Genomic DNA, 119114 nt, shown 5'->3' on the forward strand with positions numbered 1-119114 from the left:
TGAAAAGAACTTAAATAACACTATAGCCCACTAAATATAAAGTATTATCTTTGTAACATGTAATCAATATAAAAACTTATTTTTTTTTGTTCTAAGTTTTACAAATCCAGTGTGTATTTTACACTCACAATGTGTCTCCGTTTGGGGCCAGTCACATGTCGAGTGCTTTGTGGCCGCACGTGACTAGGGGCTGCCATACCGGACAGCAGTTCCGGGCCCTGTGTCTGAGGCTGATTTCCCTTGGCCGACTCACGTGTACACCTCCGGCTTTGAGTTCTCACTGCTGCTGGCACTTGGGGTTTTAACTGTCTCTTGACCTTGACTGTGTATTTTGTTTGTTTGTTTTGTTTTTGGTAGTATGTGCCCCTAGCGAGAACCGAACCCGGGAGTCTCTGGTCCGCAGGCCGATGCTCAACCGCTGAGCCAAACCGGCCAGGGCTTGACTGTGTATTAAAAATGATCTTTTCTCATACTTCTGTGTGTTCATCGCTGGAAAAGAGGTCAGTTCAGCCTACCGTGCTGCTGGAAATCCTTCCATTTATTCCTTACAACCACTTCATGATGGAAGTACTCTCATGCTCAGTTTACAGATGAGGAAACTGGGTCTCGTGGAGCTTAAGTGACTTTCCCAGGGTCACATGGCTATTAAGTGTCAGAAAACAGACCCAAATACAGGTCTGTTTGAATTCCAAGTCCGTGTTCTATCCACCACACTGTGTTGCCATCTTACCTTTTGATTCCTCCTCGTTCATTTCCAGGAATTAGAGACCACCAAGAGCGTTCCTCCCTGAATCCTTACAGGGCTTTGCTCGTCTGGAGAGTAGCTCTTGGCCAAAACCTGGCAGCAGATAACCATGGACCAGTACAGCCTTGGGGATGAGGGGGCCCTTCCATCAAAGATGCACCTCCCTTCATTTTCTGAGAGCCAGGGACTCAACTGCAGTGACACCCTCAATCAAGATCTGGATCCCAGCACACGAGACCTGCTCTATGCCGGCCTGAGTGGTTTGGACCTGAACCCCAGCCTCCCGAAGCCCGACATGCCCAGCGAGGCCCTGGAGGACAACTTAGATGCAGTGTCCCTGTACTCAGGGAAGGACGGTGACTCTGTGAAGCTGCTGGAGGAGTATGCAGACCCGGAATCTCAGACTTCCTTACAAGGTAAAGGTGTCCACCTGGGTCCCAAGGCCTGGCGGACCGTTGGAAAGTTCCTGTGGCAGCCAGTGGTTGGTTCTGCACCAATTGGCTGGGACCATGTCTCTCTTCCACAGGTGAATAGGGAGCAGTCACTGTTTATCAGCTTGGGAATTGTTCTCAATGTACTAGTCAAAAAAAAAACCCAAAAAAACAGAACACCGACATCAGGAGCCGATATTGAGAAATGCGGATGTGTGGGGACATCCTAATCTCGTGTGTGGTGTGGGCAGACCTTTAGTTTACGGGAGACTTTCTTATTCATTGCCACTTCTCAGAGGCTCTTTGTACACTTCCAGAATGAGCTAGGATCCTGTCCATCTGCTGCTTCTAAACTTCCCAAGCCTCAGTGTCTTCATTCATAAAGTGGGGGGACAGTAATACCTAGCACCCACTGTTCTTCCCCCCAGAGTAACAGTGGGAAGAAGCAAAAGAAGAAATGAATGTAAAAGCACTTGGTAGACTGTAAACCTCTGGACAGATCTTAGTTATTTTTACCCATATTGTTAAAATTCATTTCAGACAGTCCATTGATGCCTTTCTAAATATTTCTCTTCAGCAGTGGAGGAACAAAGGGAGAACTAAGGGAATTGTTAAATCTCCTTTTGGTTTGCCTTCAGGCTTCCCCCACAAGATAAATTCAGTTTCTGTTTTCAGTGCTCTTTGTGGGTCCTTGGGTCAGTCGCTTAGATGGGTTGACGGAGTCAGAGCTCTTTGATCTTCAGTAGCCACACTGTGCGCATGGAAGGCCATGTCTGAAACAGCAGCCCTGCAGACAGGTATTAACGTTAATTGGCCCGGCCAGTGTGGCTCAGTGGTTGAGCATGGACCAAGAGGTCGCCAGTTTGATTCCCAGTCAGGGCACATGCCCAGGTTGTGGGCCCGATCCCCAGTGGGGGGCATGCAGGAGGCGGACAGTTGATGTTCTCTCTCATTAATGTTTCTATCTCTCTCCCTCTCCCTTCCTCTCTCTCTAATACCAAGAAAGAAAAAAATAATAATGTTAATTGGAATAAGCAGCTCAAAAAGTGTCCTGAAGACTTGCTAACATGAAGACCTTCTGAGGCCCCCACTTCCCACAAGATGTAGTAGACAGGGCGTGAGTCTTGTGACCACGTGGAACAGTGGCTAAACGTGAAATCCTAGATTCCTGAGACATCTGAGTGTTGTAGGCAGCAGGCCAGGCCTGGGGATACAGTAACTAGGGTTTTCAGCCCAGGCCACAGAAATTACCTGAAAAATGCTGGTAAGTGCAAATAAACTTGAATTTTTTTGTTTGTTAATCCTCACCCAAGGTTATTTTTTCCATTGATTTTTAGAGAGAGTGGGAGGAAGGGAGGGAAAGAGAGAGAAATACCAATGAAAGAGACACATTGATTGGTCGCCTCCCATATGTGCCTGGACTAGGGCTGGGGATCAAACCTGCAACCCAGGTACGTGCCCTTGACAAGAATCAAACCCACAACCCTTTAGTGTGAGGGCTGACGCTCTAACCACTGAGAACACCAGCCAGGGCTATAATTCTCTTTTTAAAACTTAGTGTGTTTGCTTTCTTACATGAAGGTCAACCATTCTGTGGTGGTTGTAGCCATTATTTCATTGTCTGGTTTGCCCATATTCTTGCTCGTTAGAACCAGCAAGACTGCTGTAGTGTTTCTGTAAACAGCTCTTTGCATATCAAGTTTTCTTTTTGGTTCTATGAAAATCTTCTTTTAAACTTTTTTAAAAAATGTATTTATTGATTTTAGAGGAAGGGGGAGAAAGAGAGAAACAGCAATCTGCTGTTCCACTTATTCATGCATTCATGGATTGATTCTTGTATGTGCCTCGACCAGAGGTTGAACCCACAACCTTGCTGTGTCGGGATGATACTTTAACCAACTGAACTACCTGGCCAGGACCTGATCATATTCTTCGAAGTCGGTTTGCCCGTCAGAGAACATAGTTTTAGAGCTCTTTATGACACTGCTCTCCGGGGGGATCAAGTGCCTTCCCAGGCCAGTGACTCTGTTTGCCTGTTTTTCAATGTCTTTGCTAATTTTTCAAAACAACATTTTGTTTTCTAGTTTAGTAGTTGCTTTAATGCACATTTAAAAAGTAACTTAACAAGGCCAGGACTTTCCCCTGAGGGAGGCCTGTTTTTTCTCATTTAAACTGTTGGAATCATTTGACCACTCATCACAGTAATTTTCATATGAAGATGTAGACCAGGCAATCTAAGTGACAGATGGCCCATGACCAGAGGCAGAGTTGGGACAGAAGTCTGGCTCCTTTCTGCTGTGTCTCTCACGCTGCATCTCAGCCACAGAGACTTGGCATTCGGGTCCTTTGAGGCCATCCTCCTCCCCTCCCCATTCCCTGGCCTCTGTAGCATCCTAGCTAAATGGTGATTTCTCAGCTTGCCATCTCTTGAGGCAGGCTAATCCATCCTGAAGACCAATCCAAGGGGCAGAAAAAAATCTTCCTGACTCATCCATCCAGCAGAGAGCTACTGAGAGCCCGGACGGGAAGCCCAGGAGCTGGAACAGCAGCAAGCCTGCAGAGTCCCTGAGTCCATGGCCCTTACCGTTCTAGTGTTTGAAATTAGCTTCCTTTTACTCTTTAGTCGCCAAACTCAGCGCTGTCCCTTGGAGCAAGACAGAAGTAATCCACTCCCTTCTCCACATGCTGGCCCTTCAGATGTTTGAAGACATCTCCCCTCTCCCACCGGAACATTCCCAGCCCCTCCACCAGTTCCTCCAATGACATAATTCATTAAAATACATCTTATCATTTTACCCAAGGAATGTGGGAAACATGGCAAATTCAGATACACAAGACAAGGAAAATAGAAATGACCCATAATCCTACCAGCCAATCCATTCTCTCAGTTTGTTTTCTGAATGTATTTCTTCTTCTAAGACCAGGACAGTTCTGTTTTGCAACAGGCTGCTTTTTTCTTGCTTAGTGCGGTATGAACATCCTTTCAGGTCAGGTATTTTTCTACGGTTTTATCTTGGGTGCATATGTCATACATACAGCATTTAAACCACAATACAGTGACCTGCATGCCCGCCTGTCAGGTTGTTTTTAGCATTTCACCAGGAAAAACAATGCTGCCTTTAACTCCCATGCAGCAAATTGTGCAAATCTACATTTATTACCTTAATTAAAAACCCAAAAGTAGCCCTGGCCAGTTTGGCTTAGCAGTTAGAGCGTCAGCCCTCAGACCAGAGTCGTAGGTTCGATTCCGGTCAAGGGCATGCACATGGGTTGTGGTTTGGTTCCCAGCCCTGGTCAGGGTCATGCGAGAGGCAGCCAATCGATGTGTCTCTCTCACGTTGGATGTTTCTCTCTGTCTCTCTCTCTCTCCCCCCTCACACTCCATCTGAAGATTGGAAAAATATCCTCAGGTGAGGATTAAAAAAAAACAAAACAAAAACAGAAGTAATCCTGGCTGGTGTGGCACAGTTGGTTGGAGTATCTTACTGTGCACCAGAAGGTCACGGGTTAAATTCCTGGTTGGGGCACATACCTGGGTGGGGGGGTTTGATCCCTGGTTGGGCGAATATGGGTGGCAACCAGTCGATGTGTCTCTCATATTCATGTTTCTCTCTTTCTTCTTCCCTCTCTAAAAATAAACAAAAAAGAAAAAAAATTTGAAAAAAAACCCCAAAAGTAGAACTGGCTGGGAGAAAAGATGTAGGCTTTTCTAAGGGTCTGGAATATGTTTCCGGATTGCCTTGCTGAGAGTGCCATGGATGCTATGGTCGTGAAGCCCCGCCCATCTTGGCCCCCCGCGTCCTAGGAGAGCCTCATCTGCTGCTGCCCCTCCCAGTGTGGTGCGGGGCTGGGTGCCATCCTGCAGGAGCAGCCTGACCAGGGTGCCTTCTCTCCCTCACCTGGCCCTACACCCTGTTTCTCTGAAGTAAAGCGGCTGAAGTGGGAGGGTTCTCGGCCCACTCTTCCCAAGGCTGTGCTCCTGCGTTGTAGAGAGCTTCAGCCACACTCCTTGAGTTCCCCCATGTCTAACCTGTGTTTTCTCCTCTGTTTAGACCTGGGACTAGGCCCGCTGAAGGCACCTAAAGACGCTGATGAAGGGGGCAGGGCCACCTCGGGGAGTGCAAGGAAAGGAAAGCGGCAGCACAGCTCCCCGCAGAACCCGCTTCTGGACTGCAGCCTCTGCGGGAAGGTGTTCAGCAGCGCCAGCTCTCTCAGCAAGCACTACCTGACGCACAGCCAGGAGCGGAAACACGTGTGCAAAGTCTGCAGCAAGGCCTTTAAGCGGCAGGACCACCTGTATGTAGGAGTCCGGTCCCCAGACGGCTCTTCAGGGGGCTGGGGGGAGTGGGGCGTTCCTGGGTCTCTTCCATGCCCTCCCAGATCAACTTGTCCCACCACCTCCCTGCTCCCTAGGTGGATGTCACCTGTGCTTCGCCACAGACTGCCTCCTCACCCTGCCAGTGCTCTGGGACAGGCCTGGCACCCTCCTGGACGGGTCACTCTTCCGAGCCCCCAAATTCACATCAGTGAGGAAATCAAATCGCTGCTGTGATTTGTAACCGGGACCCTTGTGGTTTAAAGGCTCTTAATGGCTCATTCCTGAGGCAGGTGTGACAGGGAGGGACCGGGCTAACTGGAGAAACATTCGGAGTCCCTGGTGGGTGTCTGGGGAGAATGGAAATGTGTTCCGTGAGGAATATGTGTTGGGATAACACAGGGCATGAGAGTTTCTGAAATGCTGGTTTCTAGAACATGGCAATGGAGCATTAACTCTTGTTTTTCTTTCTTTTTTTTGGTCAATCTTCACCTGAGGATATTTTTCCATTGATTTTTTTTTTTTTAAGAGAAAATGGAAGGTAGGGATGGGGAGGAAGAGAGAGAAACATCAATGTGAGAGAGACACATCAATTGGTTGCCTCCCACACAACCCCAACCAGGGCAGGGATCGAACCTGCAACCCAGGTACATGCCCTTGGCTGGTAATCAAACCCAAGACTCTTTGGTCCACAGGCCAACACGCCAACTGATGAGCCACATTGGCTAGGGCTTGTTTTTCTTTATTAACTCCTTTTTTAAAACTCTTGATTTAAAAAAAAAGAAACCACACACACACACAACAACTCTTGATTTTAAAAAGAAAGCCCATTATAAGAGTTGGGAGCAGAATTCCCTTTATTCTTGATGTCATAGAAATAAGATTTTCTTGCTAGTGAGGAAGGAATGGGACTTAAACCCAGAGACTTGCACGTGGGAGGTACGGCCCCTTGGATTGTCATAGTGCTCTCAGCCTTCACGGGCTTAGATTATTTATCTTCTACTTTATCCACTGGCATACCCAGATCCGAAGGAAAGGAAGTAATTCACTCATGTCACAAGTCGGTAACAATGGGGCTAGAAGTTGGGTCTCCTGATTCCTCTGCTGCTTCTCTCAGATGGAAGCCGCGGGTCGAGCTTAGAGGACTGGCTTTCGTGTTTATTAGACGGAACCCACGTGCCATGTTTATAACTGTCCAGAGTAGGACTGTCGGAAACCCAGAGGGTGACTTACACGCTTGTTTATGTTTATATTAACGTAGGTCTAAGTATGATACAAACAATACACACTTGCATTCATTCATATTTGCAGAAATTATGGGCACATTTGGCTGTTTTCTAGAAAGTTTTCTGATTGGGCATCTGAAAATCTTTTCTTTTTGCTGTGGGGATCCCAGGGGGCTGTCTCCTTCCAGAAACCCAAGGAGAAGGCAAACGTGCCTTTGTTAAAGGAAGGGTCATCCGAGGCTAGCCTCTGCTGAGTGCATTCTGTAAAACTCTGGTTCTCAGGGAAAGAGGCTACTTGAAAATACGGTTCTGCAGGCAAATAAGTTTGAGAGACATCGAAAGTTAAACAGATGCCTCTCTCTATGTCTATCTACTCTGTGGCTTTTAAAATGTGCTCCTGCCCTGGCCGGTTTGGCTCAGCGGTTGGAGCGTCAGCCTGCGGACCAGAGTCCCGGGTTCAGTTGCTGCTAGGGGCATGACCAAAATAAAATGTGCTCCTATGCGCTGTGAACCTCCCAGGAGCACATCATGTCTCTTCAAAACTTATTTGCCAGCCTAGCCCAAGTCCCTGGGGAGCAGCTGTGGAGGACTGGTGTTCCTTGGGAACCCACTTTGGGGAACTCTGGACTGGCTGCCACTGATTTTTTTTCTCAGATAAGGGGTTTACTTAAAGGTGAGGGAGAAGACTACCCCTTCCAGGTTGCTTCGACGGTAGCAGGGGCTGAGTGCAGCTCCTGAGTTGTGGGGCATCCTGGGGTCCTTGCAGTGGAAGGCCCGGGTAGAGCCCTGCTGACGTCCTTCTCGTGTGTGCCTCCAGGACTGGGCACATGCTCACCCACCAGAAGACCAAGCCCTTTGTGTGCATCGAGCAGGGCTGCAGCAAGAGCTACTGCGACTACCGCTCCCTGCGCCGGCACTACGAGGTCCAGCACGGCCTGTGCATCCTGAAGGAAGTCCCTGCGGAAGAGGAAGCCTGTGGGGACTCCCCCCACGCCCATGAGGGGGCCGGCCCACCGGCACCCAGTGGCCTGCGGCCCCTGATGCCCCCAGAAGCCAGGTCCCCTGGCTCCCTCTTGCCCAACCGAGACCTCCTGCGTTGTATCGTGAGCAGCATTGTGCACCAGAAGATCCCTTCTCCCTGCCCGGCCTCAGCAGGGCCTGCAGACAGCAGCGAAGGGAGGAACACGGCCTGTCCCTGCCCGCCCTCATCAGGGTCCTCCTGCACCCCAGCAGCCCCGGGAACCCTGGGCACTGAGATTCCCGAGGAGCCTCGTGCCCCACAGGAGCCAGTTACTGACACGCTCCCAGCCAGCCACTCAAGGGCAGCAGAGAATGGTGGCCCTGCCCCATCGGAGTCAGAGCCATGGCTGTTCCAGCTGCCATCCACCCTGGAGGGCTGGCCTGAGGGCAGCCCCCTGCCGGCCTGTCTGCCTCTGTTCCGAGGCCAGGCCGGCCCCTCCGGTTCCCAGCCATCCAGTCACAACTTCCAGTGGCTCCGCAACTGGAACCTGCCAGTCTGTCCCAAGAGCAAAGGGAACAGTGTGTTTGTGGTCCACAAGGCCCCTGCGGTGCAGTCCCCGGAGGGCCCTGAGTCTGGCCCTGGGCCCAGCAGCACCTCCCCCACCAGGGAACCCTCGCCCAGCTCAGGCCTGAGTCTGGAGGACATGCTCCCCTTTCCTCCCTCACTCCTTAAGGAGCCTGAGGAGGCCTCCGGTGACCCCAGACATGCCAGTGGGGAAAACGACTCTTGGGCTTCCAAAAAGAGCCAGCTTGACTGCGACACTTTCCCATGGAAGAACCCCGGGGAGCCCGGCCTGCAGGATGTCCAGAAGCCGGGAGGGCTCCCATCAGACGCCACCCCACTCTTCCGGCAGCTGTTCCTGAAGTCGCAGGAGTCTCTGGTGAGCCACGAGCAGATGCAGGTGTTCCAGATGATCACCAAGTCCCAGAGGATCTTCTCCCACACCCAGGTGGCAAGCGCATCCTCCCAGCTCCCTGCACCTGAAGGCAAGCAGGCCACCTTGAAGTCGGGTCCGTGGTCACAGCAGCCCCTGCCGCTGACATCCAGTGTTGACTCTCTGCATACGGGCCCCGGAAACCCGGAGCCTGAGGAATCCCCAGCCCAAAGGAGAAAAACCACACCCGTGTTCCCCAGAGGGGCCTCTCCTGGCAGTGAGAAGCAGGACTCGAAGGGAGGACCAAAGGTGGCCACCGCCTCGTCTCTGGACCCACCGGAGAATCCAGACATCTCCTCTCTGGCCAAGCAGTTGAGATCTGCAAAAGGGACTTTGAACCTGGGGGACATCTTCTCCCCCGGAGGCACACAGCAGACCCAGTCAGGTGAGGACGAGCCACCTGGAGCCCAGGGCCCCGGGAAGCCGGCCCAGGCTGAGAGTGTCGCGGCATCTGGAGCCACGAAAGGTGAAAAGGGCTCGGCCTGCTCCCGGGGCGGAGGGTACAGGCTCTTCGCCGGCAACCCCAGGGCCCAGCGCTTCTCAGGCTTCCGGAAGGAGAAGGTGAAAATGGACATGTGCTGTGCTGCTTCTCCCAGCCAGGTAGCCATGGCCTCCTTCTCATCGGCCCCACCTCCAGCCGACCCGCCCCGGGACTCGAAGTCCAAGCTGACGATATACAACAGAATCCAGGTATCAGTGGTTTTTAGTATAATCACGGGGTTTATCGTCCATCACCACTCTTTGCCAGAACATTTTCAACCCCCCCAAAGAAACCCCACACTGTTAGTTGTCACCCCCAATCTCTCCATCCCTCCCAGTCCCTGGCAACCATAAATCTACCTTCTATCTCTATGGATTTACCTGTTCTGGACATTTCATGTCATTAGAATCATACAATACATGGTCTTTGTTTTTAAAAATATGTTTTCATTGATTTTAGAGAGAGGAAGGGAGGAGAGAGAAAGAAAGAGAAACATCTGAGAGAGACATTGATGGCTGCCTCCCGTATGCCCCCTACTGGAGATCACACCTGCAAACCGGGCATGTGCCCTGACCAGGAGTCGAACCAGGACCTCTCAGTCCATGGGATGGTGCTCAACTCACTGAGCCATGGGCTCTATGCTTCATTTTTATGGCTGAATAAGATTCCTTAGTATGGATACCTCACATTTTGTTCATCCATTCATTTGTTGACATTTAGGTTGTTTCCATTTCTTGGCCATTGTGAATAGTGCTACAATGAACATTTTTTACAAGTTTTTGTGTGGGCATATGTTTTTATTTCTCTTGGGAAATACCAAGAGGTGAAATTGCTGGGTCATATAGTAACTCTATGTTTAACCCTTTGAGGAACTGCCGACTGTATCTGCATCCACAGCAGCGGCATCATTTTACATTCCCATCCACAGCGAATGAGGACTCCCATTTTGCCACATCCTCTCCAACACTTGTCCAGGTTTTATTGTAGCCATCCTAGTGGGTGTGCAGTGGTCCCTCCTTATGGTGCGATTTGCATTGCTCTGATGGCTAGCGATGTTGAGCATCTTCATGTGTGGATTGGCCATGTGCAGATCCCTGTGGTTCAGTGTTTATTCAGATTCTTTGCCTGTTTTTATTTTTATTTTTCATTGCTTTTTAGAGAGGAAAGGAGAGAAAGGGAGAAACATCAGTGTGAGTGAGAAACATCTATCGGTTGCCTCCCCCATACATGTCCTAACCAGGAATTGAACTCGCAACCTAGATTTGTGCCTGAGCAGAAATAGAACCTGCAACCTTTTGGTGTATGGGATGGTGCTCCAATCAACTGAGCCACCTGGCAAGGTCTTTGCCCATTTTTAAATTGGGTCATTTGACTTTTTTTTTTAATCCTCACCCGAGGACATTTTTCCATATTTTATTCAGATAGAGTAGGAGGGAGAGAGAGAGAAGCATCAACGTGAAAGAGACACATCGAGTGGTTGCCATCCACACAACCCAACCAGGGCCGGGAACAAACTGCAACCGAGGTACGTGCCCTTAGCGGGAACCGAACCCGGATCTCTCTGGACCACAGACCAACGCTCTTACCGCTGAGCCAAACCAGCCAGGGCCATTTGACTTTTTATTATTGAGCTATAAGAGTTCTTTATGTATTATGAGTCCAAGTCCTTATCATATGACTTGCAACAATTTTCTCCCATTCTGTGGGTTGTCTTTTCACTTTCTTTTTTTCTACACTTTTTAAAAATATATCTTTAATGATTTTTTTAAAGAGAGGAAGGGAGTGGGAGAGTGAGACACACACACCCAGATTTGAGAGAGAAATATCAATAGGCTGCCTCCCATACGCGCCCCGACCAGGGATCAAACCCCCAACATTGGCATATTGGGACGATGCTCTAACCAACTGAGCTAGCTCACAGGGCTGGCTGTCCTGTCTTTTGTTTTGGTGTCACCCAAGAAACCATTGTCTAATCCAAGGTCACAAAGAATTGCATGTTTTTTCTTCTAAAAGTCAGAGTTTTAGCTCTTGCAGACCTTATTTCTGATATGTTGGCTCAGGTGTATTTTTATCTTCAGGGTGGAAATATCTACCGGCTCCCCCATCTGATGAAGGAGGAGAACATGGCAGGTGGATGGTAAGTTCAGAAGCCCTCACCCCCCACCCCGCCCCCTGGGGACTGTAACCCCTCAGGAGGCCTCTGGTGGCTTCTGTGTGCTGGCCCTTGGTGAGTGAGCTCTGGATGAGTCAGTCCTGAAGAGCTATTCACCAGGCCCTGAAGAATTGGGGTGTTGTCTTCATTTCTTAGGGTTCATCTAGAGTTGTCAGTGGATCAGACTTAAAAAAGAAAAAAAAAAAAACCCAGGAGTCAGTGATCAGGGACAGAGACCCATTCTCACATCCTTTCCTCCTGCCATGTCTCCCCGCAGTAACCAGCAGAACGGGGGCCCTGCAGACTGGGCAGAGCCAAGGAGCACTTTTGTCTGCAAGAACTGCAGCCAGATGTTTTACACCGAGAAAGGGCTGAGCAGCCACATGTGTTTTCACAGTGACCAGTGGCCGTCACCTCGAGGGAAGCAGGAGCAACAGGTGAAGGGCACACACAGTAGGTTCTGGAAGGCTTTGGGAAGTAAATGCCTGGGTGTCATTTATCTCAGGATGGAGATGTCCTCCATCCGTTTGGGGAAGCCAGGGGCGGGGCCAGGAGTCAGAACCTCAGGCTAGCGCAGCTCTTCTGCTCCCTGCCTCCTGCTTTTCCTAAGGAGCCATCTCTTCTGTACGTTTAGGTGTTTGGCACAGAGTTTTGCAAGCCAACAAGACAGGTACTGAGGCCAGAGGGGGATGGGCAGAGTCCCCCAGGAGCCAAGAAGTCCTTGGATAACATGGCCCCTTTGGAGATCCCCATGTCGGTGCCTGTGGCTCCAGCACACCGAGCTCTGGGGAGCACGGCCAAGGTGGGTGCTGGTCAGTCTGCTGCTTTCCCTACCTTCTGGTGGAAGCTGTGGGGAAAGCCCACAGAATATCCTGACTCCTGAAGAGCTTGGTTTGCATGTTCCTTCCTTCATTCATTCAGCACCCTCTGAGCTTCTGTTCCCGGCCCTGTGCTGGCAACACAGGGGCCACCGTGGTGACCACGACAGCCTCTGGTGCTCCCAGTCCAGCGGAGCAGATAGACCCATCCCACTCAGTGATGACCCAGAATGGTCAGGGTTGGGAGGGGAGGGAGCTGTGGGAGCCCCGAGGGGGCACCAGAGACCCAGCCTGAAGAGGTCAGGGAGGAATTCCTGGAGGGGGTAGCGCTGGACCTGAGACTTGGAGATGAGAAGGAGTAAGACTGGCAGAGAGGGGGGAGATTGTGTGGAGGTGAGAGAGCGTGGTAAGGTTAGGCAGTCAGTCTTTTCAGCCTGCACTAGAGAATCCTGCTTGGGACAGTGCAAGCTGGACTTGGGGACAAGGAGCATGGATCCTGTTGTTCCTCTCACAGGAGCGGTGGTCATTTGGAGGGGGACAAGTTTTCATTTTGTTGCACTGTTGCTCTGTGTCTCTGGCCCCTGCTATTTAAGTTCCAATCATATTAACAACTGAAACTGGCCTCACACGTTTCCCAAATCCTGAGTCAGGGCTTCCCCTTGGAGTGTGGGTTCATGAGAAGGCTCCAGCCTTGGACGTCACAGGCATAGGATCCGGGGTCCAGCTCAGGAGGGGTGGCCCTGCTCAGCCTCCTTTGCTGAGGGCTCTGGGCATGGACCCAGATGTGTGCACAGCATACTTCCCTCTGCCTCCATGGTCAGTTCCCTTTTCCCGCTCGCATGCCATCTTGAGGACTGAGTTGTGTGGCAAGTGGCCTCAAGTGACCCTTTGTCGTTCCGAACTTTCTTCTTTTCTAGGGACAAGAGAAAGACATGGAAGAGAGAGACAGCAAGGAGAGCATCCAGCATAGAAAGCGGAAGAAGCACCCCCAGCCCAAGGCACTGTTCATCCCTCCTCCTCGCTCCACATTCAGGGAGCCAGGCCCAGGAAGATGCCACCAGAGCTGCCTGCGGTCTCCGGTGTTCCTGGTGGACCGCCTCCTGAAGGGATTATTCCAGTGCCCTCCCTACACGCCGCCCCCAATGCTCAGCCACATCCGGGAGGGGTCTGGGCTCTATTTCAACACTCTCTGTTCCACCTCAGCTCAGGCCGGTCCGGACAGGCTTATCAGCACCATGCTGGGTGAGTTAGGCTGGGCTGGAGATCCCTGGTCATGTGGCAGACCTCCTGGGACCAGACCCACTCTCCCTTGTAGTGTTTGGTCAGGAGATTCTCTCCCGCCCACGGCACTGGGTCCCATCTCTGCTTATAAGTATCCAGGACCATCTGTGATCAGCAACCTTCTAGGTGCTCAGAGTTTTACAACCGGAAAGAAAACATAGAGGCCATTTAGCCGGTCCCTTCCATGTAACTTTTAAAATAACTTTGATTTACATACCATATGAATCACCATTTAAAATGTACAGTGTTTTTTAGTATATTTACAGGGTTGTGCATTTATCACACAGTCTATTTTAGAGCATTTTCATCACCCCCAGAAGTAACACTGTCACACCCTCATAGCCCCATCGCTCCGTCACCCCATTGCCATCTCCCCAACCCTGGGAAACTACTGATCTACTTCCTCTGTGGATTTGCCTATTCTAAACATTTTGTATATGTGGGTTCGTATGTGACATTTTGTGTCTAGTTTATTCACTTAGCATGTGTTCAAGGTCCATCCATTTGTAGTGTGAATCAGTGCTTCATTCTTCTATATGGCTGAAAGGACCACATTTTATTTATCTGTTCATCAGTTGATGAGCATTTAGGTTGTTCCCAGGTTTGGGCTATTATAAGTAATGCTCTTATGAACATTCATGTACAGGTTTTTGTGTGCATGTATGTCTTCATGTCTCTTGGGTAGGTACTTAGGAGTGAAATTGCTGGGTCATATGGTAACTCTATGTTTAATCATTCACGAAACTGCCAGACAGCTTTCCAAAATGACTAGACCATTTTAAATTCCCACCAGCATCATATGAAAGTTCCAGTTTCTCCACAACCTTGCCAGGACTATTGTCTATCTTTTTTATTGTAACCACACTAGTAGGTGTAAAGTGGTATCGCTTTATGGTATTGATTCTCATTTCCCTGCTGGCTAATAATGTTGAGCATCTTTCCATGTACTTATTGTCCATATGTATATCTCCTTAAGAGAAATGTCTATTCTTCCTTTACCCATTTAAAATATTGAGTTATTAACTTGTAATTATTAATTGTTCCTTATATATTCTGGATGCAAGCCCTTTATGAGATATATGATTTTTCAACCAACATCCTATCCCATTTTATGGGTTGTCTTTTCATTCTATTTCTGGTAATGTTTGCAGTGTAAAAGTCTTTAATTTTAGTGAAATCCAATTTATTCTTTCTTTCATCATCTGTACTTTTGGTGTTGTAGCTAAGGTTTTGCCTGACCAAAGATCACAAAGGTTTACTCCCATGTTTTCTTCTAAGAATGTTCTAATTTTAACTCTTACATTTAAGTCTTTGATCCATTTAAGTTAACTTTTATATTCTATGTGAGGTAGGGGTCCAAATTCATTCTTTTGCATGTGGGTTTAAATTGTTTCAGCACCACTAGCTGAAAAGACCTCTCTTTTCCCCTTGAATTATGCTATACCCTTATTGAATATCAATGAACCATAAATGGTTTGAGATTTCTCTTTCTTTTAAATACATTTACATCTACCGATTTCTTTCTAAGCATTGCTTTAGCTACATTTTGTAAGTTTTAGTATGTTATGTTCTTAGTTTCATTCATCTCAAAGTATTTTCTAATTTCTTTTCTGATTTCTTCTTGGTTATTATTGAATGTTGTTTATTTAATTCCTACAAATTTTACAAATTGCCTTCTTTAATTTCTAATTTAATTCTATCGTGGTCAGAGGACATACTGTATGAATTGATTAAGGCTAGTTTTATGGGCTAGAATATATTCTGTGTGCACTTGAGAAGAATGTGTATTCTACTGATGTTGGGTGGAATGCCCCGTAAATATCTATTATGTGTAGTTAATTTATAGTGTTGTTCCTTGTTGATCTTCTATCTAGTTGTTCCATTCATTATTGAAAGTACTGAAATCTTTAGCCATTATTTTTAAATTATATATTTCATCCTTCAATTCTGTCAAATTTTGCTTTCTGTATTTTTAGACTCTTTTTTTTGGGTGCATACATGTTTATAATTGTTATATCTTCCTGATGGCTTGACCTTTTATCATTATGATATCAAATGATTCTGATATCATTTATCATTATTACAATAATTTTATTATCTCTAGTAATATTTGACTGACATTAGTATAGCCATTCCACCTCTTTTATGGTTGTTATTTGCTTGGTATATATTATTCTGTTCTTTTATTTATAACCTATTTGTGTCTTTGCAAATAAAGCACGTCTTCTGTAGACGGCATTAGTTGGAGCATATAGTTTTCTAATTCAGTCTGACAAACTCTGCCTTATGATTGGTTTGTTTAATCCATTCTCAATGTTATATTGATGTAGTTGGATTTATACCTGCCATTTTGCTTTTTATTTTCTATATGTCTCATGTCTTCTTCTCCTTCTGTTTCTCCTTTCCAGATTTCTTTTGTATTAAGTAAATGTTTTCTAGTGTTATATTTTAATCCATTTAATTATTTTTTCACTTTTCTTAGTCATTTCTTAGTGGTTGCTTTAGGACCTATAATATACATACTAAATATCAGAACCTTTCCAGATGTGCCATAACTTTTTAACAGTGAGACATAGAAATGTTGCGTCTTTTATCTCTGTCTTCTGTAGAACATTTTTGCTCTTATTGTTATATTACATTTCTAAATATTAGAAACCCAAGAAGACATTGTCATAATTATTACTTTATGTAATTTTATATCACTTTAAAAACAGAGAGAGCCCTGGCCGGTTTGGCTCAGCGGTTGGAGCTTCAGCCTGTGGTACAGAGAGACCCGGGTTCGGTTCCTGCTAAGGGCATGTACCTCGGTTGCAGTTTGTCCCTGGCCCTGGTTGGTTGTGCAGGTGGCAGCCTCTTAATGTGTCCCTTTCACATCGATGTTTCTCTCTCTTCCTCTCTCTCCATCCCGTTCTATCTGAACAAAAAATGGAAAAATGTCCTTGGGTGAGGATAAAAACAAACAAAACAAAACAAAACAAAACAAAAAAACAGAGAGAGTAAAGGAAAGAAAGCAAATGTCCTTTATAGAGTTTGTTGTATTAACCTTATTTACCACTTCTGATCTTTTTATTTATTCCTGTGGATTCATGGTTACTATCTGGGTGTTACTTCTTTACTGTAGCACAGCTCCACTCCTTGGTGCTGTTACTGTCACATTTCCAAATGTAATGTATTACATTTCCATATGCTACAGGTTTACACTACATATTGTTTTATGCAATTGCTCAAGTTAAGTAAGAAAGGGAAAAAATATGCAATTATACTGGTTTTTATAATTTCCTGTATAATTCACTTTACCACCACTCTTTTTTGTTTGTTTGGACTCAAATTACTATCTGATACCATTTTCTTTAGGTCTGAAGAACCTTCTTTAGTGTTTATTTTCACTATGGAAATATAATTCACATACCATGTAGTTAATCTCTTTACATTATATAGAATGCAATGGTTTTAGTGTATTCATAGAGTAGTGCAACCATTACTGCTCAATTTTCAGGCATCTTCATCATCCCCCGAAGAAGTCCTTCACTCATTAGCAGTCACTCCTTTCTCTGCCTTCCACCCCCAGTCCTAGGTGAACACTAATCTACTTTTTTTGCCTCTACGGACTTGGTTATTCTGAATATTTCATGTAAGTGGAATCATACAATATGTGGTCTTTTGTGACTACCTTCTTTCACTTTGTATAATGTTTTCAGATTTTATCCATGTTGCAATATGTATCAGTGCTTCATTCCTTTTTATGGCTAAATAATATTCCACCTTTAATATTTCTTGTAATAGAGGACTGGTACCAACAGATGTTCTCAATTTTTATTTCACATTCATTTTGAAGCTAATTTGCTGAATATGAGATTCTTGGTTTACAGTTTTTTACTTTCAGCAGTTTGAATATGTTATCCCACTGCCTTCTGACCACTGTAATTTCTGATAAGTCAGCTGTTAATCTTACTAGGTGCCCTTGTATGTAACAAGTTGTTTTTCTCTTTTGGCTTTGAAGATCTTTGTCTTTAGCTTTCAACATTTGCCCATGATGTATGTGGATGTAGAGCTCTTTGTATTTATCCTACTTGGAGTGTGTAGAGTTTCTTAGATGTATATCTTATTTTTCATCAAATTTGGGAAGTTTTCAGCCACTAATATTTTAAATATTTTTCTGCCCCTTTCTCCTCTTCTTCTGGTACTCCCATTACACATGTCGTTGTGCTTAACGATGTTTCACATTTCTGTGAGGCATTCTTCATCTTTCTTAATTTATTTTTATTTTTTTCTGTTTTTTAGATTCCATAATCTCCATTGATCTACTGGCAAACATGTTTGTTGATCATTTCTTCTGTTAGCTCAAATCTGTTAAGCCTCATTTTGATTATTTTACTTTTTTAATCCCAGAATGTCCATTTGGTTCTTTTGAAAAAGAATCTGCCCCTTAATGGTATTCTTTCTTTGATGATAAATTATTATTATACCTCCCTTTAATTCATTAAGCATGGGAGCTAGGGGGAGAGCGAGCCCCCATCTCCTTGGCTGCACCTACCTGGAGTAGGGCACTCTGGGTAGAGTATGTTACAGAGCTGGAGGCCAGTTGGGTAAGGGAATGAATGGGTCATGGCTCAGATGTCACAGACTCTCACTGTTCTTACTAAGATTTGATCAATTTTCTTCAGTGTGTGTTTTTCTTAAAATCCTCTATATGCCTTTAGGACAACTTCCAGAGACTTTACCTTACTGTTTTGTTCTTGTTTTTGTTTTTTAATCCTCACCCGAGGATGTTTTTCCATTTATCTTCAGACAGAGTGGGAGGGAGAGAGAGAGAAACATCGATGTGAGAGAGACACATTGACTGGTTGCCTCCTGCATGACCCCTGTATGACCCCAGGGCTGGGGACAAACCACAACCGAGGTACATGCCCTTGGCCAGAATTGAACCCACGACTCACTGGTCAGTGGGCTGATGCTCTACTGCTGAGCCAAACCAGGCAGGGCTAACTTACTGTTTTTTAATATAATTTTTATCAATTAATTTGTTGTGCTGAATTTCTTACTGCACCTTTTCTGAAGTCCTATCCATATTTCATGCAATCTTTTTTAAATTAATTTTATTGTGATAACAATTAGCATGAGATCTCTTTTTTAAACAATTTAAGTGTGCAATACAATATTGTGACTATAGGTACAATGTTGTACAGCAGGTCTCTATAGAGCTATTCATCTTGCTTACTTGAAACTTTTATGCCCATTGATTAGTAACTACCCATTTCCCACTCCCTCAGCCCTTAGAAACCATCATTCCACTCTTTGATTACATGCATTTGACTCTTTTAGATACTTCATACAAGTGGAATCATACAGTATTCTCTTCCTGTGACTAGCCTAGTCATTTAGCATAATGTCCTAGAGGTTCATCTATGTGTTGCATATTGCAGAATTTCCTCTTTAAAGGCTACATAGTATTCCATAGTATTCCATTGTACATATAAACCACACTTTTTAAAAAAATATGTTTTTATTGATTTTTAAGAGGAGGAGGAAGAGTGAGAGAGAGAAACATTAATGTGAGAGAGATACATCAATCAGCTGCCTCCTGCATGCCCCGCACTGGGGATTGGCCCCCCACAACCCAGGCATGTGCCCTGACTGGGAATTGAACTGGGACCTCTCAGTCCATGGGACAACACTCAATCCACTGAGGCACACCGGCCGGGCTATACCATATTTTCTTTGTCCAGTCACCCAGTAATGGTCATTTAGATTGTTTTCACACCTTGGCTATTATGGATAGTGTTGCAGTGAACATGGGAGTGCAGGTATCTCTTAAGATTCTGATTTCAATTCTCTTGGGTTAATAAGAAGTGAGGTTGCTAGACTACATGGTAGCTCTACCTTTGACTTTGTTAGGAACCTTCATACCATGCAGGCTTCAAGGGCTTGCTTTCAGCTGCTCTGGGAAGGCAGACAGAAGGGGCCCCGTGGATCACCCTAGCCATTCTTCTTGAGGCTTTTTGTTGTGTTTTCTAGATCCAGTGGATGGTTCTTTTGGCATCTGTGTGGTGAAGGATGACACCAAGATCAGCATTGAACCGTGAGTTGGGGCAGACTCAGAACCTGAGGGTCCTTCCAAAGCGGGGCTGCTTTTACCCTCCTTGCATTCCAGTGTCAATTTTTCCCAAGGGCTCCTGCATCACAGGGGGATGAGGTATAGATAACTACAGAGCCTCCCCAGGGGAGAAGTAGTAGATTTCTCCAGGAACATGTGGGAAGTTCCCCCAATATTTATTTATTTATTTTTATTTTTATTGTTGAATGTATTACAGATGTTCCTCATTTTCCCCCCATTGACCCCTTTCTCCCCACTCCCACCCCCCTCCTGCCTTTTCCCACACTGTTGTCTGTATCCATTGGTTATGCATATAAGTTCTTTGGTTTATTTCTTCCCACCCCTCAACCCCTTCTCTTTGAGGTTTGTCAGTCTAGCAACAAATTTGTTGTTCTTAATCCCTTCACCTTTTTACCCATTCCCCCAAACCCCCTCCCATCTGGCAACCAACAAAATGTTCTCTTTATCTATGAGAATGTTTCTGTTCTGCCTGTTCATTTTGTTTGTAGATTCCATTGTCGATAGCTATGTATTCATTGCCATTTTGTTTGTTCATATATTTTATCTTTTTTTTTTTCTTCTTCAGAAAAGACCCTTCAACATTTCATATAATAATGGTTTGGTGGTGATGAACTCCTTTAACTTTTTCTTGTCTGGGAAAGTCTTTATATGGCCATCGATTCTAAATGACAGCTTTGCAGGATAGACTAATCTTGGTCGTAGGTTCTTGCTTTTCATCACTCTGAATATTTCTTGCCACTCCCTTCTGGCCTGCAAAGTTTCTTTTGAGAAATCAGCTGACAGTCTTATGGGAACTCCCTTGTAGGTAACTAACTGCTTTTCTCTTGCTGCTTTTAAGATTCTCTCTTTGTCTTGAACCTTTTGCATTTTGATGATGATGTGTCTTAGTGTGGGCCTCTTGAGGTTCATCTTGTTTGGGATTTTCTGTGCTTCCTGGACTTGTATGTCTGTTTCCTTCACCAAGTTAGGGAAGTTTTCTGCCATTATCGTTTCAAATAGGTTTTCAATTTTTAGTTCTCTCTCTCCTCCTTCTGGCACCCCCAAAATGCGAGTGTTGGCACGCTTGAAGTTGTCCCAGAGGCTCCTTACACTATCCTCATTTTTTTGGATTCTTTTCTCTCTTTGCTGTTCTGATTGGGTGTTTTTTGCTTCCTTATATTCCAAATCGATGGTTTGCTTCTTGGCTTTACCTACTCTACTATTGAATCTGTGTATATTATTCTTTATTTCAGTTAATGCCTCCTTCATTTCTGACTGGTCCTTTTTTATGCTCTTGAGGCCCTCACTAAGTTCGCTGAGGTTCTCACTAAGTTCATTGAGCATCCTTATAAGCAGTATTTTGAACTCAGCATCTGTTAGGTTACTTATCTCCATTTCGCTTAGTTCTTTTCCTGGAGTTTTGTTCTGTTCTTTCATTTGGGACCTGTTTATTTGTCTCCTCATTTTGGCTGCCTCCCTGTGTTTGTTTCTATGTATTACTTAATGAGAGGTATGGGGCTAGCTGAGACCAGATGCTGCTTGTTTGAAAGAATTTAGGAACACCTGAAGCAGGATCCAAGACAGGCCAATCCTATGGTTAAGCAAGTGGCAACAGCTTGGGTGGGCCTGAAAGTTGGGTGGGGCGGGGCCTCAGGGAATCACCAGGGCGGGGCTACCAGTGTGAGCCAGGTTGCTGGAGTCCCAGATATGGCGGCTGTCTGTGCCCCAGGGAAGGGCTCGCCAAAGGAACAAAGGACTCTGACTGCACGTTTGTCCCGGAGAAAGCCCCCTCTCCAGCCCTCGTTCCAGTGCCAAACAGCTCAGTTCTTCCCTGTATGTCTCTGGCGCCCCTAGAGCTGCCTCCCCTCCAAGCTTAGAGGGAATGAGTCCTGTAAGTGCGTGTGCAGGCCCTTTAAGAGGAGCTGCCTGGGGCTCCAGCCGCCTCAGCCTCCCTGAGCCTCAGTTCCCGCTGGTTTTTCCAGCCAGAAGTGATGGGGACTTCTCTTCCTGGCACTGGTATCCTCAGTGGGGCACCTGGTGTGGGACGGGGACCCCTGAGTCCTCAGGGAGGACTTTCCCAGCCGAGGTACCCTCCTGATTTTTATCTGCCACATGTGGGTGTGGGACCAGCCCATCTGCCTCCACCCCTCCTACCAGTCTCGATGTGGCTGCTGCTTTAATTCCGTAGTTGTAGGACTTCCATTCAGCTTGATTTCAGGCGGTTTTGAATGATGGTTCTGTAGTTTAGTTGTCACTTTGATGTGGTTGTGGGAGGACGGATACCGCATTTACCTACCCGCCATCTTGACTGCAAGTCTCCCCCAATATTTTTCTGTCCAGACATACAGTAGTTGGGAAAGAACACCCAAGACCCTGGGGTTCTAGTTAGAACTGGTGACAACACAGCCCAGGTCTCTTGAGCATCCATGAAATGTGGTTAAATGAATGCGAACATGGATATAGAAGTGTGCCAGGTGTCCACATACACCTCTCCTGTCCTAGACCCCAAGAGAGACACCTGAGGCCAGAAATCTGGAAAGAAAGTGGAAGAAGGAAGGAAGTATCCTTTGAGAGGCTTCTGGAATGCCTGCACGTGTCTGTCAGGGGTGACCCGCAGTCAGCACGTCAGAGATGGCAGAGGGTTTCCGCAGAGTAGGGCACACCTTGCATCTCTATTTTATTTCCCACCTTTGTCACATGTATGTCTCACCTGTCTGTGTCTGTGACCTCATTTCAGACACATCAACGTAGGAAGCCGGTTTCAGGCTGAGATCCCGGAGCTCCAGGACAGACTGCTGGCTGGAATTGATGAGCATTTAGCTTCTCTGGTCTGGAAGCCGTGGGGAGATGTGATGACCAACCTGGACACGCAGGATAGAGGTGGCTGGGACTGTGGGGCCAAATCGCCAAGCACCCCTCCCCCATCTCCAAGGACTTTGTCTTCCCAGTTCTCACCTTGACCAAAAAGCGCAGGGTCCCCTAGGGTGGGAGAACTAGCCCTCAGTCCGGGGTTGCTTTTCCCACGCTGCCGTCTCCTGTCCCCACCTCTCTTCTCGCACAGTAGCTGGCCAGGGCGTCCCAAGCAGGTGCCAGGAGCAGGGTTTTTGCCCTTCTTCCTTGTCCCTCCCTTCCCTCAGCCTGCTTTTAACTGAACCGTGAGGGAGACGGGCCCAAGGAACCCCCTCTCTGTGCTGTCCGGGAGCCTCCTTTCTGGCCCTTGCTGACTCTTGTGTCTCCTCTCCCTTGCACTCTGCCACTTTTTGGAAACAGTGACTGAGCTCTGCAACGTGGCCTGCTCCAGTGTGATGCCGGGAGGGGGCACCAACCTGGAGCTTGCTCTGCACTGCCTGCACGAAGCCCAGGGCAACGTTCAGGTAGGGAGGCAGGGGCGGCTCAGGGGGGCCTTGAGAAGCTCCCTGCTCTCCAAGAGCGGGGGCCCCAAGTGCACGCCTTGTGCTCTGTGCCGGGGCCGTAGCTATGGAAACAGAAGGAAGGCCACCCATACTTCCTTCTGCGGCTCTGGGATTGCTGTGGCCCTTGAACACCGCGGGGGAAATGAACAGATGTGGGCTCAGTAAATCAGTTACTTATTTGGGGCAACAGCAAGACACCAGGGTTTCTTTGATACCTCACGGGCAGTGGGGAGGGGAGCCTAGTAGAACCAATTCAGGTCCTGTGTTGATCTGGTTTACTTATTGAGATGTATCTTTTTGATCAAAAACCCATGTGTGAAAACCTCTGGTGCAACTGAAATGCCTCTGCCTCCTCCGAGGGCCCTCGTCACAATCCTGAGGTTAGAAAATAAAAGTCCAACCCTGAGGAGTGGGAGAGGAAAAGTCAAGTTACCAAGTTAGGGACCCAAGAGGTCGTGCCCCAGTTCTGCTTTCTCAAGCTGAGAGGCAGTGGCTGGCACACAGTAGGTGCGCAGCAGAGTAGTCACATACTCAATGGGTCCCACTGAGTAGCTGGTGCTGTGTGACACTGGGGCGGGGCCCACCCAGCCCCATGTTTGGGTTAAGGCTCTGATGCCGCCATCTTCAAATACTTGATTTTTGAACCAAGGGGCCACATGTTTTCATTTTGCACTGGGCCCTGCAGGTTACACAGCCAGTCCTGACTGGGGTTATGCTGGAGAGTAGAACAAAATCCCTCTCTTCGTGGGGCTTACATTTTAAGAAGTCAGAATAAACTCTGGCCGGTTTGGCTCAGCGGTTAGAGCATCAGCCCGCAGACCAGAGAGTCCTGAGTTCGGTTCCCACTAAGGGCATGTACCTCAGTTGCAGTTTGTCCCCAGCCCCAGTTGGGGTCGTGTGAGTGGCAACCACTTGATGTGTCTCTCTCACATCGATGTTTCTCTCTCTCTCTCCCTCCCACTCTATCTGAAGATAAATGCAAAAATGTCCTCAGGTGAGGATAAAAAAAGAAGTCAGAACAGGAAATATGCCTTTAAAATGATTAGATAATGATTAGTGCTATGAGGAAAATAAAGTGGGCCAAGGGGCAAGGGCAGCGCTACTCAAAAATGCTGGTCCTTGACGAAATAGGAGCTTGTGCAGAATAAATCCACGCGGTAAGAAAATCTGTTTCCCCCAATAAGAAAATCTTGCTTTGAAAAAATAGTGTCAGCTGCCCCCAACAGCTGGTGACATAGTTGATGTGCCCACAGACAGCTCACAGGTGGCGGCCGGTCCGTGGACCCACCACACTCTGAGCAGATGGGGAAGTCTGTAAGTGGTTTTTGAATGAATGAGACAATGAAGGCGGGCCTCTGCCTCACCTTCCCTCTCTCAGTAACCTGCCACTCTCATTCCAGGTCGCCCTGGAGACCCTCTTACTCCGAGGACCTCAGAAGCCGCAGACTCACCCACTCACCAGCTATCGCTACACAGGTGACTGGAGCAAGGTGCTCGTGTGGTTTTTGCCTGGCTGGGACCCCTGAACCAGTAGCTTCGGTGGCAAGCTCTGCTTGTGCCTCTTGGGGCCTGTCTTTCCAGAAGGGCCTGTCTTCTCCAGGGTGACTCCGTGGGTGCTGTATTCTTCTAGTTAGATCCCACCTTCCCCTTTGCTGGCGGTTCCCTCATAAGCTCTGCCCAGCCAGGAAGGGGATGCTTCGGGCCCCAGAGGGGTGGAGGCGGGCTCAGGTTCAGGGATGAGCACACCAGTCCCACCAGTCCTGGAGTCAGGCACGCTGGGGCCCCCACCTGCTGTTGGCAAGTCTCTTAACCTATGGTAGCCTCAGTTGCTGCGTCTGTGAAGTGGGGATAGTAATGGTCCCTACCTGCTAAGGTTTTTGTGAGGATTGTATAAGATAAAGCAGGTAAGAGTGCTCAACAAGAGTAGTGTATTTTATTTTATTTTATCCTCACCTGAGGACGTTTTTTTCCATTTTTTGTTTGTTTGTTTGTTCAGATAGAGCGGGAGGGAGAGAGAGGAAGAGAGAGAGAGCGAGAAACATCGACGTGAAAGGGACACATTGAGTGGCTGCCACCCGCACGACCAACCAGGGCCGGGGACAAACTGCAACCGAGGTACGTGCCCTTAGCGGGATCCGAACCCGGGTCTCTCTGGACCACAGGCCGACGCTCTAACCACTGAGCCAAACCGGCCAGGGCGCAACAAGAGTAGTTTAAAAAGGAGGGTGGCTCTGGCCGGTTTGGCTCAGCAGTTAGAGCGTTGACCTGTGAACTGAAGAGTCACAGGTTCGATTCCCGGTCAAGGGCACATACCTCAGTTGCTGGTTTGATCTCCGGCCCTTGTCTTGTGGGAGGCAACCAATCGATGTGTCTCTTTCACATCAATGTGTATCTCTCTCTCAGTTCCACTCTATCTAAAAATCAGTGAAAAAATATCCTCGGGTGAGGATTTAAATAAAATGAAATAAAAAATTTGCCCTGGCCGGTTTGGCTCAGCGGCTAGAGCATCGGCCTGTGGTCCAGAGGGACCCGGGTTTGGTTCCCGCTAAGAGCATGTACCTCGGTTGCAGTTTGTCCCCGGCCCTGGTCGGTTGTGCGGGTGGCAGCCACTCGATGTGTTCCTTTCACATCGATGTTTCTCTCTCTCTCTCTCTGTTCCTCTCTCTCCCTCCCACTCTACCTGAACAAAAAATGGAAAAATGTCCTCGGGTGAGGATAAAAAAAAAAAAAATGAAATAAAAAATTTAAATTAAATAAAAAGGAGGGTGGTCTGCATTTCAGCCATGGCTGTGGTCCCAGAGGAGAAATATCTTTCCCCCTCTTGACTGTTTCTCCGCTAGGTTCAGACATCTGGACTCCCATGGAGAAGAGGCTCTTTAAGAAGGCGTTCTGTGCCCACAAGAAGGACTTTTACCTGATACACAAGACGGTAAGGCGCACCCAGGCAGGCTGGGTAGACAAGGCCTTGCCTCACACAGCTGAGCCAGAGTAGAGCTGAAGGGCCTGTCTGGGGGGCGCTCCGCTCATACTGTAAATACTTTACAATTTTAAAAAGTCATTGTTGTGAACAACTCCAGACAGTACAGAAGAATATCACCTGCTCAAATAAAGCCCTCTGTGCCCCTCCCACAATCCTGCTTCTGATCGATAACCTCTGTCTGGTTGTCCACTGGAGGCATTTCTCCCTGTGTAGATCTCACATACATATATATGCGTGCTTTAGGAAGGACATCACACTGCCCGGCCGCTGTGGCTCAGTGTTGGGTGTCAACCCGTGCACCATCCTGGTCAGGGTACATGCCCAGGTGGCAGGTTTGATCCCCAGTAGGGGGCATGCAGGAGACAGCCAATCTATGGTTCTCTCTCAGTGATATTTCTAGTTCTTTCTCTTTTTCTCTTCCTCTCTCTAAAAATTATAAAAATAATTTTTTTTTTTAAAAAAAAAGACATCATACTACACTTAATATCCTGACTTTTGGTTGTTGATTTTTTCTATTAGTTGATTTCTGCTCTGTTGTGCCCTCCTTTCTTTTGGATTTAATTCGCTCTTTTTCTGTTTCTAAAGGTGGAAACCAGAGTTCTCTGTTACTGATTTTCTATTTAATGGCATTGAGGTCGGAGAAATACTTTGTATGACTTGAATCCTTTTAAATTTATTGAACCCTTATTATGGCCCAGAACATGGTCTACATCTTGGTAAATGTTCTGAGGACACTTAAAGAAAGTGTATTTTGCTGTTGTTGAGTGGAGTGCTACAAATATCAATTCAAGATGGTTGATACTGTGGTTCAGGTCTTCCATACATGTACTGTCCACTTGTTCTAGCAAATATTTAGAATGGGATATTAAAATATTTTACTGTAATTGTGGATCTATTTTTCCTTGAAGTTCTACCATTTTTTGCCTCAGTATTTTTTTTTTTAATCTTCACCCAAGGAAAATTTTCCACTGATTTTCAGATAGAATGGGAGGGAGGGAGAGAGAGAAGAAGAGAGAGAGAGAGAAGAAAAGAGAGAGAGAGAGAGAGAGAGAGAAATATTGATGTGAGAGAGACACATTGATTGGTTGCCTCCCACATGACCCCAACCAGGGCTGGGGGTTGAACGCCTCATGTATTTTGAAGCTCTGACATAGATGCACAAACATTTAGGAATTTTACCACCTATTAATTCATTGACCCTTTGATCATAATGAAATGATTTTCTTTATCTCTGATAGTAATCTTTGTCCTGAAATCTATTTTTTCTGATATTAATATTGCCAGCCACTCCAGCTTTGTTATGATTAATGTTATCATAGTTGATCTTTTTTATCTTCTTTTAACCTATTTGTGTCTTTATATTTAAGGTGCATTTTTTGTAGGCAGTGTTGTTGGGTGTTGCTTTTTATGTCATAGGAAATATTTAGCCTTTTAATTGAGGTATTTATATTATTTACATATAACATGATTATTGAGATGGTTTGGTTTAAGTCTATCATCTTGTTTGTTGTTCTCTACTTGTCCATTTTGTTGTTTACTTCTCCTTTCCACTTTTTCTGCTTTCTTTTGATTAATGTGGTAAATATTAGGATTCTGTTTTATCTCCTTTGTTGGCTTATTGGCTATAACACTTTATTTTATTACCTTGGTGTTTGCTTTAGGGTTTATACATTGTATCATTCATTTATCACAGTCAGCCTTCAAGTGATTTGATAGCACTTCATCTGCAGAATGAAAATCTTAAAGTAGCATATTTCATTTCTCCTCCTGGCCTTTATGCTGTTGTTGTTATGCATTTTATTTTACATGTTACAAACCCCACATACAGTGCTATTTATTGTTTTTGTTTAAACAGTCAGTTGTTGTTGTTTTTTAGAGAGAGTTAAATAATAAGTCTTATGCATTTACCCATGTCGTTAACCATTTTCACTGTCCTGCATTCCTTCGGGTAGATCTGGGTTTCTGTCTGGCAGCGTTTTCCAGAAGCGAAGCGATGCAAATCATTCAACGTTTCTTGTAGTGCAGTTTTGCTAATAATAAATTCTTTCAGCTTTGTATATCTAAAAGAATCTTTATTTTGCCTTCATTTCTGATAGATGTCTTTTTGCTAAATGTAGAATTCTACCTTGACCGTTTTTTTCTCTGAGTAATTTAAAGGTATTGCTCTATTTTTGTCTTGTTTTTATTCCCAACATTAAATGTATTTATTTTCTTGTCTTTGTTCTCTGTGTGTATAACATGTCTTTTTTCTCTGGCTGGTTATTTTTAAGAATTTCTCATCACTGGTTTTGAACAATTTTATTATGATGTGGTTTGGAGTCATTTTCTTCATTTTGTTTCTTGTGCTTGGGGATTCTGGAGGTTCTTAGACATGTGGGTTTATAGTTTTCATTAAATTTGCGGAAACTTCATCCATTATTTCTTCAGATATTTCTTATGTCCCTCCCTCCTCCTCTGAAGACTCCACTTAGATGTGTATTAGGCTTCCTGCAGTTGTCCCATGGCCCACAGCTCACTGCTGCTCTTTTCATTTTTACCGATTAGTTTTTCCTCTGTGTTTCATTTGGATGGTTTCCATTTTTGTATCTTTGAGTTCACTAATCTTACCTTCTGCAGTCTAATCGGATGTTAATCCCATGCAGTGTACTTTTCATCTGTAGAAATTCTGTATGGGTCTCTTTTATATCTTCCATGTCTCTATTAACTATTTAAACATTTATTATACAATTACATTAACTTTTTTTTTTATCTTCACCCAAGGACATTTTTGCATTTATCTTCAGATAGAGCGGGAAGGAGAGAGGGAGAAAGAGAGAAACATTGATGTGAGAGAGACACATCGACTGGCTGCCACCCACACGACCCCAACCAGGGTCAGGGACAAACTGCAACCAAGGTACGTGTCCTTAATGGGAACCGAACCTGGGACTCTCTGGTCCGTGGGCCGATGCTCTAACCGCTGAGACAAACTGGCCAGGGCAAGTTACATTAACTTTTAACATCCTTCCCCACTAATTCTAACATCTGTGTTCACTCTGAATCGATTCTGCTGGGTTGAGTTTTTTCCCCATTACACATCATTTTTCCTTTCTGCATGCCTGGTAATTTTACATTGGATTTTAGACATTGTGAATTTTAGCTTGTTGGGTGCTGGATATTTTTGCATTCTTATAAATATTCTTGAACTTGGTTCTGTGACACACTTACTTGAAAACACCTTATTCCTTTTGAGTGTTGCTTTTAGAATTTTTTTAAATGGGACCAGAACAAAGCATAAAACACCAATCAGAAAGAATATATGTACCCCCATGTTTGTAGCAGCACTATTTACAATCGCTAAGATGTGGAAACAGCCCAAGTGTCCATCAGTAGACGAATGGATCAAAAAGCTGTGGTACATGTACACAATGGAGTACTACGCAGCGGTAAGAAAGATCTCTTATCCTTTGAGACTACATGGAGGGACCTTGAAAGTATCATCCTAAGTGAAACAAGCCAAACAGAGAAAGACAAGTTTCATATGATCTCACTTATTTGTGGAATATAATGAACATAACAGTTTGAGGAATGGGGTAGTCCCAGAGACGCATAAGCGGGGTACAGACTGACAATCCCCTAAAGAGGGGGGAGGTGGGGGAGGGATGAACCACAGAACTTATATGCATGTATGCATGAACAGTGGACATGGACAACAATCTGGGGAAAGGGCAGGGAGGGAGAGGGAGGGGGGAATCAGTGGGGGAAAAAGGAGAAACATCTGTAACAAAAATTAATCAATAAATGGGACCAGAACAGCTTTTTGTCTAAAATTAATTATTCCTCATTACTGAGGCAAGACCCTTCTCCTTACACTGTCCATGCCCCATGACTTAGGTGGTTTCCCACCCTGGCTGGTAGGAACAGGCACTATTCCTGGCCCTGTGTGAGCAATGGGCACCTTTTCCTCTAATCCTCTTGGTGGTTCTTTACCCAACTCAGGGTTATCTCCTCCTGTGCACGTGCTGGGCAGCACCTTGCTGACTGCTCGAGGGGCACCTTGTCCAGGCTTCTGGGGTTTTCTCCGCGCAGCTCTCGCCCTGTGGACTCGCGCCACCTCGGTCCCCCCAGGCACTCTGCTCCACCTCAGCTCAGGAAGTCCAGTCTCTGCCTGGACCCCTCCCTGGGCTGCGGCCTGAACACACTCTCAAGATAGTGAGTTGTCATTGTGGTGTTTTCGTTTCTTCCTCGCAGGAAAAAACTTTTTTTTGACGGATGCCTAGTGTCTTACCAACCACTGCTTCATATATTTTAATGTGGTTCCTGTTGTCCCATCTTGTTTGGAAACAGAAGTCCAACTTTTTGTAACCTAGGGACATTGCTCAGGAGGAGGATATACTGGTTTGACTCCTAGTCTGTGAATGCATACAAAGCTGGGGGAAATTCCCGTGGAGAAAATGGTCTCTGAAGTGATGAAATGGCCAGTTAATTTTCCTGAGAACTTTTCTTTCAAGAGTAACTAAACGCTTCTATTCTGTTTGGTGTTTACAGAAGTTCTTGTTAATGTGACCACCTCTCAGTGGAGCGAGGAGCCAGTGGTGGAGTCCGAATGCCCCAGGAGCAACCAGTGCCCTCAAAACCTCTTCCTGCCCTCGTGGACCACTTGGCTCTGCCTGGTTCTCACAGGGGCTGTGTGACAGCCGCTGCATGAGGGCATTTGCTTTCATCAGTCCCAGGTGGTAAACACTTGGCCCGTAGGCCTGATGTCACAGTGTACTTCATGTGCGTCTTCCCGCAGGGCAGGGTTCCTGGGATGGCCTCGCTGCCCAGAGTGTGCAGAGCTCAAGTGGTCTTGGCCGTGGTGGCTTCACTCCAAAGGCCCTCGTCACCTGGGGGGACTTGAGGATTCTCTGCCCCTTGTAGCAAGTGGGCAGGCCACGCCCAAGGAGGGGGCGTTTCTGAGTGGTGGCCGGGGCTGCCCATAGCCAGTTTCTGTTTTCTTTCACTAGATCCAGACAAAGACTGTAGCCCAGTGTGTTGAGTATTATTACATCTGGAAAAAAATGATCAAGTTTGACTGCGGCCGAGTCCCAGGGCTGGAAAAGAGGCTCAAGAGAGAACCGGAGGAAGCAGACAGGACAGAAGCAAAGGTAGAGGGTCGTGGGGCTCTGGAGTTCAGTGTTGATCTGCATGCCCACTGCCCATTGGAGTTGGGGAGTGGGGAGGGGCCCCACAGGGAGGGTTTCCCTGCAGAGGCTGTTTGTGCCCTGTATCTCTGTGCCTCCCTCGTAAGGGTGGAGGGTCAGCACCCTTACATGGTTTCTGTCCCCTCTGCAGGTCACTAGCAGCCCTCGAGAGAGACCCAGCCACCGTCCAACCCCCGAGTTAAAGATAAAGACCAAGAGTTACAGGAGGGAGTCCATTCTCAACTCCAGCCCCAACACTGGCCCCAAGCGGACGCCTGAGCAGCCTGGGAGCTCAGAGGGCCAGAGCGTCTTTCCCTGCAGAGAGTGTGAGAGGTACCGGCCCCTGCCCCAGATGCGCTCAGACTGCGACCCTCCAGGCAACCACCTCCCCCTGCTCTGACCCGTGTCCTCTGCTCACTCCTCAGGGTGTTCGACAAGATCAAAAGTAGAAATGCCCACATGAAGCGACACCGGCTTCAGGACCACGTGGAACCCATTGTCAGGGTGAAGTGGCCAGTGAAGCCCTTCCATCTGAAGGAGGAGGAAGAGGAAGAGGAGGAGATAGGGGCTGACATCGGCCCCCTGCAGTGGTGATTCCTGGCAGATGGCTAGTCGGGGCGAGGCGGCAGTCGGGAGGGGGACCTCCAGTCCTGTCACGTCTCCCTTAGGCCTCACCAAAACTTTTGGGGCACCCCTCTACCTCCCCCACACCCTCCCCGTGGGCCAGCCCAGCTTGCAGACACAGTGGGCATTTGACCATAAGTAGGCAGGAGGAGCACGGTCATCGGACAGCTGCGAAGTCCCTGTCGGCTGCTGCCAGAGGCTCCCGTCTCTGCAGGGTAGTAGTCTCTCCCCTTCTTTCAGTTCCACTCCGGGAGCGGGGAGGTGGGGAAGGGAACAGCTTAGATCTGGATAGCTCTCAAATGTCAGCCTCGGTGTGGGGGTTTGATTCCATGGTTAGGTAAGGCCAAGATGTAGAGAATCAGTGGGAAAATGCCTTCAGATGGCCACCATGTTGGGGCCCCCTACCAGGGGTCTCTCTGCATTCCAGATTCAGTCCCTAGTCTTGCAATGACTTGTACATTGTTAGGTTTTTTTTGTACGTGTCGACTTGTAAATCTTATTAAATTGGGTTCTTGAGCAGCCGTCCTCTGGCTTCCCTGGCCGTTTGATCCAAGAGGCTTTCGAGTCGCTGCCACTTGCTGGAGCCACAGAGATGAGTAAGCTGAGCCCCTGCCCTGGAGGAGCTGGGGCCTTGGACATTCATTCAGCAGTCACGTGCCCTAGTGCATGCCCGACAGTGCCCAAACCATGTGACGGGGACGCAGTGACACAGGAGGGACAAGGTTCCTCTCCCCATGCAGCTTACATTTCAGGAGCGGGAAGGTAGCAGAAATAAAATAAGCAAAAAGGAGATTTGAGGTATTGATCACAGCTGTGCTTTTGGCCACAGTGACAGAATTGTCAGCATAGGTTTAAGCAGTCAGGCCGTGTGTGGTTACAGTGGCTCAGCTGTGAAATCGAGCCCCAGGAGCATGTTGGCTGCAGCAGCACAAAGAATCTCTTCCCACACAGGGAGGAGAGCATGTCCCTCCCTTCTTTGTGTCGCTCTTCAAGAGTGAGGAGAAAGCTTGTAGCAGTCCCCACCGGAACACCCCTCCTGTCTCATCAGCCAGAACCATAGTCCATGCTTGTTTCTAAGCTGATCGCTGGGAATCACTAGGAAGGGAAATGGCCACAGTTACCCTGGACACTCAGGATTCGTCTGCAGGACTGGAGAAAACCAGTGCGTCCCAGTAGCTGCTGGAATTCTCTTTGCCAGGAAAAGAAGAGGAAGCAGAAATAACTACTGGCTAGACAGACCACCACAAAGTGACATGAAGAAAATAAGTCAGGGGGCCAAGTCCTAGAGAGTGACAGGGCGTGGCAGTCGGTGTTGGGTGGATGGCCAGGAAGGCCCCACTGAGGAGGCTGCTGAGGCTGAGGACTACATTCCAGGCTGTGGCATGGCAAAGTGCAGACTCTGCTGCGGGAAATGAGTGGAGGGTGTCAAAAAACCTCCCTGGCTGCTGTGTGGAGGTTGTGGAAGCCTGTAGAGCAGGTAGAAGGCCCTAAGGCAAGTGATGGTGGCCTTGGCCAGGGTTAGGGATGCATCTTAGGAGGAACTCAGACTTGATGGGTTGCACATCTCAGGCAGAGGTGGTAAGGAAGGAACAGATCAAGGCGGTGTGGGAGGTTTGGGCTTGAGCAACTGAGTGGATGTCATTAACTCAGATGGGGAAGAGGGATAGATCAGAGGATTGATTGGATCGAACATGATTTTGTGTTTAAGAGCACGTGCTGTGTGCTGAGGGACTGGTGGGGAGAGCGAGGTAGAGGATAGTATCACAGAGGCCACATTTGAGCTAAGTAAATGTTGGAGATGAGGAGGGAGGAGGGGCAGAGGTGAAAGGAGTTTGAAGCAGTTGGGGGATTGTGGTTAGGAAAGGGCTCAGGCATCGGCAAACCAGAACTTACATCCTGGCTCCTCCTCCGTCACCTTGAGCAAGTCACTTTCCCTAGTTGAACCTCAGTTTTCTCACCCTGTAAAATGGGATGGAAAATGCCTACCCCTATGTATCTGTTAAATGAGAAAATGTAAATTAAGTATTCTGCGAGGTGCACCTTAGGGACTGAGCAGCTACTATTTAATGAGCATTTAGGCTATACTATTGTTTGGATGCCACCCTAAATCACAAGTTAAGCTTGATGTCTCCGGAAATGAAAGACTCTGGCTTTAAAGAGGGTTGGGTGGTATTAGTTATCTATTGCCATATGACAAATTACCCTGAAATGTAACAGCTTGAAACGAATGGGAACTTTTATAGTAGTGCTGCTTAGACAGACACAGAAGCAAAACTGCTTGTGGTCATTCAGATTCACCCCCACCTGATCTGTGGTCAGAATACAGTGGAAACCACAAGTGAGTGGTCCAGGAGAGTCTTTGAATGTGAGAACAGAGTCAGGTGAAAGTTTCTTGTGCCTTAGCCACCTGGGCCAAGTCCCACCTTACCCTCACCCCCAGATAAGTTTTCTCAATCGGTGGTCCCTGGATTATCTGCATTCTAATTATTGGGATGTGAGGTTGGGGAGGGTCTGTAAAAAAAAAAAAATATATATATATATATATATATATATATACACACACACACACACACACACACACACACACACACACATTCCTGTACCCTGCCAAAGACTTTCAGAATTGGCATCATTGGAGATAGGGCCCTGGAACTTGAAATTTTTCTAAAAAAGTTTTCTTAAAATAGTTTTTAGATTTATAGAAAAATTGGGGGAGTGGTACAGAAAATGAGCATATACCACACACTCATTTCTTCCTATTATTAACACCGTCCACTAGTATGGTACATTTATTACAATATATTAACTAAAGTCCATACCTTATTCCTATTTCCTTAGTTTTTACTTCATGTACCTCTTCTGTTCCAGAATCCCACCCAAGACACCACAATACACTTAGTAGTCACACTTTCTTAGGCTCCTCATGGCAATGGCAGTTTCTCAGACTTTATTTAAAATTTTTTCCTTTATTGATTTTAGAGAGGAAGGGGGAGGGAGAGAGAAACATTGATGAAAGAACATCGATTGGCTGCCCCACACATGCCCCCACTGGAGATTGGACCCAAAACCTGGGCATGTGCCCTAGCCGGGAATTAAACTGGACACCTTTTGGCTCATAGATCGACACTCAACTAGTGAGCCACACCAGCGGACTTCATCACACTTTATTAAGAGCATATGCTATCAATATGACATCAACTGTTGATGTTAACCTCAATCACCTGACTGACAATGTTTGTCAGGGTTCTCGGCTGGAAACTAGTCCCCTTCTCTACCCTTCCCTTCCCATATTGTACTCTGTAGAAGGAAGTCACTGCTCAGTCCATACTTAAGGAGTGAAGTTATGCTCCACCTCCTTGAGGGCAGAGTACATACATCAATTATTTGGAATTCTTCTGCACAGAATATTTATTCTTTCCCATCTATTCATTTATATCAGCATGGGTTTGTGGATATTTCATACATTGGGTTATAACCAATACTACTTTATTTTGTTGCTCAAATTGTTCCACCTTTGGCCATTGGGAGCTCTGTCAGTTGGCTCCTGTCTCTCTAGCATATCCGTGTGTGTGTGTGTGTGTGTGTGTGTGTGTGTGTGTGTGTGACAGAGAGACACATACACATTTCCTTTATAGCAGAAGAACATAAGAACATAAAATCATTTACCCAAGGAGCCTTGGTTTTTTTTATTGGCGAATGGTATTAAAAACTACTATCTAGGTACTATGTGTGCTTGATTCTGAATTTTGAACACTCTCCAGCTTTTTTTAATGAAAACATAACCTCTACTCTCAATTTAGTTTCCCCTCTCAAGTACTTCACTGGCCTTCCCAAATCAGTTTCAGCATCCCTCGGCAGAGGGCGCAAGAAAGGTTTCCTTCCCAGTGAGAGAGAGTAACTCCAGATAAGGAACGGAGGCGGAGTTCTGCCCAAGAGAACTGTCAAACCCGAGCGTGGAAGGGATGTGTCGTCCACAGGGGCTGGGGGCTGTCACGTGAGGGCCAGAGATCAGCTGACTAGAGTCCGTAGGGAGGACAGAACCCGAGTAGAGGAACTGCTGATTGGTGAAGGAGGATCCAGAGACGTTGCACTTCGGGGCGGGATCTTGACAGTAGGGACTACGATTGGCTTATACAGAATCACCTGCATTGTTGTGCCGAGCAGCCGGAAGAAAGTGGGGCGCCGTACGCAGGTTTATGCGCGTGCGTCGAAGCATCGGGTAGCCGATTGGAGGCCGTGAGTCACGGGGTGGCGTGCGACGGCTTGAGGGGGCGTGACCGGCGGGCGCGCGCCGCGCTACGAGGCCTCTGGTTGGCCAGTGTGAGTCACATGGTTCCGGGTAGTAGGCGGTGCGCGCTGGTGCGACGTCAACGCAGCCGGCTAAGTTCCCCTGACCTGTGTACTGCGGTCCGGCCCGGCTGAGTCCTCCGAGGGGCCCTGGTCGGGCGGTTTGCTGGCTACTTTTGCAGCCGCTATGGACAACTCCGGAAAGGAAGCGGAGGCGACGGCGCTGCTGGCCGAGGCCGAGCGCAAACTGAGAAACTCGCAGTCCTTCTTCTCGGGCCTCTTTGGGTAAGAACCGCACTGAGGATCGGCCGGGACCTAGGCTGAGAGGGACGAAGGACTGGCTTCTAGAGGACGGAGGGATTTCCGGATGAGGAGCCCTGGTCCAGGGTAGCAGAGGAGTCACAATCTGAGGGCCAGGGTGACCAGGCTGTGTCAACACGGTCTGAGGATAGACACTGAGATGGCGGAAGGGCTCTGGGCTGAGGACACCTAGGCCGTGGCGACATCATCATGAGGTTGCAAGGGGACCCAAGCTAAAGGGGGACGGAGGAGAACCTGGGCCGAAAGCATGTGGTCTGAGGCCTTGAAGGGGACCGGCCTGAGCGGGTTGAGGGAACCTGAGAGAGCACCGAGGGCCAGAAGCCTTTGGGAACTGTAGGAGAACCTGTCCGAAGAATCCCAGGCCGGCGAGATGGGGCTTGGGGAGCGATTTCCAAGGCCTGTGGCGGTGGATTTGCATGAGCGCTGGGTGATGTGGGCGAGGGTGTGGGGCGCAGGAAATCCTGGGAGTGATGAGTTCAAGCGTGAGGTGTGTGAGGTGCCTGGGGCGAGTATGTTAATAGTGACCAGTGTCGGAGGACCTTACACTCATGAGCTCTGAGCAGAGGATCCCTGGGTGGTGAACTCAGACCGGAGCCCTGGGCGGAGAGGCTGGAGAATGACATGGGGTGGGGGTATAAGTGATGCTGACTTTGTGTAGGAGCTGGAGGGATGAAAGAGAGAGGTGAGGGAGATGCGAAAACCAAAGGGAGCGGGAGCCCTGCTGTGCGATCACTGAGAAGTGGTCCGGCAGTGTGAGCAGGATGACCATGGTGTGCTGAGAAAGAGGCCTGAAGGGGTCCGACTCTACACTGTGCTGGACGTTTCACACACGATTGGTCTTAGCTCATAAAAGTGATGACCATCTTTTGAGGAATCTCCGTGGCTTACAAGTGTCAAATGCCTGAGTTTGAAGTGTGGCTCTGCCACTTATTTCATGAGCTTAGGCAATTTTCCTGTTGAAAGGGGAACGCCAGTAAAACTCACCTCAGAAGTTGCCACTAGCGTTGAATAAGAGTGCATATTAAAGTGTTTAGAGTTGGGCTTGGCACAAGGTTAGCTTGAAAGGTGTAAGGAATCATCAGTGTTACTTCCAGGAAGGAAACAGGTTTGGAACCTGTACTGGGAGGGGTGATGGGGACCGGGGTGGGAGCCTTGGGGAGACGTGTGGGCAAGTCAGGAAGGAGAAGCTGAGTGTGATAAGAGGAGCTAAAAGGAAGTGAGGAAGGGACTCTGGGCCCTGGGGACTTAGTCAAGTTAGGGGATGGGGCTTGAGGTCCTGGGCAGAGGAAGAAGAGAGCCAGAGAGCCCAGAGGACAGGGCAGGGTTGGATTGTTCTTAGGACTGAAAGGACTGGAGAGGGGCAATGGGTTTGTAGAGTTAGGAAGAGCTGGTGGAAATGAGGCAACAGAGGGAGGCAGAGACTGGGAGACGCTGCAGGACTTGGAGAGTCTCCCAGAAGGCCAGGGATGCGGTTTGAGAGGAGGGCCTGGGGCCCTGGCCGGTTTGGCTCAGCGGTTAGAGCGTCGGCCTGCGGTCCGGAGAGACCCGGGTTCGGTTCCCGCTAAGGGCACGTACTTCGGTTGCAGTTTGTCCCCGGTCCTGGTTGGTCGTGCGGTGGCAGCCATTCGATGTGTCCCTTTCACATCGATGTTTCTCTCTCTCTCTTCCTCTCTCTCCCTCCCACTCTATCTGTACAGAAAATGGAAAAATGTCCTCGGGTGAGGATAAAAATATATATATTTGCCCTGGCCGGTTTGGCTCAGCGGTTAGAGCGTCGGCCTGCAGTCCTGAGAGGAGGGCCTGGGGACTGAGAGAGAGATGCTAGGAGGCTGGAAAGAATTGAAGGGGAAGGTTCTTTCCAGGAGAGGAGACACACACACACACACACACACACACCCTGTTGTTATTTGAGGTTGGATAATGTTTAGCAAAAGGACTTTAATACCATGGCTGAAATTCACTGGTGTGGAGAAACATCCAGGCTGATGTATTGATTAGTGAGGAATGGTTTAGAGGCTGAGAGGTGAGAGAGGATATGTGTGTGTTTCTTCTTACTTCACAAGGGAAGAATCAAGTGCAGTGTTTTGGGGTGGGGCCAAGAGCTCAGTTTTCAGCCAATAGATTTACTGGGTGGCTTTTGGTGTCTGGTCTCTTTGGACTGAGGATCAGTGAGTGTACTTACTGTTGGGCTGTGCTTGGAGAAAGCAACTAAGTCAACCTCTGAGACATTTGTCACCTGGTTGGGAAGGCAAGTGAAGGGGCGCAGAGTTTGCCATCCCAAAATATGCCTCTTTGGGATATTGGTTCTTTTAGGCCAGTTAATTATAGGAGAAACTTTGAAAAGCCAGTAGAAGCTAGTTCAGTTACCCTTATAAAGGACTTTTACATTTGTATGGGAGTCTGTACTGTACCAGGCCTGCTTTCACTATCTGGTGGAGAATGTAGAGACTTAAATCTGTATAACAATCTTAGCCTTGTTTACTGTGTTTTCCTGGTAACCTCCCATAACTGACTCTCCACCCCCTACATCTTTTGTCTTTAGCTGAAGGTGGTATTTAACTTGATGGCTTAGGCCTTTTTGGCAAGTTACTTAGTGTTCCCAGGCATACAGGAGATGTGCATGTTATTAAACTTTAATTTGTTTTTCTCTTGCTAATTTGCCTTATGTCAATTTGATTTTTATGCCAGCCAGAAGAACCTCTAAAAGTAGAGGAGAATGTTTCTCCGCAACTAAGATTAACACTTGGCTAATGCTAGTGAAACAAAAGTTGTCAGATGTAACTAAGGGCTAGATGATGTCATTTGTGTGAAGTTCCTGAGCTGAGAGGAAGCTGCACCATAGGAAGGAAGGCTGTTGGTGAGGAATGAGCTGAGATCCAGGGAACCCCAGGACTTGCTATTGGGGTAGCGGGGGCCTAGAAGGGTGTTCTAGGCAGCGGGAATTGTTCAGCAAAGGTGTGGCGTGAGGGGAGGTTCTGTCGGGAATGATGGGGAACCGAGATCCAAAGGGACCCGGGATGGCTTTCCAGAGGAGAGGCCTCCCTCTGGGAAGATGAACAGGAGTTCTGGGGGTGCCCTCTGGTGGGGGAGCACTGCTCCAGGCAGAGGGGTAGCTTGAGGAAGGCCAGGTGTGTGAAGTTTAATTCCGGGAGTTCCATTCTTAGCACCTGAAGTTCGAAGGGCAGAAGCGGGAGGGAAGCTCAGCAAGGAGAGGCAGTGGGAGGGAGGGGGCTCTTCCGAAAGGCCTTGGGCTGGAGCTGCCCGAGTGTTAAGGGTCTTAAGGAGGAGTTCTGTCTTAGTCTGTTCAGGCTGCTACCCCAAAACACCATGGCCGGGGAGATTACAAACAACAGACACGTATTTCTCCTAATTCCGGAGGATCATGGTGCCAGCAGATTTAGCTCTGGTGAGGACCCTCTTCCTCATAGACAGCGTCCTTTCACTGTGTCCTTGCCTGGTGGAAGAGGTGACCTAGCTCTCTGGGGTCTCTTTTTTTAATCCTCACTGGAGAATATTTTCCCATTTTTCTTCAGATAGAGTGGGATGAAGGGAGAGAGAGAGAGGGAGAGAGAAACATCCATGTGAGAGGGACACATTGACTGGTTGCCTCCTGCACAACCCCGGCCAGGGCCGGGGACAAACCGCAACTGAGGTACATTCTGTTGATGGCAATCGAACCCGTGACTCACTGGTCCTCAGGCAGATGCTGTAACCACTGAGCCAAACCGGCCAGGGCTCTTGGGTCTCTTTTATAAAGGCACAGAATCACCCCGAGAGGCCCCACCTCCTAATACTATCACCTTGGAGGTTAGGATTTCAACACATGAATTTAGGGGGGACACAAACATTCAGTCCGTAGCAGGGCCAGTCCTGGAGGGTTCCCTTTGCCTTTTAGGAAGGACTGAGCAGCTGGTGGGGGAGCGTGAAGGTGGTGATATAAATAATTGCAGATAGTGTTTATTAGTGCTCGCTCTGGCTCCGAGCCAGGCTGGGCAAGGCACCTTATCTGTCCCTCACACTGAGTCCTCGCAGCATCCCCGTGGAGGTGGGCAAGTTCAGACTTAGAGAAGTTGAGGTACTTGCCCAGTCCCCCAGTAAATGGGATCCACGGTCAGACCCAGGCCTGTCTGATCCCAGAGCCCTCTCTCCACTCCACTTAGTTTATCTTGAGCTCAGACCCACTTTGGGCACTAAGGATGTTGGCAAACTAAGTGTCTTAGGGAGCCCCTTCCTTCTGACTCCTCTCCCTCCTCACCCCACTTGGCAGTTTTTTTCCAACATTTCCAAGAAAGAGCAGGTGTATCCATCCCTGCCCCTTCCAGCTCCAAGAGCAGTTTGGGTGGTGCTGAGGTGGGCGTGAGCCAGGCCAGGCAGAGTGCAGGGACACGGATGGAGCCCTGCCCAACTGGAACCTGTCTGTCTGAGGGAGTACAGCGAGGGGTCAGCCCTGGCCTCTGGAGCCGGGGTTGCCTGTGTTCAACATTTCACAACCCCCCCTTCACAGTGCCCTCGGTGGCTTCGAAGGAGAGGGTGTTGGGGCTCAGCTGGTGCTGCTTCTTCCCCTTTCAGGAGTCTCAGCAGTGACAGCTCCCGTCAAAAGGGCCAAGTAGGATGGCCCCACCCGGGATGTGGGGCAGCCCCATCTCTTTGGATGTTAGGGTTTTCTTTGCTTTTCACTATTTCTGGGCTTCCAGACGCTAGGGGGCTTTGGTGTACTGGGCTCCACCCAGCCAGTCAGGAAGTAGATCCCAGTTCGTCTGTACCTTCCCTCCTGCTCCCTCCTCTCCCTTCCCGCCAAGTCCCCAGCTGGGCAAAGGCACCTGGGGAGGAGGGGGGAGGAGGGGGGAGCAGCCCAAGCTTCTCTGAAAGCAAGAAGTGGAGGTTTCCCAAGGAGAGCCCAGTGAAACTGCAGAAAGGGACCGGCAGGGTGAGCACACTTTCTTCCCTCCTGCCGTGTGTCTCCCTCGATGTAGGTGTGTGTACACTTCCCTGCTGGGCCCCCTGCGGCTTCCCTCCTCCCTCAGTCTTCCCCTTACTCCCCAATCCAAAGTACAAACTGCTTTCCACTTGGTGAGCAACCTGTATAGGAAGTTTCTTCATGTGTGAAATGAAAACCACAGTAATCGCTACTTTATGGGCTGTTTAAGGAATAAATGAGATTGTGTGTGTAGAGTGGTGAGAACACAGTGCCTGACGCTGGTATGTGCTTATTAAGTGCTTGCCATTGTTGTTATTATTTATTAGAATTGGAGCTGGAGGCCATGGAGGAAAAAATGGCAGTGTGTTCTGTATACAAACACACAGTCTCTAAAGGTCAAATGTTGAGAAATCAGTTCCTGTTTGAACTGCCTGTAGGTGCCAGCAACCCCAGGAACCCTGGTGCGCGGCTTTCTGAGGGAAGACTTGCTGCCGAGTTCGGAGACAAGACCCACCAAGCCCTTAGCTGAGCTGGTGTGGGAATAACAGCTTCTGGCTTTGCTTCCAGACTGCCTTCCACCCAGAGAGCATGCAGAGACCCCTGCCACCATTTCTGGCCACACCAGTGGGTTCCAGATGCCCCGCGAGCTGCCAAGACCTGCAGCGGAAAACTTGGCAGGTCTTGCCCAGTCTTTCCTAAAGGGACACAAGGATTCCGGGTATTTCAGCCATAATTGTGCTGCAGTTGAGGGTTCTGTCCTCCATGATGGATGGGACTTTGCTGCCTGATCAGGCAGTTTCAACGCTTCTGTTTGGGAGGGGGCTACAGAGAGGCTAGGTAGGGTCTTCCAGAAACATCTTTCAAGAAAAGGAAACATTTAGCCTGGCCAGTGTGGCTCAGTGCTTGTGCGTTGACCCATGGACCAAGAGGTTGCCAGTTCGATTCCCAGTCAGGACACATGCCCAGGTTGTGGGCCCGATTCCCAGGGGGAGGCATGCAGGAGGCAGCCAACCTATGTTCTCTCTCATCGATGTTTCTATCTCTCTCTCCCTCTCCCTTCCTCTGTCTCTAAAAAGTCATTAAAGAAAAAAAAGAAAAAGAAAAGGAAACATTTAGGTCTTTGGCTGGGATGAAGTAATCTGTTGGGGTGTAGAGGGCATCGGTATAGAACCACAGGAGCGCCTGCCAGACCTTGTGATAGGCACAGTCCCTGCCTTTGAGTTTACAGTCGAGGGAACAGCTCGAGGTTAGGGGTGGGGTCCGTGGAAGGAGGGGCCGCACTTAGCCAGTCTGGGGTGGCGGAGGTGAGGCCCATGCTGAGATGTTGAAGTAGGAAAACACATCTAGAATCTATTCTCTTTGCCAGTTTGATAAGAGCGATGCTAAGTGTGGCAGGCACTCTCCTGGCGCTGCCTCTTGCTTCCAGCAGCTCTGCCCAGTGTGGAGTCTTATCCCCAGGTACGGATAAGGAAACCGAGGCCGGTGAGCCCCACAAGCTGGTGCTGGAATCCTGGCCCGTCTGACTACAGTCTGAGATTTTTCCACTGCCCCAAGTGACTAGAATTCCCAGTGCCAGGTGGCTGGCAGCCTTTGGAGTGTATTTCTCCTCCTCTGTCCAGTAACAACCGTTTGAGCACCTGCTCCATGCTGCCTTCTGCGCCAGGTCATCTCTGATCCTCACAGACTCTTCCCGGGTTGGGTTCATTGTCTCCATTTTATAGGTAAAGAAACTGAGGCTCACCCAGCCAGTGTGGCTCAGTGCATTGAACGTTGTCCCATGGACTGAGAGGTTCGGGTTCAATTCCGGGTCAGGGCACATGCCCGGGTTGCAGGCTTGATCCCCAGTAGGGGGCGTGCAGGAGGCAGCCAATTGGTGTTTCTCTCTCACATCTCTGTTTCTATCTTTCTCTCCCTTCCTCTCTCTCTAAAAAAAGGCAATGGAAAAAAACATCCTCAGGTGAGGATTAGCAACAATAGCAACAAAAAAAAGGAGGCTGAGGTCAGGGACTGCTAGTCCAAGGTGGCAGGCACAGTTAGCAGAATGCTGAGACCAAATTTGAGCCCTGGCCTCCTGGCCACCAGGTCCATTCTGTCCCCACCCCTTGCCCATACAGGCATGTTAGGAGAGTGTCCTGTGATGATATCAGTGCTGGGCAGTTAGATTAAGCTTTATTCTTTTGGGGTCATGGGGGCCTTTGCACGCACTGTGGGGGCCCAGGCCCTGCCTGTCACTGCAAAGCCAGGGAGGCAGTGAGTGGCTTAGCGGTTGCAGGTGGTGCGGGAGGAGATGCCTGGTGGCTGCCTGCTCCCTGTGCAGCTGGGCCTTTCAGTTCTCTACCGTTCCTTCCACCTGCAGCCTGTACACAAAGCCCTGCTTGCTTAGGGGCAGGCTGGCCTCCAGCAGGGAGCAGTGTGCTTATCAGACGAGGGAAACCTGAGCAGAGCTGGCTGTTTAATCAGTGGGGGAGGTGAGAGCGGGCCGGGACACTCAGAGGTGGAAGGAAGCCTCCCAGAGCACTGAGTCAGGGAGAGGCAGAGGCGGGGTCCCCAAGGCCAAGTCCCCTGTGGAGCCCTGCAGCTTCCTGGTAACAGGAGCTTGGGCAAGCCCCTTACCACCCTGAGCCCCAGCCAGCTTCCTCCTATGTAACGCAGGAGGGTGTGTGAATACCCTGGTGAGGACCTGAAGGGTTACTGTGAGGATCTCTATGTCCCTTCAGGTGGGGCACCATTCTAAGGAGTAATGATGCTCAGTGGAGAAGGCGAGGGCGGGGCTACAGAATCAGGGCGGGGACCTAAGTCTCCAGAGGACCGAAGGCTGTGGCACCACGGGGACAGGAGGGAGAGGGACTGTGGAGGAGGACCTAAAATGGGAGTTAACTCCACCTGCCCTGCCTTTTTAGGTCCCTAGGAAGATGTAGGTGCGGTAGGTGGCATGTTGGTGGGAGCCAGGAAGTGCCCAGGAGATGGAGGAAAGAGGGATGGAAGCTGAGACTCTGCCCTGCAGACCCCCCTGGCCCGGGTCCCACCAGGCTGTCAGTACGTTCCTGGCACGCTCACTCCTCTCCATATGACAGTCCCTGGAGGTTGGTGGCTACGCCTGGGAGACCTGAGACTGCTTCCTCCGCCTTGGGAGGGGGGAGAACGCAAAACCGAGTGAGTAATTATAGACAGCCGTGCACCAGGCCAGCCCAAACCAGTTCCCTCTATTCCTGGGCACAGCTCAGAGCCTCTGGTTGGGGAGAGCCAAGCAGAGGCAGCTTGGGGAAGTCAGTGGGGGAGGGACAGTCAGCTGTCGCATGTGCTGCCACTGAGCTCTTCAGAAGAGGCAGACCCAGCTCGCTTTTCTGGATCTAGTGCAGGGGACGAAGGAAGAAGGCTTGGTTTCCCCACCTCAGGGAGTGTGTGGTTTTCTTCATGGAGGCCCCCCTTACATGAGTGACATGAGCGGAGCTGACGGGGGGCGGAGGGGGGGGATCCCATGCAGATTACTGTGTGGTGAGGCAGCTTGGTAGAGCCGTGGAGCTGGGAACTTCTTCCCCAGCACTCTCCCCCTGCCGAAAAGCCTCCTCTTGTGTTAGGGCATGGCCTAGACTCTTCTCGCCTCTGTCTAGCGTGGGATCCCCTGCCTGCCTCCCTAGCCTCACTGTCTACCACTCCCTGCACCATAGCCATCCTGGCTCGTTTCTTTTCCTTGATTGAACTGGCCAAGCTTGTTTCTGTCTCAGGGCCTTTACACATGCTTTAATTGCTGTGTGGAATGCTTTTCCTCCTTTCACGAGTGGCTACTTAGTCATCATTGGAGACTAAACTCAAATCCCACATCCCTGACCCGCCCTTTCAAAGAAGCCCTTTCTCCCTAGCCCCTCTAGTGCTTGATCACTGTGACATTGTCTTCCTGGTTTCCTGTTTATTGAGGACCAGGTTCTTCTTCTTTGTTTACTGTTGCATCCGGTGCCTGGCACATCATAAATACTCAAATACTTGTTCCCTGGATGGCTAAATGGCTATTTGAACAGCTTCTCCTTCAGGATCTGCCAGTGACCCTAGGCAAGTCACTTTCTCTTTTTGGTGACTCAACTTCCGTCTCTAAAAGAAAGAGGATAGAACTCCAGAAATAATTCCCCTGTAATCCCCGTGGAAATTGCAAGAAGGAGACAGGCCTAGTGGCCTGAGCAGGTGGTAATCCCTCTGGCTTTTCCACTCCACAGTTAGAATCATTGACTCAGTGCAGGGTTGGCCTAGCTTAGTCTGTGATCATAGAATTTCAGCCCAGCAGCTGGCAGGCTTTGTGTTCTGTGTCCACTCTGTCCCACTGAGCTGAAACAAACCAGCTGGGCCGGCTCTGCACATTGTCATCACCCAGCTTGGGGCCTCTCAGTGGGATGGGCCACTTCTGCTCATCCAGGGGCCTGAGCTTTTTCAGACAGTGTCTGGGCCTGGACAGGACTAATTCACCCCTCAGAATTGAAGGATCCGTGGGGAGGACAGACCTGTGATGGCAGTCTGAATACATCAGTCTCCTTTCAAGAGAACATTCCAGAGAAGGTCCCCAGGGGTGTTTGCCTTCTGGCCCCAAGAGAGCCTTCTGAAAGTTTCTTTCTGCCAGAACCTTGTGAAAGTGCCTAACCTCTCCAAGGCCAGGAGTGGTTTCTAAAGAAGTCACTTCAAACAGGGACCTCAGGTTCAATGTGTTGGGCCAGTTGGAGTGAAGTCTTGGGGGGGGGGGGTTGCTCAGAGATACTTCCCAGGGACAGCAGTGTTGGGGAGACAGTGTGAACACAACGACAGAAGGCAAAGGGTAGACTTTTCATCTAAAGAGGAGCCTGCCCTGGTCAGTTTGGCTGAGCGATTAGAGCATCAACCCACGGACCAGAGAGTCCCGGGTTCGGTTCCCGCTAAGGGCACATACCTCAGTTGCAGTTCGTTCCCAGCCCCGGTTGGGGTTCTGTGGGTGGCAACCACTTGAGTTGTATCTCTCACGTCAGTGTTTCTCTCTCTCTCTTCCTCTTCTCTTCCTCCCGCTCTGTCTGGAGATAAATGCAAAAATGTCCTTGGGTGAGGATTAAAAAAAAATCTAAAGAGGAACCTTGCAGGTGTTATTTGGATTCAGGAGGCCAGGACTCCAGCCCCAACCCCCCCACACTTAGCCAGCCCTGGGAGGTATTTGCCAAGTGTAGTCACCTTGAGACAGGCCAGTAACAGGACAAGTGACATAGAGAAACTGAGGCAGGTAGTTGAACAAACTGACAGCCATTTACAGCAGTTACAGAAGGTCGCCTCCCTAGAAATAACAGCTGGGCCTCAGTTGTATTTCAGCTCCAGACCCAGAAGAATAGCCAAACCAGGTGGGTGACACCAGGACCAGCTGCGGAGACTAACAACCCCCCTGCCCTGACACTGACCAATCAGTGAGGACCACGACCCTGAAGGAGCACATCTAGAAAACTGGGGAATATTCTGTTGAAACCCTTCCCTGAGACCTCCTAAGATTCCCGCCTGCAAGAGAAATAAAAGCCTCAAGACAGAGGACCTAGCGCTCGCTCTCCTTCCCAGGAGCACACCTGCGCTCCCCGTCCTTCCCCCCCAGGCAGCATCTCCTCGACTCTAAGGGACCCCACGAGGCTTCCAACCGGGCCAGCACTGGGCAGTGGCAGTTCATCCCAGGCAAACCCCTGAACCTGTGCTCAAGGCCCCCTTTTCTCTGGCCTGCCCAGGCTCGTTTCCCCAGCCTTTTCTGGTTTCACTGTCCCCAACTTTAATAAACATCCTCTAAAATTCACTTGGACTCATGTTGTGAAACTTTTCCTGCACAAAGAACCCACACACTATCCGCTGGCCCTCGGCAGACCCGCTCAGGGCCAGGTCCCCTTTCCGGTAACAGCCTGACCTGGGACAGGTCACTGCTGGCTGTTTTCCAAGCTAAGACAGCTTTTCCCCTCCCAGACTCACCTGATCTTCTGAATCATGTTAAAATCCCGATCCCAGGCCCCACCCAGACGGTCCTCCAGGGAGGGTGGCTGTGGGCTCTGATTTGATTATTGTAAGGAGCCCCTCATGAGATTCAGAAGAGTGGCAGGGTGGACTGCGGCACTAGCGGCGCAGTGAAGGCAGGGGCCACACACAGTTCCAAATGACACTGCAGGCCCTTGCCAGCTGGCCGGCTTCCAGGGCCATTTGACACTACAGTGAGGGCTCGGACAGGGAAGACGATTTATGTGGCTTTTAATTGGAAAAGTCCCCCTTTTCTCTTCCTTGAAAACAAAACATTGCTTGATGTCAGGGAAGAGAGAGTCTGAACTCCATGTGGGGGACTCCTGAGCATGTGGGTTTTATTTTACTGATTTTTGTGGGTGATGGGGATTTGAAAAGTTACAGCAACCCCAGAGCTGGTAGGCTCAGCCTGATGGGATTATTGGAGATGGCATGACAGCACCGGTGGGTGAGGTGAGGTACTGATGAAAGCCACCCCCCCTCCCGATTCAGGAAAAGGATGCCCAGTGTGGCTCGGTGGACTAAGCATTGTCCCATGGTCTGAGATGTCCCAGTTTGATTCCTGGTCAGGGCACATGCTAGGGTTTTGGCTCAATCCCCAGTTGGCGTGCAGGAAGCAGCCGATTAATGGTTCTCTCTCACATTGATGTTTCTATCTCTCCCTTCCTCTCTCTCTAAAATAATCAATAAAAACATTTTTAAAAAAAATGGGAAGAGGTTTGGGAGGCCAGGGTAAAGCTATCCCTGTAGGGTACTCTTTATTTATTTGTTTATTTTATTTATTTTTAAAGAGTGGGAGGGAGGGAGAGACACACATCAATTGATTGCCCCCCACACGACCCTGACCAGGGCTGGGGACCAAACCACAGCCGAGGTATGTGCCCTTGACCGGAATCGACCCCAGGACTCTGGTCCATGGGTTGATGCTCTAACCTCTGAGCCAAACAGGCCAGGGCTTTTTTTTAAAATGTACTTTTTTGCCCTGATCGGTTTGGCTCAGCAGTTAGAGCCTTCACCTGCAGTCCGGAGAGACCCGGGTTCGGTTCCTGCTAAGGGCATGTACCTCGGTTGCGGTTTGTCCCCGGCCCTGGCTTCTTCTTTCCTCCCTCCCATTATATCTGAAAGTAAATAGAAAAATATTTTCAGGTGAGGATTAAAAAAAAAAATTCAATCAGGGGCCCACTCTCCCTTCTGGGAGCATGCCCGAGCCTTTACCTTCTTCCTCTTCCCCCACAAGCAAGCATCTCCTAAACTCTAAGGGACCCCATGAGACTTGCAACCAGGGGAGCAGTGGGCAGCAGCAGCTCGTCCCGGGCTAACCCCCTGCACTTGTCCCCAAGGTCCCCTTTCTCTGACTCCAGTGAGCCAAAGCAGCCCTGCCCAGGCTCTCCTGTTGCTTCTTCTATCCTAGGCCCTCCCTTGTTTCACCGTCCCCAGCTTTAGTAAACGTCTTCTCAAAATAAAAGTCAGACAGGACAAACGAAGGGTGTCAGTCTGTCTCCCACGCCTGGCCCCCAGTTCTATAGACTCCGCCTTAGAGAAAAATGCTGCAACTAGTTTTCGGTGTATTTTTCCAGAAATGTTGTTTATATAAACATTTATGCTTCATTTCTCACCCTCTGTTTTTGTTTTGTTTTAACACAAATGGGAACTTTTTATACACATTTAAAAATAGTACTTCTTTGTTTGTTTATATTTTAATATTTATGCCTGGTCCTGATCTGGTGGTGGTACACTTGCAGGGCTGAGAGGTCTTCACGGAACAGCTGGCAGCGCGCAAGGCACAGGATTAGTCACCGGGGAAGGGACGGGGCGTCCAGAGCGGGGCTCTCCCCGCAGGGTGATTTGCGGTCTCTTCCGGGGAAGGGACTTTTAGGGAGCCTGGGAGCAACCCGGGCCGGAAGTGGAAGTGGAGGTGGTGTCAGCAGCAGTCACAGTCCATGGGGAGGTCGGAAGGGCCGAGACAGTGTGAGGGGGTGGGAACCACAGACTCCTGAGCCTGGACTAGATGCCTGGGCTGCAGCTGGACTCAGGAAGCTGGCTTCCCAGGGAAACCATGGGGGACGTCTCCACTGTCTGCTTGCTTCCTCTTTGACACCAGGCTGCTAGATATTCTCCTTACTCCTTTTACCCTTTCTTTTTCCCACCAGAGGCTCATCCAAAACAGAGGAAGCCTGTGAAATCTACGCCAGAGCGGCAAACATGTTCAAAATGGCCAAAAACTGGAGCGGTATGTGGTCCCCGCTGGAACTCCTCGGTGCTTCTTTCTCCCCTTTCCCCCAGCTTCCGGCCCCAGGGCCTGGGAGGTTAGCCTCGCAGCCCTTCCTCTTAGGCTTCTCCGGCATCACGAGCCCATGGGCATTAGAGCCCGCTGGGTTGTTTCACAGCTTCGATCACAGGGCCTTGGAGAGGGGACAGAAGAGTTGAGGACAGATGATTGAATCCAGGCAGACCCACGTGGACCGATGCGTGGTCCGAGGGGTTTCTCCTTACATTCAGAATTTCAGGTTTCCCCGGACTCTGTTTCATACTGCTTCGATCAGTCCGAATTCTGGGCTCAGGACACTCGGCTGGTTCCAATAACACTGATCGCAGTCACCGTTAGTCAAGCACCATACTAAGCCCCAAGCCTGCATTATTAATTGAATCGTCACAGCAAGCCCCTGAGGAGGGTCAGTACCATTCATTACTTTCCCCACTTTGTAGATCTGGAAATAGGGGCTCGCTTCGGCCCCTTGTCCACGGGGCCACGACTAGTGACAGAACAGAGCGCGGGAGCCGGAGCTCTGGCTCCGGAGCCAGGTGTTGCATCTGTCCCTTTGTTGCTTCGTGACCTTTGAAGCTGAGTGACTTGGGTTTGTGTCACAGCTCGGACTGGCCTGTGACCCTGGGGAAGTCACTTGGCCTCTCCTCATTTGTTTCTTCCTCAGTACAACAGGGAGGGAGCTGCAACCAAATAGAGCCGTGGTGCGGGTCTGTGGAGGTCAGAACTCACCGAGGGCAGTCAGCACTCAGTAAATGTGGTGGCACAGCGTCATGCTGCTGAGGGCCTCCACCCGAAGAGGTCACTCCGGGTCGTGTGCCTCCTGAGCGCTCACAACATAGGTTGGTGGGCGGAGTGCCATCCGAGTCATGGCTCTTCTGACTCGGCCCTGACTTGTGGTCAGGCTCCAGGGAGGGGCTCATGCGGCTGGGGAGGTGCCGGGGCCCTGGAGGAGAGGTGTGAAAAGCCAGCGCAGGGAGCTGGCTTCATAACATGACTTCAAACATCAGCAAGACCGGATGGGGGAATCAAACAAAGACATAGTTTGGAACCCAGGGAGGAACTTTCTGACCAAGGAGGAGGTGAAACCTGGAATGGGGCCATGGAGGCAGCATGTAGAGTCATAGGGCAAAATCGATTATTGTCCTTTTCTGAGAATGTTTGAGCTCCATAAATATATTGTGCATACGTCGATGTTTCTCACTCTCTCTCCCTTCCTCTCTCTCCCTCCCACTCTATCTGTACAAAAAATGGAAAAAATATCCTCGGGTGAGGATAGAAAAAAATAAAAATAAAAATAATAATATATTGGCCCTGGCCCTGGCCAGTTTGGCTCAGCGGTTAGAGCGTCGGCCTGCGGTCCGGAGAGACCCGGGTTCGGTTCCCGCTAAGGGCATGTACTTCGGTTGCAGTTTGTCCCCGGTCCTGGTTGGTCGTGCGGGTGGCAGCCACTCGATGTGTCTCATCACGTCGATGTTTCTCTCTCTCTCTCTGTTCCTCTCTGTCCCTCCCACTCTATCTGTATAAAAAATGGAAAAATATCCTCGGGTGAGGATAAAAATAATATATTGGCCCTGGCCAGTTTGGCTCAGCGGTTAGAGCGTCGGCCTGCGGTCCGGAGAGACCCGGGTTCGGTTCCCGCTAAGGGCACGTACTTCGGTTGCAGTTTGTCCCCGGCCTTGGTTGGTCGTGCGGGTGGCAGCCACTCGATGTGTCCCTTCACGTCGATGTTTCTCTCTCTCTCTCTCCCTTCCTCTCTCTCCCTCCCACTCTGTCTGTACAAAAAATGGAAAGATGTCCTCGGGTGAGGATAAAAAACAAACAAACAAACAAAATAATAATATATTGTGCATAAAGCCGATGCTGCATGTACGTTTATGCTCCCAAGCTCATAAAGTACCTTAAAAGAAAGAGTACAGTACTTTTCTTTTTTAATCACATAGATACTGCTTTCCCCCTAAAATTTATAAATCTCTCCCTCGACTATTCAAACAAAATTTCTAGGCTACTATTTTCTTTTTTTTTAATCCAGTGATGTTATTACTTTCTCTGGAAATTTTACACTCAAGTTTCTAGCCCTTAAAAATAATAATGAACTGCCCTGGCCAGTTTGCTCAGCGGTTAGAGCATCAGCCTGTGGACCAGATAGTCCCGGGTTCGGTTCCCACTAAGGGCACGTACCTCGGTTGCAGTTTGTCCCCGGCCCCGGTTGGGGCTGTGGGGGTGGCAACCAGTCGATGCATCTCTCTCACATCGATGTTTCTCTCTCTTCCTTCCTCTCTTCCTCCCGCTCTATCTGAAGATAAATGCAAAAATATCCTTGGGTGAGGATAAAAAATAATAATGATGATGATGATGATAATGAACTCAGACATCGTGAGAAACTGGGTGGCTCTGTCCTGCCGCTCTGCAGTTACAGGCCCTGTCCTCTTCCAGCTCACAGGCCGTGATTAGACTCAGCCGGAGCGGAATGAAGGGGGCAGCCTCAGGCTGCGCTGGAGGTGGCTGTGGAGGTCCCCTTAGCAGTCCCACCCTGCAGGGGGAATGACTCCACTGTCTTCTGCAAGTCACTTTACATGAGCCACATAAACAGCACGGCCTGGGACCCATGGAAGGTGACAGTGTGCAGCTGAGTACAGGACAGACAGGGCTTCAGGTGTGGGGTCTCCCCTTGTCCCCACATATGCAAGATTTGGGAGCCTGCGTCCTGTTTCCCTATGCCCCTCTCCAGGTACCTCCTGATGAGTGTGCTTTGTCCACACAACCTGACTCTACACAAGGGCCTAGAACATGGACAGAGGCAGACGAGTTGGGGGTGTTAGACAGGAAGAGCTGGGAGTCATGGGGGAAAGAAATCGGATTCGGAATCGGGGAGTAAATCAGGGAGTGTTTCCGAGTTGAATCTTATTGCCCTCTCTTCCCCAACACCCCCTCCCATGATTCAGCCTGCTCTCTGCCTTTGAGTGGTCCAGGCTCCCCAGGGGGCACCGCTGGGGTTAGGAGGCCTGAGATCTAGGTCCAGACAGCCCACCAGGCCACTCTCTTCCTTTCTGCGGGGCTCTCTGTGTCTCCAGAGCTCCCAGGGCAGTGCCTGGGTGGCTTACAAGGCCTGGAGCCCCACTCAGGCCGGGATCACTCTTTTCTGTTCCAGCTGCCGGAAACGCTTTCTGCCAAGCAGCCCAGCTGCATCTGCAGCTCCAGAACAAGCACGACGCGGCCACCTGCTTTGTGGACGCTGGCAACGCGTTCAAGAAAGCTGACCCCCAAGGTGAGGGCCGGGGGGCCGCTGGGGCTGGCTGCCCGGAGCAGCAGCTGAGCGCTCTGCAGAGTCCTCGGGTTTCCACGGGCTCTGGCTTTCTCCAGTGGCCGCCACGCAGCAGGCTGGCAGGGAGGCCCTCACGCTTTCTTTCAGAACTGGCTCCCTGCCGGGTGGCATTTTCGTCCCGCTCCAAGCCTCCTCCTCCCCCTTCTACTGTGTGTGCAGCTGATCACTCCCCTTCCGAAGCCTGGGAGCATTTGGGAGTGGGAGTTACATTTCAGACCCACCACATGCCAAGGGGAGAGGAAAATCTGTTCTGTTGTCAGAATTAACATGCAGAAGGGAGTGGGAGGGCTTCTAAGACCAGCCAGGTAGGAGTTGCTGTGCTAAAACGGAGAGGAAGCCATCCTAACCTGGCTTCCCTGCCCCGGGGAGTAGGGGGCGGGGGGTGAGGGAGAAGAGCCTGAGATGTAGTTGCCAAAGAACACATTTTCTTCAGATGACAGCGTGCTGGGGACAGAAGCCCCGATTGGGTCTGACTCATCGTGAGAAAACCATTTTGTCCCACTGGGCTCATCCAGAATTGGAAGCCCAGTGGGTAGCAGACTTTCGATTTCACGGAGCTAGAATTTTAATTTAATCTTGGTGCCAGACACAGGTTGCTAACTTTTGATTTAAGCAAGCAAAGACTTTTTTTTTTTTTCCAAAAGGCCATTTATTGTCACTCTTCTCTCTCAGGAGAATGGGAAAGACATGAATTTTCTTTTTCAAAGGAGATGCATAATCTGGGATAAAGGCCTGTCTTTACCGAGAGGGGACAGCTGGCAACAGTACACAGAGGTCTCTGCGTGGGTCCATGAGCACTGGTTCCACACTGGCGCCGGGACTGTGGGCGGGCCCATCACTGGTGGCACCTGTACTTTTAGTTCCCAGGATTTGATCCCTGTGTAGACCAAGTAGCTTTTCTCTGTCCCCAGACTTGAACGACTAGTCACTCCTCTGCCACCGGGTGTCTCACAGATGTTGGGTCAAGTGGTCACATGATCGGCCCAGGCCCAGCAAGAACCCGAGGGGAGCTCTGGCCAGGTGGCTCAGTTGGTTGGAGCATCATTCCGTATACCGAAAGGTTGTGGGTTTGATTCCCAGTCAGGGCACATAGCTAGGTTGCAGGTTTGATCCCTGGTCAGCGCACATACAGAGGCAACTAATGGAAGTTTCTCTTTCTCTTTCTCTGAAATCAATAAACATATCCTTGGATGAGGATTAAAAAGCAGCCCTGGCCAGTTTGGCTCAGCGGTTGGAGCATCAGCCGGCAGACCAGAGTCCCGGGTTCAGTTCCAACCAAGGGCACATACCTCGTTTGTGGTTCATCCCTGGCCCCGATTGGGGTCGTGCAGGTGGCAACCAGTCGATGTGTCTCTCTCATATTGATGTTTCTCTCTCTCTCTTCCTCCCTCTCTCCCTCCCTTTCTCTCTGAAGATAAATGCAAACATGTCCTCTGGTGAGGATAAAAAAAAACAAAAAAACAGAACCCAAGGGGAGGTCTTGTGACTGGGTAGGTCTTTGTCACTCCCTGTACAGAGTTGAGTGCTGGGCCACAGGCCACGTGGGTGAGGTGACGATGACCCAGGCCATCCTTGGTTTGTTTTCAGCTGCAATCACCCAGAGAAGTCTGTGTGTCCCCCATAGAGTCCCCCCTTGTCCACATCCGTCTGCTCCCTGGGGAGCTGGTCGACCCGCAGGTGCTGCCCTAGCATCTGTGATGTTCAGCTGCCACTCCGAGCAAGGACTTGTTTCTGGGGTGGGAGCCGAGTGCCAGGCTGAGTGACATGTGCTCAGCACCAGCTGCTCTTTGAACAGCCCCAGCGCTTCCCATGGACAGGCCCCACCTGGCGCTGTGATGTTTGTCCTTCCCTGGCTTTTGATCTGAGTTTTCTCATCTCAGCAGGCTCTACAGGGTGTGTGTTGGGTATGGCCTGGGACCTGGCCTGAGGAGGCATGGCTTGTGGCAGTCTTCAGGCTGGTGGGAAAGCAGCAGTAGTTAGGTGTGGTGACAGTCCCCTCTGTCCCCTCCTGGGTTGGTTTCTTCAGGGGTCCGCCAGCACAGTTTGCTGCCCTGGGAGCCGAGGTGGGAGGGGGTGGGTTTGGGGTGGGGGAGCCTCGTGGGAGGAGGGAGGATAGTGGACCAGAGAACGGCAGAATTTGGGCAGAGTTGGGATCCGGTGCCTTGTCTGGAGCCCACAGAAGGGTGCCTGGTGCTGAGGGTGGGGCAGGCGTTAGGCAGCATCCCAGCACCACTGCCTCATGACTGCCAACCCTGGTCACAAGGCTGAGTCGGAGACCACTCCAGCCGGGTCGGGAGAGGGCTCATTTGCATTGGGAGTGACAGCTGCTTTGTGTCTGGGGCCAGGCCAGCCTCACCGAGGCCGTGCAGCTGTGTGGCTCAGTGCGGTCCTAGAGATCCAGGAAGAGCCTGCCCTCCTGTGACCTCAGACAGGTCACTCAGTCTGCTGGATCTGCATTTCCTGGCCTGGAAAAGCAGAGACCACATGAGGCGCAGGCATGCCCAGGGTGGCACCTAGCATGTGATAAAAAATCCACTGAGGGGCCCTGGCTGGTTTGGCTCAGCGGTTAGAGCATCAGCCTGCAGAGCAGAGAGTCCCCGGTTTGGTTCTCACTAAGGGCACGTATCTCGGTTGCAGTTTGTCCCCGGCCCCAGTTGGAGTCAAGTGGGTGGTGGCCACTCGATATGTCTCTCTCATATCCATGTTTCTCTCTCTTTTTTCCTCCCTCTCTCCCTCCTGCTCTATCTGAAGTTAAATGCAAAAAAAAAGTCCTTAGGTGAGGATAAAAAAAAAAATCCACTGAGGGGCAGCCCTCAGCTCACACCCAGCTGGGCCGGGCCTGGGCTCTGAGCCTCCACCCCTTGGCCAAGTGCCTTGTGAACCAGAGCTGGAGGGCCGTTTGGAACCAGGCCCCTTCCCTCCGCAGGTGGCCAGCTCCCTGGGGCCCTGCTGGTCACCTCACCTGCCTTGAATGCCCTTTATTAGTACTTCCTGCAGGAGCCCTGGAGGGCCATCCTCTCCAGAGGCAGCTGGTGCCAGCCCGGGGCCCGAGGCCTGCCAGAGCCACCAGGGCAGAAGGAAAGGATTTGGGTCCTGTCATCGCACTTTCCCTCTGCAGAGCCTGCCCTAAGTGTGGGTCGGGGTGTCTTGCTGCCGCCTGAGTTTCCCAGTCCCTGCCCCTCTCAGGCCAGGGAGGCCTCTTACCCTGCCTGCCGGACAGCTGGGCCCAGGGCTGCACGTGTGGGTCCATGCGTGTGCGCCCAGGGCAGGGAGGGCACCAGGCCCCTTTCTCTCCCCGTTATACCCCATGGCCCACTGCCATGCATTGGATGCCTACGGTGTATCTGGCATTTGCCCCGTTTACCACGGAGGCTAGCTGAGCTGGGGATGGGCGCAGGAGTGGGAGGGAGGCAGGATGGGAGGCAGCTGGAGCCCAGGGGGTGGATTGGGGGCCCTGGGTGAAGACTCCCTGTGTCCCTGAGCCGGGGCCTTACCCTCTCTTGAGTCTCAGCCCCTCCTTCCCTGCCCAGCCTGGGCTGGGTCTTCCCAGAAACCCTTTCCAGCTCCAGTTTTCTGTGGGTAGATCAGAGGCGGCGGGGGGTCATTTATTTGCTCATCCAGGGGTGTGCTGTCCACTCATCCTGGGGATACTCGTGACATGATAAGATAAGCTGGTTGTACCAGTGTCAGGGGCTTGTCTGCCAGCGCTCTTGCCAGAATGTCAGCTGGGAGCCTGCAGCTTTTGGGGACAGCTGTCCTGGAGAGCAGAGAGCAGGCACGAAGGGGATTTAACCCTATGAGTATGTGGTGCTGCCCAGGGGTTGGGGGAGCTTCCCTGCTAAACCAGGGGCACCTTGCTGACCCTGTGGCGCTTCCAGGGGGCTTCCAGCCCCTCTCACTCCCGGCTGCTAATGGGAACAGCTCGCCACCTCTGCCTGCAGGTGTCCCGTTGGACCCAGGAGAGGGAGCGGGTGAGTGTAAGGTGCCTACTGGTCACACCTGCCCCCTGGCGTGGAAGCTGGAACAGGGGTGGGGTGTGCAGAGCCCGCCCCCTGCCACCCAGCTGCTCGCTCCTCATCCTCCTCACCCTCCTCATGGAGTTGCAGCCAATTGCTACTCATCAGTTCCTTCCAGAAAAGCCCTGCTACCGCGCGGGTGTGTGTTCAAGTCACACTCCCTGTTCCCGGCTGTCGTTCTCTGTTGTGTTCTCTCCCTGTCCTCCTCTGTCCCCCTTGCCTCCTTTTCCTCTTCCCTCCTGCCTCGGGCTTCCAGCTGTTAGCCGCAGAACTTGAACCGAATGGTGTACATTCTATGAATGTTTTGGGGGCTCCCCGGGGGCCTTTTGGAATTGGGCAAAACCCCTAGAGCCCCTCACTCCCAGAGCAGTGCTCACAGACACACATTTTGTGAATTTAGGGGCCCAGAGTTAGAGGCCCTTCAGATGCCTCCCTGAGCAGCGAGGCCGTAGCCCTTGGGAGCGGGCACCGGGCCTGCCTTCTGTGTGGCGTCTCAGCCCCGTGGGCCGGCTGACTGGAGACCCTGGAAGCAGACCAGGAGCCTTTCAAATGCCCTGGACTGCAGGTCCAACTTTCATCCTCCGCTCACTCAGACCCTCCTCCTGTGGTCTGTCCAGGCTCTCTGTCCCTCCTCCTCCACCTCCCTCACTCCCTTCCTCCCCAGATGCATGAAAACGATGTTTAAAAAATCCACCCGAGAGCTCATCTCTGTCTGCTAGAAAATGCCTCCCACTCATGCTTCTCTCTCTTCTCCGAATGACTTGTCAGGAAAGCCATTCCCAAATCGAAAATCTTGCAAGAGATAGTACAACAAAGGTAGCCCAATTCCTCCTCTCAAGTGCCACCCCAGCCTGTCTGTTTCATTGGCAAACGTGGTTTGAGGAGCTGGCAGGTTCAGTGCCAGGATAAGGAGGGCACAGAGGGCCCTGCTGAGTGCGGAGGTGGAGGCAAGAGAATGATCGAGATCCCAGCTGGAGGGGCCTCGGTGTCCCACATCCAGCTTCCTCCTGCCCGACGTGGAGGCTGGACAGGTGCAGGGGACCTGGCTGGTTCAGGGTCCTGAAAGGGTGGCAGAGCGCAGGAGGAACCCAGGTGTCCCTCAGGTGTCAGGCTTGGCTGTCCCTGACGGTAAAGCCTTGAAAGATCTGGCTCAAAACACCCGGGGAGCCTGGCCATCGGCTGGCCTGGCACCGCCTCGTCCTGTCCCTGGGGTTACTGGGAAGGTGGTGGCTTTGTGCAGCTCCAGGGAGACGGGAGCCTCGTCAGCCAGGTTCCCCCTGCCCCCAAGCATGTGCCCAGTCAGGCTGCAGAATAAATTAGCCTGACCAAGTTTCCTGGGCTCCGGGATTCCTTCACCTTCCCTGCCAGCTGCTCCCGGAGAGCGTAGCCCTGGCAACCCCATCGATCTCTCCGCAGGCAGCCTTCAGCCCTGCGCCCCCTGTCCCAGCTTCTGCTGAAATGACTTCACCTTCTCACTTCTCTCCCCGCCTCCCTACTTCTCTCCCCAGAGGCCATCAACTGTCTGATGAGAGCAATCGAGATCTACACAGACATGGTAAGGGTCACTTCACTGTGCTGTCCCTGCTCCTGGTCCACCCCATTGGCCCAGCCTCCCCCTTCAGCCCAGCACCAAGAACAGGCGGGCAGGGAGAGGGGGACCCAGGGGGACTTGGTCCCCTGCACTGGGCTGGGCTGTCTGGGTCCTCACCCAGCTCCCACCAGCCTGGCTACCGCTTGCTCCCCAGGCCCTGCCGTTAGCTTCCCCGAAGGCCATCCGTGTCTTCGCTCCTGGGAGTTAGGGCTGTAGGAAGTATGTGTCCTTTTCCCCAGGCCCAGCCTTTCCCACCAGTGTCCTGTGATTACCAGCTCATGGCAGGCCAGAGGGGGTTGTGGGCAGTGCCCAGAGTGGGCACAGCCCCTGCCCTGCCCCAGAGAACATTCCCATCTACAGACGAGGCCCAGAGAGACGGCTGCCAGCCTGAGGCCAGGGAGCCGGGACTGTGGACCACATCCAGGCTCGGGCTCCTGTGAGCTCTACTTTTTGTCTCTTCTAATTCTACTTCCGGCTCGTCAGACCCCTCCCCCAGGCAGGAAGAGGGTCCTGACCCCGCTGGCTCGTGACTGTGCTATAGTATTACAGTTACAGCAGTGACCGCAGCTGCCACCAATTGACCCAGACACTCAGCCGAGTGAGGTGGGCACTGTTGTTAGTCCGTTTGACAGTCAGAAGGGTCCAAGACAAGGGAAGCGACTTGCCCAGAGACACACACCTGCAAACAGGAGTCACCGAGACCAAAACTAGGCCTTTCCTGCTGCCCTCGGCGCAGGGGTGGCCGTGAACTGGCCCCTGTGTGCGGAGCAGCTGGACGGGCACCGGGACCTCCTCTGGGTGGAGCAGGAGGGGTTGCTCAGCCCCTCTGAGAGCTGAGGCCTTTTTGAGGAAAGCTCTGGACCTCCACAGTGGAGGGCGGGGAGGGGGTGGGAGGTTGCTTGTGAGAAGAGCCACCTTGACGGTCACGCTCGGGAAGGGGATGCCTAGGAAAGGTTGGGCAGTGGGGACGCCGGAACCCTGAGCCCTGGGTTCTCCAGACCTTCTTCACCAGGTGACCCTGGGCCGGTCCTACCGTGGCCCCTCTGGGTCGCCTGTTAAATGCTTCCTCAGGCCAGGACTTCTGCCAGGCACCTCTGCACATCTTACCTCTGGTGCCGCCCCAGAGGCTGGGTGTGGAGTGTCTTGCCCACAGTCACCCGGTCGGGGCAGCACTCGGACCCAGGCCCCTCACTCCAGAGCCTCCCTCTTAAGCGCCGTGCCCTTCGCCTCAGTCCCCTCTTCCGCACACCTCACCTCACCGGGAGCCAAGCTTTGGTGACGGGTGGGGCATGGTTGACCTGGGCTGGCACTGGTCACAGACACGTCCTTCCTGTGTCCCCCACAGGGCCGATTCACGATCGCAGCCAAGCACCACATCTCCATCGCCGAGATCTACGAGACAGAGCTGGTGGACATCGAGAAGGTGAGGGCCAGTGGGGCCCCTGGCCGGCGGCCGGGAGGGGCTGCAGCAGCCACCTGCGACCTCTGTCCTGTTCACTCGGGGGTCCTGACTGAGCACCGGGAAAGGGGTGTGGTACTGGCAGAACTTGGATGAAGGGCTCTGGCTGTGTCCCAGGCGTGTCCGGGGCTGCATTGACCCTCCTCACCCTCCTCCCTCCCCGTGTCTCCCAGGCCATCGCCCACTACGAGCAGTCTGCAGACTACTACAAGGGCGAGGAGTCCAACAGGTACCCGGGGCCCCACCCCACCCTGCCCGCCCAGCCCCACAGTGCTTTGTGACCAGCCACCACCAACCGCCCTCGCCTCTGCCCCGCACAGCTCAGCCAACAAGTGTCTGCTGAAGGTGGCCGGGTACGCGGCGCAGCTGGAGCAGTATCAGAAGGCCATTGACATCTACGAACAGGTGGGGCAGCGGGGCTCCGAGGCCTCTCTGCGGAGGGCACTGCTCCCTCCTGTGTGCCGGGTCATCCCTGCCCTGACCCTGCCTCAGCCTGGCTGAACGTTTTCTCCACCTTGACCCCCTGTGTCCTCATCCTCTCCCTGGCCCAGTCCAGCCCGTAGGCTGGGGCTTCCTGGCTGGGCCGAGTGAGACTGGCCGAAGACCCAGAGTCGGGGCGGGAACGAGAAGAATCGCCGAAGGCTGGGGTGGCCAGAGGAAGGGGGTCAGGGAAACGGGGTCTTTCCCAGGCAGGAGGTGGGCAGTGTCGCCCGGCTGGGTGGGCTCCTGTCTGCTGTGTGGGGAGAGCTGGCAGGGCCCGGCTGTCTGGGTGGGTTCAGCTGGCCTCGGAGAGAGTGGGGCGGGCACTGCCTCTATGATCCTGCAGCCTCTGCCCACCGACATGCCAGCCTCCTGTGGGGCCTGATGGCAGGGCCGCCTCCTCTCACCATCTTGGGCACCTTGGGAGGCCCACAGACACCTGGCCCTGTGGCAGCACCCCCCTCCCCCATCATGTCTTGGTCCTTTGCCGACTTCCCTGGGGCTGGTCCCTGTCCTCCCTGCCCTTGGGGTCCCGGCTTAGCAGGTGTTCTCCTGGGGCACGGACCCAGCTTCCAGCTGGCCCCTGAGTGCCTGGCAGTGAGCCTGGCCCTCTGGCGGCCTGCCGTGAGCTCACAGTGCAGCCTCCGTGTACCCGTAGGTGGGGACCAACGCCATGGACAGCCCCCTTCTCAAGTACAGCGCCAAGGACTACTTCTTCAAGGCGGCCCTCTGCCACTTCTGTATCGACATGCTCAACGCCAAGGTGAGCCCCCCAGAGCTTGCCCCACTTGCCAGGCGACCGCCCCAGGAGCACTAGGGCCACTGTCACTAAGCCAAGCCCCCTCTCAACCCCTTGGAGGGAGTGAGCCCCTCACTCACCTCTGGCCCCTGACAGTCGGCACAGGAAACACTTGTTCTCGCTGCTGTGTTTCTGTCCCTGCTGTCACCTGCCCGCCCCTTAGCCTCTGAGTGTCCAGTTCCTGGCCCACTTGGTGCCAGGCTCCTTCTCTCATGAGAACACATTTTGAATCCTTACTGCTCCCTGTGAGGTCGGCATCACTGCCACCCGTTTGGCAGGGGAGACACAGGCTGAGAGCGGAGTCCCCTGTTCAGGGCCACAGGCTGGCAAACAGCAGACTCCAGATCTCCCTGGCTCCCGGTGTCACCATTTGACCCACAGCCTGCATGTCTGCCACCCATCTTCAGGGCCTCCTGGCAAGAGAGGGGTCAGTGCTGGCCAGGGGCAGGAAATGACCAGGGGAAGGAGTTGGACTCTGTAATCCGGGATTTCTAGGGGGTTTCCAGCCGCCCTAGCCTCATCCTGCGTCTGGCAGGGTGGTTGAGACTAGTTCACTTCAGATCCCTGCCCACCACTTACCCTGTGCCCTGAGCAGGTCCCTGCCCTCTCTGGGTGTTGCCCTCCTTTCAAAATGGGGGTCATCCTCATTTGACCTTTCCTGGGTCCTCATGATGGTTAAAGGTGCTGGCATGAAGAAGTACTGTGGCAGTTGTCATTTGCCCCCTCCCCTGGGTGAGCCAGGTTCAGGCAGGGGCCCTGGGCACTGTCCCGGGAAACCCTCTCCATCCTCCCTCCACGCCAGCTGTCCCTGCAGCCAGACTGGCGCTGAGCTCAGCTCCGTGGAGGTGCTGCTAGGCACAGAGCCAGGTGCCATGAGGCGGGGGGAGGGGCACAGAGAGCTGACTCAGGGTCCAAGCCGTCCCTAGATCCCCCTGCATCTCAGGCCAGCGGCTTCAACAGCCCCTTTGTTAGCCTGTCTCCTTCCTTCCTTCTTCCACCCTGGCCGCGCTCAGCTTGCTGTCCAGAAGTACGAGGACCTCTTCCCTGCTTTCTCTGACTCCCGCGAGTGCAAGCTGATGAAAGTGAGTGCGGGGCCCTGCCCTGCCCCTTTCCCCTCTGGGCCTGGACTCGGGTGGCTGGGAGCCGGGGGTGGAACCTGAGGCGTGGCTCCAGTGGGTATGATCACCGAGATTTTATAGTGGTGCTCAGGGGTTGTTTTTATTTTGTTTTCCTTCTGCTACTTGGTTCTCCATTTTCCGGATGAGACCAGACTCAGGCAGCTATGGAGCTAGTAGGGGCTGAGCTGGGACACACACGCGTGGGTACCCACACGCACGCACGCGCGCGGCCTGTATCCATGAGTTTGCAAGCAACTGCGGACACGGGCAGGACTGGAACATAGCCCTTTCCTCCCTCTCAGCATGGGAGTCCGCAACTGCTTCCACCCAGATGGTGTGTGCGTGGATCCCACCCAGGCCTGTCACAGGCCAGCCCGGGCCCTGACCCCCGTCTGCCATTTTCTTACAGAAATTGCTAGAAGCCCATGAAGAACAGAACGTGGACAGCTACACTGAGGCGGTGAGTGGCCAGCAGGGTGGCCGCCCTTCTAGACATGCTCTGCCGTGAATCTCACCCTTTTTATCTCTGGCCTCGGCCCCCGGCTGTGCATTCCAGTCTGCAGTCATCCCAGAATCTCACAGGGAGCCCCAGGAGGTGCAGGGAGTGCTCTCCCCATTTTAGAGATGATGGCACTGAGGCTGAGAAGTGTGCTTGGGCCCTCCGGGGCAGAGCTGGGCTCAGGCCCTCATCTGTCCGCGCCACTTGGAGTGTCCCCGGGTGAGCAGCTGAGAGCCACCTCTCATCAGGCGCTTTGGGAGACCCAGAGGAGCAGAGAGGGAAGGAAACGAGCGTCATCCTCCCCGTCTGAGAGCAGGAGGGCGGTGGAGCCGAGGGTGGGGAGGTGACGTTGAGAGGGCCCACCCTCCCACCAGCACATTCCTCATGGAACAGATGTTTCTAAACGTTCTGAACTCGGTGTGCAGCTCAGACCTGATGTGGTTGTCTGGACCACAGCTGGGCGCCCGTCCCTCTGGAACGCGAGGCCCCTGATGATGTGGACTAGCTCCCTCGGTCCCTCCGGCTCCCAGCGGTGGCAGGACGTGGAGAAGCTCCGCGTGGAGAAGGGGGATGAAGGGCGTGGGTTCGCTCAGGCCTCCCCTGCCTGTGGCACTCAAGACAGGCCTTTGTCACATCTTCGGGCCTCAGTTTCCCGTCCATAAAGCAAGGAAGCTGGACCCTTTTTTAAAGCTACAAAATTAATTTTTTTCCTGAAAGGAAGTCTTACGCTCAGAGTAGTAAAGGCCCAAAAGGGAGCCACCTGGCCTGCTGCCTCCCTTGCTCCTCCTCGGGCCACAGGGCAGGGACACATTAGAGAACTTTAGGACCAGAACCTTGGGCTCCAGGGCTGGGACAGGGAGGGAGCCTCGGCCGGGCGTGCGATTGGCCACCGGTTCCCATAGTCACTGTCTCCGGTGTGCCGCAGGTGAAGGAGTACGACTCCATATCCCGGCTGGACCAGTGGCTGACCACCATGCTGCTGAGGGGCAAGAAGACCATCCAAGGCGAGGAGGAGGACCTGCGCTAAGCCCCGCCCCGGCGCCTGTCTTCCTGCCCCTCTGCTCTCCCCAGCAGCCCCTCCAAACATAGCGTGAGCCCAGAGAAAAGTGACCCGGACCTCAGCTGGGACCCTCCCTCCACCCCGCGCCCCAGTCTCACAGGCCACAGTGCAGGCTCACACTGCGTCCGCGCTCCCGAGGCCGGGGCCTGCTGGCTAACCAGTCCCCCCTGTTCTCGTTGCACCTCTCCCCCACCCATTTATTTAAGCCCAAGAGGTACCTTTTCCCCCCCAAAACACAGAATCCGTGACGTAGACCTGTTTGCTATGGGTGCTGCCAGGGACGGGGTCAGCATCTGGCCCCTCATCTCCCGAATGGCTGGGGCTGGGTGTGAGGTTGGTTTCTGTCTCCCCACTTCTGTCCCCCAGCCAGGCGCTGAGCACATGTGGCTGCTGAGATGTGCTCTTGCCACTGGGGGTGGGTCCCTTCCCCCCACCCAGTGCTGGGAGCCTCCCCAGCCCCTGCAGCCCAGGCCTCCCAGGAAAGCCCCAGGCCCTGGAGCTCAGGGTCGTCCTGCACCCGCCCCCACCTGCTCCTGCCGTAGTGCTTCGGGGCTTATCTGTTGGAAGCTGCGGCTGGCCCCAAAAAGAGAACAAAAAACAACATTTTTGCATGAGTCTTTCTTCCTCTTCACCTCTGCTACCCTCTTCTTCCTTGGGAGGGCTGGAGTCCTGTCTTCCTGCGTGCCCCCGTGGCTCTGGTCACCCTGTGTGGGAGAGGGAGAGGAGACCTGGGAGCCCCAAGGATGTTGGGTTTGCGGAGGAGCCGCGAACCTGGGAATCTGGAACACCCATCTTCATCTGGGGGCCTTGGTTCCCTCGGCTGGGTCGATGGGTAGCAGTGCCCCTTGGAGCTGGCCGGAGGGTGAGTGCAGCAGTCGGGTGGAAGGGTTAGGCCCCTGCATCTTCCAGCCTCGCCCAATTCCACGCCCTGGAGGGAGCACTGGAAGCCCCAGTGGCACTTGTTCCATGTGTCGCAGGACGGGGGAGAGAGTGGGTACGGGGAGTGGGAGAGAAGATGACAGGATCTCTTTGCACAGGAAAGGTGGGTGAGAGCCACCCACCTGCAAACTCCATGGTGCAGGCCCGTGAGTCAGGTGCACCATCCAGTGTGCACGTACTTCCACCCTTCGTGGGGGGACAGCTCGGTGCCCGGAGGCAGACAGTGTTCCAGGGCAGGGATGATGCTGAGGGGCTGCCTGGGAACCAGCTCAGTTACGACTCCTGAGACGTCCTGGCCGGTTTGGCTCAGCAGTTGGAGCGTCGGCCTGCGGACCAGAGAGTCCCGGGTTCAGTTCCCACTAGGGGCACATACCAAAAAAAAAGAAGAAGAAGACTCCTGAGACCTGAGATCGATTACTGATGTCTGCCATGGGCACAGGCTGAAGAATGGTTTAAGAAGCTATTTCTGCCATTTGTGACTGAAATAGTAATTCCCAATCCTTGGCTGTGCTTGCAATCATTAAAAGTACTTACGCTTGGATCACACCCTTATAAATTGTGGTTTGATTGAGGTTCCCCACTCTTGTTTTTCGTTTTTATTTCATGAAAGTTCCACAGGTGATTCAAAGGTACAGCTAGGGTTGGGAACCACTGAACGAACAGGACAGTTCCTTCCAACCTGTAACTTCATTCATTCCATTTGCTCAACAAATACTAAATGAATGTAGTTTAATGGTTACCACATGAGGCAGAAGCCTGAAAAAAGCATTCTTCAGGAGCAGCAGAACTAGACCCCACATACTGGTCGCTCAGCGAGTATTGACTAAGCACCTACTGTGTGTCATGCCCTGGTCTAGATCCTAGGAATACAGCATTACATAGAGCCAGACTCTGCCCTATGTAGTCCCCAAAGGCAGAAGTCAGATTGACACACTCCTTTTCACCCTCCACATCCAATCTGCCTTTGAGAGCTTTCCTTTTATGTCTCTTATGTAACAGTGTCTGGCAGAGGGCCTGGCACGTCGTTTGTGGATGTTTAACACAAGTATTGCATGCTTGCTTTGTGTCAGGCCTTGTAGTCCACGTGTGGGGATTTTCCTGGCTTCGCGGATCTTGCCAGAACAATCAGCCAACTCCAGAGACGATATACAGGTGTAGAGTCCTCAAGCCCCTGATGCCATTCTAGGGACAAAACACACAGGAACCTCCTAAGACCGCAGAGTTAGAAACACCTGGTTTACATCCTGTCCATCACTAGCCTATCAGCCAAGGGACTTAACTTCCTGAACCTCAATTTCATCCAACATAAATTGGGCTAATAAATAAACCTCTGCGGGGTTGTTCCAGGGGTTGTACGTTTGGAAGGGATGTGTGACACGAAGTGCCCGGTAAATGCTGAACAGATGCATGCAGGGTGGTGGGTCATGAAGACTCAGAACCAGGGCCCACAGGCCCAGCACAAAGCCTTTCAATAAAGGAGAAGGTTATCTGTCGGGACAGATAGCTAGATCTGTCTTTCTTTCTCTAGGGAAGGAAGAATGCATTTCACCATTTTTAAAGTGATATGATTAAAATAAACTATGGAGCTCTCGTCTGGGTTTTAATACTGACCGCTGCTTACTAGGTGTGTGATCTTAGGCACGTTCCTTTACCTCTCTGTGCCTCAATCCCTTCATCCATAAAACACACTAACTACCTCAGACTGCCTGTGAGTTTTAAATAAATTGATAGATGGGAAGCGCTTAGAACAGTTGCTGACACATTAAGCTTTATGGTGGTGGAGATGCTCCCGTCCACAGTGCGCAGGCGCCTTGGGGCAAAGTCTCGTGGGAAGCCCGGGCAGGCCGGCTGGCGGCCATCTTTGTCAAGGGCAGCGGCGGCCGCTTCCCGACGTCGTCAGTCTGCGCGAGCAGCGGGCACCCGGAGGTCCGGGTCGCTCCGGGAGCGGTGGGTGGGGCCGGGCGGGTGTGGTGGAGGTGCGGGATGGGGGAGGCGGCCGTGGCCGCGGAGCCCTGCCCGCTGCGCGAGGACAGCTTCACGCGCTTCTCGTCGCAGAGCAATGTGTACGGGCTGGCGGGCGGCGCGGGCGGGCGCGGGGAGCTGCTGGCCGCCACCCTTAAAGGCAAGGTGCTGGGTTTCCGCTACCAAGACCTCCGACAGAAAATCCGGCCGGTAGCCAAGGAGCTGCAGTTCAATTACATACCCGGTGCGTGGCGCTATGGGGCCGGAGGGCCGGGAAGGTGGTGTTGAGAAGGCTTCTGAGGCTGTCTGAGCTGGATCACTATGATGGGGAAATGGGACCAGGGCGATTGAGGGGGGACAGAGCTGAAAACCATAAGTCTGTGGGGTCAGAGGGCAGGGATAATAGAGGCCTATTGTGGTTAGGATTCGGGATCTCCTACCAAGGTGTTGGTGATCAGGACTCAGTGGGACCCAGAAGTCATGATAACTGCAGAGGTTAAAGGTTACTGAGTCCTAGAGGTCAGGGGTCACCATGATTGGTGATATGGCCTGAAACTTGAACTTTGAACTATCCCCCCAGTGGATGCTGAGATTGTCTCCATCGACACCTTCAACAAGTCACCCCCAAAGCGGGGCCTGGTTGTGGGAATCACGTTCATCAAGGTACCCAGAGACCCCCTCCGCCTTCCTATCCCCTCCTCCTTACACACATGGTGGATCCCACTGAGTCTGACCCAGATCCCTCCTGCCACCCCTACTCTCCCCTGAGGCCAGTTTCCTCCCCCAGGATTCAGGGGACAAAGGCAGCCCCTTCCTTAACATTTACTGTGACTACGAGCCTGGCTCTGAGTACAACCTTGACTCCATTGCCCGTAAGTGTGGCCTGGAGGGGTGGAGAGGGCGGGAAGGGGGCCTGTTGGGTTCCGCAAGCCCATCTGCTGTGCTCCTCCTACAGAGAGCTGCCTGAACCTGGAACTTCGGTTCACTCCTTTCCAGCTGTGCCATGCAGAGTAAGTAAGCCGCAGGCGCGATGCAGGTGTGCTACAGTAGGGAGCGTGCGCTCCTGCGGGAGAGGGAGAGGGGCAGGGGCTGCAACAGACAAGACCACAAACCTTCCCATAGGCAATCACATTCTGTTTTTGTATTTTTGAGCACCGTGCATTTAAGGTAAGTTCGTGAACCAGACTTGGCTGATGGACCACCATTTTATTGTCTCCAAACTGTATAATCTGAGAATCAATTGAGCACCTATGTTCTAGATATCTAGAATTCTCAGGCTCTCGGGTTCTAGATTTGGACATTCCGAGAGCCAGAAATGGTGTTTTCTAGAGTTGCAAGCTCAGATTCCAGGATCTGAAAGTACGGTTGTGTTTTTTTTTGTTTTGTTTTTTTTAATCCTCACCCGAGGACATTTTTCCATTTTTTGTTCAGATAGAGTGGGAGGGAAAGAGAGGGGGAGAGAGAGAGAAACATCGACGTGAAAGGGACACATCGAGTGGCTGCCACCCGCACAACCCAACCAGGGCCAGGGACAAACTGCAACCGAGGTGCGTGCCCTTAGCGGGAACCGAACCCGGGTCTCTCTGGACCGCAGGCCGACGCTCTAACCGCTGAGCCAAACCGGCCAGGGCTGAAAGTACGGTTGGATAATTCTGAGGTTCTGGCGTGATAAAGCCCTAACATTGTCATATTTCAAGGAACTGCAGTACAGACCATCTAGAATACTGAGGTTCTGGAATTCCCAGAGTATGAAAATTCCCTGCTAGAGCTCTGGATTCCATCCTGGAGCACCAATGGTCTAGCACAGATGTTAGCAAACTTTTTCTGTAAAGGCCCACGTGGTAAATGTGGTAAATTAGGCTTTTGAGCACCAGACAGTCTCTGTCACAACTACTTGTCTGTCATTATAGCAAGAAGGCAGCCATTGGCTATGTAAATGAATGGGCATGGCTGTGTTTCAATAAAACTTCATTTATAAAAACAGATGGTGGGTTGGATTTGGCCTATGGGGTCCTAGTTTGCCAACATCTGGTGTAGTAGGTGAGAGTTCTAGAAACCGATGTGCTGGATTCTAGGATTTGGATGTTCTACCATCCTGAGTCCGAATATTCTTGAGGGCAGTTTCTACAAGTTGTAGTATTTGTAAGGAGACAGGTTGCAGAATGAGAACACTGGAGTCCTGGGCTACTGCGACCCATTCTAGCACTCCACGTTCCATTCCTGAATCCCGTCCGGAATGAGGATGCTAGCAGATGCGGGCTCTAGGAATGGAAGGTTCTCATATGCTGACTTCTCGTACAGTTCTGCATCCTGAGATTCTAGCTCTGGATCCAGTGGCTGGGTCCCAGCATGTCAGGGTTCCTGCAGATGAGGGTTTTGATAAGAGGGTTTTACCCAGACTCTGCCGCACTCGGGTCTGCCACACTGGGGTCCTAGATTTCTCTGCTTGCAGGGTCCAGGTCGGGGATCAGCTGGAGACTGTGTTTCTCCTGAGCGGGAACGACCCGGCCATTCATCTCTACAAGGAGGTGAGGCGGGGGGGCGTGGAGGGCAGAGCCCTGCTGGGGTTGTCATGGGGTGGCCACTGACTCCCAGCGGGGGTTGGGTCTTGGTTCCCCCAGAACGAGGGGCTGCATCAGTTTGAAGAACAACCCGTGGACAACCTCTTCCCAGAGCTCACGAACCTGGCCAGTAGGTAGGAGAGCCCCCGGAACATCCAGATGGGAGCAGGGCAGGTGGCCTCAGAGAAATCAGGTGGTGGGACTTGACTCCTGGAGAAATTGGGTGGTGAGGATTACCTCAGATAAGTCAGGCAGCAGTGGGGTCCCAGGGCTCCAGGGGGGGCCTAGATGCTCCTGGGGGAGGTGGAACATGGGCTGGGACCCGGCCAGGGCCTCTAGCCGCTCTGTCCACCTCGCCCACCAGCGTCCTCTGGCTTGACGTCCACAACCTCCCTGGCACATCCCGGCGACTCTCAGCTCTCGGCTGTCAGAGCGGTTATGTCCGTGTAGCCCATGTGGACCAGCGGAGTCGAGGTGCTGGCAGGGTCGGGGCCAGGGTGGGGGTGGGGCTGAGGGCTGGGGCAGGGCTCTGAGTCCTCGCCCCCCACGCAGAGGTTCTGCAGACGTGGACGATCCTACAGGACGGCCCTATCTCCCGAGTGATCGTGTTCAGCCTCTCAGCCCCCACAGGTGAGCTCTGGACATGGGGAGGCAACTCTGCAGGCTTGGCTACCCCAAAGTGTCCAGCTCCCCATCCTTCCCTCCGTCCCTCCCGCGTGCCTCGATCCAGCTCCGGGGCTGCAGTGTGTGTCCCTTCCCGCCGCTCCACGCCCTCACAGTTCACTTCCAGCTCCTGCCCCTGTGGCCTCATCTGTGGGCCTGGCCTCGTGCCTTTCCCTCCGTGGTCTGCTCTTCACCCCTCACACTCTGGCTCGCTCTGCTCCCCTCCCCTGTGCACTGTCTCGTATCCCAGGCCTTTCCCGCGGACCCGCGCCATCCCCACTCAGTCCCACCTTTCCCCCACGCCGCTCTGTTCCTCTTACTGTGGTCTGTCCTTCCCGGCTGTCTCCCTCGGCCTGACCTCTGCAGTCTGTCATCTGTCCTCCAGGCTGATGTTTGTCCTTTTTCCTCCCACGGTCTAACCTCAGACTTTCTGAATGGTCACGTCGCACCTGTTCCTCCTGGTGTCTGACCTCGTCATTCTCTCGTGGTCCAACCTCTGACCCTCTCCCTATAGCACAACCTGGAGTCTTTCTCCTGAAATCTCACTGAGGGGCGAGGGGTATGAGGAGGAGTCTGGACCTGTCCTTCAGAGCTCTTCATGTTCTTTCTCCAGAGACCACGGACAGGCCACAGCGGGAAGAGTACAGCTTACTCGTGGCCAGTATGTTGGAGCCCGCAGTGGTGTACTGGTGAGGGCCTGGGGCCCCTGAGGCCATCTGACCTCATCTTTGCACTTTGGTGTAACCTCGTCCTTCTCAGCAGAAAGTCCCTTTGGCTGGGGTTGTTCAGGGCTGGGCAGGTGAAGGTGTTCGTGTCCTGGGGGGTGCAAGTGTTGAAGTCTAGAACTCGTACAGGCTGTGTGGAGGCCTTGGGCGTTGAGATGTGTGCTGTCCCTGGAGCAGGGGACAGCGTGTGCTGGTAGGTGTGGGACAGCGGCCTCGGTGTGTGAGGAAAGCTCGATTTGTAGCATTTGCCAATTTCCATGGTGTAAATACTGCAGCAGATTGCAAGCCACTGACAGGGTGCCAGCAGGCTCGGAGAGCTTCTGTTTCCCCGTCAGCTGTGGCACACCTGGTGGGCCCTGGGGGTGTCCCCTTGGGGACCGAGCTCTCCAGGCTCCATGGGGTGTCTGGATCCCCAAGAAAAGCCTATCGGTTTCCATTTGGAGTGAGATGTCCCACCTCCAGCGGGGAGTGTGAGGGTCCAGATTGGGGAGTAGCAAGCGGACAGTCTGAGTGAAGGATTTGAGTTCCTTGGGGGATATGAAGAGGACCAGAGTGGAGGTGAGGGTGTCCAGGCTTCAGGAGGGTGTCCAGACCTTTGAAGTGGAGCTGTGTGGGCACCTGGCCGGGGTCTGGCACTAAGGGAGGGGGGCACTGTGGTCCGACCTCAGTTACCCCCTGCGTTGGGAACCCTCAGGGACCTGCTGAGCCGGGGCCTTGAGGACCAGCTTCTCCTGCCTGGCAGTGACCAGTTTGACAGCGTCCTCTGTGGCCTGGTCACCGATGTCGATTTGGATGGGCAGCCAGAAGTCCTGGTGGCCACCTATGGACAGGTAGGATCTGAGGGAGGAGCCGACACCCGCCTGTGCCCTCCACTGCCCCGCTCACCTGTGTGACCCCACCCCCGCCCCCGGCAGGAGCTGCTCTGTTACAAGTACCGCGGCCCCGAGGCCGGGCTCCCCGAGGCCGAGCGTGGATTCCGCCTGTTGTGGCGAAGGAGCTTCCCCAGCCCGCTGCTGGCCATGGCTCACGTGGACCTGACCGGGGACGGGCTGCAGGAGCTCGCCGTGGTCTCCCTGAAGGGCGTGCACATCCTGCAGGTAGCCAGCTCCTCCGGGGGCCCTGGAAGCAGAGCCGAGGTGGGGTTTCAGACCCCTGCTTCATTGAGGGCATGTGCTCAGGGAACACGTACGGGGGCGTGGATTCCCCCACCTTCGGCAAGGGGGTTGGCTGCAGGCCTGGGGGGTCATCTCTTTCTGGGAGGGAGCAAGGACAGCTCCCGGGAGGGGGCGGCCTCTGGTGGAGGGGGTTCTGATGCAGCACCTGCCACCCTCAGCCTCCATAACTTTTTTTTTGTTAATCCTCATCGATTTTATTTTTCTATGATTTTTTTTTTAATCCTCACCCGAGGTCATTTTTCCATTTTTATTCAGATAGAGTGGGAGGGAGAGAGAGGAAGTGAGAGAGAGAAACATCGACGTGAAAGGAACACATCACATCGAGTGGCTGCCTCTCGCACAACCCCAAGCGGGACTGGGGACAAACCACAACCAAGGTACCTGCTCTTGGCGGGAACCGAACCCGGGTCTCTCAGGTCCGTGGGCCAACACTCTAACCACTGAGCCAAACCAGCCAGGGCTCCATTGATTTTTCCATAGAGTGGAAGGGAGAGAGAGAGAAACATCGATGTGAGAGGGAGACATCGATTGGATGCCTCCTGCACAACCCCAGCTGGGCCAGCAGTCGAACCTGCAAACCAGGCACGTGCCCTTGACCGGGAATTGAACCCACAGCCCTTCGGTGTGCAGGCCGACACTCTAACCACTGAGCAGCCGGCCTCCCTAACTTCTGTTCTTCATTCCTCTTGCTTTGCCCACCTCTGTCCCTTCCCTGTGGCCTGGCCCGGCGCTGCCCCGTGATCTAACCACCGTCCTTCCCTTTGCTCCGTGATGGGTGGCGACGTGCCCTCCCGCCCCTTCTTCCGCGTGTGTGACTGGCGTCCCTCAGCTGTGGGCTAAGCAGCAGCTGCTGAGTTTCTGGCTCCCGAGTCCCACCTCCTGCAGTGCCGCCTCCCGCCCCCCTCCACAGCCAGTCTCCACTCTCTGCCCAGCCACCTGGACCTCCCACAGTCTGCCCTCTGACTTTCCCTTCGCGGTCAAGCCTGTGAACTGTGGTCTGCTGTCCAGCTTTCTGCTGCGCTTTGACCTCTGACCCTGCCACAGCAGCCTGACAGCCGTTACCCCCGTTCCGGTCTCATATCCAACCATCCCAGGGGTCCCGGGTCACTCCACTGCACTGGCACCTCCAACTAGTACAGTCTGATCTCTGACCTTCCCCCGGGCCCAGCCCCCACCCCTTAGGCCAAGGTGCTTCGTCTCCTAACAAGGTGCTCGCTTCTCCTTCTCTCTGGTCCGAGTCCAGCCCCTTCCCTGCGGGTCTAACCCTGCTGCCTTCTCTGAGTCTCTGCTTGGGTTTGTCCTGCAGTCTGTCATCTGGCCTCGGTTAGGTCTCAGGAGAACTGAGTAAAACGGAATGAGGTTAGACCCTAATAGAAAGGGCCAGGTGGCTCAGTTGGTTAGAGCATTATCTCCATGCACCAAGGTTGCGGGTTCGATCCCCAGTCAGGGCACATACAAGAATCAATCAATGGCCCTGGCCTGTTTGGCTCAGCGGTTAGAGCGTCGGCCCGCGGACCAGAGAGTCTCAGGTTCAAATCCAGTCAAGGGCATGTACCTCGGGTGCGGTTCGTCCCCAGCCCTGGTTGGGGTCGTGTGGGAGGCACCCACTCGATGTGTCCCTTTCACGTCAATGTTTCTCTCTTTCTCTCTCTCTGTTTCTCTCTCTCCCTCCCGCTCTGTCTGAACAAAAATGGAAAAATGTCCTCGGGTGAGGATTAAAAAAAAGAATCAACCAATGAATGCATCAATAAGTGGAACAACAAATCGATCTTTCTGTCTCTCTCAAAAAAACTCAACACGTTTAAAAAGAAAAAGAAAGGGCACAGGTCCGCCCCAGTGGACAGCACTGCCAGACCGCAGGGGACGAGGCTGTGGGAGACAGTGGCGGGCGGGCTCCCCTTCACTGAGCTCGGACCAGCCCGTCACCCCGCGTCACGATCTGTTCAAGCCGTTTCACTGGGATCCCCTCTGTCCTTTCTGTTAGGGTCTCACCTCAGACTCCCCGGCCAGGATCTAACCCTGTCCCTCGGGGGGACACACTCCTCTCTTGTCCACTTGGTGTGCGCCTCCTCTGTCCTGTTGGCCCGTCCTTTTCCGCAGTGTGTCTCCTTTGTCTCTGCCTGTGGCTGACCTCAGCCTCTCTCCGTGGCCGGCCCTTCCTCCCATATAATGCGGTCTCTCTCTTGTATTTTGGTCCATCCCATCCCGTCCCTTCGGCCAAGTTCTAGCCTCGGACCCGTACAGTTGGTCCAGGCTTGTTTCCTCCTGCCAGGAATTCACTGAAGGCTGTTGCCTGGGTCTGACCTTCACCCCGCCAGAGACCCGTTCCTACCGCGCCCGGGTTTGCCCTCCGACACCTGTCCATGGCTGTGGCCGAGCTCCCAGCGTATGGGGTGGCCTGACTCCAGCCTGTCCCTTGTCCCCCTTGGTCTACCCCACACCTGCCATTGTTCTCAGCCCCACCCTCCTCTCCTTCCCACAGCACAGCCTGATCCAGGCCTCGGAGCTGGTCCTGTCCCGGCTGCGGCACCAGGTGGAGCAGAGGAGACGTCAGTTGCAAAGGCCAGGGGACAGGGTGGGCCCAGGGCCTGCTGGGACATAGGCCTCCTGAGCACCCACCCACTGCCCACATTGGGGTGCTCACCTCCAGCCCCTGCAGGAGAGGGAAGAACCCAGGCCGCCAGGGTGGAGCTGTGAGTTCCCAGGGTGCCCTGTGGCCTCACCTAATCACTGCTCTGTGCCTAAGGTCCCCATTTGAAAATGGGATGATCTCACCCAACCCCCTTTCGCTCCAGGTGAGAATTGACCAGCCACCAATTAGTATACATCCAGAGGAACTGAACTTTCCATTTTCTTCATTGTTTTTTTTTTTGAATCCTCACCTGAGCATATTTTTACATTTATCTTCAGACAGAGTGAGGGAGGGAGAGAGAGAAACATTGATGTGAGAGAGACACATTGATCGATTGCCACCTGCACGACCCTTGGAGCCGGGGATGAACCACAACCGAGGTGCGTACCCTTGGCCAGAATTGAACCCGAGACTCCCTGGTCCGCAGGCTGATGCTCTAACCACTGAGCAAACCAGCCAGGGCCATTGTCTTTATTCTTTTGCTCAGCAAGCATTTGCTGAGAGCCTGGGACCCTGTGTTGGGTGCTGGACTCGCCCGGAAGAATGGAGGAATGGGGGGCATGGGAGAGAGGATCCGGGGTGAGACCTGGAGGCAGGGCTGAGGAGAGAGCAGCGTAGACCTCGGAGGGAGGAGATGCGGTCAGGGCCCAGCAGAAGGGCTGAGGCCACGCCACGGGGACACAGTGCCTTCAGCCAGCGTGCCACAAGGCTCTCTCAAACATGCAGTATCTGACTGTTAGTCAGGGGCACTGACCTCTTTTCCGAGATTGTCAAATAAAAAAATGACAACAGCCAACACAACAGTAGCCGTCTGGTGTGAACGAGTCAAAATTATACCTTTTTTTTTTTTTTGTCAGATCAGCAGGGAAAAAAGTGACATATTTTTTGGTGCGCCGCAGGTTTCGGTAATTAGTTTGTGTGCCTTGAGATGACAGAGGTTGGGAATCGCTGCTTAAGGGAAGGGCCTGAGGTTAGGCCCCGGGAGAGAGCAGAGGTTACATCTGCAGGCGGGGCTGCGGTGAGACCCCAGTGGGAAGCCCCGGACCTGAGGTTAGGTCGCAGGAGGAAGATGAGCAATTGAGCCCCAGGGGAAAAGATGGGGGGGACCCCTGTGAGGAAGCTGTCAAGCTGCAGCAGAGGGTCTGAGGCTAGACCCTTAGGAGTAATGCTGAGGTTGGACCCGGAGTCCGGGGCCAAGGTTAGACCCAGCGGGAAGTCGCTGAGGCGGGATCCGAGCTGGGGGTGCTGAGATGGCACCCGGGATGCACCATGCAAGGAAGGATGGTTAGTCCTGAAGGAAAAGCCCAGGGCAGTGGGGACCCAGGGAGACAATGCTGATCGCCACCACCCTGGCGGTAGGAATTCCCCCCTTGTGGGGCACCAGGAGGACTCAGCCTGCATGTCAGGGACCAGAGGAGGGCCAGGGTGACCAGAAATCCTGCCCTCTCCCACCAGAGGCCAGGAACAGAATCCAGGTCAGGAGGGTTGGGGAGTAATTCCTGAGCAGGATCCAGGCTGGTGGTGAGGGTGGGCTCCTCCCTCCCCAGGCTAGGGGGTTGGGTGGGACTCCTGCTCCCCGAGGGAGAGCTCATTCTGGCCATCTGCTGCCTGTCGTGGAAGTTCACCCATCAGTCCGACCACCCACACGGACGGTGAAGGCCAGGCCACCCATTCTCCACAGTGGGATTTTAGGAGGTAGCCCACCGATTCTTGGCAGCCCTGTCTTCACATCTAGAGCCCCGGCCCCAGTGTGGGAGATGGCAAGGAGGGGTCATCTTCCACTTCACACGACCAGGGTCTCTCCCTCCCGCCGCCCACCTGCTGCATCGCCTCTGTCCCGGGCGGAGCTGGGACCCTGGGGGAGACTCTGGTGAGTCTAGTCAGTGATGAGGGGGCCTGTGAATGTGTACGCCCTAGAGGGGGGAGTGTGCAGGTGTGTCCACCTCCAGGTTCCTGAGTGTGTCCAGGAGTCGGCCACCCACCTGGTCCTTTGCCCTTTGCGTCCTGGCTTCTTGCCAGGTCCTCGGTCCCGGACAGCAGTTAAAGCTGTAGAGCCTGAAGCCACGCTGCATCACTCTGCCTCAGTTTCCCCATCTGTAAAATAAGGCTAGAACGTCTACCTCACGCGAGGGTTAGTTGCAGCAACATGTGTCAAGCACTCGTGCAGAAATGTTCCTTCGACGCCTGGCAGGCGGAAAGGGCCAGTTGAGTGACAGCTGTTGCTATTATTACTAGCCGGTGCCTTTGTGGTTGTTTCTGGCTGGGTTGTGAGGTTATGTCTGCTGGCACAGCATGAGTTTGAACATTCTCATCCTCCCCCCTGGTTCTCTGAGCCTGGAACTATTTGTAGCTATTTTTTGCGGCTTTGGCCCATATATGGATCAGAGACTGTATATGTGTTAGAGATGGGGGTGGAGGGTGCCTCTGAATGGCCCCCCCACGCACCCCCCAAAACATAGCGCCCTCCGCCGCTGTCCCGGCCTGTGGTGCTGAACCCGGTGGGTGGGTGGGAGGCTTGGGCTGCCTCCTCCCGCCCCTCCCTTCTGCAGGCGCCTCCCCAAGCCTCCCGCTGCGCCCCGCCTACCCTCTCCCGCCTCTTCCTCCTCCCCTCCCTGCGCTCCTCCTCCCCGACTCCAGCCCCGCTCCTTCTCCTCCATCGATCCCCTCTCCCTCCCCTCTCCCCGCTCGCCCTCTCAGTCTCCAGCTCCTCTCTCTCTCCCTCTCTCCCCCTTTCTCTCTGGCGGGCAGAGGCGCCCACCGCTGCCAACCCCGTGCTGGGGCCACCTTGCCCAGGCTGTCGCTGCAGGTAAGAGACCCTCAGTTAGGTGGGGATGGGGGAGGGACAGTGCTACCCCATCCTGGGGGGGGGGGCGTTTGTGGAGCCAGGAGGCGCTTTTCCCAGAACTCGTTCAAGGCGGGTGGGGGGCTGCATATCCCAGGTGGGGCTACCAGGGCCCTTCGGAGGGGTAGGGGGTGGGGGCGCCACCAGCAGCCAACATCCTCAGCCCCTCCTGCGTTTCAGGGAGTATGGCAGGCTGGGGAGGGGGTGCCTGCTGGGCACCGAGGGGGTGAGAACACCCCACCCTGTCTGGGGACGCTCCCCCTCTGCGCTCTCTACCTCCGCCCCCGACTTCCTGTGTCTGGGTCTCTTCTGTCTGCACATCTCTCAGGGGTCTCTGCCCTGCAGAGTCCCGTGGCCTCTCCGAGTCCCGTTCCCTGGATCCCTCTGGTCTGCTGGTGCCCCTCGGTGCCTGGGTCTGTTCTGTGCCTTTCCAGCGCTCTCTCTAGATAAGTCCTTGTTTTCTCTCTGCCTTCCTCTCTCGCCATCTGTGTGTTTGAACTGTCTCGGCTTCCCCAGGTCTCTGTCTTTCCGTCTCCCCATGTCTGAGTGTGTCTTCCTCTGCCTTGCCCACCCCTCTCTCCTCTCCATCTGTCTCGAGGTGTCTGGTCTCCGCCTGCTCTCCCTGGTAGCCGTTAACTCTCCTACACACCTTTGTCTCCGCCCCTGGCAGGGGGAGACCTGGAGAAAGAAGGTGGGCCCTGCAGAGTGGGCTCCCCCAGAAGGCGAGGAGTCCCCCAAACTCTCCCTCATTCAGCCGGGGTCCCTCCCATCCTTCCGGCCGGCACCCACCCCATGCATTCCCTGAAGACAGAGCTCCTGTCCTCCCCCGCCTGGTTCCTGGCATCGAGGCCAGTCCTTAGAGTCTAACCTCCCCATTCCTCCTCACAGGGAGTGGACCAGTCCTGCCTGCAGTCTAACTTTCACACCTCTTGCTGTTTGTCCATTCACGACTCATTTATCCTTTTGACAGTTTCTGAGCACCTTTCCTACTCCAGGCACAGCACTAGGTCCTGGCTCAGGCCAGGCTAGGCCAGTCCCTCCTGTAGTCTCACCTCCATCCGCTCAGGGTGTGCCAGCCTCAGACCTGCCTCTCCGTGGGGATGGATCTCAAAAGCTTCACTACTCCGAGAGGGCCCTTCTGAGTCCAGAGGTCCCTGGCCAATACATCGTCTTCTTTCCTGGAGGGGAGGGGGCCCCAAAAAAGTGAGCAAGAATGAGTGACGAGGGGAGAGGTGTGAGTGGGCTGTGATGGGTGAGCCCTCGTGTGCCCACGCGGGGCTCTAGAGGGGTTAAGGAGCACCCGTTAGGAGTCCCACGAGTTGAGTTTCCACCTCTGCCCTGCCCCTGACTTGAAGCTGTGTGGCCTGGCCAAGCTCTTTCTCTTCTGGACTTCAGTTTGCCCATCGGAGTACCAAAGCCCTGAGCTGTGTGTGTGTGTGTGTGTGTGTGTGTGTGTGTGTGTGTGTGTGTGATCCCCAAGCCGAGACCTCACACGGCTCACCTTGGAGCAGTAAGTGCATGTTTAAAGCCCAGGTCCCCACCTGGCACATGTCTCTCCACCTTCCACATTTTCCCCAGGGGCAGCGGGCACCCCCTGCCCCACACACCAGCACAGTGAGGAAACACCACAGCCCTCACCAGTGTGAGGGACATGAGGGGACAGGGTCCCACCCTTCCCTCCTGCCAGACTGGACCCCCCCAACCCCCTTAAGCTTGCAATCCCCCTTGATGGACGGGACCAAAGTCCCAAGGCAGGTGAAGCAGAACCTGGGCGCTCACCACTGACCCAGCTGGCCACTGGCCCACGGGAGTGCAGAGATGGCCCGGGAGATGGTGCCGGCCATCTGCCCGCCCTGGCTTCCTCCCTGTCCTCAACCTGATCCCTCTTGCCCCTGGATTCTAAACCCAGATTAGGTTTCAGTGCTGCTGAGGGACAGAGGCAGCAGCCTTGAGGCGAGGGAGCCCAGCTGTCCCCGGCGACAGGGCTCAGACCTCGTGGTTGTTCATTTCACAAATATTTATCTTGCACTTTCTCTCCTCCCCTGAGGCCCCAGTGAGAGGAAACCAGGTTTTTGAGGAAAGGGGATGGAACCAGACTGCTTTGTCCAGCCCCTGGGCAGGAGGAGCAGGCACGGCACCCATCGCTGACCCTGCCGTCCCTTGAGGATGAAGGGACAGGTGGTCAGACTGCAGGGAGGACCTCACAGGACAGGCCCTTCCCGGAGAGAGGGAGTTGGATGCTTAGATGCTGGACTCCCAGGTGGCCCTTGTTCCTCCTGGAAGCTGAGCAGGAGGAGGAGGGAGGGAGGAGAGCATGAGTCTTTGCTTTGGCTCCTGGTGGGTTTGTAATTATGCCTAAGTCGTTGCTAATTAGGGGGCTGCTAATTAGACATATCATTAGGGGACTCGCCGATGGGGGCTAATTGTGTGGTGGCCCTTTAAGAATCACCCCTCTCTCCCGCCTACACACACACACACACACACACACACTCACACACGAGCTCCTCAGGGAGGTTCTGCCAACATTCTGCCTCCCTCTCCAGGAGGAGCCAGCTCCCACCCCGGGCTTACGCGAGTAGGTGGGTGTGCGTTGGGAGCAGGCTGTGGGTTAGACTCTGAGAACTTTTTCCAGACAAAATGGAAGGTGCTGGGAGAAAGGAGGCTGGTGGCTGAGAAGAGGGGTCAGGGTTGGTGGAAGCTGGGAGGGCCCCCTCCCTTCGGCTCTCAGTTCCCTTTTTGGTAGGCTACTGGGTTACCATGGCAACGCAAGGGTGGGGCAGAGGAGCTGGAAGTCAGGGGCACTCTTGGAGAGAAACTGGGAGCCACAGAGTGGTTGCTGGGAGACTTCGGACAAGTTATTTAACCTCTCTGAGCCTTGGTCCTCTCTCCTGAGAAGTGACTTGGGACTCTCCCCCAGAGGGCTGGTGTCATGTTGAATATAACAGGCAGAGAAGGTGACATCTGAGTGGAGACCTTGCGGAGTGGATATGTGGGGAAGAGAGTTTGAGGACAGAGGAACAGCAGGTGCGAGATCCCTGAGGCAAGGGCTTGTCCGGGGTGTCTGAGGACCAGCGAGGAGGTGGCGTGGCTGGGACGGAGTGAGCAAGAGGAGGGAGAGAGATGCTGCCAGAGAGCGGATGGGACCAGCTCGCGTGAGACTGCAAGCCAGGCAGAGGACTTTGGTACCCCGAGTGAAGAGGGAGCCATGGAGGCTTCTGAGCGGAGGGGAGATGTGAACTTTTTAAAGGAAACCTAGACAAGACCCAGAAATAGCCACTCAAACCCAGGACCAGATGCAGGAAGAGAGATATTGAAACCATAGAGACCCCCCACACCCACAGATGAGACAAAACCCAAAATGGGTTTATATGTCACCGCCTTTAAGGAATTACGCACCTGACAGAGATGGGGGTACTGAAGAGAAACACCTGCCACCATTACAGGGAAGGATGTGTGACAGATCCTCCACCAGCCCCTCCCCAATCCCACCTGAGACAGACAGACACCCCAGCACCCACTGCAGCCCAGATTCCGAGCAGGAGCACTCTGAGGGCCAAGTTGGAAACCATTAGAATCACCTAGTGAGTCACCTCCAGTCCTTTGCCTCACCCACTAAATTATTCAGTCTGTGCTTTTTGTGCCTGGTTTCATTCATGCATGTCTGTGAGATTCATCTGTGTTGTTGGTTGTATCAGTAACCCACCCCTTTTCAGTGCTGTATAATATTCCATGGTGTGACCACTCCATTCACGGTTTCTCCATTTTACTGCTGATAAGCATCTGGGTTGTTTCAAGATGGCACCTTAGAAATAAAGCTGCTGTGAACACTGTTATATGTGTCTTTTGGTGGACATATGACCTCTTGGGTACATACTTGGGAGCGGAATTGCTGAGTCTTAGCTTGCATGATGTTTAGCTATAGATTCCCGAAGTGGTTAGACCAATTTGCACTCCCATCTGTTGCGCGTCTATCTGTATCTGTCTGTGTGTTTCTCCCTTGGTTTCTATCTCTCTGTACGTCCCTCGGTCTCCATCCTCCTGTTTTCGTCCTCAGCTTCCCCCCACATTCTCCACCCCCAACAAACCTTGACTCCTGTGTGTCAGAGAGGGGTGCACTCTTCTCACCCAAACTTCCTCCTCCCCCACAGGACCCCGCCACCCTCCATGGCTCCCCTGGCCTTGGTGGGATTTGCGCTCCTCCTGGGGGCTCCCCCATGCTCGGGGGCAGCTACCCCGACCCCCTCTCTGGCACCTCTCCCCACCAATGACAGCGATACCAGCACGGAGGTCTGCCAGGGTTCCAACCGCTGCCAGCCGGGGGTCCTGCTGCCCGTCTGGGAGCCCGATGACCCGTCGTTGGGTGACAAGGCAGCACGGGCAGTGGTCTACTTTGTGGCCATGGTCTACATGTTCCTGGGCGTGTCCATCATCGCCGACCGCTTCATGGCATCCATCGAGGTCATCACATCCAAGGAGAAGGAGATCACCATCACCAAGGCCAATGGCGAGACCAGCGTGGGCACCGTCCGCATCTGGAACGAGACCGTGTCCAACCTCACGCTCATGGCCCTGGGCTCCTCGGCGCCCGAGATCCTGCTGTCTGTCATCGAGGTCTGCGGCCACAACTTCCAAGCGGGCGAGCTGGGCCCGGGCACCATCGTGGGCAGTGCTGCCTTCAACATGTTTGTGGTCATTGCCGTGTGCATCTATGTCATCCCGGCCGGCGAGAGCCGCAAGATCAAGCACCTGAGAGTCTTCTTTGTCACTGCCTCTTGGAGTATCTTTGCCTACGTCTGGCTTTATCTCATCCTTGCCGTCTTTTCCCCGGGCGTGGTCCAGGTGAGCAAGGACCCATGGACACCTGCTTGGTGCATGCATGTCTGCAAAACCCAGAGGGGTGGCTCCCTGGGCTTGGAGAGTCGATTCAGGTATCTGCAGAAATGCATGCGACCCTGTGAGGGCCGCCAGGTACAGTGTGCAGTCACGTACCGCGCAAGAGCCTTGGGCTGGGGAGGGCAAGTTGGGGCTGGAGTCCAGTGGGTGCTCCCCAGCCATGTCTAGATGCTACAGGCCCTGCAAAGGGCTCCTCTGCCCAGAGAGGGGTGCCTTTTGCAATACACCCACCCACAAGGGACACCTTTTCACTCTCACGAGGGTGCTAACAGAATCCTTGAGCTCTGTGTAACACACACTGCAGTTCTCCGTCTAGCCAGGTATGTGCTACGTATGTTCACGTTTTCTGGCTCTCCCTGCCTTGCATTATTTATTTCTGCTTTTGCAATAAGACATTCCCCATCTGCACAGTTCATGCTACAGTTGCATAATCCAGCCTTGTGTTTTCTGACAGTGCTAATTGATTAGGGCAACTGGTGTAATTTGCATAATGTATCCATGGATGCGCACAGATACATGCCCACATCTGCGTAATCTAACTCTATTTACCAGATATGCAGCCGTGGTGTGCCCCGTCCATTCATCATTCATGAGTGATTTCTGATGTTAGGATAATTTATGCCACTTCACTGTAATTTATACTCACATCAGCATAGGTGTAAGCCCAGTCCCCAGCAAAGACTACTTTGCATAATTTATTCCAAGAGTAAGACAAAATTGAGACCCAGCTGCATAATTTACACCCACATTCACATGCTCCTTTGCCTCTTGTGTGTCCAGTGTCTTAACCAGCACACGGTCTAGTCTGCCTTTAAAACATTTGCCTAATTTATTTCCCACAATCCTGAGACTGCTGCCTGCATTTGCATAATTTATTTGTGGGCCTGCCTAATTCATTTGCACACATACATAATTTATTTGAGGCTACCTAGGGTTCCTTCACACGTGTGTGAAGGGTTTGCCAGGTATGGTTTCTTTCCTGGAAGGATCTGAAGGTAGAGGCATAGCAATTCTTTGCAGATGATGTAAAGGCTGAACCGAGGGAGGAGAGAGGGAGAGAGACAGTTACTGCGACTGGCCGGTTGCTGTGGCCCTGGGTCCAGGCCGCCATGGCCAATATCACAGAGTGATGTGTCACTGTCTTCTTTCTTTTTTTAAATTTGTATTTATTGTTTTAGAGGCGGTGAGAGAGACAGGGAGAGAGAGAGAGATCGATTGTTGTCCCACTCATTCATGCATTCATTGGTTGCTTCTTGTATGTGCCCTGACCAGGGAGCGAGCCTTGGCGGATCAGGGCGAGGCTCTAACCACTGAACTACCCGGCCAGGGCAATGTCACAGTTTTTAGGTGCTGTTAAAAGGGTTTCCAAAATGGTCTTTGATGAGGATTTACACTAAAACTGTGCAAAGAATTGTAGATACCATGGACGAGAGGTGGGGTAGGGGTGGGGTCGAGGAGAGGATCCCCCAGAGAAGGAGCTGGCTCACAGGTAGGGCTGCAGGAGCGTCCACCGGATTGCTTCAGGTGGAAGGGCTTAGAACAGCCAGCCGGGAGCAGAGCGAATGGGAGCTGCTGTTCTCATGAATGAACTTGAACTTGCCTGTGTTGTTGGCTTCCCCAAGTCAGGAGAGTGAGCGGTGACGTACGGGGAAGTAATCGCTCAGAGAACGGGGTGCGCTTCCACATGGAAATGCTTCGGCGTGGACGTTAACAGTCCTGACTGCAGAGCCAGAAGCTAGCACCTCCTTATAAAGAACAAGTTTAGGAAGGAAGGAAAAAGATCAGAGACCATTCCGTGCAAGGATTCCAGCAGAGGAGCAGGTAGCTGCGAGGTTGAAAACAAGCATGTGTCGTTTACTGTTAAGCCACACGGTAAAAGATTGCATATATACAGGAGACAGAGTTGAGTTCTAGGCTCCAATTATTATAAGCAGGGTTTTCACCGACGTGAACGCCCAGTGGGAGTTTCCTAAGTCAGACAGGACATGGGACAATTCTGTATTGGGGTGGCTGTCCCATGAGTCGCTGGAAGTCACCAGGCTGGGACCATATCCCCCTCCCCAATTATGGTGGCAACCTATGAGCACCTCTAGATTTCTGATACCCCGTCTGGGGAGCATTCTTGGCCACTGAGACCTGGGGTGTCCCTCTCCTCTCCCAGGGTGGGCACGTCCACGTGCCCTTTCGCAGTGGGTGCCCTAAAAGGGAGATGGGAATCTGCTAGAATCTCCTTTGACCTTCCTGCAGGGAGGAAAGCCAATGTCAGGGGTTTGAGACTGGCTTCTGATTAAGAGAGAATCCCCCGCAATATACACAGTGGCCAGTTCAGTGAACACAAGGCGGGGGATTCATTTTACAGCTTGGGCAGAAAATCTGGCGTCATTTCACTGACCTGCCTGGTGGCTGTTGTGTGATTTTACTATTTCCAAGTGCTGCCTTTTCCCCTGAGCATCAGTAAACACAGCGACAAGGACTTGTGGCGACTGGATCTTAAAAGATATTTTCCTGCCCTGACCGGTGTGGCTCATAATGGTTTGAGTGTCCACCCGTGCACCGAAAAGTCTTGGGTTCAATTCCCAGTCAAGGGCACGTACCCGGTTGCAAGTTCCATCCCCAGCCCTGGTTGGGATGTGAGCGAGGAGGCAACCAATGGATGTGTCTCTCTCACATCAATGCTTCTCTCTCTCTCTCTCTCTCCCTCCCTCCCTCTCTCTCTTCCTCCCTCCCTCCCTTCTGTTCTCTCAAAAAATTAATGGAAAAAATATTCTCGGATGAGGATTAACAACAAAAAAAGATATTTTCTCTACCAGACTGTTTTTTAATCCTCACTCAGGATATGTTTATATTGATTTTAGAGAGAAAGGGGGGGAGAGAAAGAGAGAAACACTGATGTGAGAGAGAAACATGGATCAGTGGCCTCCCGTTCATGCCTTACGGGAGATCAAACCCACAACCCTTCACTGCATGGGCCACACTGGCCAGGGCAGGCATCTAATAATAAATACTCTTTTTTATTTTATTTTATTTTATTTTATTTATTGATTTTTGGAGAGAGAGGAAGGGAGCGGGAGAGAGAGAAACATCAATGAGAGAGAACATTGACTGGCCGCCTCTCGCATGCCCCCGACTGGGGATCAGGCCCACAACCTGGGCATGTATCCTGACCGGGAATCCAACCAGCGACCTCTTGGTGCATGGGTCGACGCTCAACTACTGAGCCACATTGGTTGGGCTAATAGTAAATACTCTTTCATTTTTTTCTTCCTTATCTTTAACAAGAAAGGCAATATTTGAGTCTCTACACGAATATTTTCAAGGTGAACTGTCATGTGTTGGTGGATGTTTCCGTGAGCGGACTAAATCCTGAACTTCAGTGAGCCCAAGATAATAGCACTAGTAAGGAGGATGATGATGATGATGATGATGATGATGATAATGGTAATTTCGCATTTTTAGTATATTCCATGTCAGGAACCGGAAATGCTGTGTGCTAGGGGTGTATAACTCACTCAGTCCTGGGGATGTCATCTCGTAGACAAGAGGCTGGGCCAGACATGCCAGGGTTTGAACGCAGCATTGCCTGATCTCTCTGGGGAGGCAGCATGTAAACATGGGAACTCATTTCATGAGGCTGTGAGAGGAGCCAAACTGTGCCTCTTTTAGAATCAGAGTCCTGTCCCTAAGGGCCACATTCTAAGGAAGGAGAGTCTGGCCAGGGCTGGATTCCCTGGTGGTGGTGAATTTAGGGGCGAGGGGAGGAGGTGGGCAGAGCGCAGACCCTGGGTGATGGCTGGGGTGTGGAGAAGTGGGTGGGGAATGGGGCAGGGAGAAGGAAGGTGGAGGGAGAGGGAGGCAGGAAGTCACAAGCTCTGCCCCAGGGCTGAGACTGGAGGGTGGTGAGGGCTCTCCCTTGGAGGTGGCTCAGAATATCTGGGTTCCCGGCACTTGGGCAGCTGGGCATGGTTCTCAGCGTGGGAAGAGGTGGGTGAATGAGGAAACCAGGAGAGAAACAGAGACAGAGACAGAGAGACATTGAAGAATCTCATAAGGGAAGGAGATAAGTATCTACAAAATATATAAAAGGACATGGAAATGTGTCAACAGGAGGCAACAAGAAAAGAAGGGCCCTGGCGGGGCGGCTCAGTTGGTTAGAACGTCGTCCAGTACACCAGAATGTTACCAGTTCGATTCCCCGTTGGGCACGTACCTAGGTTGCACGTTTGATTCCCGGTCTCTCTGAAATCAATAAACATATCCTCAGGTGAGAATTTTTAAAAAGAGGGACCGAGGAGGAGGAAAAGTAAAAAAAAAATAAAATAAAATAAAAACCAACAGACACAAGAATAAGACAGGGGCAGGGAGAGAGAAACAAAGACCTAGACAGAGAGATGAGGAGAGACAGGCCCAGAGCCCAGAGAGAGACAAAAAGAGGGAGAGACAGAGATGGAGAGAGATAGGGGGGAAGGAGACAGAAATGGGGAGAAGGAGATGAACAAAGACAAGAGGGGACTGGAGAGAGACAAAGAGAGGAGCGGAGACAAAGGCGGAGATGGGGAGAGATGCGGGCCCGGAGCACCTGCCGAGGTCAGGGCCGGGGCGGGGAGGCAGCCGCTGCGAGTGCGCCCCCTGGCGGCGCGGCGGTCCTGACCCGCGGCCGCCCGCAGGTGTGGGAGGCGCTGCTGACCCTCGTCTTCTTCCCGGTGTGCGTGGTGTTCGCCTGGATGGCCGACAAGCGGCTGCTCTTCTACAAGTACGTGTACAAGCGCTACCGCACCGACCCGCGCAGCGGCATCATCATCGGCGCCGAGGGCGACCCCCCGAAGAGCATCGAGCTGGACGGCACGTTCGTGGGCGCCGAGGTGCCGGGCGAGTTGAGCGGCCTGGGCCCGGGCCCCGCCGAGGCGCGCGAGTTGGACGCCAGCCGCCGCGAGGTCATCCAGATCCTCAAGGACCTCAAGCAGAAGCACCCGGACAAGGACCTGGAGCAGCTGGTGGGCATCGCCAACTACTACGCGCTGCTGCACCAGCAGAAGAGCCGCGCCTTCTACCGCATCCAAGCCACGCGGCTGATGACGGGCGCGGGCAACGTGCTGCGGCGACACGCGGTGGACGCCTCGCGCCGGGCCACCCCCGCCGAGGGCCCCAGCGAGGAGGAGGACGACGGCGCCAGCCGCATCTTCTTCGAGCCCAGCCTCTACCACTGCCTGGAGAACTGCGGCTCCGTGCTGCTGTCTGTCACCTGCCAAGGCGGCGAGGGCAACAGCACCTTCTACGTGGACTACCGCACCGAGGACGGCTCGGCCAAGGCGGGCTCCGACTACGAGTACAGGTGGGTCCGGAGGCGGGCCGGGGTGGGCTGTTCGCAGGTCAGAGGTTCCGCCATCCAGCAGCCTCCAGGCTCGTCCTTACTCTGCTACTAGCCGGATCCATTCATTCACTCACTCATCCATTCACTCACTCACTCACTCACTCAATCACTCTTGAGAGCCTCCTTTGGGCCAGACGCTGCTCTGGGCATGTGGCACACACCGCTGGACAGGAGAACATGTGTCCGCCCTGGGCAAGCTGCCTCTCCCCTGTTCATTACAGACCTGTGGGTTCCCATGCTTGACACCACAGTTGATATTGTAGCTCCTGTTATATGTATTGTTACCTGGTGGAGCAAGTACCCGCGGGTACACACCATTACTAAAATAAAAATGTTTATGGAGCCCTGGCCCGTTTGGCTCCGCGGTTGGAGCGTCAGCCTGCGGTCCCGAGAGACCCGGGTTCGGTTCCCACTGGGGGCGTGTGCCTCGGTTGCAGTTTGTCCCTGGCCTTGGTTGGTTGTGTGGGTGGCAGCCACTTGATGTGTCCCTTTCACGTCGATTTTTTTCTCTCTCTCTCTCTCTTCCTCTCTCTCCCTCCCACTCTATCTGAACAAAAAAATGGAAAAATGTCCTCGGGTGCGGATGTAAAACAATGTTTATTGAGCACCTACTGTATGCCTTGAGTATACCATGATGAACAAGACATCTAAGGTCCCTACCTTCCAGTTCCAATAAGGCTGTAAACTATCAAACATATAAAAACCTCAGGTGGCCCTGGTCGGTTTGGCTCAGCAGTTAGAGCATTGGCATGTGGTCCCGAGAGGCCCGGGTTCAGTTCCCGCTAAGGGCACGTACCTTGGTTGCAGTTTGTCCCCGGCCCTGGTTGAGTCATGAGGGAGGCAGCCACTCGATGTGTCCCTTTCACGTCAATGTTTCTCTCTCTCTCTCTCTTCCTCTCTCTCCCTCCCACTCTGTCTGAACAAAAAAATGGAAAAACGTCCTCGGGTGAGGATAAAAAAAAAACACCTCAGGTGAAGTAAGTGCTGCGTGGGGAAACTAAGTAGGATAAGCGTGAGGGTGCCCAGATTGTCCCCAGGCCTTTGGCTGCACGATCAAGCAACCCACCCTTTGCACCCTACTGAGTCACACTGCCCTCTCCTCACCCCGCTTTGAGCACACCTGTGACCCCTCGTTCAGCAGCTCCCACTGAGCACCTACTGTGTGCCAGGTTTTTCTTTTAGTGGCTCAACATACAAGTGTCAACAAGTTAACTTCTCTGTCCTCGTCTGGCCCACAGAATTCTTCATCTATCTGTAGTCTTCTGTCCACACCACACTCTTTCAAGAATTGTGGCTTTACAGTATAGTTTGTTAACTGGTGTGCAAGTCTCCCAGTTTTCTGTAACAACACTTATCATGTGTCTGCTGTGTCAGAAACGGATCTGGGCAGTGGAGACCAGAGGCGAATGAAACACGTAAAGTTCTTGCCCAAACGGAGTCAACGTTCTAATGGGAAAGACAGGCCATTAGGAGGTAGTCACTGAATGCATACAGATGTCAGGAAGTGGTAAGAGCTGTGAAGAAAAATAAAGCAGAGGATGGAAAGGAGAGTGTTGATGGCTGAGCTTTTCGTGGGTCCCACCTGCTAAGTCATTGCCGCACCTCCCTTTCATCCTCTCCCTGAACTATTCAAAGATCTTTGGTTCTGCCATCCTGCGGGAGCCAGTCCCTCACCCACATTCATGAACTGTTCATGTTTTGTCCTGATTTCATTCCCTCTCTCGCTTCACTATGTAATATTAATAATCATGGCACTAGATGTGAGCTGCAGACAGCATGACCCCACACCCATCGATACCCCAGCATGCATCTGCTAAGAATAATGACGTTCTCCTACGTAGTCACAAACATTATCACACGCAGGGCACTTCATACTGAATCAATATTTTACGCAATGTACAGTCCACGTTTGCATTTCCCCAGTTGTCCCTGCAACATCCTTCATGGGTGTGTTTTCACCCAATCCCTCTCTTCCTATCCAACCCAGGACCACGCACTGTGCTGACTGTCCTGTCTCTTAGTCCCTTTCACTCTGGCTCAGTCCTTCAGCCCTTCCGTGACTTTCATGACCCCCTTTTGAAGATGATAGGCCAGTTACTGGAACAGTCTTCAGTTTGGGTTTGTCTGACGTTGCCTCCTGGTTGGATTTGGGGGGTACACTTCAGGCGGGAACCCAAGGACATGATGCTGTGTCCTCCTCGGTGCCTAGGAGGCACATGACACCCACTTATTCCCTTACTGGTGATGTCCACTTCAACCATTTGGTAAAGATAGTGCTAAAATCGCCACATTCTACTATCCCTTAAGTTTACATTTCTTTTTTAATTTTTTCAATTACAGTTGACATTCCACATTATATTCATTTCAGGTGTACAGCATAGTAGTTAGACATTTATAAAACTTAGGAAGTGATCCCCCCGATAAGTCCAGGACCTACCAGGCACCATACCTAGTTATTACAATGTTACTGACTATATTCCCTATGCTGTGCTTTGCATCCCTGTGACTATTCTGTAAGTACCAATTTGTACGTCTTACTCCCCGCACCGTTTTCACCCAGACACGCACCCCCTCTCACCTGGCAGCCATTAGTTTGTTCTCTGTATCTATGAGTCTGTTTCTGTTTTGTTCGTTTATTTATTTATTTACTTATTTTATATTCCACGTATAAGTGAAATCATGCGGTATTTATCTTTCTCTGACTTACTTCACTCAGCATAATACACTCTGGGTTCATCCATGTTGTCACAAATGGTAAGATTTCATTCTTTTTTATGCACAAGTAATATTCCATTGTATATATGTACCGCATCTTTTGTGTTTGTTATTAATCCTCACCAGCAGATATTTTTCCATTGATTTTTAGATACAGTGGAAGGGAGTAAGGGAGAAAGAGAGAGAGAGAAACATCGATGTGAGGGAGACACTTTGATTGGTTGCCTCCTGCACCACCCTGACTGGAGCTGGGGATCGAACCTGCAATCCAGGTACATGCCCTTGACCGGGAATCAAACCTGTGATCCTTCGGTCTGAGGGCTGACACTCTAACCGCTGAGCCAAACCAGCCAGGGCTCCACTCATCTACTGATGGACATTTAGGCTGCTTCCATACCTTGGCTGTCGTAAATAGCGCTCAAATGAACATAGGGGTGCATATATCTTATTGAATTAGTGCTTTGGACTTCTTCGAATAAATACCCAGAAGTGGAATTGCTGGGTCCTAAGGCAGTTCTATTTTTTAAATTTTTTGTTAACTCCATACTGCTTTCCACAGTGGCTGTACCAATCTGCATTCCCACCAACAGGACATGAGGGTCCCCTTTTCTCCACATCCTCACCAACATTTGTTGTTTGTTGATAAGTTTACATTTCTAACATCCCATAACTTTAGGATTCTAAGATTCTAATATGAACATGCCAGTATCACTAGTTAGCTTTTGTTGATTGCTTTTCCTGTATTAACTTAATCCTTGTAACACCACCATGAGTCGAACACTATTATTAGCCCCATTTTACAGATGAGGACACTGAAGCTCAGAGGGCCGTAGAATCCTAACTACCCAGCAGCTTGGAGTAGGTTGGCCCGCCTGGCTGGGTGCCTCAGCCACCATGGACAGCGCCCCCGTGAACAGTGGGCTTCCGCCACAGGGAGCCCCTTATTCCTCCACTCCAGGTCTCCTCATCCATTTCTACTTCTTTTTGAGAACCTTGGGGTCCCTCTGCCCCTCCCATGGGGCTGGGCTTCTCCTGGAGAACTGGAGTCCAGGACCTCTTTCTTATGAAAGTAATTAACGATAGTGAACACTTATCGATCATATAGCGCATTTCAGAACCAGAGCCGAGCCCCTGATGTGCTTGGTGGGAGGGGCTGGGAGGGGAAATTAAAGATTTTCCAGTTGCACTAACACCCCAGAATCACTTTGCTGTCTACAGCCCTGCCAGGAGGAGCCCACTCATTCCCTGTCCCCTCAAAGTCTCACCCTGATTAATCCAATGTCCCCTGCTTCACTCCCCTGCCCCATTATAGAGCATCTTGTGTGCTTGAGACTTGCATAGCTGACACACTTTTAAACCTAAGCCAGTTCATGTCCCTCCTCTGCTCAGAGGTTCCCATGGTTCCCATCTCACTTGGACTAATCGCCAAAGTCCTCATCATGGCCCACCAAAGCCTACGCCATCTGCTCCTGTTCCCTCTGACATCATCTCCAACTCTCTCCCCCTTGGTCCCTCCACTGCAGCCACACTGGCCTCTCCACTGTTCCTCCAACACCCCAGGCCAGCTCCTGCCTCAGGACATTTGCATTGGCTGTTCCCTTTAACATGAATACTCTTCTCCAGATATCCTCCACTTGGCTCCCTCCCTCGGGACTCTGTCCACATATCGCCTCCCCAGGGAAGCTTTTCTTGACCACCCTAACACAGCACCCTCTAGCCCCTTCCTGGCACCATCACCACCTGGCACCATGTTTGTTGGTCATCTCCTGCACTAGAACTCCTCTGATCTGGTTTTACTACTGTTTCCCCAGCACTCAGAACAGTGCCTGGCACACAGCAGGTGCTCAATAAATATTTGTTGAGTCAACTGTAATTAAATAATGAAATGTGTAATTGTCACTGTGATGTGGCCCTGCCATGAGGCCGTGAGCCCTGTGAAGACAGTCTGTTCACCACAGTGTTCCCAGCAGTGCCCAGCACAGGGCACAGAGCACAGAGCAGGTGCTCAGGGAGTGTTTGTTGAATGAATGAATGATGCCAAGTTAAGGAGTATGGTCCTTCTCTTGGGGGTACCTGGGAACACAGAAGGGTTTGTCACCAGCATGCCAAGGTCAGTTCTGGGCCCTATATCACTTCTACTCCAAGTGTCGACCATTTACCAGATCTATCTGCATCCCTTGAGAGCTCATTAGAAATGCAGTTTTGAAACCTGCAGCTACTGAACCAGAATTTGCATTTTAACAGGATCCCCCACGGGATTCCTGTGCACATTAATGTTTGAGACTGCTGACTATTTGAGAACCCTCCACATTCTCTCTCCGCCTTCGGACTTTGCATGTGCTCCTCCCTCTGCCTAGAGAACTCCTCACAAAAGCCACCCCCAGGAAGCCTGCCCTGAGCTCACGTTAATCACCCTCTGTATAATGCTGGCCCTCCTGCTCCTCATGGGTTCCACAGGAGGAGGGACCAACTCTTGTCCTGTTTTCCTTCTGCATCCCCTGCCCGCCAGAAGCCCACCTGATTCCCCCTCAGTATTATTTATTTAGTGCCTGTCCACTCTCATGTCTGTACGTTGTCCCATGGCACTGCCCCCTCCTCTGGGAAGCCTGCCCTGACTCCCCTCCCCCCAGTCGTTGACCGGCCGACCTTCACCCCTTTCTTTCCCGTTCTTCCGCTGCAGCGAGGGCACGCTGGTGTTCAAGCCGGGCGAGACGCAGAAGGAGCTGCGCATCGGCATCATCGACGACGACATCTTCGAGGAGGACGAGCACTTCTTCGTGCGGCTGCTGAACCTGCGCGTGGGCGACGCGCAGGGCATGTTCGAGCCCGACGGCGGCGGGCGGCCCAAAGGGCGGCTGGTGGCGCCCCTGCTGGCCACCGTCACCATCCTGGACGACGACCACGCGGGCATCTTCTCCTTCCAGGACCGCCTGCTGCACGTGAGCGAGTGCATGGGCACCGTGGACGTGCGCGTCGTGCGCAGCTCGGGCGCGCGCGGCACCGTGCGCCTCCCCTACCGCACGGTGGACGGCACGGCGCGCGGCGGCGGTGTGCACTACGAGGACGCGTGCGGCGAGCTCGAGTTCGGCGACGACGAGACCATGTGAGAGCGCCGCGCGGCGGCCTGGGAGCCGGGGCGGGGCCTGTCGGAGGGGCGGGGCCTGCCCGAGGGGCGGGGCCATGTCCGGGCGGGGGCTGAGTGGGCGGGTCTGGTAGGTGGGTGTGCCGGGGGTGGGCGTGGTCTCGTGCTGAGTGGGGCCCAGTGAGTCCGCCAGGGAAATGGAAAGACCGGGGAAGGTGAGCAGGGCTTAGAGTGGGGGCAGGACAGGAGAGAAGAGGGAGGAGACAGGGGTAATGAGATGTGACCAAAATGATGGGAAAGGATGTGAGCGGAGCCTGGGAGAACTTGCCTGGTTTGGGGGCAGGAGGGTGGGACCTAAGGAGGAACCGCCAGGTGAGGGGAGGTAAGAGGAGGGTAGGATAAGGGCCTGGGCAGAGGAGTGTGGAGGGCTTCAGTGGTAGCTGGTGGAGATGGAGTGTGGCCTGAGGACATCAGGACAGGGTCCTGCGAGGTGAGAAGAGGACGAAACAGAGGGCGAGTCTGTGAAATGGAGAAAGGGCCTAAAGCGTGGGTGGAATCTGGGTAGGGACACAAGGAAATGGGACAGCGGAAGGGGGCGGGGCACAAGGAGATGGGGCGGAGCTTGAGGGTAATAGGTAGAACCTGGGGTAGTAAGAGACCTAAGTGAAACGTGGGCAACACTTTGAGAAAAGACTGAGTAGGAATATGGGGGCCTGTGAAGGGGACGACAGAGCCTGGGGAGACTGGAGGGCTGAGATCTGAGAAGGTAGGATGGAGTGTGGCGAGGTGGGCTGGATGCACCGGCATACATCTGTACGCACACAGACACAGCCAGCGCACACACACTAGCAACAGACAGACACACATAGTCACAGACACGCACGCTGAAACAGGACTGTTCTAACGCCGAGACACCCCGCCACCGCCTTACACAGATGCCCGAGTCTCCCCTGTGTGTGCCTGCAGCCTCACCTCCCCCACCCGCTTGCCTGGATGCGGCGGGCACCTACCCCCCTCTGCCCGCTCTCTTCCCGCTCTCTTCCGCCGCCCCCGCAGGCCCGTCTGTCTCCCTCCTCCTGCCGCCCACGTTCCTCCCACCGAGCAGCGCTCCCACCCGCTCCTCCCCCCCCTCCTCCCAGCCTCTGTGCCTTGGCCTCCGCCCAGCTTCTCACCGCTCTTGGTCTCTCCATCTCTCCCGTGGCCTCTCCATCTCTCACTCTCAGCAATCTCCCTCTGGGTCTCTGCTAATCTCTAGATCTCTGTCCAGAGTATCTAGCTCTCTGACCCAGGTTATATTTCAGTAATGGCTTCTCCTTACCTTTCCATCATCCTCTGTCTGGCTTGAGTTGAGAACTTGAGTTCGGGGCCGAGAGCACCATTCGTGGGGCGGGGTGGGGGGGAATGCAAGAAGAGAGAGACAGACAGACACCCAAAGATAGAAGAGACCTGGAGAAAGAGACAGAGATAGGGAGAGACAGAGGCAGAGTAACAGACAGACTCAGAGAGAGGAACACAGGAAAGGGAGACAGAGAGCATGAGAGAGACAGAAACACGGAAAGATAGCAACGTAGAGACAAAGGGAGAAGGAAACAGAGGCAGAGACACATGGAGAGAGAGAGGGATGGAGAGACTGAGATGGAGGAAGACTGAAGGGAGATTGATTGCAGGGGAGATGAAGAGAGATATTCTGACTGAGAGCAACTCAGCGCGACTCAAGGAAGGAGAGGTCCTCAGGAAGAGAACAGGAAACGTCATGAGAAACAGAATGGACAGATCAGAGGCCGCAACGGGCAGGACAGTGGAGTTTCCAGGAGACACGGAGGGCAGGGTGATGGAATGTCAGGCTGGCGGGGAAACCTTCTTCCTTTGATCTCGGGAAGTCCTGCCCTTGACTAGCTCTAGTCCCTCTTGCTGTCCCCTACCAGTTGGGTTTCTCCTCCTGGGTCCCCTGAGGGCACACCTGTCAAGGCGCCAGTTGGCATACATGTCGCTGCGTGTCAGTCACTGTGTGTCAGTGGATCATGGCGTGTCTGTGGGAGAGTGAGCGTGTGTGTGTGCATCACCCTGTCAGCATGTCACCCCGTCAGCAGCTGTCTGCGCGTGTCAAGGTGTGTGAGGAGCATGTCTCAGGGACTCCACTCCTTGCTGCGGTGTTTCAGCACCGCGGACAGCTCTCAGCCCACTCCTGAGGTGGGGGCCGGCCATTCTCTCCACCCACCGAAAAATTTAAATATCCTGAGAGCAGGTGAGGGTGGAGGTGGGCATATGCTCCCACATGACCGTCTTGTAAGTGTCTGCGCTGGCATGGGTGTCGCTGTGACCTGTGTGTTTGTGTGTTGAGATGGGTCTGTTGAGTGACTGTGATTGAGACCCTCTTTGCCTGAATTGCGTTGACTTCGCTCTTCCATTCTATGAACAGTGAGGGACCCAGGCAAAGAGAGAACAGAAAGAAAGGCAGAGAGCTGGGAAGAGACAGAGGGTTAGAGACAGAGACTGAGGCCGAGAGACACAGAGAGGTTCAGAGATGGGTAGATTGAAAGAGAGACCGAGATGCAGAGAGATATTGATGAAGGGCATAAACAACCAAAAGGCATAAAGAGCGAGAGCTCTGGAAGGAGAGTCTGCATGGTAACACCAGGGGTCTGTAGGTTGGCCCTGTCACCGAGGCTGTGGTGGGGGCGGTGTGTTCAAGAGCATCTGGTCCGTGCGACTTCGCCACTTGCACCGGGAATGGCTGGGGTGTGATGGTGTGCGGATGTGGGCGGGTGATTGGCTGTGCTTCCTCTTCTGGGTGACTGTGTGGGCTGGGTGTTTGTGTTTCTGGGTTCTGGGGCTGGGCCTTGTTCCTGCAGCGCGTCAGTGGCAGAGTGTAGGCTCTCTGGGGTTGTGGGTCTTTGTGATTGAGGGGGTGGCTTGTGTGCCTGAGGGGGAGGGATAACTTCTGGTTGTTCCTCCCCTGCTACACCATGGTTACCATAGCAGCGGGGACGCTGAGAAAATCGATTAGCACTCAGTTAACCCTCCAGATGTGACCAGGACAGAGGGCAGGAAGCTGTTTGTGGAGAGCACACTGTGTGCCAGGCACTGTTCTCGGTGTTGGGGATACAGCAGAGAACAGAAATGAACAAAGATCACTGCCCCGGTAGAACTTGCATTTTAATGTAAGGAGGCAAATGGCAAAGAATAAACAAAATAAGAAAATACACTAGATGATGTGTTAGAACAAAGAAGACATAGAGCAGAAAAGGGGGTCAGGTACTGGGGTGGGGGCAGGAATGGATTTCAATATTAAAGAAGGTGGTGGGCCCTGGCCAGTTTGGCTTAACAGTTAGAGCATCCGCCTGCAGACCGAAGGGTCATGGGTTTGATTCCTGTTCAAGGGCATGTATCTGGGTTGCAGGTTCAATCCCTGGCCCTGGTCAGGGCGCATGCAGGAGGCAACCAATCAGTGTGTTTCTCTCACATCAATCTTTCTCTCTCTCTCTCCCCCCCTCCCTCCCTCCCTCCCTCTCTCCCTTTCTCCCTCTCTTCCTTCTACTCTATCTAAACAAAAATCAGTGGAAAAATATCTCTGGGTGAGGGTTAACAAACAACCAGAGTGGTGGGAGTGAGCCTTATTGAAAAGAGAAGGTGGAGTTTGAGAACTGGAGGAAGTACGGGAGTGAACCTAGAGGAACAGTGTTCTCAGTGGAAGGAACAGCCATGTAAAGGCCTTGGGGCATGAGCAGGCCTGGTTGTTCAAGAAACAGTGAGGAGGCCAGCGTAGCTGGAGGGGGGTGGGGCATACAGGGAACAAGGGCCAGATGGCACAGGGCCTTGAGGGCCATTGGAAGGACTCTGGCTTTGGTTCTGGAGGAGATGGGAGCCATGTGAATGTCTCAAGCAGAGGAAGGACCCAATTTAACTTCGGTTGTATCAGAATCCCTCAGGTTGCTCTCTAATAAACCTCAGCCTCCTCAGCTGTTTCTGGGCCTGTTTCTGTCAAATGGGGATAATAAGAGAGAGAGAGAGCCTTCCTCCGAGGGCGGTTGCGAGAGTTAAAGGAGATGACAGAACCTGGCATTGAGTGGGTGCTCAGGAAACTGGCTAAGGGGTAAGTGGTCTGGTGATTCAGGGGAGGGGCCTTATGCTGGGTGTCCTGCTTCTGCCCACTCAGGAAAACTCTTCAGGTGAAGATAGTTGATGACGAGGAATATGAGAAAAAGGATAATTTCTTCATCGAGCTGGGCCAGCCACAGTGGCTTAAGCGAGGGATTTCAGGTGAGGGGTGAGAGGTGGGCTGTGGGAGAGGTCAAAGGTACAGGGTGTGGGAACCCTCGGGGGATCGATTGTGGGCGCTCCTTCAAACTCATGGATCTGAGCTTCCCAGGGAAGCGATCTCACTTTCTCTCTGTCTGTCTCTCCCCAGCTCTGCTGCTCAATCAAGGTGAGTGGAGTTCCCTCCTGGCTTTAACCAGAGAGGGGGACACTGGAGGGAGCGTCTCAGGGGAGGGTCATGGCCCCAAGCTACCCTTGCAGTTCAGGTTTGAGGCAGGTCGAAGATGAGATAAAGGTGGACCTGGGGCTGGGTGAGGGTTGGAGCTGGCCTTAGAGTTGGTAGGGCCAGTTGAGTTTGGGGTTACAGCTAGAGGTTTGGAGGCCAAGATTATGTTTTGTTTTTAGTTAAGTTTGGGGCAGGGGAGTAAGTCAGAGAATCTAATCTGGGTTTGTAGTGGGGTCAGAGGGAGTCAGACTTGGGTTGATTAGGACCAGGGTAAGGTTAGGATTTGAGATCAGGATTAGGACTCAGTCAAGGTTATAGTTAAAATGAAAGTTGGTTTCTGAATTTGTGATTAGAATTGGGGACAGGGTGCAAGATTGGGGTGAAAGTTGGGGGCTAGGGTCAGTATCTTGGAGACAGTGAAAGAGTAGAACTTGGATTTAGGGTTATGAGATTATAATAGTCAGGGTAAGTAATACAAGCTGCTGTAACAAATAGGCCCCAAAAGTCAGTAGATGACCACAAAAGTCATTTTTTGCTTGGGCAAAGTTTTCTGAGAGTGTGCCTGGCTGATGGGTGGCTTTTTTCTGAGAGTTAGGGTTGAGTTGGTGCTGAGTTTAGAGCAAAGGATCAACGTGCTTTAGGGAGATAAATGAATTCAGGACCAGCTATAGGGAGTCTAGGTTCTAGATTTGTATCGAATTGGGTCTCCTCCTCTTCCTTCACCCCTTCAAACACACTCTAGGATGTTTTCAGAGCTTGGATGTAGAGACCAGGCCTCCTCCCTCAAGAGTGGTGGTGATGTTGATGATATAGGTGATGATAATAAAGAAAATAACATTGCTGACTATCATGTGCCAAGCACTGTTCTAAACAACTAACATGGATTCATTCTTTTAATTCTTACAACTACCCTATGAGGTAGGTACTGTTATTGTGCCCATTCTATAGATATGAACACTGAGGCACAAGCTGGGAAGATGCTGGTCAGATAGGAGGCTGGGGCAAGGTGGCTTCTCAGAAGACACAGATGGGTAGTAAAGTCATCACAGGCCCAATTAGGTAGGCCTTCCTGGAGTCTCACTCCATCCCTCACGCTGCAGGGGATGGGGACAGGAAGCTGACAGCAGAGGAGGAGGAGGCTCGGAGGATAGCAGAGATGGGCAAGCCAGTCCTTGGGGAAAACTGCCGGCTGGAGGTCATCATCGAAGAGTCATATGATTTTAAGGTGACTTTCTAGGACCTCACTTTGCTGGAGTTTTGCTGAGTCGTTTCCATGAAGAGTCTAACGGGATCAACTATGGGGTCACAGGGAGGGGCAACCAAGGGTCTAAAGCCATTCTCCTGGTAGCTCCATTAGCACCATGGACAGTGCACGCCTCCCTTTTCCCTTTTGCCATTAACACTGGGGTATAGAAAGCTGGGGACCCCTGAGCATGGAATGTGGGTCCCCCACCCAACTTCATGGGGCACTCCGAGGTGATCACAGACAATGATCTCTTCACCCTTTCATCCCCAGAACACGGTGGATAAACTCATCAAGAAAACGAACTTGGCTTTGGTGATTGGAACCCATTCATGGAGGGAGCAGTTTTTGGAGGCAATTACGGTGAGCGCAGGTAAGTGGGGAGGGAGGAGAGAGAAAGAAGAGAGAGGAATGGGGAAGCAGAGAGAGACACACAGAGAAATGAATGGAAAGACAGAGGGAAAGAGGGACAAGGAGAGAAGCATAGAGAGAGAGAGAAGGGAAAGAACAGGAAAGATACCAAGAGGAACAGACAAAAGAAAACGACAGAAGGAGACAGTTACAAGAAGACAAAAGAAAAGACGGGACAGATGCAAATGAGGGAGACAGGCACACAAAGGGAGGCGCGCAGAGAATCTCGGAGGAAGAGAGATGTAGAGAAAGTGGGAGAACTGAAGAGAGTGTAGTCAGCAAACTGCAGGGGGCCAGAGAGAGGGGCAGGTAGACACAGAGAGAAAGGTGGGCAGAGACAGAGGGGCAGAGGGGCAGGGCTGCGGGCAGGAGAGGTCCCCTCCCAGGCGCATCTGGAGATTGAAGGGTGGAAACAGGTTAAATGGCATGGCCTTCCCGGATAGAGCCTGGGCTCCTCTGTTGCCATGGAGACAGTCACCACAGCACCCAGCTCTGTCCCCCTGTTGGGTTCCCACCCTCCTTAGATGTCAGATGGCTTCCCACTGCCCCCCTGTGGCCAGAGACTCTATGACACTTGGATCACAGACTCGGTCCTTTGTGATACAGATTGGGGAAACCGAGACCCAGAGACAGAGGAGGGACTGCAGTCCCACAGGGAATCCAGAAAGGGCTGAGGTGGCCCTCAGGACGTCTATCACTTACACAGCATCAGTTTCTCTTCAGGGAGGCCTATCTGGTGGGAACTGAAAACACACAAGGAATTGGGTTGGAAAGAAACTGGTCGACGGTAGGATCCAAAGCAACCAGGCTTCGGGGATTAAACACCAGTAGCAGGCCTAGCGACATCAGATTGTAGGCCTGATAGGAATGAACTGGTGTCCCCTCTGAAACCACATTCTTTGGCATCTATTTCTAAGGGATTCCTGGCCCTGGCCCTGTGCAGGACATCGCTAGGGACAGGGAGATGACCATGAAAGCTCAGGCCCTGTCCTCATGGAGCTCACAGTCCAATGTGGAAGACAGACCTGTCACAAGAGAGTGACAACCCAGAGTGGGCAGGGCTGGGATGGGGACCTCAGGGAGGTGCAGGAATGTCTGATCCAGCTTGAAAGTCAGGGAGAGCTTCCTGAAGGAGGAGACTTCTGGGCTGAGTCTTCAAATGGAAACAGGAGAGTGTGTCTTCTATGCTCTGACCTTCACCACATCTCACTGGGCCAGTCAGGGGTGTGTTCAGTGGCTTAAGCATACTAGAGTTTATTTTTTCTCACAGGAGGAAACAAATCTGCAGGAGGCAACAGTTAGCAGCAGCTTAGTAATGTCATTAAATGCTCAGGCCCCTTCTTTATTTCTCTTTCCATTTCTCAGCTTTTGTCCTCATGGTTGCAAGATGGCTGCTGCACCTCCAGGTGTTGAGTCTGTAGTCCAGGCAGGAAGAAAGAGGAAGCAGGGGATCAGGAAGGGGCAGTATGCCTGTCACGTTTGAGTTTCCAATTCCATTTTACTTGGGGTCACAGCAAAAGCCTCATGCTTTGAGATGTAACATACAGAACCAAAAAACCCCACAAAAACCACTTAGTGAAGCATTTACAAATTTAAGCATGTATTCCTCTAACAAGCCAAGTGACCAAGAAACGTGGGAAAGGAATATATGACCAGAATCCCCGAATCTGTCAGTCTGTCATTGCGTCCACTGCCACCGGGTATCCTCTGTCTCTGACATTCTGAGGAGCCTTTGGGTTGAATCATGGGAAGTGGCTTCATAATTTGGTGGCTGCCCTGGCTTTTATTCCCTGACTTGTTCTGAGTTACAGTTCTGAGTTATCAGCATCCTTCCATGAGTTATCAGCATCCTTCCAGGTGTGGTGCTTGGCACACTCAAGAGTGTTCATTGCTTTTCAATCACTGCTTTATGCTTGTCAGCTTTGGGCAAGGTAGACAGCATGTCATCTATGCTTCCCCATCATACAAGTCACTGCAGGTCAAAAGGGGGTCAAATTTGGTCACAATGGGTGACACAGACAACTCTAACAATGAGGCATCCTTTACAAAGCTCAGAGAACACATCCGCAGCACAGTGCCCCTATCAGGAAAGCTCGAAATTTCCCGAAACCCTTCGTTTATGCCTCATTGACAGACTGGGTCACATGGCCACTGCTGCAAGGGATTCTGGGAAAGCAAGTATTTAGCTTAGGACTACTAGCTGCAGAGAATTAGGGGAAAGTGATTTCTTTCTTTCTTTCTTTTGCTTTATTGATTTTAGAGAGAGGAAGGGAGAGGGAAAGAGAGACAGAAATATCGATGAGAGAAAACATTGATTGGCCGCCTCCTGCATGCCCCCCACCACCACCACTGGGGATGGGCCCACACCTGGGCATGTACCCTGACCAAGAGTCAAACCAGCGACCTCTTCGTGCATGGGTCGACGCTCAACCACTGAGCTACACCGGCTGGGCGGGAAAGTGGATATTTTTATCTGAGGACATGACTAACTTTAAGAGATTGTGGGACTAATGTTAGCTGGGTACATGGCTCTCTATTTGCAAGGGATTCTGGAAAAGTGAGTACCTTTAGCTAAGCATGTGGCTACTCTTAGCTACAATGAATCAGAGGGAATATTTCTACATGGCTGTCAGTAGCTGTAAAGGCTTCTGGGAAAAGGAATATTTTTAGGTAAGAGTATGGCCACCCCTAGTAGCAAGGGATCCTGGGAAGCTAGATATTTTTAGCTAGTCATATGGTCACCTGTAGCTTTAAGAGATTCTGGGAAAGTAAATATTTTTACCTGGGCCGATACATTCTCCTAGCTGCAAAGGATCCTAGGAAATTAACTGTTTTTAGCTGCTGACATGGCCACACCTAGCTTTAAGGGATTCTGGGAAAGCAATTCATTTTATGGGACTGGCTGTCTGGAAGTTGAACAAAATGGGGCTCCAGGCGAGGAAAGAGGCATGGGTGTGTGCCCCAGCTGGGTCGTGTGCCCACAGGGGACGAGGAGGAGGAGGAGGACGGGTCCCGGGAGGAGCGGCTGCCTTCGTGCTTTGACTACGTCATGCACTTCCTGACGGTGTTCTGGAAGGTGCTGTTCGCCTGCGTGCCCCCCACTGAGTACTGCCACGGCTGGGCCTGCTTCGGAGTCTGCATCCTGGTCATTGGCCTGCTCACCGCCCTCATCGGGGACCTGGCCTCCCACTTTGGCTGCACCGTTGGCCTCAAGGACTCCGTCAATGCCGTGGTCTTCGTGGCCCTGGGCACCTCCATCCCTGGTAACCACCCCAGGAGACCACCTAGCGGGGTAGGGTCTCAGAGAAGCCAGGCAGTGAGGCCTAAGAGAAAGGTCCTGCAGAAATAAGGTGATGGAATCGTGCAGAAGTCATGGTGGGTCCCAGAGAAAAACGCTGGTGGGGCCTAACGGAAACCAGGCGGGGGTCCCTTAGAGTCACTGTGTGCGTGGAATCCCCAAAGCAACCAGGTGGAATGGCCCACAGAACTAAGGAGGCGGGAAATGGTAGGAGCCTAAGGATGGATTCCATAGAAACAAGATGTTAATGTCCCCTCCTCTCCCCACCCCCGCCAAGAAACGAGATGGGAAGTTCCACAGAACTCTGTTGATGGGCATGATAGGAACCAGGCCAATGAATTTGGAAGCTTTAATGAAGATGAGGGAGCAGAATAGAAACCAGAGGTTGAGGGAGGGGGTGCCATAGAAATAAGAGTGGGGTTTCAGAGACTCTAGTTTATGCCTCATCAAAACACAATGCCACGATCCCCTCTTCCCAAATAAACCTGAGGGAGAGTCCCTTAGAAACCAGGTGGCCGAGACCGAAATTCCTACAGGAGTAGGGAGACCAGGTGGGTGGGGAGGCTGCCGCCTTCTTTTCCACATCGATGTGTTCACCAGTTGGTCAGGTGGTGGCGCTGTCCGCCTAGAAAGCAGGAGGTGCGCCCCATGGAAAGCAACCCTTGGGGAATGGTTGGTCTTTCATGCCTGCCCTCCATACCCGAGACCCGAGTTATCAGGAAGATGTTCGGGGATGGATGGGGGCCGTATAAACCAGGCCGTTGTTTGATGGAAACCACGTGGGGAATTGGCAGGAGAGGAGCTGCGTAGGAGGACCCCAACGCCTTTGTCCAGCCTGGTGGCAGTGGATGACCGGGCCCATTGGAAAACAGGCGGCGGGGTCATAGGGTCATAGGAAGCAATGATTCCCACCGAAAGCAGGCAAGCCCCCTAGAAGGCAGGCGGCTGGTCCCACACAAAGCAGGCAGCGGATCCCATAGAAAGAGACTGAGTCCCATGGAAGGCAGGCGGTGGAGCCCAGTGAGGGTAGACAAGTCCCATAGAAAGCGGGGAGGGAGTCCCAAGGAAATAAGGCAGCGAGCTGTACAGAATGCGCAGTTGGTCCTGTGGAGAGCAGGCACAGGGCCGGGACCGACTCTGCCTCTTGGGTGGGATCAAGGCCTTCCTACAGTCTGCCCCGGCGGAGGGGTGGGGGCAGGCCTGCTGCACGGGGCGGGGCCTGTGGTACAAGGGGCGGGGCCTGCGGCACAGGGGGCGGGGTCACCGGGCCTGGGGATGGTGCGGATCGGAAAAGCAGGCCAGGGAGGCAGGTGGACGCCGGAACTTGGGGGTGGCCCGCGGAGCCCTCCTGACCCGCGCGTGACCCGCGCGTGCCTCTGCCCCCACAGACACGTTCGCCAGCAAGGTGGCGGCGCTGCAGGACCAGTGTGCGGACGCGTCCATCGGCAACGTGACCGGCTCCAACGCGGTGAACGTGTTCCTGGGCCTGGGCGTGGCCTGGTCGGTGGCCGCCGTGTACTGGGCGGTGCAGGGCCGCCCCTTCGAGGTGCGCACCGGCACGCTGGCCTTCTCGGTCACGCTCTTCACCGTCTTCGCCTTCGTGGGCATCGCCGTGCTGCTGTACCGGCGCCGGCCGCACATCGGCGGCGAGCTGGGCGGCCCGCGTGGCCCCAAGATCGCCACCACCGCGCTCTTCCTGGGCCTCTGGTTCCTCTACATCCTCTTCGCCAGCCTCGAGGCGTACTGCCACATCCGGGGCTTCTAGCGCCCCCCAGAGACTCGGCCTCCTCCCTGGGACTCGGCCTCCCTGCCTCCTCCCTCCCTCTCAGGTCCTCCTGCCAGTTCGTACCCACAACCCAGCCCACCCCCGTTAGTTTCCGCCTACGCCCCTGGGGAAATTTCCGCCCGAGGCCCGTCCCCACAGAACCTCCCCTCAGTGACTCTCTAGGGAACCTACCATCTCTCTCCCTAGACACGCAGCCTTGACTCTCCTCCAGTGGACCCACCACCACACGGATGGACCTGTGTGCCCCAGGCCCTCAGAACTAAGCCCTCCCTCGGGGCTCCCTGAAGAGGCTGGTCCATCCCGGGACATCAAGGATCCCAGTCCTTTCCCCAGCCTTCTGGGAGTTTTGTCCAGCCCCCAGGGGAGGAGGGAGAGGGAAGGGGCAGGTGGGGGTGTGTGTAAAGGGGGCACCCCCTCCCTGATTGCTCCGCTCAGGCCCTTGGGAGGATGCTGATGCTCCAGGCCTGGAGAAGGGAGGGGAGAAGTTTGGGGTTTCAGAGCTGCAGGGAGCATATTTGGGACCTGCAATTTCTCACATTCCAGCGCCCCCACTCTCCTCCACTACCTCTGAGAGCCCAGCCACGCCTTGGAGGGGGGGGCCTATGTGTGTATATAGTGTGTTTGGGGGAGGGGGGCGTGGGAGGGTGCATGTCTTAGGGAAAGGGGGTGACAGACTTTCCTTTTGAGAGGGCAGCAGATTTCCCCAGCCATGAGAAACGACTTTGGGGAGGAGGTGGGGAATCAAAAGGAGTCCAGCCATCTCCCCTGACAATCTAGAAGGCTCATTTTGCCCTCAGTGCCAGCCAATCCAGGCAGGACCCTCGAAGAGGAGCCGGGGGTTCCAGAGGACCAATGCTACAAGCCAGCAAATGCTGCCACATCTCTGCCTGATGGGGAGCAGGGGTGGGTGGGAGGGTGGGACCGGGACCAAGGGTCTGGGTGGGCATTTTTAACTTTGGAGGCCACCCATCTGTTGGTAGGCCATCTGCATTTTCTTACTGTTGATGTTTCCCGCCCAAAGGACACACTTGGGGGGTGGGGAGTGTGGCCCACTTCTTGGGACCCTGAGGATGACCCTGCAACCCCCATAACACCCTGCTTCCCACGGGTTTTTAGCGTTCTGTCGTCCTGTTGTGCGTCGGCTCAGCATCCCAGACCTGTTACCTACTCCCCTTCTCTGCTCCCAGCTCATCAGCACCAGTCGCTGTCTCTTTTCTCTGTGATTTCTGTAAAAGTTGCCATAAAACTTTGAAATTCTGCCTGGGAAACAGCCTTCCCCGTAAGAAGCTGGGATTGAGGAGGAGGCAGCTAATGAGGTCTTTGAGATTTCCGCAACTGTGAAGTAGACCAGGTAACCTGGGTTTCCTCTGCAGGACACAAGGGCCATGTGCACCTTGGGCCACTCAGCTTCCCCTAGCTGCACCCCAACTCCTCGCTTCCCTGGCTACGCCCCTATTCTTCAGCAACAAAGTATCCTCTTCACAGGGCATCCTGGGAACTCAGATTTGCCTGAGCAGGAGCTGGGGTTGATGGGTTTCCTGAATAAAGCAAGAAACTTTCTCAGAATGCTGGAATAGGAGGAGGAGACGTGAGTTACTGGCTTTTTCTTGCAAGTGGTTAGTGTGAGTGGAGTATGGGGGTTTGGGGAGTGAAGAAAATTCAAAAGGACCGATTATAAGAGACCTTATCAGCCACGCTAAGGAGCTTGAAATGTATCCCACGAGCAAAGGGGAGCTTTGGGAAGGATTTCCATGGGGGATGGAGGCGGGGCAGGCAATTGATATCTGTTTACATTTTCAAATGTTCGTCCTGGTTACCACTGAGACTGGAGGCTGGGGGGTCTGGGAGGAGGCTGGAGCGGCCCAGGAGGGGGTTCTGGAGTCGGGAAGGAGATGGTGAGAAGGGGGTGGTTTAGAAAAAGAATGGATGGGGCCCTGGCAGGAAAGAGATGGCGTATTCAAATAGACTAGCCAGAGAGGGTTTAATGAAAAGGATATTAAGAGGTGGGCAGGTTGAGGAAAACGCGAGAGAGACGGGGCTATCCGGGGCCACCAGTAGAGGGCGCCGTTACCACCGTGAGTTGAAAGGGTGAGCTGAGTCGCCTGAACTGCTGAGGCTGTGGTTGGGAGAGAACAGACACCACTCACCCGCGCCCAAGAGGGGGGGTGTAGCGTGGACACCCCAACTTTACGCTCCTCCCACCCACCTCTCCCGCCGGACCCTCCCACTGGCTCAGCTCAGGCTGACCCGGAGGTCTAGAGGGGTAATAGGCCTCGGCTTCTACGGCACAGCGAGGAGGGGAAAGGTGGAGAGTCGATCTGGGAGAGGGCGATGGGGGGAGTTTTCAGAGAGTGGGGTCCTCTCTGGGCTCGGGGGACGAAGGTGGGGTAAGTAGGAAGAATCGACTTGGAGAAGATGCTGGATTCAGGGCGGTGCACGCTGAGGGCGATGCCTATGGGCCGCGGGAGCTGTCGGGGAGGGGACAGCTGGACAGAGTTGAGATGTGTTGCCCGTGAAGGGTCACCAAGCCTCGGGGAGCGGGGATGGCTGCCCAGGGAGAGTGTAGTGTGAAAAGGGGCACGAACAGGGGCGTCAACATCCAAGGGGCACATGGAGATGGGGGACCTGCCAATGGAGAGGGACCCTGCAGAGAGGTAGGTGGTGACCAAGAGCAGAGAGTTTCCAGAATGAGGGCGGGGTCCGCAGGGTCGAAGGCTGTGGAGAGGTGAGGAGAATGAGGACTGAGAAGTGACACTGGGGTTTAGGATTTGAAGAGAGCTGTTGGGTGGCGGGGGGAGGGGCAGAAGTCGGGCTGATCTAGAGTGGGGAGGAAGTGGCAGGTGGGGAAACTGAGTCAGCCCATGTAGAACACACTTTGGAGAACGTTGAAGGCGGGGGGGGGGCATTGCTGGAGGGACACAGTTCAGGAGCAGCCGTTCCGCCAAGGTGGGGGCAGTTGTGCAGCAGGGGCACCGCACACAAGGGTGTACAAGGGCCCTGGGGGACCGAAGCCCCTGAGAATGGTTACGGAGGGCTCATGCCAGGCCACGTGCTGGGCTGTCCTAAGCACAGCCTCATTCCACCCTCTCGGGTCTTGGCAGTCACTCCCATTGCACAGGTGAGGAAACTGAGGCTCAGAGAGGAGAAGCTACCAGGCAGGGCAGAGACGGGAGACAGAGGCCCGGGGTGCACAGCGGGCCGGTGACACACCTCAGCGGTACAGAGGCAGGACATGTGTGAGTCTGGCGGCGGAGAGATGAGTAAGTCCCAGCGTTAGTGCCGGGTGTACCCAGAGCTTGGGATGTGGACGAGATGAGGGACCTTACAGATGTCCCTTTATCCCACCCCAAACGTAATGATTCCCACCTGGGTGAAGGAGTTCCAAAGCAGTCAGCTTGGGAGTGATTTAACGTGTTATGGGAGGTGGCAAAGGGTGAAGATTGATTTCCTGTGCCTGGGTGTCCTCCTCTGGAAAAGGGGGACAGTAATAATGGGACTTGTGGGGCCTATTTCACAGGGCTGGCATATTACATTATAACTTAATATATATAGTGTGTTAGAATTATATATAATATATTAAATTCTATATATTTTTATCACAGTTAAATTATATATATATATATATATATATTAGAATAATACCTGGCACATGGTAAGAGCTCAGTAGATGGAAAACAGTTATACTTTCCAGGTATTCTCAACTTGCTTGCTCACTGTCATATTCCATATTCTCTCTCACACACACGCACACATGGACACACACACGCAGCCCTCCACTCGCCTCCTGAGTGAACAGCCTCAGAAGGGCAGAAATGCAGAGTCCCCATGAACCTGCCTTGCCACCTGAGTCCCAGCTGCTAGATCTCCAAACCCTGGGAGAACTGGACAATGGGGACTAGTCTTTCTCTCCCTTCAGCCCCTGGGATTCGTTTTTGTTTTTCCTAATTTTTTTTATTATTATTGATTTTTAGAGAGAGAGGAAGGGAGAGGGAGAGAAAGAGAAACGTCTATGTGAGAGCAAAACATTGATCGGCTGCCTCCGTCATGCCCCCCACTGGGGATCAAGCCCTCCACCCGGGCGTGTGTCCTGACCAGGAATCGAACCGCCAACCTGTCGGTGCACGGGATGATGCCCAACCAACTGAGCCACACCAGCCAGGGCCCCTGGGATTCTTTCATTCATTTGATCCATTGTGCACCTGCTCGGTGCCTGGCACTCTGCTGGGGACACTGCAAGGACCCAAATGTCCCTGCACTTATCAGGGTCACAACACAGTGGGGGGCTCATGCCAAACAGGATGCAAGAAGTGGTGGCCAGGTGTGACTTGTGAGGGTAAGGACTCTAACAGACCCCAGGAGGAAGCAAATGTCACAGCATTGGGTGAGTGAGGCCGGGGTAAGAAGGGAATGTGAACGGGGGTGCAGGGTGTGGGAAAGTGGACTGGGGATGGCGCAGCACCTTGGGCTGGCAGGGGGGGGGAGCGTTAACACCCCTAGACTGAGGGACTGGAGGAGGGAGTGACTTCCAGAACCTAGAGAGGGTGTCTGTCTATAAGCCCTTGTAAGGGCTTTCCATTAATATTTGTATTGATAGATGTGAATAACAGGGATCTGAAGTAACTGTGGTTTAAATAAGATGAAGCTATTTCTCTCGTGTGTAACCATTCACATCTGGTGTGGCAACTCTGTTTCATGAGGACAATAAAAAGCCCAGGTGTCTTCTATCCTGTTGGTCTGATGTAGCTGGAGTCCAGCCCTGGTCTGTTTCGTCCCAGATGGCTCACCTCCAGGGCATCATTCCAACCAGAAGGATGGGGACGGGAGGAGAGGTCCCAGATCCACCCCGGATCCACTGTTCTCTGTGAGTTTTTACCCAGGAGTTCCACGTCGCACTCCTTCTGCCTCTGTTACCAGACCTGAATGGCCACACTTAGCTGCCAGAGGATCTGGGGGGGAAAGTAGTTCTAAGTCATCATGTTAAAAATCATAGAGGATTTTTAAGGAAACGTGGAAGATTGGATGGTGAAGGATGGTGAACAGCCTCTTCTGCAAAACGTTTGAAGGAACACGCAGAAGTGATGCTGAGAAACTCAAACCAATCAGATTGAGTACCAGTTGAATTCATCACTGAAATTCATGCCAAGGAGCCCCAGGACCTTTGCATCACCAGTGCCAAGATCAAGGTCCCCAGCTGGAACCAGTCCTGATCCTCTAACCTTTCCCAAACTCTAAAATCCTCATTTCCTCAGCCTCTTCTTTCCAGATGGTTCCTCAAGTCCTTAGCTTGTTTCCTCCAAATAAATGTTCAATCCGAGACCTCCCCTTCCCCCACTTCCTACTCCTCACCCACCTTTCCCTGACCCTCCAAACATTCTATTCTGGCATCTGTTTCTACAGAACAAGATCCACCCTAAAACTGAATGGCTTAAAATGACAACTTGCTATTCCCTCTCACTGGGACTCACCAGCGCAGTCAGGCAGCTGTGTCGCCCTCACCAGGCTCAGAGTTGGCGCTGGCTGTCGGTTGAAAGCTGGGCTGGCCCTAGACGGGAGCCATGTCTTTCTTGACCGTATCCATGTCTTTTTTTTTTTTTTTTGCATTTTTGTCCCTGTGCAGCTGACCCTCCCTGTCCCTGTTTTAAAGGTCTCGGTCCCTTTCTGACCCGGTCTCCCTAATTCCACGCATTGTCTCTCTGCCTCCATCTCTCCGCTTTGCTTTCTCACCTGTACCTTTACTGTTTGTTTCCCACGTCATCCTCCCCACTGCTCTGTCTGTGTGTCGGTGTCTCTACCAGTCATCTGTTGCTGAGTGACACACCCCCTGAAACTTGGTGGCTTCACCAGCAGTGTATTATTTCTCGAGTGTCTGTGTGTTGACAGTGGCCTTTGTGTTCTATGCGGAGTTGGTTTGGCTGCGTTCATTTGGGGCTGCGATCATTTTGGAGCTTGGCCGGGGCTAGAATGTGCACGATGTTGTCACTTGTGGCCGGCAGGGGGCGCTGTCTGCGGCCTGGGACACCACTTCTCCCTGCGGCTTGTTCCTCCAGCCACAGGAAGCTCAAGGCCTCCGCTCACTCCTGCCAATGTCCGTTGGTCAAGCAAGTCACAGGATTCCAGGAGCAGGGAAACGGACGCCACCTCCTGAGGGACAGAGGGCGTGCTTGGAGGGAGGGGAGGAACCCTTGGTGGCCATTCATGGCCGAATAATAGTGTCCCCAAAGATATCCCCAGAACCTGTGACTGTTACCTCGAATGACAAAAAATGGATTTTGCATGTCATTAAGTTCAGATCTTGAGATGAGATTGTCCCAGACGATCTGGGTCCCCGCTAAATGCAATAGCACGCATCCTTGTCAGAGGGGGACAGAGGGACGTCACCTGCCACCCAGAGGAGGAGGCCACGTGGAGAAGGGCCAGAGATGTGACGATGCCGGCCCTGAAGACTGAAGCGATGCAGCCACGAGCCGAGCAAAACCCCAGAAGCTGGAAGAGCAGGGGACAGATGCTCTCTGGGGCCCCCAGAGGGGCGCAGCCCTCTGACACCTTGACTGCAGCCCACGGGGACTGATTTGTGCTTGTAGCTCCCAGATCTGCGAGAGAACAGATTCGCCTTGTTTCAGGCCCCTGAGTTTACGCTCTTGTTCCAGCAGCCGCGGGAGACTCACGCCCTCTTAGAGCTGATTCACTACTGCCTGTCTCTTAGTTGAACCTTTTTTTTTTTCAGTTGGTCAAGCAATTAACATAAAATTGACCTTTTAAAAAAAATGTTTAAAGAAAAAAGTGGTTTTATTTATTTATTATTATTCTTTTTTGTTGTTGTTGTTCATCTTCACCCGAGGATATTTTTCTATTGATTTAAAAATTTTTTTTTCTTTCTTTATTGATTTTAGAGAGAGTGGAAGGGAGAAGGAGAGAGAGACAGAAACATCGATGAAAGAACATTGATTGGCTGCCTTCGCATGCTCCCCCACCCCCGGCGGGGATCGGGCCCACAACCTGGGGATGTGCCCTGACCAGGAATCGAACCGGTGACCTCTTGGGGTATGGGTCAGTGCTCAACCACTGAGCCACACTGTCTGGGCTTCCACTGATTTTTAGATAGAGTGGAAGGGAGGAAGGGGCAGAGAGAGAGAAAAACGTTGATGTGAGAGAGACACATCGATTGGCTGCCTCCTGCACCACCCTGACCAGGATCAAACCTGCAACCCCGGTATGTGCCCTTGACCAGGAATTGAACCTGAGTCCCTTCGGTCTTCGGGCCGACGCTCTAACCACAGAGCCACACCAGCCAGGACGAAAATGGACTATTTTAACCATTTTCAGGTGCACATTTCAGTGACATTTAGTCCATTCCACGATGTTGCGCCACCACCACCTCAATCAAGGGTGGGGAATGTCCGGCCCGCAGGCAGGTAAGGCCCTGGAAACCAATACCAGCTAACATCACACGCCTCGCCAAGTTAGCCAGAGCAAATAGCACAGACTAATTTTTGAGTTGATCGTTTTATATGGCCCACGACTGATGTTATAAATAGCCAAATGGCCCTTGGCAGAAAAAAGGTTCCCCACCCCTGGTTCTAGTTCCAGCACATTTTCATCACCCCCAAAGTTAACTCTGTACCCATTAGCAGTCACTTCCCCTTTTCCCTCCTCACACCCCCTGGCAACCACCAACCTACTCCCTGTCTCTGTGGATGTGCCCGTTCCCGGCAGTTCATACAAACAGAGTCCTACAGTAGGTGGCCTGCGTGTCCGCCAGTCACTGAGCTCACTGTTCTCGAGGTTCATCCCTGTGGTAGTGTGGACCAGTGTTCTGCTCCTTTTCAGGGCTGAGTAATATCCCACTGTATGAACAGACCACATTTTGTTTATTCGTGCTTCTGTTGATGGATGGGAAATCTTGGATTCTCATGTTTGTTTGTTTCTTTGCCATGTCACATGCTCACAGTATTTTAGGTTTGGAATGTACATTAATGAGGGTTCTCCAGAGAAACAGAACCAATAGGATGTATATCTAGATAGATAGATAGATGATAGATAGATTTTTTTTTAGTCCTCACCTGAGTATATATTTTTTCCATATATTTTCAGACAGAGTGTGAGGGAGAGAGAGAGAGACATCAATGTGTGAGAGACACATCGACTGGTTGCCTCCCACACAACCCTGACCAGGGCTGGGGACCGAACCTCAACAGAGGTACGTGCCCTTGACTGGAATCCAACCCGTGACTCTGGTCCATGGACTGATGCTCCAACTGCTGAGACAGACCAGGGCGGGACTTTTTTTGTTTAAGTGGCTTGTGCAATTGTGGGGGCTGGTAAGTCCAAATTCTGCAGGGCAGGCCAGCAGGCTGAGACTGACGTTGAGCTCAAGTCCGAAGGCAGTCTGGAATCAGAATTCCCTCTTTCTTGGAAGGCCTCCATCTTTTCTCTTAAGACCTTCAACTGCTGAGATGAGGCCCACCCACATTCTGGAGGGCAATCTGCTTACTCATCTAAATGCTAATCTCATCTGAAAAATGCCTTCACAGCAACATCTGAATTAAAGTTTTGGCTGAGCCTGGCCGATGTGGCTCAGTGGTTGAGTGCTGACCCATGCACCAAGAGGTCGCTGGTTCGATTCCTGGCCAGGGCACATGCCCAGGTTGTGGGCCCAATCCCCGGGGGGGGGGAGGGGGGCAGGGGGGATGCAGGAGGCAGCCAATCGATGTTCTCATCGGCGTTTCTCTTTCTCCTTCTCCCTTCTTCTCTTTCTAAAAATCAATAAAGAAAAAACAATTTTTTAAATAATAATAAAGTGTTAACTGAACTTCTGAGCACCAGTGGACATACACAACTCACCATCGCAGGGGGCTCCCGGCTCCCCTGTGCCCTCTCTGCCCATCCACGCCCCTGCCTGGCCACGGGCTTAGGTTGCTCTCCACAGAAGCCAGCCTGAGGCAAGGAAGGGGGACAGGTGGTTTATTTGGGAGGTGAGGAGACACTGGAGGGGGACAGGGAAGGAAGCCGTTAAGGGCGGTGCTGATGAGCGGGTCACCTCCTCCAGGCAGTGGGGTCTGCTGGACACTGTGTAGAACCCTCTTTGGTGCCCAACCTGAGGGTGAGGAATCGGGGTATTTAGCCCCCGGATGCTGATGCAGAGGCTGCTTCCAGGGTTGGCTCCCAGCCTGAGAGCACGTGGGGCAGGGGGATTGCAGGTGCCAGGATGGGGGGCTGCTGTTGGGTCACAGAGATCTGAACGGGGCACCCACAGCCCATGGGCCTCACTGCCTCTCCGTCCCAGTGGGGAAATGCATGGGCATCGAGGGTAAGCATGACTGTGCCAGGTCCCCCCTCTCCCAGCCACGCGCCCCAGCTGAGCACACAGCTCTGGTCCCTCCAGAAAACGGGGAAGGGCTGGCTCCTGGCACTTTCTCTGCATCCCGCCAGCTCCCTGAGGATTGAAGTCAGACTCCAGGGAGGACTTCCAGGCCTTTGGGCTGTGGGAGAGAAGAGATGGGGGTTCAGTCCTTAGTGCCTCCCAAGATATTTGTCTCTCTCCTTCCCCGCCCCTCCAGCCCTCTGCCCCCTCCCTGCAGTTTCCCCCAGAGGCGGAGAGAAGGAAATGTCAAGGCTGATGGATTGAAAGGGGGCAGCTGGGGTCAGCAGAGGAGGGACCGCAGGGCTGGAGGCGAAGAGGAACAGCAAAGAGGGAGGAGGGGGAGGGGCCGCCGAAGAAAACAAACAGAGAGGGAGACAGAATTAGAAGAGAAAGACTTCAAAACGCCAGGCCGGGGGGGGGGGCGCGGAGCAGGGCAGCGGTGCGGGGTTGGAAGTAATCCTGCAGCCTGAACCCGGCGCACAAAGCCCGGAGGCAGCTGCCCGGGGTGTGCGGAGAAAACCAGAGCAGAAGAGGCGCGGGCCGCCCGCGGGCCCTGAGCAGGGTGTGGGGGGGCAGAGGGGGGCAGAGGGGGTGGGGAGAGGGACCCAGGGCCAGGCGCAGAGGCAGAGAGGGAGAGGGAACGAGACTGAGAGAGGAGAGCCAGAGTGAGAATGAGCGGCAGGAATGGAGACAGAGACAGAGGGCTCATCCAAGAGACACGGATAGAAAACGATGCAGGAGAGACAGACAGAGGGACAGGCAGACAGACACGCACCCCCAAGACACGAGGGCCACAGTGAGAGAGAGAGAGGAAGTGGGGGAGAGAGGAGGGAGGGCCGGGAGCGAAGAGACCCAGAAAGGAGGCACAAAGAGAAAGGCAGAGGAGGCCCGATCCGGGGGAGGACAGGGAGACAGGAAGGGGGCCGCCCCCTCCCCCGCCGGGTCAGGCCGGTCCTCGCGGTGGCCTCTGCCGAGCCATGGCTAATGGTATGATTGCTTGGCGGGGCGGCAGGCAGCGGGTGACAAATGAGCCGCCCGAGTCGCCAGCTCAGTGATGGATGGCCCAGGAGGCGGGCGGAGGGGCGGGCGTGGGGTGGGGGTGCCACCAAGATAAATATTTCCTTCTCCTGGAGCCGGGCCAGCGGGGGAGGAACTGGGGATCGGGCGATGCATTTATGAAAGGTCTGGGCAGCCGGGTGGAGGAGCGAGGGACAGAGACAGGAACGCAGAAACCCAGGGACACGGATGGGGAGGACACAAAGGCTAAGAGACAGAGGTCCCCAGATATGAGAGGGGGGGGGCTGAGAACCAGCATGAGAATAAGAGACAGAGGGATGGAGACAGAGACACACACAGAGCCAGAGAGAAAGAGACACACAGGTAGAGAAGAAAAGATGCAGGGAGACACAGGAGACAGACAAGCGGACAAACAGAAACAGAGACCTAGAAGGCCGCTGGGCAGAGGTGCAGATCCTCTGAGCCCTGGGGGAGGGGACAGTGGGAGCTGGTGATAAAAGGGAAAACTGAGGCGAGAGCTAGCAGGACCCAAAGAGAAGGCAGGAGGGGCCCTGAGCAGCTCCTCGCTCACCCCCTCAGCTCCCGGAGCCTCTGAGAGCAGATCCTGGGGGTCCCCGCGGGCCCCTGGGGATGGGGATACTGAGGGGAGCCAGAGGGTCCTCCCCAGGACACTGAGAGGTCTGCTGCCAAGCAGGGGGGCTGTGTTGGGGAGACCGGGTGGTCCCCCAGAGGTATTCATGGAGTGCTCAGTGGGATGGGATTTCTATAAAATGGGGCCTGAAAAGCCTAGAGCGTGAGACCCCTCCCGGGCCAGTGCCCACTTGGGAGTCCAATCCTGGCACCCAGGGGCCCAAAGGCCACCCTCACAGATGCAGCCACATGAGGTCCGCAAGCCGGGTACCCAGGCCTGGACCCCATCAGCTCCCTCCCCTGGGACGCAAGGATCTGAGGGTCCGAGGACCATTTAGGGGAGACAGCTCCGCAGAGGGGGCCCGAGGTCAGAGAGGGACACCCAGGGTGTGATTGTGACACCGGCAGACTGGGGCCCAGTGAGCGCGCCCGCCCCTCCGCCGCGCCCTCCGCCCTCCCGCCCTCGCCTGTCCCGTACGTTTTTTCTCCCAGACACTCTGATTTTTTCCCCTTCCAATGTCTCGCTCCTCTCTTTAATTAAAAAGATTTATGCCCAAGAGTCCAAGCCCCTCCTCCTCCTGCTGTGGGGGCTGAGGGTCCTTCTGCGCTCAGAGCAGTGGAAGGAACAGCCCTTTTCCTCCCGGTGACACCCCCCATTGGGCCGCGACCCCCACCCAGTTAGACACAGTCGCCTCCGTCCCTCTGTCCACTCCCCTCACTGGGACTGTCACCCAGGCCACACTTATTTATTTATTTTTAGAATCAGCTTGGGAAGGGGACCTCAGCCCACCCCCCAGGACACAAAGTGAGGCTGGGAGCCCAGACCCTTGGCTCCCCGACCCTGAACCTCAGCTGAGGGCTTTGGTAGGGAGGACACACAGAAGAGCTTTGCATCTTTAATTAAAAAGTGATTTAAATTAATTTTCTGCTCCAAAACCCCTATCTGGGGGGCAGGGTGCGTGTGGCAGTGATTAAAGCACCCCCTTCCCCTCCGCCTTCCTTAAAGGGCCAGTGTCACCTGCAGGACAGTTGTATCCAGGAGCTTCTAGGGGAACACCAAGGCCCCCCAGAGTCCTGGCACCTTCTAGTTTAACTGGTTCCCCATCACGCCCTCAACCCGGGCTCATCCAGCAGATGGGGAGACGGAGGCTCAGGGAGGGAGGACCCGCGCTGGCCCCCTCTCGCTTCTGTCCTGACCCAGGCCTCCGGCTGCGCCTCCAGCTGGCTCACCCGGCCCGGCCTGGGCGGCGCTGTTTAATTTCAAGATGAGAGGATGAAGGAGGAGCAGGTTGCCACAGAGGTAGAGTGTTTATGAGGGTCGTAAAAATATCCTTAGAGAGCCCAGCGGGGTGGCGCACTGCCTGGGCTGCTCACCTCTACCTCGCTCTGTCCCCTCTCTCTGGGTCTCTGTTCCCTCCCCTGAGTTCCTGTCCCTGTCTCTCTAGATCACTGTCTCATTTGTCTTTGGCACTAACCCTCTGGAGTGATGGTTGGTAACTTTTGGGGGGTGGGGGATCAAGTTTCCTTTTATGAAAATATAATGAACACTATGGGCCATCTTCCTTGAGGGGGGCACATAAGCACAAAGCCCACAGGTGTCCTGACACACATTTGCCCCCCCACACACACACACACACACACAATGAATCCAAGGGCCCCAGAGAATAAAGACACCTAATGTAGAATGAATCTCAGTCTCTCTTCTCCCCTTAGCTTCTCCTGCCCTAGAGGGCCTCCTAGAACGCATCAAGTACATCGCTGCCCCAGGGCCTTTGCACCTGCTGTTCCCCCATGCCTGGAATGATCTTACTACCCTAGAGAGCTGCATGATTCCCTCACCCTCCTAAGGAATCTGCTCAGATGTCACCTCCTCTGAGATTTTCCCTGTCCAGCTTATATACACCAACCCCTGTCCTTACTCTGCTTTGTGTGGGAGCACTTTTCACTCCAGGCCTTATTTATTTATTCATTCATTCATTCATTCATTCATTTATTTTAATCCTCACTCAAGGACATTTTTGCATTTATCTTCAGATAGAGCAGGAGGGAGAGAAGGGGGAAAGGAAAGAAAGAAACATGGATGTGAGAGAGACACATTGACTGGCTGCCACCCACATGACCCCAACCAGGGCCGGGGACAAACCGAGGTACATGCCCTTAGCGGGAACCGAACCCAGGACTCTCCGGTCTGCGGGCCAATGCTCTAACTGCTGAGCCAAACCGGTCAAGGCTCCAGGCTTTATTTTATACTTATACATTTATTTACTGGACTGTCTGTCTCCCCACCCCACCCCTAGTAGAATGTGAACATCACAAAGCCAGGAAGTTTGTCTTTTGTTCCCTGCTATATCCCCAGAATACCACCTGGCACACAGTAGGTGCTCAATAAGTGTTGCACAGACCTTGACCTCATTAGAACACCAATTTCAAAGGCTGTCTGGGTCCCAGCCTCCTCCAGGAACCAGTAAATGCTGGACCTTCTCTGCAACATCTCTGTAGCGTCACATCCCTCCCCCTCAGTGCTGGAGAGGCCACACGCTCCCTGAGGACAGGGGAGGAGACTAACAGGCAGGTGTCAAAATGGGCAGAGGGTCAGAATGGTACCTCCAGATGCATGCACACAGCCACACACCTGTGCCGATTCTGCTGTGCAAGACCCAGATATTGTGTGCACACACTCAGGCACCCCCCAATATTCACCCCATATTCAGACAGCAACAACGCACAGTCACTCCTGCAAACACACACACACCTAGACATGGTCAGACAACCAGATGCACAGACACAGCTGCACACACACACACACACACACACACACCTAGACATGGTCAGACAACCAGATGCACAGACACAGCTGCACACACACACACACACACACACCTAGACATGGTCAGACAACCAGATGCACAGACACAGCTGCACACACACACACACATACACCTAGACATGGTCAGACAACCAGATGCACAGACACAGCTGCACACACACACACTCACACAGGCATGGTCAGACAACCAGATGCACAGACACAGCTGCACACACACACACTCACACAGGCATGGTCAGACAACCAGATGCACAGACACAGCTGCACACACACACACACACACACACACACCTAGACATGGTCAGACAATCAGATGCACAGACACAGCTGCACACACACACTCACACAGGCATGGTCAGACAACCAGATGCACAGACACAGCTGCACACACACACACACATACACCTAGACATGGTCAGACAACCAGATGCACAGACACAGCTGCACACACACACACTCACACAGGTATGGTCAGACAACCAGATGCACAGACACAGCTGCACACACACACACTCACACAGGCATGGTCAGACAACCAGATGCACAGACACAGCTGCACACACACACGCATACACACACACAGGCATGGTCAGACAACCAGATGCACAGACACAGCTGCACACACACACACACACACACACACACACAGGAGGCTTCAGACACAGGTGCAAAGGTGTCCTTGTCTCCCAGAGGAGGG

The 119114-nt window shown here is 52.6% G+C and overlaps 4 protein-coding genes and 1 long non-coding RNA gene across 10 annotated transcripts; all 5 read left to right on the forward strand.

The window, feature by feature from the left end:
- The first annotated feature begins 854 nt into the window (after nt 1-854).
- Nucleotides 855-31647, forward strand: ZNF541 (zinc finger protein 541). The gene is made up of 15 exons (XM_036275879.1): nt 855-1161; nt 5229-5472; nt 7535-9362; nt 11232-11290; nt 11583-11742; nt 11940-12107; nt 13041-13365; nt 19420-19483; nt 22236-22378; nt 22769-22872; nt 24312-24387; nt 25752-25840; nt 30877-31017; nt 31205-31386; nt 31479-31647. The coding sequence occupies exons 1-15, from the start codon at nt 855-857 to the stop codon at nt 31645-31647; spliced, it is 4059 nt and encodes a 1352-aa protein (XP_036131772.1).
- Nucleotides 31648-36000: 4353 nt separating this feature from the next.
- On the forward strand, nt 36001-65309 carry NAPA (NSF attachment protein alpha). 3 transcript variants are annotated; one of them, XM_036274445.1, is made up of 11 exons: nt 36001-36249; nt 49345-49424; nt 52609-52725; nt 58307-58353; nt 59735-59812; nt 60022-60077; nt 60169-60253; nt 60987-61091; nt 62141-62209; nt 62655-62705; nt 63670-65308. In XM_036274445.1, exons 1-11 carry the CDS (start codon nt 36152-36154, stop codon nt 63769-63771), a joined length of 888 nt encoding a protein of 295 aa, XP_036130338.1. In that variant the 5' UTR covers nt 36001-36151; the 3' UTR covers nt 63772-65308. The 3 variants fall into 3 exon arrangements, with proteins under 3 accessions (XP_036130338.1, XP_036130339.1, XP_036130340.1); XM_036274446.1 differs by lacking the exon at nt 63670-65308 and adding an exon at nt 63201-63301 and having other exon boundaries at nt 36033-36249; XM_036274447.1 differs by lacking the exon at nt 36001-36249 and adding an exon at nt 41038-41212 and having other exon boundaries at nt 63670-65309.
- Nucleotides 41655-46553, forward strand: LOC118638500. 2 transcript variants are annotated; one of them, XR_004961103.1, is made up of 3 exons: nt 41655-41921; nt 44104-44356; nt 46509-46553. It is a non-coding gene; the product is annotated as an uncharacterized LOC118638500 (long non-coding RNA). The 2 variants fall into 2 exon arrangements; XR_004961102.1 differs by lacking the exon at nt 41655-41921 and adding an exon at nt 43540-43875.
- Nucleotides 65310-66722: 1413 nt separating the features above from the next.
- KPTN (kaptin, actin binding protein) lies at nt 66723-74707 on the forward strand. Its single transcript, XM_036274926.1, has 12 exons — nt 66723-66949; nt 67286-67368; nt 67493-67577; nt 67661-67715; nt 69158-69233; nt 69327-69400; nt 69631-69740; nt 69819-69896; nt 70543-70618; nt 71349-71484; nt 71569-71751; nt 74312-74707. Exons 1-12 carry the CDS (start codon nt 66727-66729, stop codon nt 74429-74431), a joined length of 1299 nt encoding a protein of 432 aa, XP_036130819.1. The 5' UTR covers nt 66723-66726; the 3' UTR covers nt 74432-74707.
- A 2486-nt stretch (nt 74708-77193) lies between these two features.
- SLC8A2 (solute carrier family 8 member A2) lies at nt 77194-104947 on the forward strand. Of its 3 annotated transcripts, XM_036274833.1 has the most exons (10): nt 77223-77267; nt 81452-82142; nt 86861-87525; nt 92960-93382; nt 97518-97621; nt 97770-97787; nt 98945-99069; nt 99361-99460; nt 102483-102761; nt 104185-104947. In XM_036274833.1, exons 2-10 carry the CDS (start codon nt 81468-81470, stop codon nt 104559-104561), a joined length of 2766 nt encoding a protein of 921 aa, XP_036130726.1. In that variant the 5' UTR covers nt 77223-77267; nt 81452-81467; the 3' UTR covers nt 104562-104947. The 3 variants fall into 3 exon arrangements, with proteins under 3 accessions (XP_036130727.1, XP_036130728.1, XP_036130726.1); XM_036274834.1 differs by lacking the exon at nt 81452-82142 and having other exon boundaries at nt 77194-77267; XM_036274835.1 differs by lacking the exons at nt 81452-82142; nt 86861-87525 and having other exon boundaries at nt 77200-77267; nt 93204-93382.
- The last annotated feature ends 14167 nt before the right edge of the window (nt 104948-119114 follow it).

This window comes from Molossus molossus, unplaced genomic scaffold (assembly GCF_014108415.1).
Source record: "Molossus molossus isolate mMolMol1 unplaced genomic scaffold, mMolMol1.p scaffold_m16_p_21, whole genome shotgun sequence".
NCBI lineage: Eukaryota > Metazoa > Chordata > Mammalia > Chiroptera > Molossidae > Molossus > Molossus molossus.

What these genes read in the sequence shown, in the direction of transcription:
- ZNF541 (XM_036275879.1), top strand. Translation starts at nt 855, where the DNA reads ATGGACCAGTACAGCCTTGGGGATGAGGGGGCCCTTCCATCAAAGATG. An exon ending in TTTAAGCGGCAGGACCACCT is followed by an intron (nt 5,473 to 7,534) that starts GTATGTAGGAGT and finishes GTGTGCCTCCAG; the next exon opens with GACTGGGCACATGCTCACCC. An exon ending in CCTGGACACGCAGGATAGAG is followed by an intron (nt 22,379 to 22,768) that starts GTGGCTGGGACT and finishes TTTTGGAAACAG; the next exon opens with TGACTGAGCTCTGCAACGTG.
- NAPA (XM_036274445.1), top strand. Translation starts at nt 36,152, where the DNA reads ATGGACAACTCCGGAAAGGAAGCGGAGGCGACGGCGCTGCTGGCCGAG. An exon ending in AATGGCCAAAAACTGGAGCG is followed by an intron (nt 49,425 to 52,608) that starts GTATGTGGTCCC and finishes TTTCTGTTCCAG; the next exon opens with CTGCCGGAAACGCTTTCTGC. An exon ending in AAGGGCGAGGAGTCCAACAG is followed by an intron (nt 60,078 to 60,168) that starts GTACCCGGGGCC and finishes TGCCCCGCACAG; the next exon opens with CTCAGCCAACAAGTGTCTGC.
- KPTN (XM_036274926.1), top strand. Translation starts at nt 66,727, where the DNA reads ATGGGGGAGGCGGCCGTGGCCGCGGAGCCCTGCCCGCTGCGCGAGGAC. An exon ending in CAACCTTGACTCCATTGCCC is followed by an intron (nt 67,578 to 67,660) that starts GTAAGTGTGGCC and finishes CTCCTCCTACAG; the next exon opens with AGAGCTGCCTGAACCTGGAA. An exon ending in CCATTCATCTCTACAAGGAG is followed by an intron (nt 69,234 to 69,326) that starts GTGAGGCGGGGG and finishes TGGTTCCCCCAG; the next exon opens with AACGAGGGGCTGCATCAGTT.
- SLC8A2 (XM_036274833.1), top strand. Translation starts at nt 81,468, where the DNA reads ATGGCTCCCCTGGCCTTGGTGGGATTTGCGCTCCTCCTGGGGGCTCCC. An exon ending in GGCTCCGACTACGAGTACAG is followed by an intron (nt 87,526 to 92,959) that starts GTGGGTCCGGAG and finishes CTTCCGCTGCAG; the next exon opens with CGAGGGCACGCTGGTGTTCA. An exon ending in TTCGGCGACGACGAGACCAT is followed by an intron (nt 93,383 to 97,517) that starts GTGAGAGCGCCG and finishes CTGCCCACTCAG; the next exon opens with GAAAACTCTTCAGGTGAAGA.